This window comes from Balaenoptera ricei, chromosome 4 (assembly GCF_028023285.1).
Source record: "Balaenoptera ricei isolate mBalRic1 chromosome 4, mBalRic1.hap2, whole genome shotgun sequence".
Lineage (NCBI taxonomy): Eukaryota > Metazoa > Chordata > Mammalia > Artiodactyla > Balaenopteridae > Balaenoptera > Balaenoptera ricei.
In genome coordinates, this window is record NC_082642.1 from 28593013 (window position 1) to 28714908 (window position 121896).

Here is a 121896-nt window from a genome sequence, read left to right on the forward strand (position 1 = left end):
ACATTGAATACATTTAGTTCCTGTGCTATATAGTAAGACCTTGTTGTCTATCCATTCTATATATAATAGTTTGCATCTGTTAACCCCAAACTCCCAGTCCACCCCTCCCCACCCCTACTCCCCCTGGACAACCACAAGTCTGATCTCTGTCTGTGAGTCTCTTTCTGCTTCATAGATAGGTTCATTTGTGTCATATTTTAGATTCCACATATAAATGATATGTTATTTGTCTTTCTCTTTCTGACTTACTTCACTTAGTATGATCATCTCTAGTTGCATCTCTGATTTACTTCTTAATTAAAACATTGTCTCTATTCTGGCCTTAAGAAATCTAGAAAACAGCTAGGAGTCATCATCTCTGTGAGAATAAACTTAAATTAACACCCTTAAAGACTAATGGAACCCAGAAGTCAGATGTCCCCATATGGAGTCTCTCTTTTTGCTCTTTATTGTTCTTGACCACCCAAAACTCAACACTAGTTGAACTCCCTAAAAAAATTCACTCATATTGAAAGGATTAATGAGCAACACAGATTTTGTTGGCAATCTTTGAGTGGGCAACAAAATAAAACTTATATCACACATCACAAAACAATCTAATAAAAATTTTCATTAGACACGTTATCCTAAATCCCTTCTTCTCTCACCTCCTCCTCCTGAGAGTTCTCCTTGCCCTTTCCCCTGCAGGGCGTTCTATTTCTCTGTGCTCCCCCCAAACCTCAATACCTCTCCCATTTTATTGGACTTCCCTCTCCTGAAATGTAAACCGCAAGCTACCACAGTCGTTAACAAAAAGCACTCAAAGAGTGGAAGATTTAATCCCATTTTTTTCTCACAATTTGATTCACTGTTGGAGAACAATGGCTTTTGTTTGCCTTGGTTAAATTAAGTACACATGTCATCCTTCCAACTTTCAGCCATAGGTAGTATTTTCTTGCTACTTGATCCCCCTAGAACCAGCACCAGAAAGACAGGCAGGTTCCGTCAAATATATTTGGGGCACCTACCTGGGCTCTTCAAGGAGGCAGTTCCCAACAGAATACACAGTTTGAGGCCAAGTCACAGAGGACTACATCTCAGCAGATGAGAGCCAGAAGAGATTGGGTATGCCTGGGAGTTGATGATCAAAGCTGGAGATGGGGCTGAATACAAAGACAACAGGCGGAACTTCCCTGGTGGTACAGTGGTTAAGAATCTGCCTGCCAATGCAGAGGACATGGGTTCAAGCTCTGGTCCGGGAAGATCCCACATGCTGTGGAGCAACTAAGCCCGTGTGCCACAACTACTGAGGCTGTGGTCTGAAGCACACATGCCCTAGAGCTCACGTGCTGCAACTACTGAGCCATGTGTTGCAACTACTGAAGCCTGCGTGCCTAGAGCCTCTGCTCTGTGACAACAGAAGCCACTGCAATGAGAAGCCCGTGCACCACAATGAAGAGTAACCCCTGCTCGCTGCAACTAGAGAAAGCCCACATGCAGCAACAAAGACTCAATGCAGCCAAAAATAAATTTTAAAAAATTAAAAAAAAAAAAAGACAACAGACCCACAGATGGATGTCCAGAACTCCAAATCCCAGATATGTCACCACTTTGGGCCATGTATTGGCATCACTAGGGTGATGTAGGGTGGATAGTAGCCTGAAAGAGCTAAAATCCCTTCCAGACGTTCTCAACCTGAACACAAAAATAATTATTTGAGTCGGTATCTCCTCTAATCTCCCAAGAATGGTATATAAGTAGTATTAGATACAAAGGAAATAAGCTAATTCATGGCATGCATAGGATGTTTTGGGCCAGTGGTTCTCAGCATTAGTGAATATCGAAAGCACCTGAAGGGCTTGTTAAAACAGAGACAGCTGGGCTCAACCCCCATATAGTTTCTGATTCAAAAAGGTATAAGATGGAGCCTGAAAATGTGCATTTCTAACAAGTTCCCAGTGCTACTAGTCTGGTACCATACTTTGAGAACCACCACCTCCAGGCATTAAGGGATAATTCTCTTGGAGGATTCTGGTTGACAAAGGTCTAACTGGATTAAATTTTGTATAGTTTCTCTTCTGTGTATACCCATTCTGACTCATGATTTCAGTGCCATCCCTTCTATACTGAAGGTTCTAAATGTGACATTTAGAAGCCATTATGAAATGCTAAGCAGAACTTAGTAATATGTAGAATTTGCCCTTGAAACTGATTTTTAATTCTTTCCTCCAAAGTGCATTTATCAAAGTAAACTTAACACCATGCTAACAGATGATACATATTTGAAAGTACAGTGTCTTTGAAATATAACAAAGCCTCGGCTACTACATCATACAGGTATATCGATTCTCCAATCAATTTTAATTAATCTCCAAGAATGTACAAGGGACACATCAGATGCCGGAGCACATAAGCAAAGGACACATTTTCTGCCATGATATAGTAGGAAAAAGAAATGATGAATATATAAATACCTCCTACAATGAAGTAGCCTTTTTTTTTTCGCTTACAGGATCTTAGTTCCCTGACCAAGGATTGAACCCAGGCCCTTGGCAGTGGAAGAGTACAGTCCTAACTACTGGACTGCCAGGGAATTCCCCTGGAGTAGCATTTTAATGGCACTAACCAAAAAGGCTATCTGAGGTTGTAAGGGCAAATACAAATATGAATTAAAAATAAGAAAAAAAAGTCTCCCTGGCACACACACACACACACACAAAAGGAAAGAGATACTCCCCATTTCCCTTTTCTTAGAGAATTTACTTTAGAACATTTATATTTGGAAATTATTTTTCTGCCTTTTTGAGATGTATGTAAATTTTTTAAAAGCTAAATAAGCCTCTTGCCAGCTTTACAACCCAGTAGTGTTTTTCTCAAGGATTTGGAAGCTATCTCTTTAAAATGTAATCATCAAGGAAGACAGCACCTCTATTTCCCAGTTTTCATGGAAGAGTAGGAGCCTAACTTTGGCAGGGCACCTGGCTCCACATTGCAAAACTTCCTTTTGTGATAAGGCACAAAAGTTTTTTCATTGGATAAAGGCAATTAACAAACACAGATGGCCACCCCAATTACCAGGTGAATTTGGAATGTGTGACAAATGGTGCTGTCATGTCTTCTTACTTGACTAGTTATCATTTCTCTCCAGAAAAAATGTACATCATGGGCTATATCTACTTGGCTAAGCAAAAGGGTGAGATTTCTTTCTGTGTCTATAGCAGATTGCCTGTGATGCACATCATGGTCTGATTCAATGTTTGTTCAATAATAAAACTGTTTTCTGTCTTTCCTATATTTTTTGGAGAGGAATTTTTACATTGGCAGGAAATTTTATTCTTAATTATGTTTCCCCTAGTTCAGGGTGGGGAAATAACGTTTCTCACAAGGTAAATGTCAGATGAGAGGAAGTCTTCTAAAGGGAAGACCTTGAAGATGGGATAGGACATTGATTGAGGAGAAGAGGGAAGGAAACACTTCAAGTGTAAAGAATAACCCAAGCAAATGTTAAAGTAGTACAAAGCAAGAATGCCAAGGGAGAGTGGGGAAATCAACTTAGATAGAGTGGTGGCCTGCTCACCTGAATAGCAAGAGACTTAGGAGGAAGGGTCCTGACTTCAATGCCAAAACATTTGTCTTGTCCTTGAGCTTGTAATCAAAACATTCATAATTAACAGGACTCTCCAAAAGCAAGCAAGTATCAAGCAAAGATAAAGGACTCAATGAATTTCATCAAAATCAAAGAAAATGATATTTCAGTGGAAATGACCCCATCTTAGAATTTCATTTAGAGAGCTAAGCCATCTTTGAAAGAGGAGATCAAGATGTCAGAGTAGGAAGATGCTGGGTTCACCTCCCCTTACAAACATATCAAAATTACAACTACATATAGAGAGACTCTTGCTGAAATTGACCTGGGACCTGGCATAATGGCTCCTCTATAACCAAAACTGTGAAGAAAGAGCCACATGGAGTCTGGTAGGAAAGGAGGACAAGTGATCCAGTTGGAACCTGCAACCCTCATGGGGACCCAGAAGAGATGGAATATCACAGGCTCAGGGATCCTCCCTTGGGAGTGAAGGACTCGAGCCACATATTATGCACCCAAGGCCTGGAGTCCAACAACTGGAAAACAAGCTCCCTTAGCTGGTTTGAAAACCAGTGGACCTTACCGGAAGGCTGTAAGAAACCAAGACTCAGCTCTAGAAGAGCATACACACAAACTTGCTTACTCTTGGTCACAGCCTGGAGGAAGCAGATTGAAAACTACCTGGGGCTGTAGCCAGCCTGCCAGGACCACCACAGCATACTCCCTAGCCTGCACCAGGCTCCTGCTTCAGCCCTTCCTGCTCCAACACTGCTCCCCACTAAGGCAGAGGCTGCCATTGCCAACGAAGGTGTGCACACTTGAAGGGAATGGAGCCAATTCAGACCCCTGGACCTGCCTCTGACCAGGGTGGAGGCTGCCATTGCTAGTGCACATGCATCACTGCACACACTCAGGAGGCAGTTAAACTAGTTCTAAAGCAGAGACTACCATTGCCTGCCCACACATTCCTGATCACACTTGGGAGAGAGCAAAATCAGCTCAGTAGTGTGTCAACAACACCTATAGCTCCCAACCCATCTCTAACCAAGTCACACATACTAGGGAAAAGGTGAAACAAGCCAAGAAGTGCAGCCCCAAGACCTCAGGCCACAGCCATTACCCCAACCAAGGTGGAGACTGCCATCACAGCCAGGAGAAGCCCACCTCCCTCAGGGCTCCTGATCCAGCCCCTCCCAGGCCCTGACCCTGCCCCCCATAGGGCAGTGACAGCCAATGAGCATAGGAGACGTCCCAGATTACACCTGGATCTGTCTCTAGCCCCTCCAACTCCAGCCCTACCACCCATCAAGGTGGTGGCTGCCAGCACACCCCACAGGAAGATGCAGCCTGTGCTCATCTCAGGTCCAGCTCTCCAGCCAAAGCCACTGGACATGTGCAGACTTCATAAGGATGCTCCCATACAAGAACATGCCTTCAAGACCAGGATAGGTAATTGTTTCACCTAAACTCATAGAGACAGAGAAAGTTAAACAAAATGAGAAGACAGAGGAATATGTTTAATGGAAGAACAAGAAAAGAAAAAATTGAAAAGAACCCTAATGAAACAGAGAGAAATAATTTACCTGATAAAGAGCTCAGGCAATAAGAATGTAACTGAATCTGGGAAAAGAATAGATGAACACACTGAGAATTTTAACAAATAACAAGAAAATATAAAAAAGAACCAGTCAGAGCTGAAGAATACAATAACTGAAATAAAAATACATTACAGGGAATTAATGGCAGATTAGGAGTTACAGAAAAATGAATAAGTGATCTGGAAGATAGAAAAATGGAAATCATCCAATTGGAACATCAAAAAGAATTTTTTTTAAGTGAGACTAGTTTAAGAAACCTCTGAGGCAACATCAGGGGTACTAAAATTTGCATTATAGGGGTCTCAGAAGGAGAAAACAGAGATAAGAGGGTAAAAAATATATTTGATAAAATTATGATTGAAAACTTTCTGAACCTGAAGAAGGAAACAGTTATCCAGGTACAGAAGGCACAGAGAGTCCTAAACAAGATGAACCCAAAGAGAGCCACACCAAAATATATAATAATTAACATGACAAAGGGTAGAGATAAACAGATAATTTCAAAGGCAGCAAGAGAAAAACAGAGTCATATACAAGGGAACTCGCATAAAGCTATCAGCTGATTTTCAGCAGAAACTTGGCAGGCCAGAAGTGAGTGGTATATTTAAAATGCTGAAAGGAAAAAAACCTGCAAACTAGGATACTCTACAGAACAGAGTTATCATTCAGAATTGAAGAAGAGATAAAGTTTTTCAGACAAACAAAAACTAAAAGTTCATCAATGCTAAACCAACCTAACAAGAAGTTTTAAGGGGTCTTCTTTAAGTGGAGAAGAAAAACCTATGACAAGATATAAGAAATCATTGGAAGGGGGAAAATCCAACTGGTAAAGGCAAATATATAGTAAAGACTGTGGATCGACAACTTAAATAAGCTAGTACAAATGTTAAAGACAAAAATTATAAAATCAACTATAACTACAATAAACAGTGAAGGCATAGAAATGAAGATGTAAAATATGACATCAGAAACACAAAAAGCTTGAGGGAGGAAGTAAAAAATGTAGAGCTTTTAGAATGTGTTTGAACTTATATGACTATCAGTTTAAAACAAGATAGGTCAACATATATGAACTTCATGGTAACCACAAATCAAAAACCTACAGTTTTATACACAAAAACTAGACAGAAAGAAACACAAATATAACACTAAAGGAAATCATCAAACCATAAGGGAAAAGACTAAAAGAAGAAAAGAATAGAGAAGAACTACAAAAACAGCCAGAAAACAAGTAACAAAATTGCAATAAGTACATACTTATCCATACTTACTTTAAATGTAAATAGACTAAACGCTCCAATCAAGACATAGAGTAGCTGAATGGATTAAAAAAAAAACCAACCCAAGACCATTTAGAGACTCAGTTCAGAGCTAAAGACACACACAAACTGAAAGTGAGGAGATGGAAAAAGGTATTCCAAATGACCAAGAAGGGCATTATATAATGATAAAGGGATCAATACTACGAGAGGATATAATGTTTGTAAACACTAAATATATAAAGAAGATATTAACAGACATAACATTACAATATCATCATACAATATTAGTATAGTATACTAATAGTATATAGATATATGTAATATTAGTATAGTATACTTAGTATAGTATAGTATTAGTATAGTAGCAATAATATTATTAAGTAGGGATCTTTAACACCCCACTTACATCAATGGACAGATCATGCAGACAGAAAATCAATAAGGAAACAGTACTCTTAGGGAACACCTTAGAACAGTTGGACTTAATAAACATCTACAGAACATTCCATCCAAATCCAGGAATACATACTCTTTTCAAGTGCACATGGAACAATCTAGAGCATAGATCACATACTAGGCCACAAAACAAGTCTTAACAAACTTAAGAGGATAAGAATTATATCAAGTATCTGTCTGACCACAACACTATGAAACTAGAAATCAATTATAGGAAGAAAAATGGCAAAAACACACACAAGTGGAGACTAAACCACATGCTACTAAAGAACCAGTGGTTGGGGAACCTACAAGATGGTGGAGGACTAAGACATGGAAATGACCTTCTTCCCCACAGAAACATCAAAACTACTTCTACAAGTGGAACATCCCCAACAGAACATGAACTGAACATGGGCAGAAAACCTCAGACTTCCCAAAAGGCAAGAAATTCCCACAGACCTGGCAGTGTGGCTGACAGGGTCTAGGGGCTCCAGGCTGGTGTCAGGCCTGAGCCTCTGAGTTAGGAGAGCCAAGTTCAGGACATTGGACCACCAGAGACCTCCCAGCCCCACATAATATCAATTGGCAAGAGCTCTCCGAGAGATCTCCATCTCAATGCTAAGACACAGCTCCACCAAATGACTAGCAAGATCCTGTGATGGACACTCCATGCCAAACAACTAGTAAGACAGAAATACAAACCCACCCGTTAGCAGAGAGGCTGCCTAAAATCATATTAAGTTCACAGAAACCCCAAAACACACCAGCAGACGTGGCCCTTCCCACCAGAGAAACAAGATCCAGCCCCACCCACCAGAACACAGGCACCAGTCCCCTCGACCGGGAAGCCTACACAAACCACTGAACCAACCTCACCCACTGGAAGCAGACACAAAAACAATGGGAATGATGAACTTGGAGGCTTTGAAAAGGAGAACACAAACACAGTAAGTTAAACAAAATGAGAAGACAGAGAAATATGCAGCAGATGAAGGAGCAAAGTAAAAACCGACCAGATGAAAAATATGAAGAGGGAATTGGCAGTCTACCCAAAAAAGAATTCAGAGTAATGATAGTAAAGGTGATCCAAAATCCTGGAAATAGAATGGAGAAAATACAAGAAACGTTTAACAAAGACCTAGAAGAACTAAACAGTAAACAATGATGAACAACACAATAAATGAAATTTAAAATTCTCTAGAAGGAGTCAATAGCAGATAACTGAGGTAGAAGAACGAATAAGTGACCTGGAAGATAAAATAGTGGAAATAACTACCACAGAGCACAATAAAGAAAAAAGAATGAAAAGAATTGAGGACAGTCTCAGAGACCTCTGGGACAATATTAAACGCATCAACATTCAAATTCTAGGGGTCCCAGAAGAAGAAGACAAAAAGAAAGGGACTGAGAAAATATTTCAAGAGATAATAGTTTAAAAGTTTCCTAACATGGGAAAGTAAATAGTCAGTCATGTCCAGGAAGAGCAGAGAGTCCCATACAGGATAAATCCAAGAAGAAACACGCCAAGACACATATTAATCAAACTATCAAAAATTAAATACAGGGCTTCCCTGGTGGCGCAGTAGTTAAGAATCCACCTACCAATGCAGGGGACACTGGTGCGAGCCCTGGTCCGGGAAGATCTCACATGCCATGGAGCACCTAAGCCTGTGAGCCACAACTACTGAGCCCGGGTGCCACAACTACTGAAGTCTGTGTGCCTAGAGCTCATGCTCCAAAACAAGAGAAGTCACCACAATGAGAAGCCCGTGCATCGCAACGAAGAGTAGCCCCCGCTCACCACAACCAGAAAAAGCCCAAGCACAGCAACAAAGAACCAGTGCAGCCAAAAATAAATAAATAAATAAATAAAATTTTTAAAAATTAAATACAAAGATAAAATATTAAAAGCAGCAAGGGAAAAACAACAAATAACGTACAAGGGAATCCCCATAAGGTTGACAGCTGATCTTCCAACAGAAACTCTGCAAGCCAGAAGGGAGTGGCAAGACATATTTAAAGTGATGAAAGGGAAAAACCTACAACCAAGATTACTTTACTCAACAAGGCTCTCATTCAGATTCAATGGAGAAATTAAAACCTTTACAGAAAAGCAAAAGTTAGGAGAATTCAGCACCACCAAACAAATGCTAAAGGAACTTCGCCAGGCAGGAAACACAAGAGAAGAAAAAGACCTATAAAAACAAACCCAAAGCAATGAAGACAATGGAAATAAGAACATACATATTGATAATTACCTTAAATGTAAATGGATTAAGTGCTCCAACCAAAGGACATACACTGGCTGAATGGACACCAAAACAAGACCCATATATATGCTGTCTACAAGAGACCCACTTCAGATCTAGGGATTCATACGGACTGAAAGTGAGGGGATGGAAAAAGATATTCCATGCAAATGGAAATCAAAAGAAAGCTGGAGTAGCAATTCTCATAGAGACAAAATAGACTTAAAAATAAAGACTATTGTAAGAGACAAAGAAGGACCCTACATGATGATCAAGGGATCAATCCAAGAAGAAGATATAACAATTTTAAATACTTATGCACCCAACATAGGAGCACCTCAATGCATAAGGCAAATGCTAACAGCCATAAAAGGGGAAATCAACAGTAACACAATAATTATAAGGGACTTTAAAACCCCACATTCACCAATGGACAGATCATCCAAAATGAAAATAAATAAGGAAACACAAGCTTTGAATGACATATTAAACAAGATTGATTTAACTGATATTTATAGGACATTCCATCCAAAAACAACAGAATACACTTTCTTCTCAAATGCTCATGGAACATTCTCCAAAATAGATCATATCTTGGATCACAAATCATGCTCTGGTAAATTTAAGAAAATTGAAATCGTATCACGTATCTTTTCCAACCACAACGTTACTAGACTAGATATCAATTACAGGAAAAAAACTGAAAAAAATACAAACACATAGAGGCTAAACAATACACTACTAAATAACCAAGAGATCATTGAAGAAATCAAAGTGGAAATCAAAAAATACCTAGAAAAAAATGACAATGAACACACGATGACCCAAACTTAAGGGATGCAGCAAAAGCAGTTCTAAGAGGGAAGTTTATAGTGATACAATCCTACCTCAAGAAACAAGAAATATCTCAAATAAACAACCTAACCTTACACCTAAAGCAATTAGAGAAAGAAGAACCAAAAAACCCCAAAGTGAGCAGAAGGAAAGAAATCATAAAGATCAGATCAGAAATAAATGAAAAAGAAATGAAGGAAACAATAGCAAAGAACAATAAAACTAAAAGCTGGTTCTTTGAGAAGATAAACAAAATTGATAAACCATTAGCCAGACTCATCAAGAAAAAAAGGGAGAAGACACAAATGAACAGAATTAAAATAAAAGAGAAGTAACAACTGGCACTGCCGAATACAAAGGATTATGAGAGATTACTACAAGCAACTCTATGCCAAAAAATGGACAACCTGGAAGAAATGGACAAATTCTTAGAAAAGCACAACCTTCCAAGACTGAACCAGGAAGAAATAGGAAAGATGAACAGACCAATCACAAGCACTGAAATTGAAATTCTGATTTAAAATCTTCCAACCAACAAAAGCCCAGGACCAGATGGCTTCACAGGTGAATTCTACCAAGCAATTACAGAAGATCTAACACCTATCTTTCTCAAACTCTTCCAAAATACAGCAGAGGGAGGAACACTCCCAAATTCATTCCATGAGGCTAACATCACCCTAATACCAAAACCAGAAAAAGATGTCACAAAAAAAGAAAACTACAGCTAAATATCACTCATGAACATAGATGTAAAAATCCTCAACAAAATACTAGCAAACAGAATCCAACAGCACATTAAAAGGATCATACACCATGATCAAGTGGGGTTTGTTCCAGCAATGCAAGGATTCCTCAATATACGCAAATCAATCAATGTGATACACCGTATTAACAAACTGAAAGATAAAAACCATATGATCATCTCAATAGATGCAGAAAAAGCTTTTGATAAAATTCAACACCCATTTATGATAAAAACTCTCCATAAAGTGGGCATAGAGGGAACCTACCTCAACATAATAAAAGCCATATATGATAAACCCAGAGCCAACATCATGTTCAATGGTGAAAAACTGAAACCATTTCTATGAAGATCAGGAATAAAACAAGGTTGCCCACTCTCACCACTATTATTCAATATAGTTTTGGAACTTTTAGCCACAACAATCAGAGAAGAAAAAGAAATAAAAGAAATCCAAATCAAAATAGTAGAAGTAAAATTGTCACTGTTTGCAGATGCCATGATACTATACACAGAGAATCCTAAAGATGCTACCAGAAAACTAGAGCTAATCAATGAATTTGGTAAAGTAGCAGGATACAAAATTAATGCACAGAAATCTCTTGCATCCCTATACAGTAAAGATGAAAAATCTGAAAGAGAAATTAAGGAAACACTCCCATTTACCACTGCAACAAAAAAGATAAAATACCTAGGAATAAACCTACCTAAGGAGACAAAAGACCTGTATGCAGAAAACTATAAGACACTCATGAAAGAAATTGAAGATGATAGAAAGAGATGGAGAGATTTACCACGTTCTTGGACTGGAAGAATCAACATTGAGAAAATGACTATACTACACAAAGCACTCTACAAATTCATGCAATTACTATCAAACTACCAATGGCATTTTTCACAGAACTAGAAGAAATTTCACAATTTGTATACAAACAGAAAAGACCCTGTATAGTCAATACAATCTTGCGAAGGAAAAACTGAGCTGGAGGAATCAGGCTTCTGGACTTCGAACTATAGTGCAAAGCTTCAGTAATCAAGACAGTATGGTACAGGCACAAGAAAAGAAATATAGATCAATGGAACAGGATAGAAAGCCCAGAGATATACCACGCACATAAGGTCACCTTATTTTTGATAAAGGAGGCAAGAATATACAATGGAGAAAAGACAGCCTCTTCAATAAGTGGTACTGGGAAAACTGGACAGCTACATGTAAAAGAATGAAATTAGAACACTCCCTAACACCATACAAAAAAAATAAACTCAAAATGGCTTAAAGACCTAAATGTAAGGCCAGACACTATAACACTCTTAGAGGAAAACATAGGCAGAGCAATCTATAACATAAATCACAGCAAGATCCTTTTTGACCCACTGACTAGAGAAATGGAAATAAAAGCAAAAATAAACAAATGGGACCTAATGAAACTTAAAAGCTTTTGCATAGCAAAGGAAAACATAAACAAGATGCGAAGACAACCCTCAGAATGGGAGAAAATATTTGCGAATGAAGCAACTGACAAAAGATTAATCTCCAAAATATACAAGCAGCTCATGCAGCTCAATACCAAAAACCAAACAACCCAATCCCAAAATGGACAGATGAACTAAGAAGACATTTCTCCAAAGAAGATATACAGATTACCAACAAACACGTGAAGGGATGCTCAATATCACTAATCATTAGAGAAATGCAAATCAAAACTACAATGAGGTATCATCTCACACCAGTCAGAATGGCCATCATCATAAAATCTACAAACAATAAATGCTGGAGAGGGTTTGGAGAAAAAGAAACCCTCTTGCACTGTTGGTGGGAGTGTAAATTGATACAGCCACTATGGAGAACAGTATGGCAGTTCCTTCAAAACTACAAATAGAACTACCATATGACCCAGCAATCCCACTACTGGGTCCATACCCTGAGAAAACCATAATTCAAAAAGAGTCATGTGCCACAGTGTTCATTGCATCTCTATTTACAATAGCCAAGACATGGAAACAACCTAAGTGCCCATCAACAGATGAGTGGCTAAAGAAGATGTGGCACATATATACAATGGAATATTACTCAGCCATAGAAAGAAATGAAATTGAATTATTTGTAGTGAGGTGGATGGACCTAGAGTCTGTCATACAGAGTGAAGTAAGTCAGAAAGAGAAAAACAAATACCATATGGTAACACATATATATGGAATCTAAAAGAAAAAAATGGTTCTGATTTTTTTTGTAGGGACAGGACAGGAATAAAGACACAGACATAAGGAATGGACTTGAGGACACAGGGAGGTGGAAGGGTAAGCTGGGAGGAAGTGAGAGTGTAGCATTGACATATATACACTATCAAATATAAAATAGATAGCTAGTGGGAAGCAGCTGCATAGCACAGAGAGATCAGCCCAGTGCTCTGTGACCACTTAGAGGGGTGGGTAGGGAGGGTGGGAGGTAGACGCAAGAGGGAGGGGATATGGGGATATATGTTTACATATGGATGATTCACTTTGTTTTACAGCAGAAACAAACACAATATTGTAAAGCCCCTATATGCCAATAAAGATGTTTAAAAAAAATGAGTAAAGGAGTTAAAAAAAAAAGAACCAATGGCTCAATGAATAAAACAAAGAGGAAATCAGAAAATACCTTAAGACAAATGAAAATAAAAACACAACTTTCCAAAATCGATTAGCCATTGCAAAGCTGTTCTAAGAGGGAAGTTCATAGCAGTACCATCCTACCTCTAGAAACAAGAAAAATCTCAAATAAACAACGTAACCTACCATCTAAAGTTATTAGTAAAAGAAGAATAAAGCCAAAATCAACAGAAGGGTGGGAATAATAAATAACAGAGCAAAAATAAATGATAGAGATAAAAAAATGAAAAGATCAATGAAACCAACAACTGATTTTGAAAAGATAAACAAAATTCATAAGCTTTGGCCAGGCTCATTAAGAAAAAAGAGAGAAATGAAATGGAGAAATGAAAAGGATGAAATTACAACTGATAGGACAGAAATACAAACAATCATAAGAGAATACTATGAACAGTTATATGCCAACATATTGGACAAACTAGAAGAAATGGATAAATTCCTAGAAACATACAGTTCTCCAAGACTCAGGAAGAAATAGATCATATGGACAGACCAATTAGTATTATTGAAATTGAATCAATATTTTAAAAAACTCCCAAAAAACAAAAGCCCAGAACTGGATGACTTCACAGGGGAATTCTATCAAGCATATCAAGAAGAGTTAATACCTATCTTTCTCAAACTATTCCAAAAAGAATGAAGAGGATGGAACCCTCCCAAATTCATTCTATGAGGCCACAATTACCCTGATACCAAGACTAGATAAAGACACTAAAAAAAAGAAAATTACAGGCCAACATGTCTGATGAATATAGATGTTAAAATCCTCAATAAAATATTAGTAAACCTAATTCAGCAATATATAAAAAGGATCATACACCATGATCAAGTGGGATTTATTCCAGGTATGCAAGGATGATTCAATATCCACAAATAAATCAATGTGATTCACCACGTTAAAAAAATGAATGATAAAAATCACATGATCATCTCAATAGATGCAGAAAAAGCATTTGACAAAATTCAACACCTATTTATGATAAAAAAAAAAAAACTCCTAGCAAAGGTGGTACAGAGGTAACATATCTCAGCATAATGAAGGCCATTTGTGACAAACCCACAACTAACATCACACTCAATGGTGAAAAACTAAAAACTTTTCCTCTAAAATCAGGAATAAGACAAGGAAGCCCACTCTCATCATTTATATTTAACATAGTATTGGAAGCCCTAGCCACAGTAATAAGACAAGGAAAAAAAAAAGAAAAGACATCCAAATTGGAAGGAAAGAAGTAAAGGTGTCACCATTTGCAGATGATATGATAATTTATATAGAAAACCCTAAAGTCTCCACTGAAAAACATTAGAAATAATAAATGGATTCATAAAGTTGCAGGATGCATATTGACATACAGAAATCTGTTGATTTTTTATATACTAATAATAAACTATCAGAAAGAGAAAACAAGAAAACAATCCCATTTACAATTGTATCCAGAAGAATAAAATTTGATACCTAGGAATAAACTTAACCAAGGAGGTAAAAAACCTATACTCTCAAAACTACAAGACATTGAAAAAGGAAATTGAAGACAATATGAATAAATGAAAGATATCCTATGTTCATGGATTAGAAGAGTTAATATTGTTAAAATGTATATACAACCTAAAGTAATCTACAGATTTAATGCAATCTCTATCAAGAATCCATGACATTTTTCACAGAACTAGAACAAAGAATTCTAAAATTTGTTTGGTACCACAAAAAACCCATTCTGAATAGCCAAGGAAATAGTGAGGAAAAGAACAAAGCTGGAGGCATCATGCTCCCTGACTTCAGACTATACTACAGAGCTACAGTAATCAAAACAGCATGGCACTGGCACAAAATAGACATGTAGATCAATGGAACAGAATAGAGAGCCACAAATAAACTCACACACATATGGTCAATGAATCTACAATAAATGAGGCAAAATTATGCAATGGGGGAAAGGTCAGCCTCTTCAAAAAGTTGTGATATGAAAACTGGACAGCTACCTGTAAATGACTGAAAGAAGAACATTTTCTCACACCATATAAAAAAATAAACTCAAATGGATTAAAGACCTAAATGTAAGATGGAATATTATAAAACTCCTTGAGGAGACCATAGGAATAACAGTCTTTGACATAAATATTAGCAATATTTTTTTGGATCTGTCTCCTCAGGAAAGGGAAATAAAAGCAAAGATAAACAAATGAGACTTAATTAAACTTAAGATCTTTTTCATAGTGAAGGAAACCATCAGCAAAATGAAAAGGTAACTTACTGAATGGGAGAAGATATTTGCAAGTGGTATGTCAGATAAGGGGTTAATATTCAAAATATATAAAGAGCTCATACAACTCAAAAAAACAAACAACCTGATTAAAAAGTGGGCAGAAAACCTGAATAGACATTTTTCTGAAGAAGACATACAGATAGCCAAAAAGCACATGAAAAGATGCTCAACATCACTAATCATCAGGGAAATGCAAGTCAAAACCACGATGAGATATCACTTCACCTGTCAGAATGGCTAGTGTCAAAATGACAACACATAATAAACGTTGGCAATAATTGTGGAGAAAAGAGAATCCTACTACACTATTGATGGGACTGTAAAATGGTACATCCACTAGGGAAAATAGTAGGGAGGTTCCTTAAAAAACTAAAATATTGGGTTGGCCAAAAAGTACATTCAGTTTTAAGAAAAAAATAGAAGACACATTTTTCATTTTCACCAAGACTTTATTGAACAACATGTTCATTAACCAGATGAACTTTTTTGCCAACCCAATAGAACTACCATATGATCCAGCAATTCTACTACTGGGTATATATCCAAAGAAAATGAAAACACTTCTAAAATATATGTGCACCCCAATTTTTATAGTAGCTTTATTTATAATAGCCAAGATATGGAAGCAATTTGTATCCATCTAAAGATGAAAAAAATAAAAATTAAATTAAATTAAAATTTTAAAATGGGGATAAAAAGGGAATTCCCTGGTTGTCCAGTAGTTAGGACTTGGCACTTTCAGTGAAGGGGCTGGGGTTCCATCCCTGGTTGGGGAACTAAGACCCCACAAGCCACACAGTGTGGTCAAAAATAAAAATAAAAATAAATTTAAATAAAAATAAAAATGGGTAAGGAAGATGTGATACAAACACACACACACACACACACACACATACACCACTGGAATATTACTCAGCCATACAAAAGAATGAAATTTTACCATTTGTAACAACATGGATGGATGTGGAGGGTATTATGCTTAGTGAAGTAAGTCAGACAGAGAAAGAAATACTTCATGTCTTCACTTACATGTGGAATCTAAAAAATAAAACAAATGAATAAGAATACAAGACAGAAATAGGCTCACAGATACAGAGAACAAATTTGTGTTTACCAGTGGAGAGAAGGGTTGAGGGTCGGGCAAAAGAGGTGAGGGGGATTAAGAGGTACAAACTACTAGGTACAAGATACAAGTAGGTAATGTACAGCACAGGGAACATAGACAACATTTTACAATACTTTTAAATGGAGTATAATCTGTAAAAACATCAAATGACTATGTTGTACACCTGATACTAATGTAATGTTATAAATCAACTATATTTCAATTTTTAAAAAATCTGATCAAAAAAAGCTAAACAATCTCTAAGATTCTTTTTATCAATGTTTTAATCTGAATAATTTAGTCAACAAACTTTTACACAAAGCCTACCATGTGCCAGGTACTAAGCTAAGCACTGAACCTATGGATGTAAATAAAAAAGAAACAGTTTCTGTATTCAGAGAGTTTATAAGTCTATTGTATAGGTACAAATCTAATACTTATATCATTAATTAAGCCTCTTTTCTACATCAGGCATTGTGCCAGGCACTTACCCAACTCCCAAAGTAAACATTATTGTACTCATTTCATAGATGCAGAAATTGAGACTCAGAAAGTTTAAATAAACTGCTCAAGCTTATTCGGCCTGAAGCAGCAAGGTAAGCCTATGAATGCAGTTCTGTTGAGTTCTGACCACCACATTCTTTGTATTATAGCAAGTGGTGAAAGCACAAATTCTTGCCTTGTTCCCAACTTCAGGAGGAAACAAATTAGTCCTTCTTCTTTAAGCATGATGTAAGCTGTAGGGTTTTTTGTAGATACCTTTTATCTATCTGAGGAAGTTCCCTAATATTTCTAGTTTACTGAAAGTTTATATCATCAAGGAATGTTGAATTCTGTCAAATGCTTCTTCATCATCTATTAAAAAGATCATGTTTTTTCTAGTGTATTCTGTTAATATGGTGATTTACATTGATTAATTTCAAATGTTAAACCAAATTTGCATTCCTAGGATAAACTCCATTGGCCATGATGTATCTTCCTTTTTACATATTCTTGGATTCCTTTTGCTAATGTTTTTTATTGAGGTATAATTGACATACAACACTGTATTGGTTTCAGGTGTATAATATAATGATTTGATATTTGTATATGTTACAAAATAATCACCACAATAAGTCTAGTTAACATCATCACCATACATCAAAAACAATGTTTTTCTTTTGATGAGGAGTTTTTAGATTTATAGCTTAGCAACTTTCAAATATGCAGTACAGTATTATTAACTATAGTAACCATACATTACAGCCCCATGACTTATTTATTTTATAACTGGAAGTTGATACCTTTTGTCCCCCTTCACACATTTTGCCCATTTGCTATTATTTTGTTAATGATTTTTGTATCTATAATTATGAGGGATACTGATCTATATTTTTCTATTCTTGTAATGTCTTTGAATGTTTGAAATCAAGGTAATGCTCACCATCTTGCCCAATAAGTTGGGCAATGATCCCGTCTATTTACTGAAAAGTTTGTATTTTCTTCTTCATTAAACTTTTATAGACTTCACCATTGAAATCACTGGGACCAGAGTTTTTTCAGTGGGATAGTTTTCTATAATAAATTTAATTTCTTTAATAAATATAATAGGATGATTCATATTTTCTGGGCTTTTTTGTAAGTCTATGTTAGTAAGTTGTATTTTCCAAAAAATTTGTCAGTTTTGTCTAAGTTTTTTGAATGTGCTGTTTCCTTATTATCGTTTTATTTTTAAAAGCTCTGTAGTTGATAACCCCACTTTCATTCCTGATATTAGTGATTTGCAGTCTCTTCTTTTTTTAATTCATCAGTCTAGCTAAATTTTGTCAATTTTTTTGATCTCTTCAAAGAACCAACTCTTAGCTTTGTTAAATTTTCCCTCTTGTCTGATCTCTTTCAATGACTTATTTTCTTTTCTTTATAATGTCCTTCTTTCTACTTACTTTGTGTTTTCTTTTATCTTTTCCCAGATTCTTAATGGAGGATCTTAGTCCTTGATTTTAAATCTTTCTCATTTTCTAATATAAGCATATAAATCTATAGATTCTCTCTGACTGCTTTCTCTGCACCCAATAAACTTTGATACATTGTACTTATTGTCTCTCAGTTCAAAATATTTTTTAATTTCCATTGTGATTTTGTGTTTGGTCCATGAATCATTTAGAAATGTGCTATTTCAGGGAATTCCCTGGTGGTCCAGTGGTTAGGACTCAGTGCTTTCACTGCGATGGCCCAAGTTCAATCCCTGTTTGGGGAACTAAGATCCTGCAAGCTGTGCGGCATGGCCAAAAAAAGAAAAAAGGAAATGTGCTTTTTCATTTCCAGGTATTTGTGGTTTTCCTATATATCTTATTGATTCCTAATTTAATTCTATTGTGGTCAGAGAATATACTCTGTATGATTTAAATCCTATTAAATTTACTGAGACTTGTTTTATGGCCCAGCATGTAATCTATCTTGGTGAATATACTGTGTGTACTAGTAAAGAATGTATATTCTACATTTGTTGTGTATATTGTTCTATAAATATCAATTACATCAAAGTGGCCAACAGTGTTATTCAGATATTCTGTGGCTTTGCTGAATTTTTTTGTCTAGTTGTTCTATGAATTGCTGGAAGAGGAGTATTATGTGTGAAATACTATAATTGTGGAATTATCTATTTCTTCCTTTTATTCTATCAATTTTTGCTACATGTAGTTTGAGGTTGTGTTATTAAAGGCATACATATTTATAATGCTTATGTCTTTCTGATGAACTGTGCCATTTATCCTTATGACATATCCCTGTTTATTTCTGGTAATATTCTTGTCTTGAAGTCTATTCTATATAATACTTAAAATACTTAAAATAATAATTTCATTCTTCTTATGCTTACAGTTTACATGGTATCTTTTTTGTTTTCATTCACTTTTAATCTTTCTGTGTCTTTATATTCAAATCCTAGGCAGATTGAAGTAATGTCTTGGTTTTTTATCCACTCTGTTAATTATATGCCTTTAATTATAGTGATTATACCATTAACATTTAATATAATTATTAATATGTTTGGATTTAGTCTACCATTATATTATTAGTTTTTCTTGGTCCTACTTTTTTACACTGTTTTCCTCCCACTTTCTTGCTTTCTCTTTAATTATATGAATTTAGTACTTCATTTTAATTTATCTATTGGCTTTTGGCTGTATTTCTTTTTCTAGGTAGTTTGTCAAGAAATTACTAAATACAGACCTAACCTGGGCTCTGAAATTCTCCCCATATTATCTGGATCACAGGGTCTACTTTTTCTGGTTCCTGGCCAGAAAGACAAGGTTTCTATCAAATATACAGCCACCAGTGCTATTGTAACCATTTTACCTTTCCATGAAGGGGGACCTTCCCTTAAACAAAGCCTTCATAAAGAAACCAAAAAAAAAAAAAAGTAAATACAAAAACAACAACAACAAGTATGACACTATGTGGTCATGTCTTCAAGTTTTAACTCCCTCCAAAACCTGCATCCTTTTGTTTAACTTTCAGATCTCAAAGAGCTGTTATTTTGAATTTTGTCCAGATTGTTTCATTGTAATTAATGAGAGGAATGGGTTATAGGAAGTTTCCAGAGCAGAATCAGAATGCTTTCTTTAGTTTTTGATTCATTCAATTAACTGGAATACATAATTGAGAAATTTTCTTAAAAAGGAAAGAGTAATTATTACTTTTCTCAGTTCTTGCATATCTCAGATGACTCTGACTTTTGGACACTCATAACATTTAACAAAGTATAGAATTTGGGAGTAATTTTTTCTCCCTTAAAATATTGTTGATCTTACTCCACTGTTTTCTGGTATTAAATATTTTGAGGGTGGGGAGATAATCTGAGGCCCGCCTAATGTTTTCATTTTTACATGTAACTTTCCTTTCCAACTTGAATTTTTTTTTCTTTCTCTTTTAATATTAAAAATTTTGCCAGGGGCTTCTCTGGTGGCTCAATGGTTAAGAATCCGCCTGCCAATACAGGGGACATGGGTTCGAGCCCTGGTCCAGGAAGATCCCACATACCGCGAAGCAACAAAGCCCATGCACCACAACTACTGAGCCCGTGTGCCACAACTACTGAAGCCCGTGCACCTAGAGCCCATGCTCTGCAACAAGAGAAGCCACCACAATGAGAAGCCTGCACATGGCAATGAAGAGTAGCCCCTGCTCACCGCAACTAGAGAAAACCTGCACACAGCAACGAAGACCCAAAGCAGCCAGAAAGAAAGAAAGAAAGAAAGAAAGAAAGAAAGAAAGAAAGAAAGAAAGAAAGAAAGAAAGAAAGAAAGAAGAAAGACTGAGATTGTCCAGAAGTCAGATAGTACCATAAAAAAGAAAACTCTTTTCTTGCCAGGACAGTCCCAAGTGTTGTCTATTTTGTTAATTATGCCAAAGACAAAACAGAGCCTTTTCAAATTTTAAATTCAAAGTTTATTTAGCTCTGGGTGGTTTTTTCTCACTGCCAGTCAATGCCATGTCCTTATTTTTCTTATTTAATGTATTAAAACAAAATCTCTACTGTCTCTTTCCTATATTCATCAACTTCCTGATCGTTTTCTTCTCTTCATTTTTCCCCTGTGTATTCTGGAATTGTTCCACATTTGTTCTCTGTATCACGACAGAGTTTTCTGCCTTTGACTATCACTGCTGTAAAAGTATTCTATCATGTTTTGGGTTTCCTTATTTTATTTCCTTATATGAGCCAGTACACTTTGCATCGCTGCCTTCACTTTAACTTGTTTCCTCATATATTCACTTTTGTGTTGTAGAGGTTTTATCTTTTTCATCTTTTAGGAAGAAAACCAACAACTATCTTTTAAGAAGTTGTTCTGTTTTTTTGTAAAAAAATATATATATATATATATTTTCAAATATTTCCACTTTTCAGAGTCTTCAGGAAAGCATTTCCTTTCCCCTATGTTGCATTATCCTTCTAGAGTACCCATGGAGGTTTCCCATTTACATACTTTGAAATGAGAGAATTCTGTCTGGAATTAGACAGTGTGGAATGTCCTTAGCTCCTTTTACTGTTCTCTTAGATGCTGGCAGTCTCCTCATCTCAGACCTAGATGTGAATGTCAGGTAAGCCTGGACAGCCACTAATTTAATTAGTGAAGTCTAACCGTGTTCACTTAGGGAGACTGAGAGTGGGTGCTCTCTTGATCTGAGAGTGGGAGATCTCTAAGTCAGATGTTCACTGCTTTTGTTCCAGGGAACGATGTTACATGGAGATTAAATGCTCAGTGAGCACTGCTCCTAGAACTCTTCCTATCTCTGCAACTGTTTGGTGGGTTTCTTCAATGACAAAGAACCCTAGGACACAATGAACCTCTGCTCTTCTTCTACTCCTGACATGTTTTTTGTTAGGAGTATTAATTTCTGAGTTAATATAGAAAAACAGGTGTTAATGGGGCAAGGGGAGGGCAGGAGGCTGGGTTTTGGAGTGAGGTTCAGTTTTTCAGTCAGTGGACCCCTGTATCCCTTATTTAGGAATGCATCACTCAAAGTCTTCCTTAGTTCTTTGAGGAGCTCTGAACTCTCTATTACAAAAGGTGGACAAGGAGGTGAATGAGCTCAGACTGTGCTCCTTGATCATCCTAAAACTATGTGTTCAGGAGAAATTCCACTCCAAGTCTGACATCTCTTATCTTCATTTTCCAGTGTGCTTGCTGGTTTTTTTTCTTTTTCTGTTTTTTTTTTTTTTTTTTTTTTTTTAAGCCTATTTTAATAAGAAGTTGGAGGGAGAAATATCAGGTCTGGCTGGCTGGTCTGTCACCATAGTACCCAGGGTCCTCTGTAATTATCTTCTGAATACACTGCTTATTTGGTATGCTTATGTTGATGACTATCTAAGTCATTGGTAAAAAATAAAGCTGTCAGTGTGACAACTTTTCTAAGTCAAAGAATCTTCCACCCTGAGGCTGGATAAAAGCTCTGATTCTCTGCGAGAGCTGACACTTAGAACAGAAATGTTTTATGTGGGCCCGTTGGTGACTATGAAGAGTTCCTGTCTCTAGGATTCCTACTTTTTTATTTTTTTTTCTGTTGAAGTATAGTCGATTTACAATGTTGTGTTAGTTTCAGGTGTACAGCAAAGTGATTCAGTTATACATCTATCTATCTATCTATTCTTTTTCAGATTCTTTTCCACTATAGGTTATTACAAGATATTGAAGATAGTTCCCTGTGCTATATAGTAGACCCTTGTTGTCTACCTATTTTATATATAGTAGTGTGTATCTGTTAATCCCAAACTCCTAATTTATGTCTCCCCACACACTGTCCCCTTTTGGTAACCATAAGTTTTCTTTTTCTACCTCAGTGAGTCTATTTCTATTTTGTAAATAAGTTCACTTGTATCATTTTTTTAGATTCCATAGGATTTCTATTTTCTTCTTCCTGTATAGCGCTATTGACTCTCCCTGGAAAGAGAGAGAGAGAAGCTTATCAGTTCCCTTATTTTGGATCATATTTAAGACAGAATACTGAAAAATTACACTCTAAAGGCAGGGAGTTGGGTTCACCTTTTAACACACTATTTTTCATCTACTCTTTCTCATTTCCTCACCAACACTCCTTTGGTTGATACATTTATCTTGAGCTCCTGTTTAGACCATTACACAGACAGACCAACTCATTTTACTATCTCTATTCTTTCTCCTCCAATATTTTATTTTAAAAATGTTCAAATATACAATAAAGTTGGAAGAATTTTACAGTGAATTTTACAGTATACCCTCTACCTGGATTCTACCATTAACATTTTACTCTACTTGTTTTAATACAGAATTAGCCATCCTTTTAGCCATTCATCTTTTTTTTTTATGCATTTCATAAAAGTTGCAGACATCAGTACACTTCCCCTAAATACTTCCACCAATGTACCATTAAGTAAAGTTTAATATTTGCTTATGCTTCTCTTCTTTTGACATAAAATTTGCATACAATTAAATACACAAATGTAGTGTGCCTTTGTTGAGTTTTGATAAGTGCATACACCTCTGTAATCCAAACACCCATCACTATTCCCACTCTCGGCAATCATCACCCTCCAGTTTCTCCCCTACAATTCCCAGGTTGACAGCTTTGCAGCAAAGAGCAGCTAGTCCTAACTAGAGCAGAAGGGCCCAGGGCTCCAGGAGAGATGTAAAGAGGTAAAAGCAGATAAAATAACTGTTTTTGAGGAGATTGAGAGGGAGTTACACTTCTCACAGCATTTGGCAATGAAATATTGATGCACATAGAAACGATTTTCAGACAAAACAAAAAATAAAAAGAGTGACTATTACTCCCAAAGTTGCATGAAATGTACAAGACATGGCTCTGCTGGGAATAATATTTATATAATCATATCAATAGAAACACTGAACATTGATCTCATTTAAATAGATATAATTATTTGGAAGATGTGGAGAAGGGAAACATGTAATTAAGAAAACCTGTAGTAGAAATTCAATAAAGAATATCTAAAACTCAAAAATCAAGGAAGACTTGTGTAAGAATATTAAACAAAAGAACAAAGTATTGAATATGATTATCTTTGGAGAGCTTGAATTGAGGAGGTAAGGGGAAAGAAAATTCTATCCCCTGTAGTTACCTTAGTAGAACACATTGATTTCTTAATCTATGTACCAATAAAATCTTATTAAAAATTTAAGTTAAATTTTAAACAAAGGAATAAATAAATACTGTGTGGCAGATTTCCAATTCCATTAATATTATGTGCTGTATACATATGGGGGGGGAAGATCTCACTTAAAAACAACTAGAGGGCTTCCCTGGTGGTGCAGTGGTTGAGAATCTGCCTGCCAATGCAGGGCACACGGGTTCGAGCCCTGGTCTGGGAAGATCCCACATGCTGCAGAGCAACTGGCCCCGTGAGCCACAATTGCTGAGCCTGCGCGTCTGGAGCCTGTGCTCCGCAACAAGAGAGGCCTCGATAGTGAGAGGCCCGCACACCGCGATGAAGAGTGGCCCCCACTTGCCACAACTAGAGAAAGCCCTCACACAGAAACGAAGACCCAACACAGCCATAAATAAACAAATAAATAAATAAAAATTTAAAAAAAGTAAAAAAAAAACAACTAGAAATATTGGTGAAATACACTAACATTTTAATTCTACACCTGAGTTTAAAGAAAGTGAGAGGAAATCCCTCCCCCCAGGAAAACCAAAAAGAAACTGAAAGCATCATGGCATAATTTGCCAATTACAGAAACCAAGGGACTTAAAATTTAGTGATTCCTCAGGGACAGGACAGAGCATTGTATCTATATAAGGTGTTGGAATGAGACCCCTACATAAAACCAAGACTCTCAAAGAGATATTCTCTTGGTGAAAGAGGGTATCAGAAAAGAGGGAGATGACAAGGAACTTATCCTCCTTGCCCTGGGCCCTGAGTGGAAGAACTGTGTCACCTGATAATTTATAGGCAAAAGCCTACTCTCACACAAGACAGGGGTTCAAACGTACTATGCATGATCTTGGATCCCCAAGTTAAGAAATTATCATAAAAAGTGTTGGATTAAAAACAACCCTGGGATTCCTGGCAAAAGCCAACACAAATCCTCTTGGGAGAGATATATCCTTAACCCAGGGCTCACAGGATTCTGATGGATAAATTTCTGCCTTAACATAGCCCAAACACAAAATTAGAAAATAAAGTATAAAGCAACAAGACAAGAAACAAATATCAATCTACTGTGAACAAGACCCTTCAGAAGCAACATATACCAAAATTAGAGTCTCAAAACTTCAGATAATGGAATTATAAGCAAAATACTGAGTATACTTGAAATTATTAATTAGTTAAAAGAATGACAGAAAAAGAATATATATATATATGTAAAACAATCACTTAGCTATACACCAGAAACTAACACATTGTAAATTAATTATACTTCAATAAAAAAATTTTAAAAATTAGAAAAAAGAAAGACTGACAAACATGAGATAGAAACAAGATAGCATCACAAATGATAAAGCAAATTTGAAAAATACATGTATAGTACATCTATATCTAAATGTCAGTGAAATTTAAAACTCTGTGAAGGAGTTATTTTCAATAATACTAATTTAGATCATCACTCCCATCTGGATTGAAAGAATTGTTTCCTGGAATTTAACAGTTATTTAAACTGTCTCAAGAAGAGATAAGAAAAAATGAGTTAAATCCGTGAAGGATGTTGACAAAGTTTCCAGAGAAATTCTCTCTTTACACTCTCCCAAACAAAACAAAAAAAAAAACACACAAAAAAACAAAAGGTTCAGATATCTTAGTCAATTTTCCAATAGAAGTAAAGTACAAAGAGTTGATACTATTTAAATTGCTTCAGCCCCAGAGAAAGAAAATAGGCTTCCAAATTGCTTTTTAAATTTTTTTATTTTTTATATTTTTTAATACAGTAGGCCCTTGCTGGTTATCTATTTTAAATATAACAGTGTGTACATGTCAATCCCAAACTCCCAATCTATCCCTCCTTCTCACCCTTCCCCCATCGTAACCATAAGTTTGTTGTCTAAATCTGTGAGTCTGTTTCTGTTTTGTAAATGAGTTCATTCGTGTCATATTTTAGATTCCACATATAAGTGATATCACATGATATTTGTTTTTCTGTGTTGACTTCACTTAGTATGATAATCTCTAAGTACATCCATGTTGCTGCAAATGGCATTATTTCATTCTTTTTTATGGCTAATATTCCATTGCGTATATGTATACCACATCCTCTTTACCCATTCATCTGTTGATGAATATTTAGGTTGTTTCCATATCTTGTAAATAAGTGGCTATTGTAAGTAGTGCTGCTATGAACATAGGGGTGCATTTATCTTTTTGAATTTTTGAAGCTTAGATAAATGGAACCGCACTGCATGCATGTTTTTGTGTCTTTCTCTTTCTTTCAAAAATATTGTTTTAAGACTCAGCCATGTTACTGAATCTTAATTCAGCTTAATTCATTCATTTGCTTTGTTGTACACCTTGTTTTAATGTACCACAGCATATTCACCCATTCTACTATTAACAGACATGTGGATTATTCATGACTTTGGGGTTTTAAATTATGCTGCTCTGAACATTGATCCTGAATGTGTATGTATCCCAGTGATCACACACTTGAACTTCCAGGGAATATACTTAGGAGTTAGATTGCTAGTTCAGCATATTTTTGTTTCAATGTTACTAGAAAATACCAAAATGCTTTCTTGTTTTCACTGCCAGCAGCCACATCTGAGAGTCCCCATTGCCATCTCTCTGTATCATGGAGAATGGGCTTGGTAATGCTGCAGTAACACCCAAATCTCAGTGGCATAAAACAACAAAGGTATTTTTCTCAAGCATGTTTCATGTCCATCACAGGAAGCTGTTGCATGATCACGGCAGGAATCTGGCTGATGGTGCAGGCTTTAACTGTAACATCGCTGTATCATATAACTTTTTACTTTTCTAGATATATATTCATGTCATCTACAAATAGAGATTATATTATTTCTTCCTTTCTAATTATTCTGCTTCTAAATGCTTTCTCTAATCTAACTGCATTGGTCTTTTATATATCTTGAGGCAATATTATTAGATGCATACAAATATAGAACTTTTTCATCATTAAGAAGCGACCCAAGGTCAGCCACCTGCCCCAGACTGGCAGCTGCTGGTGGACACATGAGCAAACTCGGAAACAAATTTTGTCAAATAATAATCACCTCAAACTTAAGGGTTATGTTAAAACAACAGCTGTTTATATAACTCATTGATGTGTGTTGGGGTCATTTGGGTGGGTTTTTTGTCCTCAGCTGACCTTGTTTCTTTTAGCTGCTAAAGATAAGAGATGGGATTTTTTTAAAAGAAAGGTTTAGTTTGCATGCAGAATTTAGAGAGAATTTAGAGGGGCAAAACGTGTTTCTCTCATCTCAATTTCCTCAGCCAGAAAAGACTGAGGCTCAGAAAAATGGAATCACTTGTGCAAGGTCACCAGGGAGGCTGGGGAGAGAGCCTGGTGCTGAATTCAAGTGCCTCGGGCTTGGAATTCCCATAACACCATAATCCCAGAAGGGAACCCCAAGATGTATTAAAAATATACCGTTGGGATTGTTCAAAAATTAAAGGAGTAATTCATCATGAGATCACAAGATGACAAAAACCAAACAAAGGAGAAACATTGGGAAAGTGCTCAGTCAGCATGACCTCCACTCCAGAGTGCTTGGTAAAAATCCCTGGACTCCACTATACACTTTGATAGATGGCTGGGAACTGAGCTCTGAGCCTACAATCCTAAACCCACCAGTTTTCTAGGATCAGCAAAATCCCTTATATGATTAAAAGTACAAAGCAGTAAGAGGAAATTGACAGTAACACAATAATCATGGGGGAATTTAACACCTCACTACACCAATGGACAGATCATCTAGACAGAAAATTAATAAGGAAACACAAGCTTTAAATGACACAATAGACCAGAGAGATATAATTGATATTTATAGGACATTCCATCCAAACACAGCAAATTACACTTTCTTCTCAAGTGCACACGGAACATTCTCCAGGATAGATCACATCTTGGGTCAAAAATCAAGCCTTGGTAAATTTAAGAAAACTGAAATTGTATCGAGCATCTTTTCCAACCACAATGCTATGAGACTAGATACCAATTACAGGGAAAAAACTGTAAAAAACACAAACATATGGAGGCTAAATTATACACTACTAAATAACCAGAGATCGCTGAGGAAATCAAAAAATACCTAGAGACAAATGACAATGAAAACACGACAATCCAAAACCTATGGGATGCAGCAAAAGCAGTTCTAAGAGAGAAGTTTATAGCAATAAAATCCTAGCTCAAGAAACAAGAAAATATTTAAATAAACAATCTAACCCTATACCTAAAGCAACTAGAGAAAAAGAACAAAGAAAACACAAAGTCAGTAGAAGGAAAGAAATCATGAAGATCAGAGCAGAAATAAATGAAATACAAACAAAGAAAACAATAACAAAGATCAATAAAACTAAAAGCTGGTTCTTTGAGAAGATCAACAACCTTTAGCCAGGCTCATCAAGAAAAAGAGGGAGAGGAATCAAATCAATAAAATTAGAAATGAAAAAGAAGTAGTTACAATGGACACCGCAGAAATACAAAGCATCATAAGAGACTACTACAAGAAACTCTATGACAAAAAAATGGACAACCTGGAAGAAATGGACAAATTCTTAGAAAGGTACAATCTTCCAAGACTGAAACAGGAAGAAATAGAAAATATGAACAGGCCAATCACAAGTAATGAAATTGAAACTGTGATTAAAAATCTTCCGACAAAACAAAAGTCCTGGTCCAGATGGCTTCACAGGTAAATTCTACCAAACATTTAGAGAAGAGCTAACACCCATCCTTCTCAAACTCTTCCAAAAATTTGCAGAGGAAAGAACACTCCCAAACTCATTCTACACGGCCAAAATCACCCTGATACCAAAACCAGACAAAGATGTCACAAAGAAAGAAAACTACAGGCCAATATCACTGATGAACATAAAGGCAAAACTCCTCAACAAAATACTAGCAAACAGAATCCAATAACACATTAAAAGGATCATACACCATGATCAAGTGGGGTTTATCCCAGGAATGCAAGAATTTATCAATATGATACACCGTATTAACAAATTGAAGAATAAAAACCATATGATCATCTCAATAGATGCAGAAAACGCTTTTGACAAAATTCAACACCAATTTATGATAAAAAAAAAAACTCTCCAGAAAGTGGGCATAGAGGGAAACTACCTCAACATAATAAAGGCCATCTATGACAAACCCACAGCAAACATCATTCTCAATGGTGAAAAACTGAAAACATTTCCTCTTAGATCAGGAACAAGACAAAGATGTCCACTCTCACCACTATTATTCAACATGGTTTTGGAAGTCCTAGCCATGGCAATCAGAGAAGAAAAGGAAATAAAAGGAATACAAATTGGAAATGAAGAAGTAAAACTCTCACTGCTTGCAGATGACATGGTACTATACATAGAGAATCCTAAAGATGCCACCAGAAAACTACTAGAGCTAATCAATGATTTTGGTAAAGTTGCAGGATACAAAATTGATGCACAGAAATCTCTTGCATTCCTATACACTAACAATGAAAGATCAGAAAGGGAAATTAAGGAAACAAACTCATTCACCATTGCAAACAAAAGAATAAAATACCTAGGAATAAACCTACCTAAGGAGGTCAAAGACCTGTATGCAGAAAACTATAAGACACTGATGAAAGAAATCAAAGATGACACAAACAGATGGAGAGACATACCATGTTCTTTGATTGGAAGAATCAATATTGTGAAAATGACTATACTACCCAAAGCAATCAACAGATTAAATGCAATCCCTATCAAATTACCAATGGCAATTTTTACAGAACTAGAACAAAAAAATCTTAAAATTTGTATGGAGACACAAAAGACCCCAAATAGCCAAAGCAATCTTGAGGAAAAAAAACAGAGCTGGAGGAATCAGTCTCCCTGACTTCAGACTATACTACAAAACTACAGTAATCAAGACTATATAAGTGGCACAGCTTCCATCATGAGGGCTTTGTGGCACAATAAATGCTACCAAATTAAAAAAAAAAAAAGACAGTATGTTACCAGCACAAAAACTGAAATATAGATCAATGGAACAGGATAGAAAGCCCAGAGATAAACCCACACACACATGGTCACCTTATCTTTGATAAAGGAGGCAAGCATATACAGTGGAGAAAAGACAGCGTCTTCAATAAGTGGTGCTGGGAAAACTGAACAGCTACATGTAAAAGAATGAAATTAGAACACTCCCTAACACCATACACAAAAATAAACTCAAAATGGACTAAAGACCTAAATTTAAGGCCAGACACTATAAAACTCTTGAGGAAAACATAGGCAGAGCGCTCTATGACATAAATCACAGCAAGATCCTTTTTGACCCACCTCCTAGAGTAATGGAAATGAAAACAAATATAAACAAATGGGACCTAATGAAACTTAAAAGCTTTTGCACAGGAAAGGAAACCATAAACAAGATGAAAAGACAACCCTCAGAATGGGAGAAAATATTTGCAAACGAATCAATGGACAAAGGATTAATCTCCAAAATATATAAATAGCTCATGTCACTCAATATCAAAAAAAACAAACAACCCAATCCATAAATGGACAGACCTAAATAGACATTTCTCCAAAGGAGACATAGAGTTGGCCAACAGGCACATGGTAAGCTGCTCAACATGACTAATTATTAGAGAAATGCAAATCAAAACTACAATGAGGCATCACTTCACACCGGTTAGAATGGGCATCATCAGAAAATCTACAAACAACAAATGCCTGAGAGGGTGTGGAGAAAAGGGAACCCTCTTGCACTGTTGGTGGGAATGTAAATTGATACAACCACTATGGAGAACAGTATGGAGGTTCCTTAAAAAACTAAAAATAGAATTACCATATGACCCAGCAATCTCAATACTAGGCATATACCAGAGAAAGCCATAATTCAAAAAGACACATGCACCCCAATGTTCATTGCAGCACTATTTACAATAGCCAGGACATGGAAGCAACCTAAATGTCCATCAACAGATGAATGGATAAAGAAGATGTGGTATATATGTACAATGGAATATTACTCTGCCATATAAAGGAATGAAATTGGGTCATTTGTAGAGATGTGGATGGACCTACAGACTCTCATACAGAGTGAAGTAAGTCAGAAAGAGAAAAACTAATATCATATATTAATGTATGTATGTGGAATCTAGAAAAATGATACGGATGAACCAGTTTTCAAGGCAGAAATAGAGACACAGATGTAGAGAACAAATGTATGGACACCAAGGTGGGAAAGCGGGGCATGGGGGGTGGGGGGGTGGGATGAACTGGAAGGTTGGGATTGATATGTATAAAACAGATAACTAATAAGAACCTGCTGTAAAGCACAGGGAACTCCACTTCACTGTACAGTAGAAACTAACACAACATTGTAAAACAACTACACCCCAATTTAAAAAAAAGTACAAAGCAGTCAATTCACACAATGATTAAACCCTTAAACAGCAGAGTGAACCAAGCAGATGCCAAATCACTTCCAAACACATTTTAATTCTAGTTTTAGGCCACCAACTGATTCATTGCATGAGATTTGATGTCACTTGACCTTTCTGTCTTAATACCTTCATCAGAAAAATGAATAAACCCGAAGCAATGCGTAATGATAATTAATGAACTGACAGATCTACGTGAGAAATTTAAAACACGTGAAACTTCTTCCACTTGGCTGATTAGGTACTGTTGCCCTGGTGTCTGAAATAAACATCTAAAAAGCAGAGAGTTTTTCTAGAGCAAGAGATACGGAAGGGAAGAAAATATCAAGTATTGTTGGGGGAGCATTTCTAACACACTTTGAAGACAGGCAGAGAGTTAAAAAATCAGAACTGTTGGGCTCTACCCCACAGGCCTACAAGCCCTGTACTTGCCCAGCCTCGAGACCTAAGAAAGAGCCCAGAGTCAATAACAGAGACATCAATGGTTTCATGGATGGGGGAGCTTACATGTCTGACGCTCCAAGGTCCTGGAGCGACATCCCCACCTTGTGCGCTGAAGGCGGGCAGGACATGGCTGCAGTCTTCACTCCCTGGGGGAGGGGGAGGTTGCCGGTTATAGGGGGAGTTGACGTCAGGTTGGCTCATCAGTTACCAGGGAAACTAGCAGAGGGGCACGTCTCTCACCACCTCTTTGATAAGCTATCATAGTGGAGATGTTCTGGTCTAAAGATTAGATTCACCACTAGCTGGGGCAGGGGTAAGTATGTAAGAAGGTCAGTCATGTGAGTAGGTGTAGGTGAAGCAGGCACTGGTCGAGCAGGGGATGTACAGAGAGCAAGAGAACAGCCATCTTGAGTGGCCTGATCATACAAAAACCAAAAGGAAATGTGTCAGCTCTGTACATGGCAGGCAATTCCAGGGTGAAAAGCCTTACGGTCTAAGGAGATGAATGGGCAGATAGTATAAAAATGATGGGAAAGGGGCAAAAAGTGTGTACAGGAAGGCTATAGGATACAATGACTAATTCTTTCTTGGAGGGATAATCAGAGAAGTTTTCACAGAGGCAATGAGTGCTGAGCTAGATTTTGACACAGATAATGGACCTGGTACATAGTAGATGCCTATTAAATATTTTTCAAATAAATGAATTAAAGCCATTACCCACAGGAGTGCCACCAAGGGCAAGAGCATGGATGGATGGAATATGGAATTTCCAGGAAACTACAAGTGATTTATTTAGTATTATTGCTCAAGTGAAAATCTGGAGGGAAAGAACAATTTCTGTCATTGGTGAGATTGGAGATGGATGCAAAGCCCAGATCTCTGAGGGCTTTCATGACATACTCAAGTTTTTGAGTGTGTCCTGTTGGATTTGGTCAGCTGTGGAAATCTGGAAACTGAATGCAAAAGGACATTTCAGGTGGAGGCACTGTGATGGGCATGGAGATGCACCACCCAGATCCCACTTCAATGAAGGGCTCATTGTACCAGCTGCTGGTGACAGAGGAAGGGGGCAGGGCACAACCTTTAAAAGAATGATAGCCATTGAGGATATGACATAAACTGGTTAGAACCAACTAGGTCCAAGATGGCAGATGAGTGACTTCTGCTAGACTTTGAGCCTCAGTATACGCTCATGGTAACACATCAGCACACTACATGACACACCCAAAGGCACCATGACAGTTTCAAGGCTGACCATAAAAGGTCAAAAAGTGGGTGGTGGCCCAATTCCTGGAAATCCCCACCCCTTCCCCAAAATAGCTGGAATACTCCTCCCACTCATTAGCCTATGAAATTATCCACCCCTATTAAAAACTGAAAACCCCATACCCTGGCGCCTCTCACCTTCTGAGATGGTCCACACTCTGTCTGTGGGTTGTGTATCTCCCTGAATAAATCTTCTTTCACTTTACTATGGCTCACTCTTGGATTCTTTCCTGCACAAAGCCAAGAACCCACACTTCACAGCTGTCCCAGGGACTCACCTGAGACCCAAGACATGACTGTCTTCTGGTGCCCACTCTCTTTCCTGCAACACTGGGAGTGCTGTTGGCAGACAGCCTTCAGCTGGGCCCCTGCAGGGTCTGCCACAGCTGCAGAACTGCCTCACCCAGGAGCATGCCCTTCCTGGGGCAGCCCACATCCAATGGCCACGGGGGCAGGGGATACAGGCCCAACCATTCCACCTTGGGGCAACTGCTCTCTGTGGAGTTGGCCAGGCTGTCATGAGGATTGTCCTGCATCACAGCCCAAATTCCCTCTTTCTCTCCCAGCCTTAGGGCCAGACCAGAATCCCCAGGGGTTGGGGGTGGGGGAGCATCTGAGGCAAGGAAGGAAATTCCATCCTTCTGTCTCAGCCCACCCTCCTTCCCTGTGGCTCTGACCTTCAGGATTATCTGGTGGAAGCTAATGTTTGGGAACGAATGGAGTAAAGCAAAAGGAGCCCCAGTGTTGGGGTCAAAAGGAGTTCAAGACCGGTTTCTATTATAGGTCTGGGTCAAGCCACTTCACCCCTCTGAGAATGGAAAGAACAAGAGGAAAAATTGGGAAGAATAAGACAAACATCTGAGATTTAGTGGTGGAAATGAGCAAATTCATGAGATAATATGGGAAAGTGCTTCATAAACTGTATATTCATCATTTCAATGAAAACTATCTAAAACATCTGATAATTGTTTCTGTCCCTTGGTCAGATTGTGTCTGTGCCTCAGGGTTTTTCAGGTAAACTTTCTGCAGGGGTCAGAGGGGCTCCATGGAAGGGTATACCACCGCCTTGTCAACGTTGGGAGAACTGCAGTGGCCCCTGTAAGCACGCCAAGGATGGGAACAACCAACACCCTTGAACGTGTCCTCTTACTATTGAAGTTTTGCCTTTGCATCCCCAACCCCAGGACATAGGAAGGGCAGGGTAGAAGTGAGAAGTGGAAAATAGATCCCAGCTCAAGTTACATCCCATCCTCAGGATAGATAAACTTGGTCCCTTTATGCCCAGGCAGCTGAGGCCATGCCTAAAACAGAAATGCATACACACCCCAGCAGATGAACAGCTCTGCTGGGCTAAAGGGAACACCTGCTGTTTCTTTCCCATCACATAGATGTTTTAGCCAAAATTGGTTACCATGTAGTACGTTAAGGAAGAAAAAAAAAAAACAGTATCCTAGGCATTAGAAAAAAACCTGGGTTAGGGCTTCCCTGTTGGCGCAGTGGTTGAGAGTCTGCCTACCGATGCAGGGAACACGGGTTTGATCCCTGGTCTGGGAAGATCCCACATGCCGCGGAGCAACTAAGCCCGTGTGCCACAGCTACTACTGAGCCTGCGCGTCTGGAGCCCGTGCTCCGCAATGAGAGGCCGCGATAGTGAGAGGCCCGCGCACCGCGATGAAGAGTGGCCCCCGCTCGCCGCAACGGGAGAAAGCCCTCGCACAGAAATGAAGACCCACAACACAGCCAAAAAAAAAAAAAAAAAAAAAGTAACAATCTGTTTTAAAAAAAAAAAAATCTGGGTTATACCAAAATGGTTACCTTTGGGAGAAAAGATGATAGGTGATAGTTATTTCTTCCATGTACATTTCTGTGTTTTATGAATTTATTACCATAAACACACAGTTATCCTTTTGTGATCAGATAAAATAACTGTCATAACAATAGATTAAAATTCTCATGTTTCTATGATCAAGCTTGTTCCCACTCCATTTGCAGTGTCAATGGGCTGAGAAGAGGAACAAAGAGATTCTAGAAATCACAGCTTTCATTACTAAACCAGGAACTTGCCAGAAAGCAAGCTCCACTCTGGGTACCTAGGGGCAACCACAAGCTGCTGGTGATCTGTCATGGACCGGATGTTTGTGTCCCCCCCCAAATTTGTATGTTGAAGCCCTAACCTCCAATGTGACTGTATTTGTACTTGGAGATATGGCCTTTAGGAGGTAATTATGGTTAAATGAGGCCATAATGGTAGGGCCCTAATCCTATAGGATTAGTCTCCTTATAAGAGTCATCAGACAATGACCTCTACCTGTGTCTCTGTTTCTCTCTCCACACAGGAAAGGCTATTTGAGGACATAGTGAGAAGGCAGTTGTCTGCACCCAAGGAAGAGAGCTCTCACCAGGAACCAAATGGCCAACAGCTTGATCTAGAACTTGCAGTCTCCAGAACTGTGAGAAATAAATTTCTGTCGTTTAAGCCACCCAGTCTATGTATTTTGTCATGGCAACCTGAGCTAATACATGAATGCTCCAGAGGCCCCGCACAAGGCACCCTCAATACCCGGTAGCTCTAGAATTCAATGTAGTTCAGTTCTGCCCTGAAGCTGAACCCAAGTTCAGAGGCCTGGAGAACTGAGCTGTGAGCCAGAAGAAGCTCTTGCAAAATTACAATCATCTTCACTATCTATTGGGTTGGCCAAGAAGTTCGTTCAGGCTTTTCCAGACGATGTTATGGAAAAACCGGAAAGAATTTTTTGGCCAATGCGATATCGCAAAATATTTTATCCAGGGTAAACCTAGACCCTTAGTTCTATATATGTATTGACAAGATCAGGCTGAATTGTTGAATCACCAAGTTTTGGAGGATAAGAGTCATTGTAGTTGATGTCAAAGGATCCATCCCATAGCAAACTCACTGCTGTTTCCTCTCCATCAACTGCTACTTCACAAAGTATAACACAGATCGCAGTGAGTGGTATCATACATGGTCTCACACCAAGTGATTTAATCTAGAATGCCTTTATTTTTACGCTAGGTTGTAAGGATGAACTTCACATTAGATGTCCCCTTTTCTAGACCCCTACTTTACTAATGCTTCCATGTTCTCTTAATGATAAAAAAGGAAATCAAGTTTCAACTCATTTCCAAATTAGGTTTTACTTACAATGTCAAGAAAATTTCCTTTTTGCTATAATGCCAAGAAAATTTTTAGGTAAGGTCAAGTTCAAGTTTCTTTTTCATTCAGTTTTAAATCATTGAAAGAACTTCCAGGAACATTTTGGTTCCTTTTTGAAACTACTAGAATGCAGTCTTTTACAAATCATCTGGCCAAGCTCTCGCTGGCAGGAAAAACTTCACAGGGTGAGGAATCCTACTTCTGAGGTTGTGGCATGGGCTTCATTGCTTATGAGTTGAATGGCACCGTCTCAGGAAAGTTTATCTCCATTTCATGAATTATTAAAACAGAGGCAGCAGCACTGACGCTCTGCCTGCCTCTATAGGGGAGTTGGAACACACCGAGCCTCACATTCTCCCTTGGTCTCAAACCGGTTGGCATTGCCCCCGCAGCCGCCATACCAGAACTGTCGGCAAGCCTGTTCCTTTTCATTATAGGACCATTTCAGGACATAATCCTGGCACTCACCTACCACTGGATCCAGGGAACAAGGACCTGCAAGAAAATGAATACAGAGAGAGCTGAGTTTCCTGCATGAGCATGACAGAAAAGAAGTAATGGTTTGGCATTCCAGACCTAAAAATGAATCCTAACCTCACCAAAAACTGGCTCTGTGACCTTCAGCAAGTAACTTACCCTCTCTGAGCCTCAATTTCCTCCATCATAAAAAAAATATTAAAAAAAAAAGCTACATCACAAGTTTGTTGTAAGGTGTCACAAAACACATGTGAAAGGGGCAATACAGTTAGATATTATTTTGCACAGTGTCTAGTATATGGCACATAGACCCGACAATGTGTAATGAGTGAATGAATGAAACAATAAAGCTTTCCTCAATAAAATGCTAGCAAACCAAATTCAACAGCACATTAAAATCACCATATACCATGATCAAGCAGGATTTCTCCCTGGGATACAAGGATGGTCCAACATATACAAATCAATAAACATGATCACCACATTAACAGAATGAAGGACAAAAATCATATGATCATCTCAGTAGATGAAGAAAAAGCATTTGACAAAATTCAAGAGAACTACTCACTTGCTTATTATGCTTATTTCCCTCTTTTTTTCAAACTGTCTCAATCCCTTGCCTAATCCCCAAATGTTCCAGGCTTCTAATGGTCTAAGCAAATCCAGCTAATTTATTATTCACTGTACCCTGACACTAGCCCAAGAAGTTACGCTATCTATTAAAAGAAAAACATGATGTTCTTGGAAAATATCATTGAGAATCAACAAGTTACAACAAGAGCAAGATCTGGAATGCCTATTTTAAATTGTAAATCAGACATGAATTTACCCAGGTCTGTAACCTCTGCCTTCTATGGAGAACAGATTTCCTTGGGCACACTCTATATCGGAGAAAAATATTCTTGTCTTGGGTCGGCCCTACAGCACAGAATGATGATATCTTCCAAATAGTTTCCCCTGGGCCTTCTAAGCACTCCCAAATAAAGAGGATATTTTCTTCAGAAAGCAATTCATGGTCCATTCGCAGGAAGTTGCCTACCCATCTCCCATTAGTATAATCAGCACAGACCAGTTTTCTTGAAGGGTTGACCAGATGTGCTGGACCTCAGAGAATGAGATACATTCATGGGAATTGTCTTCTGCCTTGAACAAGCACATCAGAACTGGCCTGTTTCATGACTCCATGGAGGGTGTAAGACAGCAAGTAGTGAGGGCCCAGGAGAAGAAGCCAGAGCAAATGCTTCTCCAAAAACGTGGCAGGAGTAGGGGGGTGTCAACAGAAAAATGCTCCAGTGGTGACCTTTTGACTCTACTCTGTATGTTCAACAAATGGATTTGGGGCTCAGCAATCAGCTGGCACCAACCTCTACCATTATAAACTGATTCCAAATGGACAAGCCAAGGACTAGTTTAAACAAAGCACTCACTTTTCCTAGTGACACTTTATGGCTTTGGTCTTTAGAAGTCCCACCATTGCCTTTAGTCTGGGAGATAATCAAACAGGGCTTGCTTCTTCTAGATTATACTTCTTAGGGCAGCACTGTCCAGTAGAACTTGCTGCCATGAAGGAAATGTTCTATATCTGCCCTGTCCAATACAGTAGCCACTGCCCATGTGGCTGCTGGGCATTTGAAATGTGGCTACTGCAACCAAGGAACTAAATTTTTCATTTGATTCCATTTCAAATTATTGAAATTGAAATGGAAATAGCCAGTGTGGTGCAGCTATGGGTGAGTAAATCCTTACTGCTTTGAACTAATTATCTCTAAGATGTTCTTTGTAACCTAACACTCAGGAAGCCTCAGACTCTTAATTTTTTTATCAGTATGATATGGTATCAGGGGCCATTTCACCCACACAATTATTGATAGCCTCCAATTTTACATTTGGTGTTATTTTTACCACGAATATTAACTTTTGCCTTTTCGGAAGAACGCTGCAGCAGGGTCAGTTTTACTGAAACAAGTCCATGGAATCCAGGAAGGAAGGAAAGAAAAGGGGAGAGAGAGAGAAGAGAGCTGGAAAGGTATGGAGAGCAGTGACAGGGAAACTGCTGTTTTGCCGAGGCCGGTTCTCTCTCCTGATGTACGTCTTAAAACATAGCCCTATTGGGAGGAGAAAACCACAAAATAGATCTGTGCACTCTGGAGATACACTGAAATTGAAAATATATCAAGATCAGCCTGGCTGCTGGGAAGAGAGAGGACATTCATTTAATTCTCCACAAATAGATGCAGCAAAATGTGCCAGAGCTCCGGCAGAACTCGGCCTGAGATGCAATGGCATGGGGAGGCTGTGGGAGCTCAACACTACTTGGGGCCAGAGAGGGCTCCAAGTCCGGGTAACACTGGCCTGAGCAGTAAAAGATGAGCAGATGTGGTCCAGATGGACGCTGCGGAGAGGATGCAGAGACAGGCAGGTGAGGGGAACGATGGCATGGGGACATGGGGTAAATACCAGGGTAGAAAGGATACCGCAATAGCATGAAAAGTGTATGCAGGTCAGTGGTGGCCAGTGAGACCCTCAGGACCACGCAGAAGCCCTCGTGCTCTACCCAAGCACCCAAGCATGATCTCGTGACAATGGGGGAACCACAGAAGAAGAGAAATCACATGGCCAGATCTGCATTTTAGAAAAAACAATATGGTCTTCAGAATGCAATTGGGAAAAGGACAAACTGGAAGAAACAAGACCAGTTAGAAGGCACTGCAATTACATTTGAGGTGGATGGCAGGGTATGAAGAGGGAAGATGTGGAGAAGGGGATGAGTCTGAGGGATGCTGAGGAGGGTGCCACGCCAAGATCTGGTTTCCAGTTGGGGGTGCAGGTGGGGAGCAGAGAACAACTAGTGATGTGTGGGCTTGGCTTTCCATTTCTGGGCCAGTGTAGTTCCTTCCAGTAAAGGAATAAAAGGAGAGAAGGTTCCATGGGAAAGTCAAGGCCAGTCTGCTTAACTGGGTTTAAGATGACTGTGGGCATGTCCAATGATGTAGTCTGGAGGATAGTTGAACATTCTGGTCTGCAGCTCAGGAGAGAGTTAAAGGTGGAAGACATGGATTTTGAGTCGTTTATACAGAGGGGATAGTTGAAGTCACAGTAGGAAAAGTTGCCTGGTAGTGTGTGTAGACGGCTTTGAGGTCTGAAGACAGGACCTAGGGAAGGCATTGCAGATTTACCATGAAATTAATGAAGCCTAAGCTTCAGGGCCCCTTATGTGCATATACCTCTTCTAAATAAATATTTACTTTCATCCTTAATTTCAATGATTTTGTATTATTTTGCTTACAGAGGGCCCCCTAAGTTGTATAAACTTCAGGCTTCATAAAAGCTGGATCCCCCTATGAGGATGGACCTGGGGAGAGGAGCTCACAAAGGTGGGCTGGTCAGAAGTGGAAGAAAAGATAATGATGTTGTCTCTGAAATGCAAATCGAAACTACAGGGAGGCACCACCTCACACTGGTCAGAATAGCCATCATTAAAAAGTCTACAAATAACAAATGCTGGAGAGGGTGTGGAGAAAAGGGAACCCTCCTACACTGTTGATGGGAATGGAAATTGATGCAGCCACTATGGAGAACAGTATGGAGGTTCCTCAAAAAACTAAAAATAGAGCTGCCATTTGATTCTGCAATCCCACTCCTGGGCATATATCTGGGCAAAAATATAATTCAAAGAGATACATGCACCCCAATGTTCATAGCAGCACTATTTATAATAGCCAAGACATGGAAGTAACCTAAATATCCATCAACAGATGAATGGATAAAGAAGATGTGGTACATATATACAATGGAATGCTACCCAGCCAAAAAAAAGAATGAAATAATGCCATTTGCAGCAACATGGATGGACCTAGAGATTATCATGCTAAGTGAAGTCAGTCAGACAAAGACAAATACCACATGATATCACTTATATGTGGAATCTAAAATATGACACAAATGAACTCATCTACAAAACAGAAACAGACTCACAGACGTAGAGAACAGATGTGTGGTTGCCAAGGCTGGGGGTGGGGTGTGGGGGAGGGATGGATTGTGAGTTTGGGGTTAGTAGATGCCAACTATTATATATAGAATGAATAAACAACAAGGTCCTACTGTATAGCACAGGGAACTATATTCAATATCCTGTGATAAATCATAATGGAAAAGAATATGAAACAGAATATATATATTTATATACACATTATATATATATATATACACATATATATACACACATTGTTTTTCATATTCTTTTCCATTATGGTGTGTATATATACACATTCTTTGTGTATGTATGTGTGTGTGTGTGTGTGTGTGTGTGTGTGTGTGTGTGTGTGTGTGTGTATTGGGTTGGCCAGAAAGTTCGTTCAGGTTTTCCATAAGCTGTTTTGGAAAACCCGAATGAACTTTTTAGCCAACCCTATATATATACATATAACTGAGTCACACTGCTGTACAGCAGAAATTAACAGAACATTGTAAATCAACTATACTTCAATAAAATAAATAAAAAATAAATTTTAAAAAGAATGTTGTCTCTGAAGCCAAGACAGAAGAGAGCTTGAAGAGGAAGGCAGTGGGCAACAGTGGTCCAGGCCCGAGGCACTCCAGTCAGCGAGGTCTGACAGAGCTCTGTGGTCCTTCTTGGCATTCAGTACACCCTTGAAGACAAGAGACAGCTCCTTCCTCTGACTGGAGGGCAGGGAGGAAGGCTGTGGGCAACACAGGGAGTTGCAGGAGCTTGCACTTGGCTACCTTTATTTCTGAAAAAAAAAAAGTGCTAGAGGAGGAGACGTGAGGGAAGGAGGGTGAGGAGGTAGTGAAGGCTGAGGACGGCTTTGGGATGTGACTGGAGAGGGACCCAGCCAGAGCCGAGGAGCAGAGCACATGGGAAATGCTGGAAACCTTCAAGCCCCCTTGAGTATGATTGGATTCGACCACCAGGAAGTTCTCTTTCATCCCACTGGCCTTGATTTTGAGGGAAAAGATTCCTTCAGGCCGTGCTTCTCACTCTCAGTTGCTCAGTGGAATCACTGGGTCAGTCCCACACTCGGAGATTCTGATTGAATTGGTCTGGGATGAGGTCTGGGCATTGAGAATGTTTAAAGATTCCCAGATGGTTCTAATTTATAGCCAAAGTAATCCTTAGTATAATACTTGGCATACATTATATACCAGAAACATAACAGTCAACAAGACAAGATTTTCTGTGTTTACTGTTTAGCCTAAGAAAGTGAAATGTTACTGTCCCTGCTGGGAGTGCCTATTCCTGTGTCTGTCTGGTTTTCTTCTTTCCTTTGGATATGTGTTTGCTTTGGAATCTAAGAGATAGGACATATCAGCATCTTAACAGCTAACTTGTATGTTTACTGTGTGGCAAACATAAGAATTATCAAGTTTTATTCTCAAAACAACCCCATGAGGTAGGCAGTCACATAATCCCCACTTTACAGATCAGAAAACTGAGCCACAGAGAGATTAAAATAACTGTTCCATAGCCACCTAGATAGAGCACGAGAGAGAACCATATAGGCACATTCAAAACCTCTGGGCGGTGACCTCCCATTTAATCTAAGCAGGACTGACCACGCCACTCACTAGAAAGTCTCTCAGCTATCTTTTCCCTGCCTTTTAGAAACTTCAGCATCAAATCCCGCCATATCTCTTTCTAATGTGTTTACTGTTTGGCTTAATTTGTTGATCACACATAAGAGGTGGCAATGGCATTGGCTGTAATCCAAAATCGATGCTACAGTTGTTTTAGATGGATCCAAAATGTTTCTTAAACTTGGTCAGGACACACGTGGCCATTCACAGATGAAGGAGCCTTCTACAAGCTAGAGCATTTTCCCTCAGGGTCAGAAGTACATTCACCACTTCCACAATAGGTCATTGCTTCTCCACAAGGAAGTACAGACACTGCATGGGGTGAGACTCTGTAACACTCCCTGAGACAGCTTCCATTAGCTCCAGTTTTACACTCAGATAAAAGTCAGTCTTCATATGTTTCCTTAAACTAGTTTCTTTAGCTGCATACATGAATCTGTGCATTTGCAAGGAAAGCTTGTAGAAAGCCAAAGTCTGCAGGCTAACACAGTGCACAGGAATTTTTTTTTTATGCTAAAGATTTTAAAAAGTAAATACAACCCAAGAAGCAAGGAGTAGTTGGGTTTTTACCAAAGGCAGTGCCTAAATTTCTTTCTTTTCCTGTTTCTTTTGGTTTTGTGGGCTTTTCTTGTTCATTTTCTTCAGCATCGTAGCCACTCTTTTCATAGTTTTCGAGTGCTTCTTGCTGAGTGAAAGATGTCATCGTGGCTTTTCTATTCTCCTCTAGAAAAGAGCCTGTTGCTTCGAGTGCTTCCAAATCATCAGCAAGGCCAGATTTGCCAAACTGGCGCTTGGGCAACCTGCATGGAAACAAAAAACCATGAGAACGAGGGGGCGAGTCCCACCTGGTGCCACTGGGCACGGGAGCTTCAGGCTTGGGTATTTCCTGATGACTTCGTTACCACATCAGCTGTTGTCCTAGGTTTGCAGAGGTGTTGGGACAGGTATCAGAATAATATGTTTAGCATTATCAATTTTACTGCTGGGATATGGGTTTAGAGGATAGGGAATGCAGTGGAATGGAAAATCGTTATTGTTTGCTCTTATACACTTACGTGCTCTTTGAATTTTTTTATTGGTCCTGTATTACTCTTAATACTGAAAAATAAGAAAAGAAAAACCAAGCCATATCAGAGTTGTCAAACACAGGATCATCTGGGTCCCAATGGTTGGAGTCAAGTCAAGGATTGGCTTGCCTGTGACCTGAGGGAGACAGTTCCCCACAGGGAACAGAGCCCAGCCCTGCCCTCAGCCTACCTCTTGACAGACAGGATGGGTTGCAGCAAGGTGTCCCCTCGGCTCAGGCCTCCACATTCTTCAATGAGCTCTGGGTGTGGGTACTGGTTTGTTCTACCTAAAAATAAAATAAAATATCAAATCAAATCAAATAAAGCATAAAATAATACGAAACTCAACAAGAAAATGAAGTGAAAAATGAAGCAAAATAAAGCATAAAGACCATTAAGACATAAAACTTAAGACACAAAATAAAATCAAGTAAAGCATAAAATAAAATGTACAGTAAAACAAAATAAAGAGTAACAAAATAAAATACAAAAACAAAAAAAATCCATTGACATAAAATCAAAAATATGTAAATTCAAACAAAGCATAAAATAAATACAAAAATAAAAGCAAATAAAATACAACCAAAATAACAGAATAAAATGCATCCTATTGTATAAGCAATATAAAATAAAATAACATAAAAGAATAGAACAATATGAAATACAACCTCATGTAATAAAACATAAAAAATAAAGTGAAATTAAAACAGACTAAAAAACTAATCCTTTAGCCTCCATCTCCCTCAAAGAATCACTAGGCCATCAGCCATCTATTACAATTCTCCCCTCCATTTTTGCAAAGGTAAGGAATCTAAAGTTCAGAGTGGTCCACTGACCTTTCTAGAATCACACAGCTCATTAGTGGCAAAGGTCGCACTAGAACCAATTCATTAACGTCCATACCTCTCAAATTACAGAAGCACAAATACTATGTCTCTACTTCTAAGATGTCCATCAGACTCCCTTTATTCCTTCAGTGACAAACGGACAGATGTTCCTCAAGGATCCCAACAGGGTTGTCACACCTGCTGAGAAACTGAGAAACTGAGAAACTGAGAAACTAATGTCTCCCAGCAAGGAGGGCAAGAAGGCCTCCCATGTCACAAGGAGGCACCCCGCACATGAGTTGTTGTGGACTATGCATAGCTGGACAAAGCCCAAGACAAACTCCTGTAAATGTGACCAGGATAATACCCACCCCCAATCCTAACCATCTCCATCATCATGCTAGGGATACAGATTTGGTACCAGTTGCCCATGAACTTGGTTCAACTGGAAGTGAGGCTACTAGAACAGGATGCAGGGAAGAATTTTGGCCAAGATGCACTGTCACAGTGCCCTTCACTGGTGGCTTCATCTAGCCAACCTGAAGTGGGAGACCCCGGACTTCTGTCCTGTCTCCCTCACTTCCTGGCAAGTCCCTGAAGTCTCTTGCTACTCAAGGTGTGGTAATCAGCATCAACCAGGAGCCTGTTAAAAATGCAGACTCTCCACTTTCCTGCAACAGAAATTAAACACAACTTTGTAAATCAACTGCACTTCAATAAAATTTTTTTAAAATGCAGACTCTCAGGCCCTAGCTCAGACCCACTGAGTCAGAATACAAATTTTAGCTAGATCCCCAGGAAATGCATGTGCATGTTAAAATCTGAGAAGCACTGTTCTATAGCACTGGATTCTGAATCACTGGATACAGCAATAACAGTAACAATTTCTTATGTGTGTACAGAAGTGCTGCTTTCATGCAGGTATTTGAACGTAGGCTTCATAGAGAAGAGACTGTAATCCTCATTCTGGTAAATGAGAAAATCAAAAGGTTCTGTGCAAACCTGAGGCCTCCCAGCCACCAGACAAGAAACCAACGCTAGGCTTGGCAGTGTCAGGGCAACATAGCTCAGGGTTTTCAGGAAGTGGTGTGCTTCCTGGGTGATCCCCCAGAGAATTCGGGGCTGCCTACACCTCAGCAAGATTGAAGGTGCAATGGGCACCCATTCACCCATATGCCAGGCTCTGTACGTTCCTCTCCCCACCCGGCATCCTCAGGGCTCCCCGACTGCTCACTTTTTAGAAGGTTCAGGAAGGCCCGCGTGAAGCCCCAGGCATAGGCCGCCTCTGCGTCCAAGATCCCCTCAAGGTGCCGCAGGTGCTGTTTGGAGGGGGCGCTGGCCACGCGGGCCAGCTCCTCCAGCTCGCGGGTCCCCACGCCCAGGCCCAAGGCCAGCACAAACAGAGTGATGCCCTTGCACTTGGCCTCCAGGGACAGAGTCCTTAGCTTCTCCCGGTCCCAGCTGCTGGTCTCGCTGGCCACGATGGTAAAGAGGATGTGCGCTTTCCTGCACAGTGAGGCCGCCAGGAGCACCTTCTCCAGCGTCCACTCCAGGGCGTGGCCCAGGGCCGGCGTTCCCCAAAGGGGATGGTCCACGGCCTCGCGGACGTGCCTCTGCATCTGCGTCCGGCGGCCGTACGAGGTCAGGTGGAAGCCCTCGCGCACAGGTGGCCGACCCGCACCCGGCCAGAAGCGGGGGGTCGTGTGTGTCACCAGGGCCGTGTGGGCCCCGCGGGGGGACGCGCTCGGCTGCGCAGCCACCTCCAGGTCGTCAAGTGCAGCGTCCACCAGAGTCAAGGCTGTGCAGTAGAGGTCAGTGCCCATGCCGACGGAGATGTCCACCACGAAGGCCACGTCCGTGTCCACCACCAGCAGCCTGGGCACGCCCAGCCCGCACTCCGGGTCCGGGCTGCACTGATCTGCAGAGGAGAGGCGGGGAGAGGCAGGGTTACCACGCGTCCCTTCCCTTCCCATGGACACACAATTCCAGGCGCTCAGTAGGGAAAGCCACTGCTGAGGACTGCCTGCATGGGGTTGACTCTGCCAGTAGACGGGCACTGTAAATAAATGTGCCTGTTTCCCAGGAGGAAAAGTTGAGAGTATCTGATTCCTTGATAAATGTTTCTAACCACTAGGCCACACGGCTTCCTAATCACTAGGTTCACAGACCCCTGCCTGGTTCAATCAGGCCCGACCTCTTATGGGAGTGTGTGACCTGGGGCAGATTACTCAGCTTTCCTACAGCCTCAGTTTCCTCATGTCAGATGGCGATAATGATAATAATAATAATAGTACCTCCCTTATGAGGTTGTTTGTGAAGTGTAACTTTAAAATGAGTTAGTATATGTAAGGGCTCAGAACAGCTCCTGGTGTGTAGTAAAAGCTCAGGCTCAAAAAACCCCAGCTAGATTTTTGCTTCCGCAGGAGGGGGATGGAGGCCCAGAGAAACCACATGTCAAACAAGACGATGGACGGGAAAGCAGTTCATTGGCTGTAATATACTCTACAAATGGCAGTTCCCGTATTTGACCCAACCAAGTTTTCAGAGCCAAATCTCTCATGGCAGTTTTAGGACTTAGTGTGGATCCAGTAAAGGGAACTATTAAGTCCCCTTTTGCTTTCACCTACAAGACTCACTCTGGCCCCGGGTGATGTGGGTGTGGATGAGAGCTCTTCACACATGGGCATGTGTGGGTTTCAGCATCATGTTCTTTCTGGCCCAGGCCAGTGTGGGATACAGTGATGGAAGCAGGGACTCTGAGACAGGGAACAACTTGCCAATACCCTGATGATGGCCAAAGGAAGTTCTAGGCCAAGAAACCAGGACTCTTGATCTTAGCTCAGTGGTCTTCCCTTTACACTAAGGTGCCACTGAGGAAGGAACACAAGCCCAGCCATCCACAGGAGCCTGGCAGTACAGGTAAGTAAGCAGAGCAGGCCAGAGCTGAGAAGATAGGGAAGGGGTGGGGAGGGGAGGGCGGGGCACTAGCAGACACCCGCCCCTCCAAAGGGGGCTGGCACCACTCATCTCTGGCTGACTGTGGCCACAAGGGAATGCAGTGTCTGGGATTCCTCAGATTATTCTGACTTCCTAAGAAAAATGAGAAATCCAGACTTAATAGGAAATTCCCAAATTCTAAAGTTCTTCACATACCAAACAACTACACATCTGAGCAGCAGAAATGGCCTGTGGTCACCAGTTAATTCATCCTGTTCTGAAGACATCAGTCTGATCAGCAATGCCATCCAGGCTTACCATAGCAGAGAGCGCAGTGGGCCATGTGCTCCACGTCCTGCTGGTTCTCTGTGTCCCAGACATACAGATGAAAATTGTTGGTTCCATCCATCTAGTGCCAACACATACACAAGGTTATTGTTAGCTGAACTAAATCTCAGGCCATGTTTTTCATGCATCTCCCAATTCAGATGAGAAAAATATTAATATGCTATTTTTAAAGAATACATATAATTCTCTATGTCTAAATAATTTGGGACTTCTATTCCAGTTATTATAGTCACTTAGTTCTCTAGTCCTAACCTGGTGGCTGGACTACCATTGCTGTGGGCACAGGAGCACACATTGGGAGTCTTCAGACTCCCAATGTGTGTAAAACTCAGCAAACATCAGGTTATGTTGGAATGAGGGTAAGGGAGTTGAGGCTTCAGTCATTTATAAATTCTGTAAATCTTTAGTGACTGTCCATGGTATGTGATGCCATGTGATGGGCGTTATTAACCATGAACATGCAGACCCTTCAAGGATGCGGTCATAGATCTAGGCCCTAAACCATGAGGATAGAGAGAGGCAGAGACCACCAGGGAGGCCTCTCTAGAGTATTCCTGGTGTTCAGAGCTGGGAAGATTGAGGGGGAATCAGGGAAGGCTTTGTAGGGATGGCAAATCTGTTTATCTCCTTCACCAAACCTTTCCAATTATGATTAATTTAATAACTGATATCAGGTTTAAAAGACAAATAATATTAACAGTAATAAATCCAACAAGATCCATGTGATAACTGGCTAGATAATCAACAAACCCATTCTCTCTTCTTCTGAGGGTCATGACTAGACTACATTTCCCACCCTCCCTTGCAGTTAGTTGGACCATATGACCGGGATCTAGCCAACAATGTGTAGGTGGAAGTGATGAATGCCATTTCCAGGGCATGCACTAAGCTCCACTGCCTCCTCTGCCAGCCAGATGTAGAGGACCCAGAAAAGGTCTTGAGGCCCTCGACCATGTTGGGGCCACAGACAGAAGGAGCTCAGGTCCTGAATGCAACAAAGCACCCCTTTCCTTCACCCACACACCCAAGGACCCACATCGCTGGTGACAGATGCAGAAATAACACTTCCTGGTGTTGAGCCCCTGAGACTTGGGCATGAATGGTTTCACAGTCAACCTGCCCTGGCTAACACAGACTATTTTCAAGGTTTCCACCTCATAATGAGATTAGGAAAGCTTTCAGATGATTTCTCTCAGGAGTTGAGGTGTGGTTTGCAAAGAGCTGGATATCTAAGCTTAGTCATGGCCATCTCGTTGTCCACTCTGTCAAAGCATGTAGGACATCACCTCCCTGAGGGTCAGCCCCACCTCCTGCATTGCTGTGGCCAAGGCCAAGCCGACCTGGACCCTCCTCTGGTAGCAAGGTGTTCAGGATACGAAGATGTTGTGCCCACCCTTGGGGACAGAGAACGGGCAGGGTCTACTCTGGAAAAGAACATTCTGTAACATACACTCCTTACAGATCATTCACTCTTCCTGTTTAGGATTGCAGCGCATCCCAAACATGGTCCCTCACCTGAGCCTCCTTGATGGAAAAACCCTTGTGGGGAAAGAAATATAAAGAGTGGAACTTTCATTTATGCTAATGTAACACGAAACAAACATGGGAACATTCCTAAGTCTTCCATGCCAAAAGCCAGCTAAATTTAGGCTTTTTTCTGACTTAGAAATTCAAATCAACAAAGACCGATGAAATGGCTACTAGGTAAAAGTCTTAAGCCATTTGGAGACGCAAAAATGACACAGCCACACCTTCAAAGAGCTTAAAAACCTAAGTGGAAGGATAGACAAATAATGTTCAAGAAAGAAAGAGACCAGTAACATATTTTGGGAACACAGGAAGAGGAGATTCATTTCAAAAGGAATGAATAAAAGGAACCTGATGAAGATAATGGCATCTGGCACTTTTGAGAGAATGAGTAGGATCCTTACCTGGCAAAGAAGCAGGGAAAAGCGTTACGGTGTGGAGGAACAGCAAGATAAATGCCCAGAGGTAGGCAGTGGTTATTTATGAATTCTTCTCAATGCCCCTACCCCCCCAGACACTTGAGAAAACGCATTCCAGTGGGCAGCGTATCTGAAACCCTGGAACTCCCTGACAGATGGAGGAGGCTGACAAGAACAGTGAGTGGAGAGTTGCCAACATCCAACATTCAGATCCACTCCACACGGTCATCAGATCTGAGTATCAACTAAACAAAATGGACCTAATAAATCACTGAGGATTAGAGAGAACAATGTCAGCATGGATATGACACATTAAGAGCTTTACTGGAAATCACATGAGGCAATCTGGAAGGCTTCTGAAACCAGGATCCACAGCAGTGCTCCAGGAGATGGGAGAAGACTGGAGTAACACAGGAACATCGACTTTACTCCAAGAGTTGTGGGGAGAGGCTAAATTGGTGTACATTATTTTTAAACCACAGGAAGCATGGCTGAAGTGTGTTATCTAATGAAGAATTGATGAGAATTTTAAAGGTAGTATGAAAGACTTCAAATAAATTCAAACATACCCTCAAGTTTGTACAAAGGATTGGTTCACAGGAAAAGTTCTACGCAGCACTAACAGACTAGGTGTCGGGAACTCGGGTCCTAGTCCTTGGTCTGCCAGAATTGGCTGTGTGGCCTTGGACAAGCCTCTGGCCTATTTCCTCAACAACAGAGTTTAGGGTAGGAGTCAATGCTGCTGAGCTTTCTTCCTATTTCAACACGGCCTGGTCCCCCGTTACTGCCCTCTGTATTTGCCTCGTGTTCAGGACACTATGTTGACTTTTCTACTCAGCTCAGCTCTTCCATCTGCTATTCTGCTGGTTGGAAAACAACCTAATTCAACTGAATTGGAATAGCTACAAAACTTGCAACTTTTTTTTAACATCTTTATTGGAGTATAATTGCTTTACATTATTGTGTTAGTTTCTGCTGTATAACAAAGTGAATCAGCTATACGGATAAATATATCCCCATATCTCCTCCCTCTTGCATCTCCCTCCACCCTCCCTATCCCACCCCTCTACATGGTCACAGAGCACCTAGCTGATCTCCCTGTGCTATGTGATTACTTCCCACTAGCTATCTATTTTACATTTGGTAGTGTATATATGTCCATGCCACTCTCTCACTTTGTCCCAGCTTAACCTTCCCCCTCCCCGTGTTCTCAAGTCCATTCTCTACGTCTGTGTCTTTATTCCTGTCCTGCCCCTAGGTTCATCAGAACTTTTTTTTTTTTTTTTAGATTCCATATATATGTGTTAGTACACAGTATTTGTTTTTCTCTTTCTGACTTACTTCACTCTGTATGACAGTCTCTAGGTCCATCCACCTCACTACAAATAACTCAATTTCGTTTCTTTTTATGGCTGAGTAATATTCCATTGTATATATGTGCCACATCTTCTTTATCCATTCATCCGATGATGGACACTTAGGTTGCTTCCATGTCCTGGCTATTGTAAATAGAGCTGCAATGAACATTGTGGTACATGACTCTTTTTGAATTATGGTTTTCTCAGGGTATATGCCCAGTATTGGGATTGTTGGGTCATATGGTAGTTCCATTTTTAGTTTTTTAAGGAACCTCCATACTGTTCTCCATAGTGGCTGTATCAATTTACATTCCCACCAACAGTGCAAGAGGGTTCCTTTTTCTCCTCACCCTCTCCAGCATTTACTGTTTGTAGATGTTTTGATGATGGCTATTCTGACTGGTGTGAGGTGATACCTCATTGTAGTTTTGATTTGCATTTCTCTAATAATTAGTCATGTTGAGCATTCTTTCATATGTTTGTTGACAATCTGTATATCTTCTTTGGAGAAATGTCAATTTAGGTCTTCTGGCCATTTTTGGATTGGGTTGTTTGTTTATTTGATATCGAGCTGCATGAGCTGCATGTATATATTGGAGATTAATCCGTTGTCAGTTGCTTCATTTGCAAATATTTTCTCCCATTCTGAGGGTTGTCTTTTTTGTCTTGTTTATGGTTTCCTTTACTGTGCAAAAGCTTTTAAGTTGCATTAGGTCTCATTTGTTTATTTTTGTTTTTATTTCCATTTCTCTAGGAGGTGGGTCAAAAAGGATCTTGTGGTGATTTATGTCATAGAGTATTCTGCCTATGTTTTCCTCTAAGAGTTTTATAGTGTCTGGCTGTCTGGCCTTACATTTAGGTCTTTAATTCATTTTGAGTTTATTTTTGTGTATGGTGTTAAGGAGTGTTCTAATATCATTCTTTTACATGCAGCTGTCCAATTTTCCCAGCACCACTTATTGAAGAGGCTGTCTTTTCTCCATTGTATGTTCTTGGCTCCTTTATCAAAGATAACATGACCATATGTGCGTGGATTTATCTCTGAGCTTTGTATCCTGTTCCATCGATCTATATTTCTGTTTTTGTGCTAGTACCATACTGTCTTGATTACTGTAGCTTTGTAGTATAGTCTGAAGTCCAGGAGCCTGATTCTTCCACCTCCGTTTTTCTTTCTCAAGATTGCTTTGGCTATTTGGGGTCTTCTGTGTTTCCATACAAATTGTGAAATATTTTGTCCTAGTTCTGTGAAAAATGCCAGTGGTAGTTTGATAGGGATTGCATTGAATTTTTACAGTGCTTTGGGTAGTATAATCATTTTCACAATGTTGATTCTTCCAGTCCAAGAACATGGTATATCTCTCCCTCTGTTTGTATCATCTTTAATTTCTTTCATCAGTGTCTTATAGTTTTCTGCCCACAGGTCTTTTGTCTCCTTAGGTAGGTTTATTCCTAGGTATTTTATTCTTTTTGTTGCAATGGTAAATGGGAGTGTTTCCTTAATTTCTCTTTCAGATTGTTCATCATTATTGTATAGGAATGCCAGAGATTTCTGTGCATTAATTTTGTATCCTGCTGCTTTACCAAATACGTTGATTAGCTCTAGTAGTTTTCTGGTAGCACCTTTAGGATTCTCTATGTATAGTATCATGTCATCTGCCAAGAGTAACAGTTTTACTTCTTCTTTTCTGATTTGTATTCCTTTTATTTCTTTTTCTTCTCTGATTGATGTGATTAAAACTTCCAAAACTATATTGAATAATAGTCATGAGAGTGGGCAACCTTGTCTTCTTCCTCATCTTAGTGGAAATGGTTTTCAGTTTTTCACCACTGAGAACCATTTTGGCTGTGGGATTTTCATATATGGCCTTTATTATGTTGAGGTAATTCCCTCTATACCTACTTTCTGGAGAGTTTTTATCATAAATGTGTGTTGAATTTTGTCAAAAGCTTTTTCTGCATCTGTTGAGATTATCATATGGTTTTTATCCTTCAATTTGTTAATATGGTGTATCACATTGATTGCTTTGCATATATTGAAGAATACTTGCATCCCTGGGATAAACCCCACTTGATTGTGTTGTATGATCCTTTTAATGTGCTGTTGGATTCTGTTTGCTAGTATTTTGTTGAGGATTTTTGCATCTATGTTCATCAGTGATATTGGCCTGTAGTTTTCTTTTTTTGTGACATCTTTGTCTGGTTTTGGTATCAGGGTGATGGTGGCCTCACAGAATCAGTTTGGGAGTGTTTTTCCCTCTGCTGTATTTTGGAAGAGTTTGAGAAGGATAGGTGTTAGCTCTTCTGTAATTGTTTGATAGAATTCACCTGTGAAGTCATCTGGTCCTGGGCTTTTGTTGGTTGGAAGATTTTTAATCACAATTTCAATTTCAGTGCTTGTGATTGGTCCGTTCATGTTTTCTATTTCTTCCTGGTTCAGTCTTGGAAGGTTGTGCTTTTCTAAGAATGTGTCCATTTCTTCCAGGTTGTCCATTTTATTGGTATATAGTTGCTCGTAGTACTCTCTCATGATCCTTTGTATTTCTGCAGTGTCAGTTGTTACTTCTCCTTTTTCATTTCTAATTCTGTTGAGTTGAGTCTTCTCCCTTTTTTGCTTGATGAGTCTGGGTAATGGTTTATCAATTTTGTTTATCTTCTCAAAGAACCAGCTTTTAGTTTTATTGATCTTTGCTATCGTTTACTTCATTTCTTTCTTATGTATTTCTGACCTGATCTTTATGATATCTTTCCTTCTGCTAACTCTGGGGGTTTTTTGTCCTTCTTTCTCTAATTGCTTTAAGGGTAAAGTTAGGTTGTTTGTTTGAGATTTTTCTTGTTTCTTGAGGTAGGATTGTATTACCATAAACTTCTGTCTTAGAACTGCTTTTGCTGCATTCCCTAGTTTTTGCATCATTGTGTTTTCATTGTCATTAGTCTCTAGGTATTTTTTGGTATCCTCTTTGATTTCTTCAGTGATCTCTTGGTTATTTAGGAGCGTATTGTTTAGTCTCCATGTGTTCGTATTTTTTACAGTTTTTTCCTGTAATTGATATCTAGTCTCATAACATTGTAGTCGGAAAAGATACTTGATACGATTTCAATTTTCTTAAATTTACCAAGGCTTGATTTGTGACCCAAGATATGATCTGTCCTGGAGAATATTCCATGAGTACTTGAGAAGAAAGTGTATTTTGCTGTTTTTGGATGGGATGTCCTATAAATATCAATTAAATCCATCTTGTTTAATCTATCATTTAAAGCTTGTGTTTCCTTTTTTATTTTCATTTTGGATGATCTGTCCATTGGTGCAAATGGGGTGTTAAAGTCCCCTACTATTATTGTGTTACTGTCAATTTTCACTTGTATGGCTGCTAGCATTTGCCTTATGTATTGAGGTGCTCCTATTTTGGATGCATAAATATTTACAATTGTTAGATCTTCTTCTTGGACTGATCCCTTGATCATTATGTAGTGTTCTTCTTTGTCTCTTGTAATAGTCTATTTTAAAATCTATTTTCTCTGTTATGAGAATTGTTACTCCAGCTTTCTTTTGATTTCCCTTTGCATGGAATATCTTTTTCCATCCCCTCACTTTCAGTCTGTATGTGTCCCTAGGTCTAAAGTGGGTCCCTTGTAGACAGCATATATACAGGTCTTGATTTGGTATCCATTCAGCCAGTCTATGTCTTTTGGTTGGATCATTTAATCCATTTACATTTAAGGTAGTTATCGATATCTATGTTCCTGTTACCATTTTCTTAGTTGTTTTGGATTTGTTATTGTAGGTCTTTTCCTTCTCTTGTGTTTCCTGCCTAGAGAAGCTTCTTTAGCATTTGTTGTAAAGCTGGCTTGGTGGTGCTGAATTCTCTTAGCTTTTGCTTGTATATAAAGTTTTTAAAATCTGTGTCAAATCTGAATGAGATCCTTGCTGGGTAGAGTAATCTTGGTTGTAGGTTTTTCCTATTCATCACTTTAAATATGTCCTTCCACTCCCTTCTGGCTTGCAGAGTTTCTGCAGAAAGATCAGCTTTAACCTTATGGGGATTCCCTTGTATGTTATTTGTTGTTTTTCCCTTGCTGCTTTTAATATTTTTTCTTTGTATTTAATTTTTGATAGTTTGATTAATATGTCTTGGTGTGTTTCTCCTTGGATTTATACTGTATGGGACTCTCTGTGCTTCCTGGACTTGATTGACTATTTCCTTTCCCATATTAGGGAAGTTTTCCACTCTAAACTCTTCAAATATTTTCTCAGTCCCTTTTTTTTCTCTTCTTCTTCTGGGACTCCTATAATTCCCATGTTGGTGCATTTAATGTTGTCCCAGAGGTCTCTGAGACTGTCCTCAATTCTTTTCATTCTTTTTTCTTTATTCTGCTCTGAGGAAATTATTTCCACTCTTTTATATTCCAGGTCACTTATCTGTTCTTCTGCCTCAGTTATTCTGCTATTGATTCCTTCTAGAGAATTTTTAATTTCATTTATTGTGTTGTTCATCGTTGTTTGTTTGCTCTTTAGTTCTTCTAGGTCCTTGTTAAACGTATCTTGTATTTTCTCCATTCTATTTCCAAGATTTTGGATCATCTTTACTATCATTACTCTGAATTCTTTTTCAGGTTGACTGCCTATTTCCTCTTCATTTGTTTGGTCTGGTGGGTTTTTACCTTGTTCCTTCATATTCTGCCTATTTCTTTGTCTTCTCATTTTGCTTAACTTACTGTGTTTGGGGTCTCCTTTTTGCAGGCTGCAGGTTTGTAGTTCCCGTTGTTTTTGGCAAATGCCTCTGGTGGGTAAGGTTGTTGCAGTGGGTTGTGTAGTCTTCCTGGTGGAGGGGACTGGTGCCTGTGTTCTGGTGGATGAGGCTGGATCTTGTCTTTCTCGTGGGCAGGACCATATCTAGTAGAGTGTTTGGGGGTGTCTGTGAACTTAGTATGATTTTAGGCATCCTCTCTGCTAATGGGTGGGTTTGTGTTCCCATCTTGCTAGTTGTTTGGCATGGGGTGTCCAACACTGGAGGCTGCTGGTTGTTGAGTGGAGCTAGGTCTTATTGTTGAGCCGTAGATATCTGAGAGAGCTCTCACCAATTTATGTTACTTGGGGCTGGGTGGTCCAATGTTCTGAACTCAGCTCTCCCACCTCAGAGGCTCAGGCCTGACAGCCGGCCAGAGCACCAAGACCCTGTGAGCCACACGGCTCAGAAGAAAAGGGAGAGAAGAAGAAAGAAAGAAAGTAAAATAAAATGAAATAATGTTATTAAAATAAAATTTTTTTTTAATTATTAAAAGTAAAAAAAAAAAAAGAAGAGGGAAAAAAAGGAAGAGAGCAACCAAACCAATAAACAAATCCACCAATGATAACAAGTGTTAAAAATTAAACTAAGATTAACATAGAAATCAGAACTGGTCAGTCGCATACAGCAAACCCCAAGTCTATAGTGCTCCCAAAGTCCACTGCTTCAGTTTGGGATGATTAGTTGTCTCTTCAGGTATTCCACAGAGGCAGGGTACATCAAGTTGATTGTGGAGATTTAATTCACTGCTCCTGAGGCTGCACATAGAAATTTCTCTTTCTCTTCTTTTTTTGCACAGCTCCTGGGGTTCAGCTTTGGATTTAGCCCTGATTCTGCATGTAGGTCACCCTGTGGCACCTGTTCTTTGCCCAGACAGGAGACGGTTAAAGGAGCGGCTGATTAGGGGGCTCTGGCTCACTCAGGCCAGGGGGAGGGAGGGGTACGGAATGAGAGGTGAGCCTCTAGCCGCAGAGGCCGGCGTGACATTGCAACTGCCTGAGGTGCACCATGTGTTCTCCTAGGGGAGTTGTCCCTGGATCATGGGACCCTGGCAGTGGCAGGCTGCACAGGCTCCTGGCAGGGGAGGTGTGGATAGTGACCTGTGCTTGCACACAGGCTTCTTGGTGGCTGCAGCAGCAGCCTTAGTGTTTCATGCCCATCTCTGGTGTCTGTGCTGGTAGTCGCAGCTCACGCCCATCTCTGGAGCTCATTTAGGCAGTGCTCTGAATCCCCTCTCCTCACGCTCCCCGAAACAATGGTTTCTTGACTCTTAGGCAGGTCCAGACTTTCCCCGGACTCCCTCCCGGCTAGCTGTGGTGCACTAGTCCCCTTCAGGCTGTGTTCAAGCAGCCAACCCCAGTCCTCTCCCTGGGGTCTGACCTCTGAAGCCCGAGCCTCAGCTCCCAGCCCCAAGCCGCCCCGGCGGGTGAGCAGACAAGCCTCTCAGGCTGGTGAGTGCTGGCCGGCACTCATCCTCTGTGTGGAAATATCTCTGCTTTGCCCTCTGCACCCCTGTTGTTGTGCTGTCCTCTGTGGGTCCGAAGCTTTCCCCCACTCCTGCCCACCCCCCGTCTCCACCAGTGAACGGTCTTTCTAGTTTGTGGAAACTTTTCCTCCTTCACATCTCCCACCCTAAGATGCAGGTCCTGTCCCTATTGTTTTGTCTCTGTTTATTCTATTTTCTTTTGCCCTACCCAGGTATGTGGGGAGTTTCTTGTCTTTTGGGAAGTCTCAGGTCTTCTGCCAGCGTTCACTAGGTGTTCTGTAGGAGTTGTTCCACATGTAGAAGTATTTTTGATGTAATTGTGGGGAGGAAGGTGATCTCCACGTCTTACTCCTCCGCCAGGAGTAAGAAGGTCCTCTCTTGCATCTTTTTTTAAACTCTTCTGAGAAAGAATACTTTTATAATAATGGTTAAATTTTTTACCATTCTTGCAAAAATAAAATTGTGAGAACAAGACACAATGGAAGTCCATGGGGAACTCTGATTCAGTTTAAACTTACCTGCACCTAGCTGTTATTAATTAACATTTCATTACTTTGACTTTGGACTTGCCAGCACAGTCCTAGTCACTGATAAAGTAGACAAAATGATTCTGGAGAAGGCTTTAGTTGAGAGTTCGTGTGGTAAGGGACCCCAGCATGAGAAGAATAAACTGGATCTATGATCCCTACTGCAGACACCCATCAGCCCCAGAGAAGGAAATCTCACAGAGTACCTGAAACACAAGCCAAGTGATCTGCTTGAGGCTCAAAGCTTTATTATACTTTGAATGAGCATTTTTCATGATTCCCTCAACCAACTTCGCTTCTGAATATCCAGTTGTGCTCTGATGAGACTAGTTGGGCACTAAGGACAAGAGTGTATGGGAAAGGGGTGGGAGAGGATACAGCACAGGGATTTGCATGGACATCCTCTTTTGTTTAATAGAAAGGTATGTTCTCAAAGGATACAGACAGCCCTCAAACCTCAGCCCCCAATATTAAAGAATGCCCTGTGGGCCCTGAGCTGGAGAAGCCCACAGGGTTCAAGTCAATTCTTGACTGCTTCTGGGCTGAGCTGCCAGAGGCCAGGGAACAATGCTTATTCCTGGGACTGCAATGAGAAGGCTCTTGGCTCAGGCAAATGGGGGAGAGGGGAAGGAAGCAAGTGCTGAGAAGGAGGATTTGCCTTGGACTGAGAAAGGGCTGACTGGACACTAAGGAGAGAGAGTTAGATACCATCTGTTGTCCAGTTTCGGCTCCTGCCAGGTGGCATGGGCCCACCAGGAACGCCATGAAGCTGCTGACTCTTCCTGGACTCCCCAGTGAACACTGGGGGATGACATTGGAGGGAGCAGGGAACCAGACACGGGGGAGTGCTGATTCAGGACTGTGTCATTTAGAACAAGTCACTTCACCTCAGAGCTTCCCTCACTTTCTCTGGGAAATGTATTATTGTGGTTAACTTGTAGGATTAGTATGAGGATCAGCCCCAAATTCCTCAGACTTTAACATTCATGGAAACCTTCTGGGGATCTTATTAAAAATGCAGAGCCTGATGGATTAGATCAGGGAGAAAGCTTAAGATTTGGCATTTCTCACAAACCTGGGTGAGGCTGATATGCTCCTGGTCCCAGGACCACATTTTGAGGAGTGAGAGGTGAAGATGACAAGGCATGAAAAGCACATAGCATAGTGGCTGGAACTTCACAGGCGCTATAAATAAATGGAAGCTTTCTGATTTAATATACAGTTACTGGGAAAATGCACATTCCTGATGACCTTGAGGAGATGGCAATAACCATGGCCTGCATCGCATATACACAGAAAGTGTCAGATGTCCCTGTAGACACTACCTCCTACAGCTCTCACAGCAAACCTGTGAGTTTATCCCCATTTTACAGGTGACTAAATTGAGGCGCCAGTGCCAAATGACATGTCCAGATTACACAATGGACAAAGCCAGAGTTTGAAGCCTCATTGCCTAATTCCTTGCCTCAGCTACCAATCCTCACTCTAGGGTGGCAACAATCTAATCGAAAACAGCAGCCCACAGGGCCTCAGCAGTGAGTCATCCATGGCCTCTGAAAGGGGTATCTGGACAACCCAACACTTTTTTTTTTAATTTATTTATTTTTATTTATTTATGGCTGTGTTAGGTCTTCGTTTCTGTGCGAGGGCTTTCTCTAGTTGCGGCGAGTGGGGGCCACTCTTCATCGCGGTGCGCGGGCCTCTCACTGTCGCGGCCTCTCTTGTTGCAGAGCACAGGCTCCAGACGCGCAGGCTCAGTAATTGTGGCTCACGGGCCCAGTCGCTCCGTGGCATGTGGGATCTTCCAAGACCAGGGCTCGAACCCGTGTCCCCTGCATTGGCAGGCAGATTCTCAACCACTGCGCCAGCAGGGAAGCCCAACCCAACACTTTCTTAAAAAAAAAAAAAAAAAGAATGTCCTCCTGCAACTTTTCTGAATTCTAAAATTATGCCAAATTTTTTTAAATTACTCCTCCCTAAATCCCTTTGGCCTACCTCTTAATATTTTCATCTGCTAAAGCTAATTGTTTTTTTCTGCACAATAGCCAGTATTCCATTCTTGGGATTTTTTTTTTCTAAGAGCAGTAAACAGAAATAGAAATAAGGCCAGTTCATAAGTCTCTCTCATAGTATTCTTGTATAGATAAAATTAATTAATACGTGGAAAAAGCTTAGAACTTCTCAACTATCTGCTTTTCCTGTTTTTGACTGTGAATTAAAATCTCATTGTGAATGGGGATTCCAGACCTTGAGCAAGTTATTTAACTTCTCTGGGTCTCAGTTTCATAATCTGAAAAATGGGCCCATAATAATAGTGATCTCTTTGAGTTGTTGTAAGGATTAAATGAATCAATAAGTGGGAAGATCTCAGAATAGCACCTGGATCAATAAATGTGAGCTATTTTCCTAACTATTGTTTCAAAGGAACAAATGCTAGATTTTTTATAAAGAAAAATGAAATTTGAAATGAGGCACACAAATTACATTTTCCCGGTAATCCTCCACTTTTTGACTTTAAAAAAGGGGGGCACAACAGACACCCCAAAATACACCACCAGGCGTGGACGTGCCCAACAGAAAGACAAGATCCAGCCTCATCCACCAGAACACAGGCACTAGTTCCCTCCACCAGGAAGCCTACACAACCCACTGAACCAACCTTAGCCACTGGGGACAGATACCAAAAACAACGGGAACTACGAACCTGCAGCCTGTGAAAAGAAGACCCCAAACACAGTAAGATAAGCAGAATGAGATGACAGAAAAACACACAGCAGATGAAGGAGCAGGGTCAAAACACACCAGACCTAACAAATGAAGAGGAAATAGGTAGTCTACCTGAAAAAGAATTCAGAATAATGATAGTAAGGATGATCCAAAATCTTGGAAATAGAATAGACAAAATGCAAGAAACATTTAACAAGGACGTAGAAGAACTAAAGAGGAACCAAGCAACGATGAAAAACACAATAAATGAAATTAAAAATACTCTAGATGGGATCAATAGCAGAATAACTGAGGCAGAAGAAAGGAAAAGTGACCTGGAAGATAAAATGGTGGAAATAACTACTGCGGAGCAGGATAAAGAAAAAAGAATGAAAAGAACTGAGGACAGTCTCAGAGACTTCTGGGACAACATTAAACGCACCAACATTCGAATTACAGGGGTCCCAGAAGAAGAAGAGAAAAAGAAAGGGACTGAGAAAATATTTGAAGAGATTAGAGTTGAAAACTTCCCTAATATGGGAAAGGAAATAGTTAATCAAGTCCTGGAAGCACAGAGAGTCCCATACAGGATAAACCCAAGGAGAACCACGCCAAGACACATATTAATCAAATTATCCAAAATTAAATATAAAGAAAACATATTAAAAGCAGCAAGGGAAAAACAACAAATAACACACAAGGGAATCCCCATAAGGTTAACAGCTGATCTTTCAGCAGAAACTCTGCAAGCCAGAAAGGAGTGGCAGGATATACTTAAAGTGATGAAGGAGAAAAACCTACAACCAAGGTTACTCTACCCAGCAAGGATCTCATTCAGATTTGATGGAGAAATTAAAACCTTTACAGACAAGCAAAAGCTGAGAGAGTTCAGCACCACCAAACCAGCTTTACAACAAATGCTAAAGGAACTTCTCTAGGCAAGAAACAGAAGAGAAGGAAAACACCTACAATAACAAACCCAAAACATTTAAGAAAATGTGAATAGGAACATACATATCGATAATTACTTTAAATGTAAATGGATTAAATGCTCCCACCAAAAGACACAGGCTGGCTGAATGGATACAAAAACAAGACCCATATATATGCTGTCTACAAGAGACCCACTTCAGACCTGGAGACACATACAGACTGAAAGTGAGGGGATGGAAAAAGATATTCCATGCAAATGGAAATCAAAAGAAAGCTGGAGTAGCAATTCTCATATCAGACAAAATACACTTTAAAATAAAGACTATTACAAGAGACAAAGAAGGACACTATATAATGATCAAGGGATCGATCCAAGAGGAAGTTATAACAATTGTAAATATTTATGCACCCAACATAGGAGCACCTCAATACATAAGGCAAATACTAACAGCCATAAAAGGGGAAATCGACAGCAACACAATCATAGTAGGGGACTTTAACACCCCACTTTCACCAATGGACAGATCATCCAAAATGAAAATAAATAAGGAAACACAAGCTTTAAATGATACATTAAACAAGATGGACTTAATTGATATTTATAGGACATTCCACCCAAAAACAACAGAATACACATTTTTCTCAAGTGCTCATAGAACATTCTCCAGGATAGATCATATCTTGGGTCACAAATCAGGCCTTGGTAAATTTAAGAAAATTGAAATCGTATCAAGTATCTTTTCTGACCACAACGCTATGAGACTAGATATCAATTACAGAAAAAAATCTGTAAAAAATACAAACACATGTAGGCTACACAATACACTACTTAATAACGAAGTGATCACTGAAGAAATCAAAGGGGAAATCAAAAAATACCTAGAAACCAATGACAATGGAGACATGACGACCCAAAACCTATGGGATGCAGCAAAAGCAGTGTTAAGAGGGAAGTTTATAGCAATACAAGCCTACCTCAAGAAACAGGAAACATTCTTGAATAAACAACCTAACCTTGCACCTGAAGCAATTAAAGAAATAAGAACAAAGAAACCCCAAAGCTAGCAGAAGGAAAGAAATCATAAAGATCAGATCAGAAACAAATGAAAAAGAAATGAAGGAAACAGTAGCAAAAATCAATGAAACTAAAAGCTGGTTCTTTGAGAAGATAAACAAAATTGATAAACCATTAGCCAGACTCATCAAGAGAAAAAGGGAGAAGACTCAAATCAATAGAATTAGGAATGAAAAAGGAGAAGTAACCACTGACACTGCAGAAATACAAAAGATCATGAGAGATTACCACAAGCAACTCTATGCCAATAAAATAGACAACCTGGAAGAAATGGACAGGTTCTTAGAAATGCACAACCTGCTGAGACTGAACCGGGAAGAAATAGAAAATATGAACAGACCAATCACAAGCACTGAAAGAGAAAATGCGATTAAAAATCCTCCAACAAACAAAAGCCCAGGACCAGATGGCTTCAGAGGTGAATTCTATCAAACATTTAGAGAAGAGCTAACACCTATCCTTCTCAAACTCTTCCAAAGTATTGCAGAGGGAGGAACACTCCCAAACTCATTCTACAAGGCCACCATCACCCTGATACCAAAACCAGACAAAGATGTCACAAAGAAAGAAAACTACAGGCCAATATCACTGATGAACATAGATGCAAAAATCCTCAACAAAATACTAGCAAACAGAATCCAACAGCACATTAAAAGGATCATACACCATGATCAAGTGGGGTTTATCCCAGGAATGCAAGGATTCTTCAATATACGCAAATCAATCAACGTGATACACCATATTAACAAATTGAAGGAGAAAAACCATATGATATCTCAATAGATGCAGAGAAAGCTTTCGACAAAATTCAACACCCATTTATGATAAAAGCCCTGCAGAAAGTAGGCATAGAGGGAACTTTCCTCAACATAATAATGGCCATATATGACAAACCCACAGCCAACATTGTCCTCAATGGTGAAAAACTGAAACCATTTCCACTAAGATCAGGAACAAGACAAGGTTGCCCAATCTCACCACTATTATTCAACATAGTTTTGGAAGTGTTAGCCACAGCAATCAGAGAAGGCAAAGAAATAAAAGGAATCCAAATCGGAAAAGATAAAGTGAAGCTGTCACTGTTTGCAGATGACATGATACTATACATAGAGAATCCTAAAGATGCTACCAGAAAACTCCTAGAGCTAATCAATGAATTTGGTAAAGTAGCAGGATACAAAATTAATGCACAGAAATCTCTTGCATTCCTATACACTAATGATGAAAAATCTGAAAGTGAAATTAAGAAAACACTCCTGTTTACGATTGCAACAAAAAGAATAAAATATCTAGGAATAAACTTACCTAAGGAGACAAAAGACCTGTATGCAGAAAATTATAAGACACTGATGAAAGAAATTAAAGATGATACAAATAGATGGAGAGGTATACCGCGTTCTTGGATTGGAAGAATCAACATTGTGAAAATGACTCTACTACCCAAAGCAATCTACAGATTCAATGCAATCCCTATCAAACTACCACTGGCATTTTTCACAGAACTAGAACAAAAAATTTCACAATTTGTATGGAAACACAAAAGACCCCGAAGAGCCAAAGCAATCTTGAGAACGAAAAATGGAGCTGGGGGAATCAGGTTCCCTGACTTCAGACTATATTACAAAGCTACAGTAATCAAGACAGTTTGGTACTGGCACAAAAACAGAAATATAGATCAATGGAACAGGATAGAAAGCCCAGAGATAAACCCACACACATATGGTCACCTTATCTTTGATAAAGGAGGCAAGCATATACAGTGGAGAAAAGACAGCCTCTTCAATAAGTGGTGCTGGGAAAATTGGACAGCTACATGTAAAAGTATGAAATTAGAACACTCCCTGACACCATGCACAAAAATAAACTCAAAATGAATTAAAGACCTAAATGTAAGGCCAGAGACTATCAAATTCTTAGAGTAAAATATAGGCAGAACACTCTATGACATAAATCACAGCAAGATCCTTTTTGACCCAGCTCCTAGAGAAATGGAAATAAAAACAAAAATAAACAAATGGGACCTAATGAAACTTAAAAGCTTTTGCACAGCAAAGGAAACCATAAACAAGACCAAAAGACAACCATCAGAATGGGAGAAAATATTTGCAAATGAAGCAACTGACAAAGGATTAATCTCCAAGATTTACAAGCAGCTCATGCAGCTCAATAACAAAAAAACGAACAACCCAATCCAAAAATGGGCAGAAGACCTAAATAGACATTTCTCCAAAGAAGGTATACAGATTGCCAACAGACACATGAAAGAATGCTCAACATCATTAATCATTAGAGAAATGCAAATCAAAACTACAATGAGGTATCATCTCACACCGGTCAGAATGGCCATCATCAAAAAATCTAGAAACAATAAATGCTGGAGAGGGTGTGGAGGAAAGGGAACACTCTTGCACTGTTGGTGGGAATGTAAATTGATACAGCCACTATGGAGAACAGTATGTATGGAGGTTCCTTAAAAAACTACAAATAGAACTACCATACGACCCAGCAATCCCATTACTGGGCATATACCCTGAGAAAACCATAGGTCAAAAAGAGTCATGTACCAAAATGTTCATTGCAGCTCTATTTACAATAGCCAGGACATGGAAGCAACCTAAATGTCCATCGACAGATGAATGGATAAAGAAGATGTGGCACATATATACAATGGAATATTACTCAGCCAGAGAAAGAAATGAAATGGAGGTATTTGTAATGAGGTGGATGGAGTTAGAGTCTGTCATACAGAGTGAAGTAAGTCAGAAAGAGAAAAACAAATACAGTATGCTAACACATATATACGGAATCTAAGGGAAAAAAAAAAAAAAAGGCCATGAAGAACCTAGTGGCAAGACGGGAATAAAGACACAGACCTACCAGAGAATGGACTTGAGGATATGGGGAGGGGGTGGGGTGAGATGTGACAGGGTAAGAGAGTGTCATGGACATATATACACTACCAAATGTAAAATAGATAGCTAGTGGGAAGCAGCTGCATAGCACAGGGAGATCAGCTCGGTGCTTTGTGACCACCTAGAGGGGTGGGATGGGGAGGGTGGGAGGGAGGGAGATGCAAGAGGGAAGAGAAAGGGGAACATATTTTATATGTATAACTGATTCACTTTGTTATAAAGCAGAAGCTAACACACCATTGTAAGGCAATTATACTTCAATAAAGATGTTAAAAAAAAATCTAGAAACAATAAATGCTGGAGAGGGTTTGGAGAAAAGGGAACACTCTTGCACTGTTGGTGGGAATGTAAATTGATACAGCCACTATGGAGAACAGTATGGAGGTTCCTTAAAAAACTACAAATAGAACTACCATACGACCCAGCAATCCCACTACTGGGCATATACCCTGAGAAAACCATAATTCAAAAAGAGTCATGTACCAAAATGTTCATTGCAGCTCTATTTACAATAGCCAGGACATGGAAGCAACCTAAGTGTCCATCATCGGATGAATGGATAAAGAAGATGTGGCACATATATACAATGGAATATTACTCAGCCATAAAAAGAAATGAAATGGAGGTATTTGTAATGAGGTGGATGGAGTTAGAGTCTGTCATACAGAGTGAAGTAAGTCAGAAAGAGAAAAACAAATACAGTATGCTAACACATATATATGGAATCTAAGGGAAAAAAAAAAAGGCCATGAAGAACCTAGTGGCAAGACGGGAATAAAGACACAGACTTACTAGAGAATGGACTTGAGGATATGGGGAGGGGGAGGGGTGAGATGTGACAGGGTGAGAGAGTGTCATGGACATATATACACTACCAAACGTAAAATAGATAGCTAGTGGGAAGCAGCCGCATAGCACAGGGAGATCAGCTCGGTGCTTTGTGACCACCTAGAGGGGTGGGATGGGGAGGGTGGGAGGGAGGGAGATGCAAGAGGGAAGAGATATGGGAACATATGTGTATGTATAACTGATTCACTTTGTTATAAAGCAGAAACTAACACACCATTGTAAAGCAATTATACTTCAATAAAGATGTTTAAAAAAAAAACGGGGGCACATTAAGTCTCATGTTTTGAGACATAAGGCAATTAGACAGTTCTTAATGGGATTAGGCAAGAATCGTCCAAATGCTATAATATTGCTTTATTTAGGGCTGAGGTTGATTCAATGGATGGTTTAAGAAATCTTTCCAATATGCCCCACAACTTCCAAGCATGTTTAAATGGACGAGTAATTAGGCATCTGTTTATACAATCATTTCAAATTGAAAACTATCATTTTTCTAGAAGTATGGGGGTGTTGTTCTGAAAAATAAAATAACAGAGGTGAAAGACAAAAGCCCCACAGGTTGTCAAAGGGAGCCCTCAAGTGGATAATTCAGAAGGAAAATTACAGGACATTCCCACTCTCCTAACTGGATTCGCTAAGGATAAAGCACAGAGTAGGGAAGGTTATGAGATGCAATACGCCCAGTTGTAAAGAAATGAGGATTTGCTGAAAATCTCTGAGGATGGGGTTGTCGTTTTTATGGTTTCTCTCCTTGCCAATGTCACCAGAACTGAGGTCATTCACTACATCTGAGCTGGCAAGTACCATTTAACATCCTTTCTAAATTGTTAAATTGAAGGAACAGACTCATGCCTCAGCATCCTGGGGCAAGAATATGTCTAAGAAATGAAGAGAAGAGCAGACAGAAAGTATAGAACTGAGATGCAAGTACATTTAAGCTGGCAGGTTCTTCTCACACACTATGTCATTCTTTCACTCGCACCTAAAGCAGCTGAGAGGGCCAGAACATCTTGACAAAGGACCATCCAGATGTTGTCTGCCCAGGATCCCCCCTCAGAGAGCAGCACTGATGAACAATGGGGTGGGGGTTAATTGTAATTGTACCCTGAGTATCACTCTCCAAATGTTAGGGAAATGCCTTTTAAAAAGTAGGTAATTACACCTGGATAGGAGCCTTAAATAACATCAAGGTGTGACCCTCTCTCCATTTTAGAGCTGAGCAAAATGAGACTCAGAAAGACAAAGAGACTTTTCCTACAGCACCCTGTTATTGATGAAAGAGCCAAAGACAAAAGCTCCATCTCTAATTTAAACTGTTACATATCTGAAACAAAAGCAAAAATAAACAAATGGGACTACATCAAACTAAAAAGCTTTTGCACAGTGAAGGAAAGAAACCATCAACAAAAAGAAAAGGCAGCCTACTGAATGGGAGAAGATATTTGCAAACCGTATATCCAGGAAATATAGAAAGAACTCATACAATTCAACATCAAAAAACAAACAACCCAATTACAAAACGGGCAGAGGACCTGAATATTTTTCCAAAGACATACAGATGCCATTGGATACATGAAAAGATGCTCAACCTCACTAACCATCAGGGAAATCAAAACCACAATGAGATATCACCTCATACCTGTCAGAATGTCTATCATCAAAAAAAGAACAAATTACAAGTGTTGGTGAGAATGTGGAGAAAAGAGAACCCTCATGCACTGTTGGTGGGAGTGTAAATTGGCGCAGCCACTGTGGAAAACAGTATAGCAGTTCCTCAAAAATTAAAAATAGAACTACCATATGATCCAGCAATTGCACTTCTGGGTATTTACCCAAAGAAAACAAAACACAGATTCAAAAAGATATATGCACACTTATGTTCATGGCAGGATTATTTACAACAGCTATGAAATGGAAGCAACCTAAGTGTCCTTCAGCAGATGAATGGATAAAGAAAATGTTTTATTTATATATGTATATACACACACACACATAAATATATACATATACATATATAGAGATGTGTATACACACACACACAATGGGATATTACTTAGCCACCAAAAGAATGAAGTCTTGCCATTTGTGACAACATGGATGGACCTAGAGGGTATTATGCTAAGTGAAATAAGTCAGAATGGAGAAAGAAAAATACCATATGATTTCACTCATGTGTGGAATCTAAGAAACAAAACAAATGAACAAACATAACAAAACAGAAACAGACTCATAGATACAGAGAACAAAGTGGTGGTTGCCAGAGGGAGGTGGGTAGGAGGGATGAGAGAAATAAGTGAGGGAGGTTAAGAGGTACAAAATTCCGGGTTTCCCTGGTGGCGCAGTGGTTAAGAATCCGCCTGCCAATATAGGGGACATGGGTTCGAGCCCTGGTCCGGAAAGATTCCACATGCTGCGGAGCAACTAAGTTCCTGTGCTACAACTACTGAGCCTGCGCTCTAGAGCCTGTGAGCCACAACTACTGAAGCCCGCGCGCCTAGAGCCTGTGCTCCTCAACAAGAGAAGCCACAGCAATGAGAAGCCCGTGCACCACAATGAAGAGTAGCCCCTGCTCACCACAACTAGAGAAAGTCCGCGCACAGCAAAGAAGACCCCACGCAGCCAAAAATAAATAAATAAAATAAATAAATTTATAAAAATAAAAAAAGAGGTACAAAATTCCTGTTGCAGCTATAAAATGTACAGTGTGGGGAATATAGTCAATAACTATGTAATATCTTTGTATGGTGACATATCATAACTAGACTTATCATGGTGATCATTTTGTAATGTATAAAAATATCAAATCACTATGTTGTACACACCTGAAACTAATAAAATATTATAAGCCAATTATACTTCAATAAAAATAAAAATAATAAAGTGTGGGGGGGAGGAGAGAAGATGGCGGAAGAGTAAGACGCGGAGATCACCTTCCTTCCCACAGATACAGTAGAAATACATCTACACGTGGAACTGCTCCTACAGAACACCCACTGAACGCTGGCAGAAAACATCCGACCTCCAAAAAGGCAAGAAACTCCCCCCGTACTTGGGTAGGGCAAAAGAAAAAAGAAATAACAGAGACAAAAGAATAGGGACGGCACCTGCACCAGTGGGAGGGAGCTGTGAAGGAGGAAAGATTTCCACGCACTAGGAAGCCCCTTCGCGGGCAGAGACTGCCGGTGGCAGAGGGGGGAAGCTTCGGAGCCACGGAGGAGAGTGCAGCCACAGGGGTGCGGAGGGCAAAGCGGAGAGGTTCCCGCACGGAGGAGCGGTGCCGACCAGCACTCACCAGCCCGAGAGGCTTGTCTGCTCAGCCGCCGGGGCGGGCGGGGCTGGGAGCTGAGGCTCGGGCTTCAGTTGGAACGCAGGGAGAGGACTGGGGTTGGCGGCGTGAACACAGCCTGAAGGGGTTAGCGCACCACAGCTAGCCGGGAGGGGGTCCGGGAAAAAGTCTGCAGCTGCCGAAGAGGCAAGAGACTTTTTCTTCCCTCTTTGTTTCCTGGTGCGCGAGGAGAGGGGATTCAGAGCGCCAGCTAAACGAACTCCAGAGACGGGCGTGAGCCGTGGCAATCAGCGCGGACCCCACAGCAACAGGGGCGCAGAGGAAAAAACGGAGAGACTCCCGCACAGAGGCTCGGCGCCGAGGAGCGCTCACCAGCCCGAGAGGCTTGTCTGTTCACCCGCCGGGGAGGGCAGGGCTGGGAGCTGAGGCTCGGCTTCGGTCGGATCGCAGGGAGAGGACTGGGGCTGGCGGCGTGAACACAGCCTGAAGGGGTTAGCGCACCACAGCTGGCTGGGAGGGAGTCCGGGAAAAAGTCTGCAGCTGCCGAAGAGGCAAGAGACTTTTTCTTCCCTCTTTGTTTCCTGGTGCGCGAGGAGAGGGGATTCAGAGCGCCGCCTAAACGAACTCCAGAGACGGGCGCGAGCCGCGGCGATCAGCGCGGACGCCAGAGACGGGCGTGAGACGCTGGGGCTGCTGCTGCCGCCTCCAAAAATCCTGTGTGCGAGCACAGGTCACTATCCACACCGCCCCTCCCGGTAGCCTGTGCAGCCCGCCACCGCCAGGGTCCCGTGATCCGGGGACAGCTTCCCCGGGAGAACGCACGGCACGCCTCAGGCTGCTGCAACGTCACGCCGGCCTCGGCCGCCGCAGGCTCGCCCTGCCTCCTCCGTACCACTCCCTCCCCCGGCCTGAGTGAGCCAGAGCCCCCGAAGCAGCTGCTCCTTTAACCCCGTCCTGTCTGGGCGGGGAATAGACGCCCTCAGGTGACCTACACGCAGAGGCGGGTCCAAATCCAAAGCTGATCCCCAAGAGCTGTGCGAACAGAGACGAGGAGGGGAAATCTCTCCCAGCAGCCTCAGAAGCAGCGGATTAAAACTCCACAAACAACTAGATGTGCCTGCATCTGTTGAATACCTGAATACACAACGAATCATCCCAAATTCAGGAGGTGGACTTTGGGAGCACGATATATTAATTTTTCCCCTTTTCCTTTTTTTTGTGAGTGTATATGTATATGCTTCTGGGTGAGATTTTGTCTGTATAGCTTTGCTTTATAATAGCTTTATTTTACTTCACTATATTATAGCCTCTTTCTTTCTTTCTTTCAATTTTTTCTCCCTTTTACTCTGAGCCGTGTGGACGAAAGGCTCTTGGTGCTCCAGCCAGGCATCAGGGCCGTGCCTCTGAGGTGGGAGAGCCAACTTCAGGACACTGGTGCACAAGAGACCTCCCAGCTCCACGTAATACCAAACGGCAAAAATCTCTCAGAGATCTCCATCTCAACAACAAGACCCAGCTTCACTCAACGACCAGCAAGCTACAGTGCTGGACACCCTATGCCAAACAACTAGCAAGACAGGAACACAGCCCCATCCATTAGCAGAGAGGCTGCCTAAAATCATAATAAGGCCACAGACACCCCAAAATACACCACCAGACGTGGACATGCCCACCAGAAAGACAAGATACAGCCTCATCCACCAGAACACAGGCACTAGTCCCCTCCACCAGGAAGCCTACACAACCCACTGAACCAACCATAGCCACTGGGGACAGATACCAAAAACAACGGGAACTACGAACCTGCAGCCTGTGAAAAGGAGACCCCAAACACAGTAAGATAAGCAAAATGAGATGACAGAAAAACACACAGCAGATGAAGGAGCAGGGTCAAAACACACCAGACTTAACAAATGAAGAGGAAATAGGTAGTCTACCTGAAAAAGAATTCAGAATAATGATAGTAAGGATGATCCAAAATCTTGGAAATAGAATAGACAAAATGCAAGAAACATTTAACAAGGACGTAGAAGAACTAAAGAGGAACCAAGCAACGATGAAAAACACAATAAATGAAATTAAAAATACTCTAGATGGGATCAATAGAAGAATAACTGAGGCAGAAGAAAGGATAAGTGACCTGGAAGATAAAATGGTGGAAATAACTACTGCAGAGCAGGATAAAGAAAAAAGAATGAAAAGAACTGAGGACAGTCTCAGAGACCTCTGGGACAACATTAAACGCACCAACATTCGAATTATAGGGGTCCCAGAAGAAGAAGAGAAAAAGAAAGGGACTGAGAAAATATTTGAAGAGATTATAGTTGAAAACTTCCCTAATATGGGAAAGGAAATAGTTAATCAAGTCCAGGAAGCACAGAGAGTCCCATACAGGATAAACCCAAGGAGAAACACGCCAAGACACATATTAATCAAACTGTCAAAAATTAAATATAAAGAAAACATATTAAAAGCAGCAAGGGAAAAACAACAAATAACACACAAGGGAATCCCCATAAGGTTAACAGCTGATCTTTCAGCAGAAACTCTGCAAGCCAGAAGGGAGTGGCAGGATATACTTAAAGTGATGAAGGAGAAAAACCTACAACCAAGGTTACTCTACCCAGCAAGGATCTCATTCAGATTTGATGGAGAAATTAAAACCTTTACAGACAAGCAAAAGCTGAGAGAGTTCAGCACCACCAAACCAGCTTTACAACAAATGCTAATGGAACTTCTCTAGGCAAGAAACACAAGAGAAGGAAAACACCTACAATAACAAACCCAAAACATTTAAGAAAATGGGAATAGGAACATACATATCGATAATTACCTTGAATGTAAATGGATTAAATGCTCCCACCAAAAGACACAGACTGGCTGAATGGATACAAAAACAAGACCCATATATATGCTGTCTACAAGAGACCCACTTCAGACCTAGAGACACATACAGACTGAAAGTGAGGGGATGGAAAAAGATATTCCATGCAAATGGAAATCAAAAGAAAGCTGGAATAGCAATTCTCATATCAGACAAAATAGACTTTAAAATAAAGAATATTATAAGAGACAAAGAAGGACACTATATAATGATCAAGGGATCGATCCAAGAGGAAGGTATAACAATTGTAACTATTTATGCACCCAACATAGGAGCACCTCAATACATAAGGCAAATACTAACAGCCATAAAAGGGGAAATTGACAGCAACACAATCATAGTAGGGGACTTTAACACCCCACTTTCACCAATAGACAGATCATCCAAAATGAAAATAAATAAGGAAACACAAGCTTTAAATGATACATTAAACAAGATGGACTTAATTGATATTTATAGGACATTCCACCCAAAAACAACAGAATACACATTTTTCTCAAGTGCTCATGGAACAATCTCCAGGATAGATCACATCTTGGGTCACAAATCAAGCCTTGGTAAATTTAAGAAAATTGAAATCGTATCAAGTATCTTTTCCGACCACAACGCTATAAGACTAGATATCAATTACAGGAAAAGATCTGTAAAAAATACAAACACATGGAGGCTACACAATATACTACTTAATAACGAAGTGATCACTGAAGAAATCAAAGGGGAAATCAAAAAATACCTAGAAACAAATGACAATGGAGATACGACGATCCAAAACCTATGGGACGCAGCAAAAGCAGTGCTAAGAGGGAAGTTTATAGCAATACAAGCCTACCTCAAGAAACAGGAAACATCTCGAATAAACAACCTAACCTTGCAGCTAAAGCAATTAGAGAAAGAAGAACAAAGAAACCCCAAAGCCAGCAGAAGGAAAGAAATTATAAAGATCAGGTCAGAAATAAATGAAAAAGAAATGAAGGAAACATTAGCAAAGATCAATGAAACTAAAAGCTGGTTCTTTGAGAAGATAAACAAAATTGATAAACCATTAGCCAGACTCATCAAGAGAAAAAGGGAGAAGACTCAGATCAATAGAATTAGAAATGAAAAAGGAGAAGTAACCACTGACACTGCAGAAATACAAAAGATCATGAGAGATTACTACAAGCAACTCTATGCCAATAAAATGGACAACCTGGAAGAAATGGGCAGATTCTTAGAAATGCACAAACTGCCGAGACTGAACCAGGAAGAAATAGAAAATATGAACAGACCAATCACAAGCACTGAAATTGAAACTGTGATTAAAACCTTCCAACAAATAAAAACCCAGGACCAGATGGCTTCACAGGTGAATTCTATCAAACATTTAGAGAAGAGCTAACACCTATCCTTCTCAAACTCTTCCAAAGTATTGCAGAGGGAGGAACACTCCCAAAATCATTCTACGAGGCCACCATCACCCTGATACCAAAACCAGACAAAGATGTCACAAAGAAAGAAAACTACAGGCCAATATCACTGATGAACATAGATGCAAAAATCCTCATCAAAATACTAGCAAACAGAATCCAACAGCACATTAAAAGGATCATACACCATGATCAAGTGGGGTTTATCCCAGGAATGCAAGGATTCTTCAATATACGCAAATCAATCAATGTGATACACCATATTAACAAATTGAAGGAGAAAAACCATATGATCATCTCAATAGATGCAGAGAAAGCTTTCGACAAAATTCAACACCCATTTATGATAAAAACCCTGCAGAAAGTAGGCATAGACGGAACTTTCCTCAACATAATAAAGGCCATATATGACAAACCCACAGCCAACATTGTCCTCAATGGTGAAAAACTGAAACCATTTCCACTAAGATCAGGAACAAGACAAGCTTGCCCACTCTCACCACTATTATTCAACATAGATTTGGAAGTGTTAGCCACAGCAATCAGAGAAGGCAAAGAAATAAAAGGAATCCAAATCGGAAAAGAAGAAGTAAAGCTGTCACTGTTTGCAGATGACATGATACTATACATAGAGAATCCTAAAGATGCTACCAGAAAACTCCTAGAGCTAATCAATGAATTTGGTAAAGTAGCAGGATACAAAATTAATGCACAGAAATCTCTTGCATTCCTATACACTAATGATGAAAAATCTGAAAGTGAAATTAAGAAAACACTCTCGTTTACCATTGCAACAAAAAGAATAAAATATCTAGGAATAAACCTACCTAAGGAGACAAAAGACCTGTATGCAGAAAATTATAAGACACTGATGAAAGAAATTAAAGATGATACAAATAGATGGAGAGATATACCATGTTCCTGGATTGGAAGAATAAACATTGTGAAAATGACTCTACTACCCAAAGCAATCTACAGATTCAATGCAATCCTTATCAAACTACCACTGGCATTTTTCACAGAACTAGAACAAAAAATTTCACAATTTGTATGGAAACACAAAAGACCCCGAAGAGCCAAAGCAATCTTGAGAACGAAAAATGGAGCTGGGGGAATCAGGTTCCCTGACTTCAGACTATATTACAAAGCTTCAGTAATCAAGACAGTTTGGTACTGGCACAAAAACAGAAATATAGATCAATGGAACAGGATAGAAAGCCCAGAGATAAACCCACACACATATGGTCACCTTATCTTTGATAAAGGAGGCAAGAATATACAGTGGAGAAAAGACAGCCTCTTCAATAAGTGGTGCTGGGAAAATTGGACAGGTACATGTAAAAGTATGAAATTAGAACACTCCCTGACACCATGCACAAAAATAAACTCAAAATGGATTAAAGACCTAAGTGTAAGGGCAGACACTATCAAACTCTTAGAGGAAAACATAGGCAGAACACTCTATGACATACATCACAGCAAGATTCTTTTTGACCCAGCTCCCAGAGAAATGGAAATAAGAACACAAATAAACAAATGGGACCTAATGAAACTTAAAAGCTTTTGCACAGCAAAGGAAACCATAAACAAGACCAAAAGACAACCCTCAGAATGGGAGAAAATATTTGCAAATGAAGCAACTGACAAAGGATTAATCTCCAAGATTTACAAGCAGCTCATGCAGCTCAATAACAAAAAAACGAACAACCCAATCCAAAAATGGGCAGAAGACCTAAATAGACATTTCTCCAAAGAAGATATACAGATGGCCTACAGACACATGAAAGAATGCTCAACATCATTAACCATTAGAGAAATGCAAATCAAAACTACAATGAGGTATCATCTCACACCGATCAGAATGGCCATCATCAAAAAATCTAGAAACAATGAATGCTGGAGAGGGTGTGGAGGAAAGGGAACACTCTTGCACTGTTGGTGGGAATGTAAATTGATACAGCCACTATGGAGAACAGTATGGAGGTTCCTTAAAAAACTACAAATAGAACTACCATACGACCCAACAATCCCACTACTGGGCATACACCCTGAGAAAACCATAGGTCAAAAAGAGTCATGTACCAAAATGTTCATTGCAGCTCTATTTACAATAGCCAGGACATGGAAGCAACCTAAATGTCCATCGACAGATGAATGGATAAAGAAGATGTGGCACATATATACAATGGAATATTACTCAGCCATAAAAAGAAATGAAATGGAGGTATTTGTAGTGAGGTGGATGGAGTTAGTCTGTCATACAGAGTGAAGTAAGTCAGAAAGAGAAAAACAAATACAGTATGCTAACACATATATACGGAATCTAAGGAAAAAAAAAAAAAAAGCCGTGAAGAACCTAGTGGCAAGACAGGAATAAAGACACAGACCTACTAGAGAATGGACTTGAGGATATGGGGAGGGGGTGGGGTGGGATGTGACAGGGTAAGAGAGTGTCATGGACATATATACACTACCAAATGTAAAATAGATAGCTAGTGGGAAGCAGCCGCGTAGCACAGGGAGATCAGCTCGGTGCTTTGTGACCACCTAGAGTGGTGGGATGGGGAGGGTGGGAGGGAGGGAGATGCAAGAGGGAAGAGATATGGGAACATATTGTATGTGTATAACTGATTCACTTTGTTATAAAGCAGAAGCTAACACACCATTGTAAGGCAATTATACTTCAATAAAGATGTTTAAAAAAAAAACAAAAATAAATAAATAAATAAATAAATAAATAAATCTTTATTATAGTAATAAAAAAAAAAATAGCCAGTTTGTGGCCTATCAAACATACATTGTACATCTGCTTTAATTATTAGAGAAAAGGACACAAAAGTAAGGAACGTCCATATTAAAAATAAAGATTAAATGCCTCTTTTCCTGAGATGCCAATGCTGGTCCTCCTTTGATGATAAGGCTCCCTTCCCAGGTGCCAAGGCCATGCTGACTTGCTGTTTACTTGCTGGACTGTTCTTTTTTTGAAACCTTGAAGAAATGTAACCCTGACTTGTTTAATATTCTTTGTTCTGACAAGATATAAAACTGTGCTGAAAACCCTAGTTCTCTAAAGCAGTTTCTCAGAGTCATCAGGGAAGTGGGCTTCCAGGCTAGTCCTCGGTTTGACACAAATAAAATTCTTTTCTATTCTTGATTGTTGATTGATTATTTTCATCCACAGGTCTTTGTTATTTAATTTGGGGGATGGCTTGTTACACAGCAAAAGCTAACTGATACATATATACTGTTTCATACCTCTATGCCTCTTCAGGTCCTATTCCTTCTAGCTGAAGTGTCCTTTCCCATCCCCTCCACCCCGACCTGGTTAACTCATACATGTCCTTCAAGTTGCAATTCAAGTGACCCCCTCCCTAAAGTCTCTGTGACTCATGTCCCCAGGTTCTCAAGTTGAGTTATTAAATGCCCCTGCATATCCATTGTTACTTTACTTGAACTTATCTCTCTCTGAACAAACATTCCCTCATAGTAGAGACTATGTCATCTTACTTTCCCAGTGTCTAACACACAAGCTCATTAAATGTTTGCCAAAAGGATGAAGACAAAAATATGAATAAGCCTTGAGTCTCTTTCAACACAAGCTATACTATTTCCTTCTCTCCTGGAATTTTCCTCATCACTCATGCATATATCTTATTTCAGAGCAGCATATTAGAAAAGATCAAGACTGATAATCACTCTCAATTTTTTGTTTCTTCTACCTGAAAATATTTAAGCCCTCCTAGAAGAGAGTAGCTAGAATTGGAAGGCCCATTGATCTTTCAGGCTATACCCAGCCACTCGTAATAAGACCATCCACAAAATTCCACTGAGGAGGTAAAAGTTGATGGTTACAAATGCACCTGGATTAGAATTTGGGTGAAAAACTTTAAATGTAATTTACAACCACAAAACGCCGCTATTATTAACTACTTCTGGACAACCAGCATAACTTGGGATGTCAGGGCAAGCCAGGACATGTAGATATTTTCTCCTTAGATCAGCACACACTGGAGTATTTGGCCCAGAATCAATAAAAAACAAAGCTGCAGGTTTGGGGGGGGAGGGGATTTTTGAGGAAAATTAATAAATACTGGAACCTCCACAGGGAAAAGAGTCATAAACGGTGGCTTAAAGTTTCTCAAGGACCTGAGATCCAGGGCTGACCCATGGAGTTTTCAATCCCCTAAATATCACACTCCGTGCTAGCTGGCCAGATATGTTTCTGGAACTGAAAAGACAGAAAATGCTTTCCTCCCTTCCTTCCATATAAAACATTTTGGTTTTGTTTTGACTTTTAAGTCTCCAATTGAAATTCACCATAAGGAGTTTTCACAGATGTAAATCTCATTTCTATATCAGATCTAAATTCAGAAAAAAGGAATTTCTGAGTATGGTATATTATTCCAACATTTCTAATTTACATTTTCCCCAGGAACATTTTCAGTTGGCTTTATCCGGTAATTCAAGGAGCATTTTCTTTCCCTGTTAATGGAGAGGGTTGAACCTCGCCAGATAACCTCTAAGGTCTGTTTGATTCAGTTTTATGATTCTAGAATTCTAGAATTAATTAGGTTTTAGCCATTATTAAAGTACCAGCTAAGACAGAGTTGAAGATAAATATAAATCCTAATTTACTACATGGTTCAAAATGACCTGAGAAGAGAAGCTGGAATCCTGTATCTCTTGTCTTCCCCAGGATAATCACCAGGTGCATATAAAAAAAATGGAACAAACAAAAAAATAGGACTTTGATTCCTAAAGAATTGAACTGCTTAAGGACATTCAATAATCCATGTTTATTTTAAAAAAATAATTCAACACATGCACGCTTTTCAATTGATTTCTGAATTCACCAAAGGCACTGCAAAGTAGTGATATTCTTTAGGTAGTAGAATCAAAAATATTAATTTCATACTCTAAAAAAACTGGCTCTGGCTTTTGACACCAAACTGCTGGGAAGTTCATACCCTACCTCCATTATTTCCCATCTGTGCTTCTTAACCTCTCTCTTGTTTTTCTCACCTGGAAATCGAGTATCATAATAATAGCATCTGCTTCACATGGGGTTGATGTAGGAATATTGGGCTTTATGGGTTTCATTATATATTCTTCCATATGATTCTATACTATATACTATACTTTATTGCCATACTATACTTTACTATGCATTACTATACCATTCTATGGCATTGTATGCTATTCTATACTATACTATACCATACTATACTATATTATCCTTTTCTATCCTATGCTCTACTTCATTATGCCATACTATACTATACTATACTATGCTATACTATACTATACTATACCATACAACCCTCCTACTCAAAGTGACTTGAAGACCAGCAAGATCAGAATCACCTGAGATCTTGTTAGAAATGCAGAATCCCACCCCAACCTACTGAACCAGAAACTGCATTTTTACAAGATCTCCAGGTGATTCAAATGCATGCTAAAGTTGAGAGACCCTGTTGTGCTCTACTATACTGTACCAAAAGGCAATATAGAACAGTATTTAGTACGCAGACTCTAGAACCAGACTGCCTCAAGTTCACATCCCATCTCTGCTATTTACTTGGGCCAAATAACCTTATTTTGCTGTGCCGTGGTTTCCTCATTTGTAAAATAGTATCTATTTATTAATAGGGTTATGTGAAGATGCAATGTTCTAACCTATGGAAGCCCTCAAAACAGGCCCTGCACAAAAAACACCATCTACAATGGAATACTACACAGCCATGGAAATGAATGAAATAATGCCATTTGCAAGCAACATGGATGGACCTAGCGATTATCATACTAAGTGAAGTAAGTCAGAAAGAGAAAGACAAACACCATACAATATCACTTATATGTGGAATCTAAAATATGACATAAATGAACTTATCTACAAAAGAGAAACAGACTCACAGACATAGAGAACAGACTTGTGGTTGCCAAGGGGGAGAGGGTTGGGAGAGGGATGGGCTGGGAGTTTGGGACTAGTAGATGAAAACTAGTATATATAGAATGGATAAACAACAAAGTCCTACTGTGTAGTACAGGGAACTATATTCAATATCCTGTGATAAACCGTAATGGAAAAGAATTTGAGAAGGAATATATACATACATATATATATGTATATAACTGAAACACTTTGCTGTACAGCAAAAATTAACACAACATTATAAATCAACTATACTTCAATAAAACAAATTTTAAGAAAAAGATTCCCCAGGGCAAGGCTAGAAGGATTAGTTTTATTTTATTAAGAGAGCCAACCGTGTCCCTGACACCTACCATGGGCTTGTAGCTCAAATAATAAGCCCTCTGTCACTCACCTTGTGGAATGCAGACCTGGTAAAGAATTTTCTTCTCCAGGTTTAGCAGGGACTCAAATTTTTCTTCATAGTACACTTTGCTCTGGTCATTAGTGATCTCCAAAAGCTGAGAGTATTTGGCTTCTCCTACCCCAATGGCAAAAACAATTATGTTTCTGTCCCTAAGGGCCTTGGCTGGTATGGCTACATTGTCCCGGGCGACCCCATCGGTGATCACAATCAAATACTGATGGACACTGGGCCTCCCTCCTCTTGAACTACCAAAAAAAGGCAGAGTGAAGTTCAGGGCTTTCCCAGTGTAGGTGCCGTCGTTGATTTGCTTAACGTCCGAGATGGTTCTGTGAATGTCCACATCTGAGGAGTATCGGTTGAGCCTGAATTCTTCCTGGGGGTTTGAGCTGAACTGCAGAAGGCCAATCTGAATTTCATCAGCACTGATATTAGATTGGTTGACCATTAGCTTCATGAATCACTTTATCTTTTCAAAGTCTTTCGGGGAGATATATTCTGAAGCATCCATCAGGAAGATAATGTCAGCTTTCCTATTTTTACAGGCTGGGGGAAAAAAGAAGCAGAACAGAACATTTACTCAGAGTCTGAAACCAATTAATTACAAATCCCCAGGGAGAGTCTGGGGTGACATCTACACAACATGAAAATATTTTTAAAGGGGGTGAAGAGGAAGTCAAGGAAATAAATTTCTGTGACCCAGCACAAAGCAGTCTCAAAATAAGACACAGCTGTATGATAAAGATATAAAATTTGACCGGCTTTGTTCATTCTAGGTCATGGTCACTCTGTGTCCAATACTCACTTTTGGACCAGTGAATCCACACTTCCAGAATGAAGCCTGTTCAAATAGATTAGACAAATATACTTGGGGAGAGAGAGAGAGATTGAAAAAAAAGTTCTTACTCTCCGAGGAGCAAATGCCGTGTACCACTTCTTGTTGGATGGCCTTCAAGGAATCAAAATCATTCACGAAAAACATCCTGTCTTCAGCTATCTCCTGAAGCTCAATAGTATTAGCTTCTCTGACTCTAATAGCATAAATGGTGACTCCATCTCCCCTCAACGCTTCCACAATCTCGGCCACCGGGTCCATAGATTTGCCATCAGTGATGATGATGAGATACCAAGGCACGTTGCTGCGAGCAGTGTCTGCAAAGACCTGCATCATGCTACCCAAGGCCTGACCTGTCATGGTGCCACCTCCATTCTGCTGGATGCCATCAATGGCCACCTTCAGCCCCGCCACGGTGGCATGCTGGCTGAGGGTAAACTGACTACTGATTTCGTCTGAGTACTGAAAGACTCCAAACTGTACTCTGTCGAGCCCGATATGGAACATCTTTATCACCTCATTCATGAACACCTTCATTTCGAGAAAATCGTCTTGGTGGATGCTGTCAGATCCATCAATAAGGAAGTAAATGCCTACCTTCTCGATATACACACAGCCTAGGTAGGAAGAAGAAGCAGCAAGCCCCCAGAACAGCGTGTGAGATGGTGCGTAGCAAGGCTGTGGATCCCGATTCCCACACCCCCTCAGCCCTCATTGCTCCCTTTCTTCTGACAGCACCTGAGACTCTGCCTACGGGTGTTCTTGGGCCAGGAGCACGGTCAGCCCATACACTAGGCAGGCCAGGGAGTGAGTCAGAGCAGCCAGCAGCCCGTGATTGACAGGGGTAATGGATAAATACCCTAGCGCCCTCGACCTTTGGGTGGGACAACTCTGAGGAGAGCTCAACACAGTCTCCCTGAGTCCCCTGCAGAGCCGAACCCCAGGTGCCTCCAGCGATAGCATGCTCACTAGCTCAGCCTGTAAAGGCTGCCTCCTATTCCTCTCCCCTCCCCACACCCCAACAGTGTCCCCTGTGCTCAGCTCCCAGATAAATGATTTGCTTCTATATCCTCGTCTCAGAGTCTGTTTCTGATGAACACCATTTAAGACATGAGGTAAACATTGCTTCTCAAATGTGGAAGTTGAGAACAAGCTGAAAGTAAAATATCAGAGCATATTTGAAGCTATGGATTGTCTCAGCATCCAATATTCCTGCTTCCCATGCAAGTTATACTTTTTAAATACACAGACGAGAGTACACTTTATGAAGTTTAATCTAATTAATTAAAATTAATATAAAACTTCCTGGTTTTTTTATTGAAGTATAGTTGATTTACAATGTTGTGTTAATTTCTGCTGTACAGCAAAGTGATTCAGTTATACATATATATATATATATTCTTTTTCAGATTCTTTTCCATTATGATTTGTCACAGGATATCAAATATAGTTCCCTGTGCTATAGAGTAGGACCTTGTTGTTTACCCATTCTATATATACTGGTTGTCATTTGCTAATCCCAAACTCCCAATCCTTCCCTCCCCTTCCCCCTCCCCCCCTTGGCAACCACAAGTCTGTTCTCTATACCTGTGAGTTTGTAAAACTTTCTGTTTTAAATGAGCCTTACTTAAATGAATCACTTTGTGTTAAGGCCTAGACCCCAAAAGGCAAAATGGCTCTGCATTGAGATCCTGTCTCCACCACTTACTAGCATGCTTGCCTCACTGCATCTCAATTTACCAGTCTGTCAAACAAGAATCTTAACACCTACTCAGTAAGCTTATTGTAAGGGTTAAATAAGATCATGGAAACCCAGCAGAGATGATTATTAAAAATTCACAGTTAAGATCACCCAGTGTAGGGACTTCCCTGGAGGTCCAGTGGTTAAGACTCTGAGCTTCCAGTGCAGGAGACACGGGTTCAATCCCTGGTCAGGGAACTAAGATCCCATGTGCCGTGTGGTACAGCCAAATAATTTTAAAAAAGAAAAAAAAAGAAAAAATCACCCAGTGTTTTATTTTTGTCATGTAGCAGATTCCTCAAAAAGAATGAGACATAATTTTCTCCTCAATCCTTTCAGCCTTGTGTTGTTAATCTCTGAATTCCCTTGACCCTGGGAAGAATCAAAAGCCTTTTCATGGTTCCTGGCCAAAAGGGAAGTGGTCTGACTCATGGGAGCTGGGCTCCCTTACTCAGGACATCATTTGGGAGGACCTTGGTCTAAGAAATAAGCGAGACATCCTTATACTAAAAAAGTATTTGTTGTTTATCTGAATCAAATTCAAATTTAACTGGGCATCATGTATTTTATCTGACAACCCCACCCTGGAGGGGTAGGCATAGGAAGGGTTGTGGCTTGGAAGTGTTTGTTGAGTGCTTGGAGAATGGAAGAGAAATTATGGAAAGAGAAGGCAGAAACCAGAACCTTGCTGGAACCAGAACCCACTGGTAACAGGTGGATGACTGGCCTGGGTCTGAAAAAAGGACCACCGTGCAGGGAGGGGCATCTCTGTAGCCAGCCCCATGCAGCAGTGGCCCAAAGAGGCTCCGCTGCAGCTCAGGACTTTTGCACTGTCCACAGGAGCCAAGGGCCTTGAGTTCAGCCTGGCACTACACATTCTTGCCAAGCTTGGCAGACAGAAATTTTGGAGGAAAGAATATTTTTGACAGTCAGATGCTACTATGAATGCACATGTATTACATACACAAACCGCTTAGCAGAGGGTCTGATGCATAGCAGATGACCAATAAGTGGCAGATATTATGATCATTATGATCACCAAGGGAAGAATTCTGGTGAAATTGTCCCAAATTCTAAGCTACCCTCACCCCCAAACACCCTGGACTTTGGGCTGATTTTCTTTTTTTTTTCTTTTTTTTAAACATCTTTATTGAAGTATAATTTCCTTACAATGGTGTGTTAGCTTCTGCTTTATAACAAAGTTAATCAGTTATACATATACAATATGTTCCCATTTCTCTTCCCTCTTGCATCTCCCTCCCTCCCACCCTCCCCATCCCGCCCCTCTAGGTGGTCACAAAGCACTGAGCTGATCTCCCTGTGCTATGCGGCTGCTTCCCACTAGCTATCTACTTTACATTTGGTAGTGTATATATGTCCATGACACTCTCTTACCCTGTCACATCTCACCCCACCCCCTCCCCATATCCTCAAGTCCATTCTCTGGTAGGTCTGTGTCTTTATTCCCGTCTTGCCACTAGGTTCTTCATGGCCTTTTTTTTTTTTTTTTCCTTAGATTCCGTATATATGTGTTAGCATACTGTATTTGTTTTTCTCTTTCTGACTTACTTCACTCTGTATGACAGACTCTAACTCCATCCACCTCATTACAAATACCTCCATTTCATTTCTTTTTATGGCTGAGTAATATTCCATTGTATATATGTGCCACATCTTCTTTATCCATTCATCTGTCGATGGACATTTAGGTTGCTTCCATGTCCTGGCTATTGTAAATAGAGCTGCAATGAATATTTTGGTACATGACTCTTTTTGACCTATGGTTTTCTCAGGGTATATGCCCAGTAGTGGGATTGCTGGGTCGTATGGTAGTTCTATTTGTAGTTTTTTAAGGAACCTCCATACTGTTCTCCATAGTGGCTGTATCAATTTACATTCCCACCAACAGTGCAAGAGTGTTCCCTTTCCTCCACACCCTCTCCAGCATTTATTGTTTCTAGATTTTTTGATGATGGCCATTCTGACCGGTGTGAGATGATATCTCATTGTAGTTTTGATTTGCATTTCTCTAATGATTAATGATGTTGAGCATTCTTTCATGTGTCTGTAGGCCATCTGTATATCTTCTTTGGAGAAATGTCTATTTAGGTCTTCTGCCCATTTTTGGATTGGGTTGTTCGTTTTTTTGTTATTGAGCTGCATGAGCTGCTTGTAAATCTTGGAGATTAATCCTTTGTCAGTTGCTTCATTTGCAAATATTTTCTCCCATTCTGAGGGTTGTCTTTTGGTCTTGTTTATGGTTTCCTTTGCTGTGCAAAAGCTTTTAAGTTTCATTAGGTCCCTGGGCTGATTTTCTTGATTCCAAGTTTCTTTTTAGCTGTTACGTAATCTGGGAAATAAATCAACTCTCAACTCTTTATACTGTTTGTGAATCAGAAGGAGGGAAAAGAAGGCATCTCTCTCTTTTCTATAGAATATAGGCAGGGGGTGCCCAAACCAGTGAAATTCATATTTAACGGTTTTGATCCTCATTCCCCAAATAGAGAAAGGGACTAAAAAAATACAGGCCAAGGAGAAAGACAGGAATTTATTTAGATATTTGAAATCTCTAAACCTCAGCACAAATAATCAAGAAAATACAAGATCATTTAGTGATTGTCTCAAAAAAAAAAAAAAAGCTCAGTGATTTTCCCCTGAATATATAATCACAGCCTTGAATTCTTAAGTTAATTATCTACATTTCACATTGCCACCTTCGTTCTATAATTGTGATTTGAATCTGAGAAACACTAACATGGACAAGAGTAGAGAGACAAACAGACAGACAGACACAAAGATATTTATAACAACCTAGAAGTGGCAAATTTGGGATTTAAAATTCAGGCAGTTTGAGTGCAGGGAACCGTATTCAATACCTTGTAATAACCTATAAGGGAAAAGAATCTGAAAAAGAATATATATATACACGTATATATATATATATATATATATATATATATACGTGTATATATATATGTATGAATCACTTTGCTGTACACCTGAAATTAACACAACGTTGTAAATCAACTATACTTTAATTAAAAAATAAAGAAAAAAGAAAAAAATTCAGACGCATATACTTGACTGCTGTGTTTCTTTTGGTGTTTCTTTTAAACTGCACATACAGGAGGAGCTCACCTAACCAGCCTCTCCTAAGTGGCTCACCAGATAACTGACGTTCTCCCTTCCCTCTGGAAGAATACTTCTGGAGAAGTGTTGCTCCCACAATACAATGACGAGGCCCCCCAGTTGAACACTCCACACTTCTGCTTCACTCAGTGGAAGATTAGGCCCACCGAGAGTGATGTGGGTGTGTCCCCAGCCTATTTACGGCTGATTTGTTATTATAATTACACAGCAAATCAAACACTGTGAAAATCAATAGGATATGAGTGGTAATTAAAGGGGTTTATCACATATATGAAAACCACGTTAACTGCTTAGGAAAGACCCAGTAAAGGCAAGTTGTTTTCAAAGAAATTATTGGTGTACTAGATAGCACCCACAAAAGATTGCGTTTTTGAGATCATAAAAATCAATAAGGATTTCTGTACTCAGATTATTTCCAAAGTGGTTAAGTTCTCCTCCCACATGAAAGAAACTGAAACTGGAAATTATAGAAAATACACTATCAGATGATTAATGAAGAAAATACGTAGAACTCCAATCAGCAGGGCTTATATTCAAAGAAGCCTTGGCCCTACACAAAAGATTGGCAAATTAATGTTCATTTATTATGTTTTAAGCTGAAATTTTTAAATTCAAGAATTTAAAAATTGTGTCTTTTTAGCAATGATCTCCTGCTTTTAAGTGACTTAACATTTGATCAATCCATACTCAGATCCCTACGGCTTCTACTGTAAATATACATGTATTTTCATCCAATTCTTGTTAAAAGGAATGAGGGGTAAGACAGGAAGAGGCAGAAATGTCCACTTTTCACTTCATGTTCTGTACTGTTTGGCATCAAGATAAAATAAAGATTTTATAAGTTTTGTTTCTGTTTTGTAACGAATTGACTCCATAATCTTTTCTTGGATGGGGGGTAGAGGAGTTGGGTGAGTGGAGCAAAAGCAAAGATTAAAAAAAAAAAAAATCAAATTTTTGGAAAAGGTGCTCCTACCTTCTTGTAGGGCGGAGCTCATCCCAGACACAGAAGCCCTTTTGCCCGAAATCTCAGGACAGAGCTGGTTCTTAATCTTGCTTCCCACAACACTGAGTTGCAAAAAAGATTCCAGGGGTATGACATGCTTCCAAGGAGGATATGATGCTATCTTTTCCAGGTTCATGCTGTCCAAGGCAAGTTGGGTACCCACTGCGTAGACAGTCACCCCAATTCTGCAGAGGAGGGAAGCCGGTCTGGACACATTGTCCTGGGAGAAGCCTTCCATGATGACCACGCCTACCTGCTGCACACCTTGCTGGAACAGACTGTCCTTCTCCTGAATGAAAACCTCATTCCTTAGGAAATCCAAAGCAGCACCAGGAAGCAGCAGGAAGTCTTGGTCCTTCCTCCTCTTCTTCTGTAGGTTAATTTGTCCAGAAGCTCCAAGATCTTGGCTGGATTCTGAAATGTATCCAGAGAAAACTCAAGTCGTGGTTCCTCACTGTAAAAGACCAAGCCAATTCGTACAACATCTGGATGAATACTTAGAGAGCTGATGGTGGTCTTTAAGAAATTGACAACATGTTGGAAATTCGATTGCTGAGCCCTGCTAAATTCCTCAATGAGGAACACCAAGTCAGCTGGGATAGCAGTTGGACACGCTATAAAAAAACAAAAACAGAAAGAAGGGCTTTAGCATGAGAACAGAGGAATAAAGACAACAGTCCTTTTGTATACAAAAGTTGTATTATGCTATATTTTTATATACTATAATAATATATTTAGTATTACAAATTGTAATAATATATATTGTACTAACTTATATTCATGCTCATTAAAATTTAGTGGAAGCCTTTATGACCATCATTTGGCATGATGGTCAAAGAACATCATAGGGTTCAAAATTTTTCAAGTGAAAGTGTGCTCACATCACTTGTCAAATATGTAAATATATGAATATACACAAGAAAGGGCCTTAAGATCATTTTTCAATTCATCTAAGTCCATTAGGAGCATCTGAATCTTCCTTGACTAGTTTTTTCTTCATTTTTCTGGTTTCAGGAAACCCTGGGTCAAATTCTCTTTTCTAGGCCTGAAACCTTTTTGATTTAATAATTGTTCCTCTTTTGGTAAAAGATGGAAATAAAAAATGGTGACTATTGTGCACCTTTCTCTGATAAATTTCATGTCATTTTTAACAGAGGCAACAGGAAATATTGCAAGTTCCTACGAAAAATCTTTGTCCAAAAATTGCACCAAATGGCTGCTTCATTTTGCTATGAAAGAACCATTCCTTTAACCTGTCTCACACAGAGGTTAATGGAGTTCTGACTGCATAAACTCCCTTCTGAGATCACTCCAGACCCCTCCTACCCAATTTAAGGCAGGGCCTGAAGTAGGGAAATCCACAGTGTCTGCATAACAAAAAGGTCCAAATCTACTTTGACATATGAAAATACAAATCTCCTTAGCAGAGAGCCAAAACCACATAAGCAGAGGACTGAATCCAATGTGTAGACAACTGGATACTGTGAAACAAAGTTTAGAGAAGAGACTATAGGGGTGACAGAATAACGCTTTGACTTATCTTTGGTCTCCTGATGTCCTGAAATTTTCCATTTGGTCCTTTTTTTATAAAGAATCAAAAATCAATCCTAGATTTAAAAAGAGGATGTTACCCCTGATTTTTCTAAGTCTGAAATGCCTTCTCTAGAAACTTCAAGCACCTTTGACTTCTCCCTTCTTTCACCTGCTGGTGCCAAGTGCTATCTTTCTCCTGTCCAGGTGTCTCCAAGATTCATCCTGTTTCCTCATCATCAGAGCCACCATCAGGATTTACCCAGTCATCCTCCCTGTGTGGACAGATGACAGCTCAGCCTTAAGCAAGCTGTGGATGAGTCTTATGGAATCCATCCTGCCCACTGAAGGCTTTCTTAAAGGCCACTTTGGTGGTGTCATTTTTCCTGCTTAAAAGCCTATAGTCACTTCCCAGTGCCTTTGGGACCCGGTAATCAGGGTCCATCTTCCCTGATCCAATCTCATCCCTCACTCTTTTAACCCCCACCCCATTCCCAATTGGCTCCCTTTTTTCACTTTCTTACCCTTCGTCCAGCCCATTCCCACTTCCACACCCTCACTCATGCTATTCCCCTTACCAAGAGTGTCCTCCTCCTTTCTCCCTATATATTAAAATCATACCCATTATTGAGGGGCCAAAAAAGTTCTTCCTGGGTCAGGTTCTCCACTACACCCTCCTTTTGCTCTATTTCTACTTAATGTAGGGTTCATAGGTGCTTCTTTTTTCCTTATTATCTCTGCCTGGATTTTCCTCTTCTTGTCTCACATGTTGCCTCTAAAATCCCAAGGACTCTCAAGCTCTAGATGTTGAGAGGTCTGGGCAGAGCTATGATAGTTCAGAGAAAGGAGGGATTGATCACTTCTACTTGTGGGGATGCTCCAGCAAGAAGGTAACTTAAGAGCTGAAGGATAAAGTTTTGACTGTGGGCATTTTAGGCTGATGGTATAGTTTGTCCAAGAGCAGAGACAGAGGTGGAAAAGTATGACAGATACACAGCAAATGGTGAATAGTTCAGCTTGGCTCATGGTTAGAATGTATAAAGGGACTTAGCAGGAAATAAGGCTCAGTTGTTCTCAACGAACAGTGGAACACAACCCCATGGGACATTAGGAAATATATGGTGGTGTTTTGAATTGTGATAAGATTCAGGGATGCTACTGGAAGGGACCAGGGATGTTAAGCCCTCAACAATGTACAGGACAATCCTACATTATGAATTCTATCACCCAAAATGCCATTAGCCTCTCCCTTGAGCATCTTAAATGCGAACCCTAAGGAAGGACTTTATTTGATCTCTGAGGAGAAGACTGAATGCTCCTTCTTCTGGAAAAGGCATATAGTAACTTAGATTATTATTCAGAAATATTCACTCCCTACACCTCACTTCCATGAGAGGAACATACTTTCTTACTGCACTAATGACGACATAGCCTTATGACTTGCTTTTGCCAATGGAATGTTGGCAGATGATAAAGCAGAGGTTTGAAAAATGCTTTTGCAACTGGATTTTCTCTCTTACACCTCTGTAATTACCATGGAAAGGATATGCCCAGACTAGCCTAATGATCCCAGTAGGAAGGTGACATCTAAGGAGCAGAAGCAAAAGTAGATGAGCCAACCCTCAGCCAAATCCCAAATCTGTGAATAAGCCCAGGCAAGATCAGCAAAGCCCAATGAAGTTGAGCCCAATGAATATCAGCTGACCCCCAGCAGATCTGTGAAAATAAATGATTCTTTTCAGCCACCGACTTTTTGGATGGCTTGTTATGCAGCATCCTTGTGACCATAGTTAACTAATACAAGGTATGTGCCTGAGGCAAACCCATGCCTCCTCCTCTTCCCCATCCAGTGGTGCTACTGTCCTAGAACTGAGGAACCTAGAATGCCCCCTTCTCTGTTCTTTCCCCAGACTTTCTTGTTATGCTGAGAACCTCCTCCCACACAGTGGCTCAAACACCTAGGGACCAAACCTTACCTTCTATAGGCTCCATCTTGGCTTCGTTCTTCATCTCAAGCTGCCCAGTTCCTTGGATCACCCCACTCACATCCTGCATCACCTGTCTGACCCTGTCTTGTCCTTGCATCTCATATACAAGGGATGGGGTGCCCATCCCTGTAGTTCTCTCTTGTCAGAGTCTTGAACACCCACAGACATGACTTTCATGCCTTTCTCCCTCAATGTCTCTGCAGCCTCATGGACCTCATCCTCAGATTTGTCTGAGGTAATGACCACTGCATACTGGGGAATGCCCTGGAGAAACCGGCTTCCCGCTGCCTCCTGGAAGAAAGTCTGATAAAGGTATCGTAGAGCTTTGCCTGTCCTCCTGGAGCCTCCCCGAAGTACAAAGTGTTCATGGATGTGAGTCATCATCTCATCCTGGGTTTGTAAGTGTTGAACAAAAATTCAGTGTGACCTTGACCACCGTATCAAGCCAGCCCAATCTGGTACTTGTCTCTGCAAACATCCAGCATGCCAACCACTCTGGAGATGAAAGTCTGCATCCACTGGAAACTGGTCCATGATGTGTTCTGTGAGGTGTAAGTGAGAAAGACCACATCTGCATAATGCTGGGCAGAATCTGGAATTAGAGAAGGGTTGTGGGGGGGAGTACATCAAATCAAGATCTCTTGAAAATTGAATACAAGGATGGTTTTCTGTGGGGAATATAAGAGGGAGAGGTGCTATATATGTAACGCTGCACATACTGTACTTTCATCTCCTCTGTGTAAAACTCTATCACAAGGCTCTCTCCCTCCCATACCTTGCTGCCTGTGTTGTCTGCTTTTCTAGACTAAAGTATCTTTCAATTATTCTTCTTCTTTATTAAATACATTGTTTATAAAATTATTGAATTTAACTATAGGATAAAGGATGTTTTGAATTCACAAAAGAAACAAGTTTAATTATCAATTATGTTACTCATATCTGTAACTTGCATTGAAGTAAGGCTATTTTTTAAAACATTACAGTGTATTTTTCACTACATATATAACATTTTATAGTTTTGTTTTAATACAAGAAACCATAATAAACTATAAGCAATAGGTCCAAATCTCACCACTAGATAAACCCTGGAATCACCCTTTCTAGGTGGTCTCACCTTCAAATTCCATCAACAGGGTGTAGGATACTATAAAGCATTTTAGTTTTTGCTTTTCTGGAAAAGCAAAAATGGTGTTTCATTGTTGTTTTAATTTGTATCAGTACAATTGTTGTTCTCAATTCTTACTTACTGGCCATGGCCAAAAATGCTTATTGCATCTAATTTACATTTAAATGTTTTAAAATATGCTTATTGGATAGGGCTATATATTACATGCAACTCTCGGGATATGAGATAATTTCAGTCATGTATACACGTATGATAATTAAACTTTAATAACTTAATCTTCAAAAAAAATTATTCTTCTTCAACCAATGGAGGAAGCAAGGGAAGTTAACATATACTGAGCAGTTACTTTGTGCTAAAGACATTTATACATTTGTATCTATTTTAATCCTCATAAACCATCCTACTAAGCAAGTATTATTATCTTTGTTGCACAGATGAGGAAACTGAAGTGTACAAGTGAAGCTGCTGGCCCATGCTCACACAACTAGGAAGTGGCAAAGGCAGGATTTAAGAAAATAGGTCTTTTGGACTCCAAAACCCAGGCTGTTTCCTCTGAAGAGCATGGTAGGATGTTCTTTTCCACCTATGACAACTCCATTCATCCTTCAAGCCCCAGCTCATCCAGGAAGTCTCCCCAGGTTCTCCGGTGATGACCTCCCACTACACTCAGTGTTTCTTCACTCCCATTGGAATTAGGCGTCCTTGTTGGAATGTTGGGTTTTGACAGGACCTCTTACCTTTGATCTTGCCCTCCATGGCCAAGCACAGAGTCTGGAGAATGCTTCCTGAGAAATCCTGCAGGATGTTGAAGTTTTCAGCATTGAAGAGAAACTTCTCCAATGGCTCACTGGCTATTGTTTTCAACTCCTGGACATTCTGGACGTTGACCCCTACCACGTACACCACAACCCCATCTTCTTTCAACCTGTCAGCTGCCTCCTGGACTTCATCATTTGACTCCCCATCTGTCACCAGGATAACTACCTGGGGAACCCCATCCTTAGCCTGGCTGCCAGCTGCCTCAGTCAAGTAGTTGGTCCTGACAAACTCCAGGGCACTCCCTGTGTTTGTGCCTCCTGTATGGTAGGGCACGTTCCGGGTATGCTCCAGGACCACACTCTTCAGAGGGTGGTGGTTCAGCCGAAAGGCTGGGTAGATGTTGTCATTATACTGTGCGAGTCCCACTCGGATCTGGTCACTGCTGATGTCCAGCCCCAAGATGACAGGGTGAAGGAAGTTCTTCACTTTCTGGAAGTTCTGGGGTCCTATGCTGGTTGAGTTGTCTACTAGGAAGACAATGTCAGCCAGGACTGCTTCTCTGCAAGCTGCAAGAGAGGACAAAAGGGGTGGGGTCTGCGGGTCTTCACTCAAAATGCTTAGAACCAATGGAGCTGAACGGTGCACAAAAAGGGAGAGCAATGCCAGGCAGCCTATAGGCAGTGGTCCTCAGACACCCTAAATGACACTGTGCTCAAAGAAGTGACAACATCCCTTGTGCCCCTCCTTCCCTCCACTCATCATGTTCTGAGGTTTCTGTCCTGCCTCCATCTTGAAATTCACTTGGACAATCCCTTGAATCTCATTAAGGAGAAAAGCACTTGTGTAAATGCTTCTCAGCATGCTGAGAAAGGGGCTGTCCTCTTTCCAGTGGGAATAAACCTTGTCTCTAGGAGTGTGCCAGCCCCAACTGGTCAGAAAGCTGAATACAGCCTGTATTCCACAACACATCTCATTGCCACTCCACCACCTAGGAGCCCTGTGACCTACTTATAACTCACCTCTTTGAGACTTGATTTTCTTCTCTGCAGCACTGACATTTTTATACCAGCCCTCATACTCTCACAGGGTTGTTTTGAGGATAAAAGAGGATAAGCTCCTATATTAGACAATGTCAGTGCTCTACCCAGGTCCTTTTGGATTTCTTTTTTTTTTTAATTTATTTTATTGAAATATAGTTGACTTACAATGCTGTGTTAATTACTGCTGTACAGCAAAGTGATTCATTTATACATATATATGTTCTTTTTCATATTCTTTTCTTTTTTTAAGTATATTTTCCCTTTTTAAAAAAATCTATCTATTTATTTATTTATTTATTTATTTATTATTTTGGCTTCTCCAGGTCCCAGTTGTGGCATGCGAGATCTCTAGTTGTGACATGCAGGCTTTTAGTTGTAGCATGGATGTGGGATCCAGCTCCCCAACCAAGGATTGAACCCGAACCCCTGCATTAGGAGCATGGAGTCCCACCCACTGGACCACCAGGAAAATCCCCATAATCTTTTCCATTATGGCTTATCACAGGATATTGAATATAGTTCCCTGTGCTATACAGTAGGACCTTGTTGTTTATCCATTCTATATATAACACTTTACATCTGCTAATCCCAAACTCCCAATCCATCCCTTCCCTCTTGGCAACCACAAGTCTGTTCTCTATATCTGTGATTCTGTTTCTGTTGCACAGATAAGTTCATTTGTGTCATATTTTAGATTCCACATATAAATGATATCATTTGGTATGTGTCTTTGTCTGGCTTATGTCACTTAGCATGATAATCTCTAGGTCCATCCATGTTGTTGCAAATGGCATTATTTCATTCTTTTTTATGGCTGAGTAGTATTGTATAGGTGTACCACATCTTCTTTATCCATTTTTCTATCAATGGACATTTAGGTTGCTTCCATGTCTTGGCTACTGTAAACAGTGCTGCTATGAACAAAGTGGTGTATGTATCTTGGATTTCTTTTTACCATTTCTGTACACTGCTCTGTGGAGGACTTCTCTTCAGCTATTGGAGTTGTTTATCCCACAATATATGAAGGTCGAACCCCTTGCCTTGGGTCAAGACAACCCTGTGGCATAACTTACACTCCTGAGTTCTCCTGTGAGATTAAGCTAGAATTACCCTCTGTGACAGTTTTGCCTGAGATCACATCCTTCCTTCCTTTCCTCTCCTTCTCTGTCCTGCATCCTCCACATCCTTACTAACCTCCTTTGGGAGCTCTTCCATAATAAATAATATGTATCCAAATCCTTGTCTCAGGCTCTGTTTCTAAAGCACACAATCTAAGACATTTGCTCTATCGGAATGGATCTGCCCTAAAAGACCTGGGATCAAGTTCTAGCTCTGCCATCCAGTTTTGTTACCTTTAGCCTCAATTTCCTCACACACAAAAAGCAAATAATGATACTAATTGTGTTATATATCTATGTAAAAACAAATACTAATTGCCTTATGTATCATACATATCCCTATGTGTCTAACAAAAAATTGCCTTACGTATCTATCAGTCAGCAAGGTAAACAAGCTTTGAAAACGATGTAACACCAAGCAAATGGTAGTTATTATTACTATGTATATAAAACCTCTCTGTAAACCTTGAAGCAGGAAACAAAAGTAAGGTATATAATTTGGCAAAACAAATACAATACTCCCACCACATTCTGTGGTATCAAATGGGTCAAAAGTTTTAGCACTTCTTCCAGTTGACCTCCCTTATGTAGAAATACCAAAATAATGAGCAAGTAATGAAGGCTCTATCCTTTTGTGGGTTTTGATGGGACGCACAAGCAATCTTCTCTTTCTCTGCTCAAACATCTGTGCTTTCTTATAGTTTAGTAGTTAATTTATAAAGAATTTCCCTAAGTTTATGCCCCATCACCACCAACAGATGGACAAAGTTGATGACAGGTATATCATCACAGGTAATGACCCTAATGCTTCTGGGCACCTCCGATGGGCTAAGTGCTGTGATAAGCATTTTATTTGCATAAATTTCTTTAATGCTTTCAACAACTCTCTGAGGCAGGTACTGTCATCTCAGGAAGAAAATTTAAATTCAGAGAAATAAAGTAACTGTTCAAGATGGCCCAGAAAGTAGAGATTTGGGATTTGAACCCAGATCTTCCTTTTCCCTCAATTCACCCTCTTAACCAGCACATTATACCAACACACTGGCAGCAAAATAAGCAAGCTTCCTGGGGGAATCTACTGGCCCTCTCCCCTCCTCTGTCCCCATCCAGGCAATACGGGTAAGTTAATCTAGGAATAATAATATCATTCTAGGAACAACTATTTTTTCCTTCAAAAACAAACATACACTATGTCTGTATATAGAACCCTCATAAGGCCCACAGGATATAAAAATAGTTGAGAAATCTTTGGTCAACAATTGGAGAGGAGCATAAAGTGTAGTTGGTTTAGTGAAATTCTAATATTAAAGTTAAACATGCACAATATCTAGAGAAAACTTGAATTCAAAAAGATACATGCACCCCAATGTTCATAGCAGCACTATTTACAATAGTCAAGACATGGAAGCAATCTAAATGTCTATCGACAGATGAATCAATAAAGAAGATGTGGTACATATATACAGTGGAATATTACTCGGCCATAAAAAAGAATGAAATAATGTCATTTGCAGCAACATGGATGGGCCTAGAGATTATCATACTAAGTGAAGTAAGCCAGAAAGAGAAAGAGAAATATTATATGATATCACTTACATGTGAAATCTAAACAAATGATACAAATGAACTTATGTACAAAACAGAAACAGACTCACAGACATAGAGAACAAACTTATGGTTACCAAAGGGGAAGGGGGAGGGGGAGGGATAAATTAGGAGATTGGGATTAGCAGATACACACTACTCTATATAAAACAAACAACAAGGTCCTACTGTATAGCACAGGAAACTATATTCAATGTCTTGTAATAACCTATAATGGAAAAGAAAAATATATATATATATATAATATATATATGTATACACACACGTATGTGTATATATATCTGAATCACTTTGGTGTACACCAGAAACTGACACAACGTTGCAAATCAACTATACTTCAATTAAAAATTAATTAATTAATTAAGCATGCACACATATGGAAGGGATATATGGGAAGGATAAGAGATAAATCTTTGAGTTCCGTGACTTCTCGATCAGAAATAAAAAGAGAAAAAGCCTTTGTACCTGGAGAGACGTGGCCGACAGGTGGAGCTGCCTTTGCCAACGTATCACAGAGCTCCTGGCGTAGCTTCAGGGCGAAACTGCCCAAACCAGAGAAGTTGGGAACAAAGGCGACGAACTTCTCCACAGGACTGCTCGAAATCTCCTTGAGCTCTGCTGAAACCGCATCTCCGACGCCCATGGCGTAGAGGAGGATGCCCGCCCTCCTAAAGGCATCTGTGGGCTTTTGCACGTGGTCCTCTGCTGGGCTGCTGCCGATCGATCACCACGGCGACTTGAGGCACGCCCTGGCTTGCCCGGCTCCCCGCTGTTTCCTGGAAGTGGTGATCTAGGAGGAACTGCAGGGCCAGCCCCATCTTGTGGCCCCCCGGCGTAAATGGAAACCTCTGGATGTGTCTCAGCACTTCGCCTTCGCGATGGTAGGTGGAAAGGAGGAACTCGGATTGGGGCTGGTCACTGTACCGGGCCAGCCCCACGCGGACCGCCTCTCTGCTGACATTGAAGCCGTTGACCACAGTGTACAAGAAGCTCCGCACGCTGCGGGTGTTCTGGGGGTTGTTGCTGGTGTCCACCAGAAACACGACATCTCCCACAGAGTCCTCCCTGCACACTAGGGAAGAGAATCCACAAAATTGTTAGCTACTGGCTGTTAACACATCTCTCCCGATTTAGTGCCTTTGCACCCCACAGCTCTTTGATGACAGCTAATATGCACGCGGCCCAGACACACCATCATCTTCCTTTGCTTCCTCATGGCCACCATCTACCCTGGTTCACCTGCCGCCCTGTGTTCCATTCTAACAGATATCTGACCCTTCAATTAGACCCCTGGCCATGGTCCTCCATTTATCCCTTAAACCTCATAAAAGAAACCAGCTTTCTACCAATAGAGGATGCTGTTGGAACCCCACCTAGATCCCCTTTGCCAGTAGCACACCCGTGCCCCAGCTGCTTCAAGCGCTACAGTCACCTGCTTCCGGCTGAGACTTTGTCCAGAGACCTGCTCCTGGCTGAAGGGAGCAGCCTCATCTAGAGACACCTGGGAAGTTATACTGCCGCCACCACCCTGGGTGGGCAGTGTTTGATCACATGGAGATAAAAATGCCTGGCCCCCTTGCATTAACTGAAACCATTCATGGTGTTATTTATGCCCCAGTGGCTCCCATGGCTCAGGCCCAGGCTTGATTTTATGGGAGGCTGCATGCTTGCTTGGCTGCTTCTCCCCCTAGCCTACCTCACTTCTGTCACTCCTTTACAGGTTTGTCCTAAAGAGTCCTGCCTCAAAATAACATGTTCACCAAATCCCTGTCCCCGGCTCTGCTTCTAGAGAAGCTGACCTAAGGCATCAACTTTCCACCTTTGACCTCTGACCTTCCCTGGCCACCACAAGCCTCTTTAAGTCTGACACGTGGCATTACCATAGGTGTGACTCACATTTGTCCTTTGGCACCTTGAACTCAAAGCTACATCGTGTGATTACTTCTCCCAAACCCAGCTCTAATTCTGGGAACCACATTCCCCACTGTGGTCAGACCAAGTAGCACTGCAGCTGGGCCCACCCTGGTCTCCAGCATGGAGGGGATCAGACACCAGGTGGCTGCAGGACCTGAGCACATAGCTCATCTCTCTGGTTCTTGGATTGCGTTTCCCTAGAATAAAGGGGTTGACCACATGACCTGGTGTCTTCAACTCCAACTTTGTTTTTCTGTGACTCAGTGCATAATTATCCCAACTGGGTAACTGCATTTACATTTGGTTTTGTGCCAGCAGTGTTAAACCCTGGCTTGGGCTAGCCCTGCACTATCTCTGTAGCTTTGTCTCTCTACCCTCTGCACTTCTCTGCCTGTGTTCCAGGCTCCTTAGCCCAGCTTCTAAACTCTCCACGCTTCTACCTGCCACTGGCCTTTAACGTGCTGTTCCCCCTCCAACACTGTTGGTGGGAATGTAAATTGGTGTAGCCACTATGGAAAACAGTATGGAGGTTCCTTAAGAAACTAAAAATAGAGCTACCATATAATCCAGCAATCCCACTCCTGGGCATATATCTGGAGAAAACTATAGTTCAAAAAGATACATGCACCCCAATGTTCACTGCAACACTATTTACAATAGACAGGACATGGAATCAACCTAAGTGTCCATCGACAGATGAATGGATAAAGAAGATGTGGTATATATACACAATGGAATAGTATTTGGCCATAAAAAAGAATGAAATAATGCCATTTGCAGCAACATGGATGGACCTAGAGATTATCATACTAAGTGAAGTAAGTCAGACGGAGAAAGACAAATCTCATATATCACTTATATGTGGAATCTAAAATATGACAGAAATGAACTTATGTACAAAACAGAAACAGGCTCACAGACATAGAGAACAGACGTGTGGTTGCCAAAGGGGAAAGGCAGGAGAGGGATAAATTAGGAGCTAGGGATTGACAGATATACACTACTATACATAGAATAGATAACCAACAAGGGCCTACTGTATACCACAGGGAACTATATTCAATATCTTGTAATGACCTATAATGGAAAATAATCTGAAAAAGAATATATATATATATATATATACACATATTATACTTATATATATGAATAACTGAATCACTTTGCTGTACATCAGAAACTAGCACAACATTGTAAATCAACTATACTTCAATTAAAACAAAATGCTTTTCCCTCCATCATTTCTTTTTTTTTTTTTAATTTTTATTTTACACTGGAGTATAGTTGATTAACGGTGTTGTGTTAGTTTCAGGTGTACAGCAAAGTGATTCAGTTATACATATACATGTATCTATTCTTTATCAAAAATTTTTCCCATTTAGGTTATTACAGAATACTGAGCAGAGTTCCCTGCTGCTATACAGTAGGTCCTTGCTGGTTATCTATCTTAAATATAGCTGCGTGTACATGTCAATCCCAAACTCCCAATCTATCCCTCCCCCCTGCCACCCTTCCCCCCGGTAACCATTAGTTCCTTCTCTAAGTCTGTGAATCTGTTTCTGTTTTGTAAATAAGTTCATTTGTATCTTTTTTTTTTAGCTTCTGCATATAAGCAATATCATATGATATTTGTCTTTCTCTGCCTGACTTATTTCACTTAGTATGCTAATCTCCAGGTCCACCCATGTTGCTGCAAATGGCATTATTTCATTCTTTTTTATAGCTGCATAGTATTCCATTCTATATATGTACCACATCTTCCTTATCCATTTATCTGTCAATGGACATTTTGGTTGCTTCCATGTCTTGGCCATTGTAAACAGTGCTGCAATGAACATTGGGGTGCACATATGCTTTCAAGTCATGTTTTTCTCCAGATATATGCCCAGGAGTAGGATTGCTGGATCATATGGTAGCTCTATTTTTAGTTTTTTAAGGAACCTCCATACTGTTCTCCTTTGTAACACTGTAAATCAACTATACTTCAATTTTTTAAAAAATGCTGTTCCCTCCATCAAATTTCTTTTTTCTCTTTTTTTCTTCTTCTGGTAAATTCCCATAGAATCATGTCCTTTTATCCTGGTTTGTAACATAACATTCATTAGTGTGCTTCTTCAATTAATGACAACCTCCCCAGCTAGAGTGGGCTCCGTGAAAACATATACCATACATTTTGTTTGTTGGTCCACCACTCAAGTGTCTAGCATAGAGTAGTCACCCAAAAAATGTTGGTGGAAGGAAATGTTTGGGAAAGAGAGAGGGTGAGAGGGGGGGAAGAAGGGAGAAGACTTCACTTACAAGGATGGGAACGTTGAACATGAATGAAACCAAATCAGGGAATCAGAAAATTCTAGAGGTAGAATAACCCTATAAAACTATGCAGTGCAATACTGCAGCCACTAGGTATGTGTGGCTGTTTAGCACCTGAACTGTAGCTAGTGTGACTGAGAGAAATGAAATTTTAAGTTTTGCTGAATTTTATTGTATTTTAATTTAAATAGTCACACGTGTCTAGTGCCCACTGTATTGAAGAGTGCAAGTATAGAATGAATTCAATTCACCTATCTCACAGATAAGGAAAATAAGACCTAGAAAGGCAAAGTAACATGTGTAAATCTGTTCAAAGAGCCAGCATTAGAAACCAGGTCCCTTGACATCTAGCCCATACCCTGGACTGCCATAAAGAAGATTAAATTGAAAGCCCATGTTACAGAAAGGCAAAGACCACATGAGAGTTTAGGCAGAAAAGGGCTGGAGAAGGTTTTTGTACTTCAGGGACAGTAAATCCTGAAGGGACAGTCACTTCTAGATTCCTGAGTCCCACCTCTGGGAAGTTTGCCTAATCTCAATCATAAAGCCAAGTGAAGTCAGGATTATTGAAAAGGATGATAATCAATGAGCTTGAGGCCCTTTAAGTTTCCCTTCCCTTTGGCCCTCCAAATGCAATCCTCTTGAGAGGAGAGGGTCCAGTGAATGCTCCAGGGATGGCCACCTGCTTTGTCCCCTTAAAAGCTCTTTCAGAAGAGATCAAACACAGACCAGGAAGTGTTTCCCTGATCTTTCCAATCAGGAGAAACCTCACAGCTATAGAATGTCTTTCAGGCAAAGATATGGTTTCATCACATGCAACTTGAGAGATATATTACATTTTCATACATTGTGACTTTCTGAACGACTAGATTTTTGTCATTTTAGAAGGTGTTTGAAGCAGGAGAAGATTCACTGTCACAGCTTCTGTTCACACTGAGAGGAGTCAGAGCCAAAGGGAAATTTAGAGACTTCATGTTTTTTCCCGATAAATAACAGCCTGTGTAAATATTTCTGAACACTTAAAACTCAATATTGTCTCAGTGGGAGCTTCAGGTTACTCACACAATCTTCTCTTGATGATTTCATCTTGAAAAGTCCCCAAAGTTAAAATGACTGCAAAAAAAAAGTTGCAGAAGTGTCCTTAGCACTCGGGGAAACTATTCACCTTGTGATGACAATTGCCCAGTGGAAGAGCACAGCCAAAGAAGACAAAGCAAAATGCAGAGTCAATAGAATAGGTCCACATTTACAAAAGCATTTGAGAGCTTGGTAACACATTCAGAAGGATAGCATCTTTTAATATTTATTTTTCGTCATTTGAGGTTAAGCTTTGAAAAATATCAAGGGCCCATCATCAACTAAAAGCTTTCAGATTCTAAATTCTCCTTAAAAGAATCATTTCCCTTTTGTTAAGTATGAAACTCCTGTAATATTTTCTTGTAATATTGTCACTACCACTCTATTCCTGGCAAGGTCATAATTTTTGGCTTAAAGAACCCAATGCGTTACCAATTCTCTGTGACTTGATGAAGCCAAAACCAGCCACAAGGAAGATGATCCCCCAAAATGTCTTCCAAGTCTCCATTTTAGATATGTACCTAGAGAGAGAAAGATACCTCATAATTAAAATTATGTCTTCATATAGTTAAAATGAGTGCATCATATTGTATATTCATTATACCCGAATACAGTTGATTTTAAAAAAAACACACACACAACTATGTCCTTCCCCAGACCAATTATAAAAATAAAGAAGGATATGTTGCCATATTTTTTCAATTGTGCAAGGACTATGGTCCTGCTGACCCAACTCAGGAAGAATTTTGTAAACACCCGAAGTATATACCTCAGACTTCATCTGTTTAAAGTTGTCCAGATATGGCTATAAAAGGAAAAATCATATAGGGAATGTGGTAGAACCACCGTTGCACACACTGAATTCATTTGGTGGAACATAAACATTTCTGGATGATTTTGCTTGTATTTTTATACAAGCATTGGATGACCTGATAAACACTGTGGTATGAGGAAATATTCAAGTGTCTCAGAAGCACATCTGCCTGATAAAATCAGGCTAGCCTTTTACAAGTTCCCAGAAGAAGCAGAACACCAGACTTCCCTCCCCTAGACTTGGATCTAGTTCCAAAGGCCTCCATGGAAATCATCCACTCCCAATTCCATTTCTAATTTTTGACTCTAAGAAACCCCATATATTTAAAAATAAGAACAACATGGCAATCACATTGAATGAGATGTTCCAACTGGAACAGGGAACACCACATCTTTATCTTCTATCTAACTAACCTCACAGCCATCCTCAGCAGAGTGCAGTGGGGTTAAAAGCAAGGATTCTTGGAGATAGACAGCCTAGGTTTGAATCTCAAATATGCTACTTAATATTTGGATCTTGGGCAAGTTGCTTCTCTTCTCAGTTTCCCCATTTGTAAAATGGGAGCAATAATAGCATCTACCTCATAGCCTGGTGATAAGGATCAAATGAGTTCATTATTGTAAAACAGCTTACCCATGCCTGGCACTTAAAAGCACTCTTTAAGTGCTTGTTAAATAAGTCTTCTTAGAAATTCAGTATGTAAAAGTGAAAACATATTCCCCCTAATTTGAAACTCAGAATCTGTGGAAGTAGAGGATCACAATACTTTGCGCTGTGTATTAATAAAGCAATTATTTTGTTGTGTATATTGTACTTTATATTTTTTATTTGATTGGTTCAATTTTCACTTTCAATTGATTGCTACTTTGTAAGTAACTGTGCTCATCTCCGTGTTCCTCGCCTCAAATCTAGGAAAAGCCAGCTAAGCAGGCCTTACTCTGTTCATTTTATTGATGGAAATGAAAAGGTCGGGTCCCAGAAAGGCTTAAGCAGCGTCCCAGGGCTACACAGTCATGCACAGTCAAGTTCTGTCCCAGGTAACCTGATTCCAGGTCCATCGCATGGCTGTACTTCAAACATCTGCTTCAAACCCTTCAATGAAAATTTCCAAGGCCAGACTGTCACTCAACTCCCCAGAGTCTGCTTTATGTAAAATGAAGACCTGTGAGCAATCTGCCTTGGGGTAAAAATGTGAGTTCAAGCCCTCTTTAAACTCATCAAAGAGCTTAAGCAAGAATCTCACAGTGTCTAAATCACTTTGCGGTCTCGGGCCCTTTAAGCAGAATATTGTGTAGAAATGATATCACAGTGCCCAGAAATAGCAGCCACCCAACAGCTGAGTCCTCTCTGCAGAAGGTGTTAAGTGTAGCCACCCTGCTTCTCTAAGACATGTTTCTACTGTGCATGCTTCATTTTCTCCTTGGCAGTGACTCAGGGTGTGAGATAACCACATCTGTTATATTATTTTACAGCAACAGAAAATACTGGGAGAAGTCTTGACACCAAAGGAAGCCTTGATTCTGATTTCAGCTTGACCTTTGGCTTCATGTACTTGAGCAAGCCAGTTCAACTCTCAAGGTTGTTGTGATGACTCTAGGGAGCTTGGCACTGATTTGGGACACCTATGATATTGCCCACTATATTACAAACCTTCCCCAGGGCATTAATCCAGCAACTTTCCAAAAAATGATGTGATATAATTGGATTCTCTGTTCCTCAGTTTCTACATCAACCTCCCATTAACGCCTCCTTAAGGAGGCTTGCAAGTAATTTGAAAGAAGATACTTTAAGAATAAGTTTTCCATTCCCCAACAAACTTTCATCTAATGGCAAATAAATGAAAGTGTGAATCTTAAAGAATAGGTGGTTCTAATGGATTAAGGACAGTGTGAGGGTAAAGAGAGCGAGAGTTTGGGGGCAGCTCCTGAGCCCGCAGGGAGCTCGGCCGGAGGCTCCTCGCTGGGGCAGAGACCTTTCCTCTCCAGGGGCCATATCATAATTCTGAATCATGTCTGATAACGGAGAACTGGAAGACAAGCCTCCAGCGCCCTCCCCCCGTGCAAATGAGCAGTACCATTTTTAGCACTGGAGGCAAAGACCCTGTGTCAGCCAATCACAGTTTGAAACCTTTGACCTCTGCTCCAGAGGAAAAAAAACCCCAGGAATAAAATCATCTCTATATTCTCAAGCACAGAGAAAGGAAGTAAGAAGAAAGAGAAGGAAAGGCCAGAAATTTCTCCTCCATATGATTTTGAGCACACCATCCATGTCGCCTTTGATGCTGTTACTGGAGAATTCACTGGCATGCCAGAACAGTGGGCTCGATTATTACAGACCTCCAATATCACAAAACTAGAGCAAAAGAAGAATCCTCGGGCTGTGCTGGATGTCTTAAAGTTCTGTGACTCCAACACAGTGACGCAGAAATATCTGAGCTTTACTCTTCCTGAGAAAGATGGCTTCCCGTCTGGAACACCAGCACTGAATACCAAGGGTTCGGAAACAGCAGTAGTAACAGAAGAAGACGATGATGATGAAGAGACTCCTCCTCCTCTTATTGCCCCATGACCAGATCATACAAAATCAATTTATACACGGTCTGTAACTGATCCTATTCCTGCCCCAGTTCGTGATTCTAATGTTGACAGTGGTGCTAAGACTTCAGACGAACAGACAAAGAAGGCCAAAATGACAGATGAAGAGATTATGGAGAAATTAAGAACTATTGTAAGCATAGGTGACCCTAAGAAAAAGTATACAAGATATGAAAAAATTGGGCAAGGGGCTTCTGGCACAGTTTTCACTGCTACTGATGTGGCATTGGGACAAGAGGTTGCTATTAAGCAGATTAATTTACAGAAACAACCAAAGAAAGAATTGATCATTAATGAGATTCTGGTGATGAAAGAATTAAACAATCCCAACATAGTTAACTTCTTAGACAGTTACCTGGTGGGAGACGAATTGTTTGTGGTAATGGAATACCTTGCTGGAGGATCACTTACTGATGTTGTAACAGAGACATGCATGGATGAAGCACAGATTGCTGCTGTATGCAGAGAGTGTTCACAGGCATTGGAGTTTTTACGTGCTAATCAAGTGATCCATAGAGACATCAAAAGTGACAATGTGCTTTTGGGCATGGAAGGATCTGTTAAACTTACTGATTTTGGTTTCTGTGCCCAGATCACTACTGAGTAGAGCAAGCGAAGTACTATGGTTGGAACGCCATACTGTATGGCACCAGAGGTGGTTACACGGAAAGCTTATGGCCCTAAAGTAGACATCTGGTCTCTGGGTATTATGGCTATTGAGATGGTAGAAGGAGAGCCTCCATACCTCAGTGAAAATCCTTTGAGGGCCTTGTACCTGATAGCGACTAATGGAACCCCAGAACTTCAAAACCCAGAGAAACTTTCCCCAATATTTTGGGATTTCTTAAATCGATGTTTGGAGATGGATGTGGAGAAAAGGAGTTCAGCCAGAGAATTGTTACAGTATCCCTTCCTGAAACTGGCCAAACCATTAAAAAGCTTGACACCACTGATCATGGCAACTAAAGAAGCATTGAAGAGTAACCGTTAACATCATTGTCGTGGCCTCATATTCTTTTTTCCATTTTCTAAAAGAAGTCTTTTACTATATGAAAATTATTATTCTTTTGGGGTTTAAAGAAATGGTCTGCATAACATGGAGGGAAGAAACAAGCTACTACTTCCTGAAGACAACCAAGAAAAAATTGCAAAACAGAATGACAACTTTCTATTGAACCCCTTCTTTAGGGTCCAAAAGGAATTGTGGACTGAATCACTAGTCTCATGCCTTTCAGCAGAAAGCCCATCAGGGCCATTTATCATGCTTGAGATTTGCAATTTATTTTGCTGACTTCATTATAATAGATCCCATTCATTGTCCCTTTTGGGGTATTTTCAGTACTTGAATGGCAGATTTGAGTTTTTCAGAGTATTTGTTTTATCTGCTACTCTTCTTTTCTCTCTTCTTCATAACTTTCTTTCCCCTGACTTGTTCCTTCTGAGTTGCTTTGAGAAATGTTTCTTATGCCTAAATCGGAGGCAAGTGTGATAGAAATTACATAGCTCCTTATATTGGCAAAGGAGTACAGTATGGTTTAACTTTGTATAGAAGTTAGAACCAGCTATTGTTACATGTAACATTTCAGTTCAGAATTTGAACTGAAGGGAAGAAAAGTATGTGATTTTTAACATTTTTAATAAATGTGAAAGAGTCAATTTTTAAAATTTCATAATAGTGAGTTGTTTGGCATTTGTTACATGTATAGAGAGAAGACTAATAATCTATAGTTATAACTAAATCATTGAAACAGTAAAAGAGTCCCATTGACGATACTTTCTTACATTTTCGTTTTTCTTTCTATGTCCTCTTCAGATTTGGCTTCAGGACTTTGTTTGTGCCGCTTTCCCCTTCCCTCTTTTTTCCCCTTCATTTTGGAAATAAGTTTCTGTATATGTTGTAATTTTAGCTAGTTAGTTTGTTTTTTAATTAACCTTTTCTCACCCTACTGCTCACCCCCTTCCCATGGTGAATAATATAATAACCATTGAATTTTCAGAATTTAAAAGTTAACTTTTTTTTTCCATTTAAAGGTAAAAAATATTTGGAACTAGCAGAGACAAAGTGAGAGGCTTGAACCTTAGTGAGCTCTAAAATAATTAGATAAGATTATATTCATGAAAGAGAAATGTCAGTTACTTAGAGATGCAGCTTCTGACCAGTAAACTGTAGAGATTTGTTATAAACATTGTTCCCAACCCATTACCAAAAAAATTTTTTTTTTAGTTTAATAGACATTTATTCTATCATTATATATAGTTGAACCACCTCTACACACAAAGTAATATGGTTTGAGATTTTCTGACTGGGAAGGAATTTGGGTCTCAAAAGGTTTTGTGAGCCTGCTACATGTTTTCTGGAAATCATTTAAGTGGGCCTTTTAAAAGACCCTTGAAGAAAATACAAGGAAAATTGGTTTGCAAGAAATCCAGCAATTAGATTTCAAAATTAAACTACCTATTAAGATAACAAACCAAGGAGGATTAACCAAGATGGTGGAGTAGAAGGACGTGCTCTCACTCCCTCTTGCGAGAGCACCAGAATCACAACTAGCTACTGGACAATCATTGACAGGAAGACCCTGGACTTCACCAAGGAGGATACCCCACGTCCAAGGACAGAGGAGAAGCCACAGTGAGACAGTAGGAGGGGCGCAATCAGAGTAAAATCAAATCCCATAACTGCCGGGTGGGTGACTCACAAACTGGCAAACGCTTATACCACAGAAGTCCACCCACTGGAGTGAAGGTTCTGAGCCCCACATCAGGCTTCCCAACCTGGGAGTCCGGAAACAGGAGGAGGAATTCCTAGAGAATCAGACTTTGAAGCCTAGTGGGAATTCATTGCAGGCCTTCGACAGGACTGGGGGAAACAGAGACCCCACTCTTGGAGGGTGCACACAAAGTAGTGTGCGCATCGGGACCCAGGGGAAGGAGCAGTGACCCTGGGGGAGACTAAACCAGACCTACCTGCTTGTGTTGGGGGGTCTCCTGCAGAGGCGGGGGGTGGCTCTGTTTCACCGTGGGGACAAGGACACTGGCAGCAGAAGTTCTGGGAAGTACTCCTTGTCATGAGCCCTCCCAGAGTCTGTGATTAGCCCCACCAAAGAGCCCAGGTAGGCTCCAGTGTTGGGTTGCCTCAGGCAAAACAACCAACAGGGAGGGAATCCAGGCCCACCCATCAACAGTCAAGTGGATTAAAGTTTTACGGAGCTCTGACCGCCAGAGCAACAGTCAGCTCTACCCACCACCAGAGCCTCCCATCAAGCCTCTTAGATAGCCTCAACCACCAGAGGGCAGACAGCAGAAGCAATAAAAACTATAATCCTGCAGCCTGTGGAACAAAAACCACATTCACAGAAAGACAGACAAGATGAAAAGGCAGAGGGCTATATACCAGATGAAGGAACAAGATAAAACCCCAGAAAAACAACTAAATGAAGTGGAGATAGGCAACCTTCCAGAAAAAGAATTCAGAATAATGATAGTGAAGATGATCCAGGACCTCGGAATAAGAATGGAGGCAAAGATAGAGAAGATGCAAGAAATGTTTAACAAAGACCTAGAAGAATTAAAGAACAAACAAACAGAGATGAACAGTACAATAACTGAAATGAAAACTACACTAGAAGGAATCAATAGCAGAATAACTGAGGCAGAAGAATGGATAAGTGACCTGGAATACAGAATGGTGGAATTTACTGCCGTGGAACAGACTAAAGAAAAAAGAATGAAAAGAAATGAAGACAGCCTAAGAGACCTCTGGGACAACATTAAATGCAACAACATTCGCATTATAGGGGTCCCAGAAGGAGAAGAGAGAGAGAAAGGACCAGAGAAAATATTTGAAGAGATTATAGTCGAAAACTTCCCTAACATGGGAAAGGAAATAGCCACCAAAGTCCAGGAAGCGCAACAAGTCCCATACAGGATGAACCCAAGGAGAAACACGCCGAGACACATAGTAATCAAAGTGGCAAAAATTAAAGACAAAGAAAAATTATTGAAAGCAGCAAGGGAAAAACGACAAATAACATACAAGGGAACTCCCATAAGGTTAACAGCTGATTTCTCAGCAGAAACTCTACAAGCCTGAAGGGACTGGCATGATATACTTAAAGTGATGAAGGGGAAAGGGAAGAACCTACAACCAAGATTACTCTACCCAGCAAGGATCTCATTTAGATTTGATGGAGAAATCAAAAGCTTAACAGACAAGCAAAAGCTAAGAGAATTCAGCACCACCAAACCAGCTTTACAACAAATGCTAAAGGAACTTCTCTAAGTGGGAAACACAAGAGAAGAAAAGGAGCTACAAAAACAAAACCAAAACAATTAAGAAGATGGTCATAGGAACATACATATCGATAATTACCTTAAACGTGAATGGATTAAATGCTCCAACCAAAAGACACAAGCTTGCTGAATGGATACAAAAACAAGACCCATATATATGCTGTCTACAAGAGACCCACTTTAGACCTAGGGACACATACAGACTGAAAGTGAGGGGATGGAAAAAGATATTCCACGCAAATGGAAATCAGAAGAAAGCTGGAGTAGCTATACTCATATCAGATAAAATAGACTTTAAAATAAAGACTGTTACAAGAGACAAGGAAGGACACTACATAATGATCAAGGGATCAATCGAAGAAGAAGATATAACAATTATAAATATATATGCACCCAACATAGGAGCACCTCAATACATAAGGCAACTGCTAACAGCTATAAAAGAGGAAATCGACAGTAACACAATAATAGTGGGGTACTTTAACACCTCACTTACACCAATGGACAGATCATCCAAAATGAAAATAAATAAGGAAACGGAAGCTTTAAATGACACATTAGACCAGATAGATTTAATTGATATTTATAGGACATTCCATCCAAAAACTGCAGATTATATGTTCTTCTCAAGTGTGCACGGAACATTCTGCAGAATAGATCACATCTTGGGTCACAAATCAAGCCTCGGTAAATTTAAAATAATTGAAATCGTATCAAGCATCTTTTCTGACCACAACGCTATGAGATTAGAAATGAAGTACAGGGAAAAAAACGTAAAAAACACAAACACATGGAGGCTAACCAATACATTACTAAATAACCAAGAGATCACTGAAGAAATCAAAGAGGAAATAAAAAAATACCTAGAGACAAATGACAATGAAAACACAATGATCCAAAACCTATGAGATGCAGCAAAAGAAGTTCTAAGAGGGAAGTTTATAGCTATACAAGCCTACCTAAAGAAACAAGAAAAATCTCAAGTAAACAATCTAACCTTACACCTCAAGAAACTAGAGAAAGAAGAACAAACAAAACCCAAAGTTAGCAGAAGGAAAGAAATCATAAAGATCAGAGCAGAAATAAATGAAATAGAAACAAAGAAAACAATAGCAAAGATCAATAAAACTAAAAGATGGTTCTTTGAAAAGATAAACAAAATTGATAAGCCATTAGCCAGACTCATCAAGAAAAAGAGGGAGAGGACTCAAATCAATAAAATCAGAAATGAAAAAGGAGAAGTTACAACAGACACTGCAGAAATACAAAGCATCCTAAGAGACTACTACAAGCAACTTTATGCCAATAAAATGGACAACCTGGAAGAAATGGACAAATTTTTAGAAAGGTATAACCTTCCAAGACTGAACCAGGAAGAAACAGAAAACATGAACACACCAATCACAAGTAATGAAATTGAAACTGTGATTAAAAATCTTCCAACAAACAAAAGTCCAGGACCAGATGGCTTCACAGGTGAATTCTATCAAACATTTAGAGAAGAGCTAACACCTATCCTTCTCAAACTCTTCCAAAAAATTGCAGAGGAAGGAACACTCCCAAACTCATTCTATGAGGCCACCATCACCCTGATACCAAAACCAGACAAAGACACTACAAAAAAAGAAAATTACAGACCAATATCACTGATGAGTATAGATGCAAAAATCCTCAACAAAATACTAGCAAACAGAATCCAACAACACATTAAAAGGATCATACACCACGATCAAGTGGGATTTATCCCAGGGATGCAAGGATTCTTCAATATACGCAAATCAATCAATGTGATACACCATATTAACAAATTGAAGAAGAAAAACCATATGATCATCTCAATAGATGCAGAAAAAGCTTTTGAGAAAATTCAACACCCATTTATGATAAAAACTCTCCAGAAAGTGGGCATAGAGGGAACCTACCTCAACATAATAAAGGCCTTATATGACAAACCCACAGCAAACATCATTCCCAATGGTGAAAAACTGAAAGCATTTGCTCTACGATCAGGAACGAGACAAGGATGTCCACTCTCACCACTATTATTCAACATAGTTCTGGAAGTCCTAGCCACAGCAATCAGAGAAGAAAAAGAAATAAAAGGAATACAAATTGGAAAAGAAGAAGTAAAACTGTCACTGTTTGCGGATGACATGATACTATACATAGAGAATCCTAAAACTGCCACCAGAAAACTGCTAGAGCTAATTAATGAATATGGTAAAGTTGCAGGATACAAAATTAATGCACAGAAATCTCTTGCATTCCTATACACTAATGATGAAAAATCTGAAAGAGAAATTATGGAAACACTCCCATTTACCATTGCAACAAAAAGAATAAAATATCTAGGAATAAACCTACCTAGGGAGACAAAAGACCTGTATGCAGAAAACTATAAGACACTGATGAAAGAAATTAAAGATGATACCAACAGATGGAGAGATATACCATGTTCTTGGATTGGAAGAATCAACATTGTGAAAATGACTATACTACCCAAAGCAATCTACAGATTCAATGCAATCCCTATCAAATTACGAATGGCATTTTTTACGGAGCTAGAACAAATCATCTTAAAATTTGTATGGAGACACAAAAGACCCCGAATAGCCAAAGCAGTTTTGAGGGAAAAAAATGGAGCTGGAGGAATCAGACTCCCTGACTTCAGACTATACTACAAAGCTACAGTAATCAAGACAATATGGTACTGGCACCAAAACAGAAACATAGATCAATGGAACAAGATAGAAAGCCCAGAGATAAACCCACGCACCTATGGTCAACTAATCTATGACAAAGGAGGCAAAGATATACAATGGAGAAAAGACAGTCTCTTCAATAAGTGCTGCTGGGAAAACTGGACAGCTATATTTAAAAGAATGAAATTAGAATACTCCCTAACACCATACACAAAAATAAACTCAAAATGGATTAGAGACCTAAATGTAAGACTGGACACTATAAAACTCTTAGAGGAAAACATAGGAAGAACACTCTTTGACATAAATCACAGCAAGATCTTTTTTGATCCACCTCCTAGAGTAATGGAAATAAAAACAAAAATAAACAAATGGGACCTAATGAAACAAAGCTTTTGCACAGCAAAGGAAACCATAAACAAGACGAAAAGACAACCCTCAGAATGGGAGAAAATATTTGCAAACGAATCAACAGACAAAGGATTAATCTCCAAAATATATAAACAGCTCATTCAGCTCAATATTAAAGAAACAAACACCCCAATCCAAAAATGGGCAGAAGACCTAAATAGACATTTCTCCAAAGAAGACATACAGACGGCCACAAAGCACATGAAAAGATGCTCACCATCACTAATTATTAGAGAAATGCAAATCAAAACTACAATGAGGTATCACCTCACACCAGTTAGAATGGGCATCATCAGAAAATCTACAAAGAACAAATGCTGGAGAGGGTGTGGAGAAAAGGGAACCCTCTTGCACTGTTGGTGGGGATAAATTGATACAACCACTATGGAGAACAATATGGAGGTTCCTTAAAAAACTAAAAATAGAATTACCATATGACCCAGCAATCCCACTACTGGGCATATACCCTGAGAAAACCATAATTCAAAAAGACACATGCACCCCAATGTTCATTGCAGCACTATTTACAATAGCCAGGTCATGGAAGCAACCTAAATGCCCATCAACAGACGAATGGATAAAGAAGTGGTGGTACATATATACAATGGAATATTACTCAGCCATAAAAAGGAACGAAATTGAGTCATTTGTTGAGACGCGGATGGATCTAGAGACTGTCATACAGAGTGAAGTAAGTCAGAAAGAGAAAAACAAATATCGTATATTAACGCATGTATATGGAACCTAGAAAAATGGTACAGATGAGCTGGTTTGCAGGGCAGAAGTTGAGACACAGATGTAGAGAACAGACATATGGACACCAAGGGGGGAAAACTGCGGTGGGGTGGGTATGGTGGTGTGCTGAATTGGGAGATTGGGATTGACATGTATACATTGATGTGTATAAAATTGATGCCTAATAAGAACCTGCAGTATAAAAAAAAAAAAAAAAAAACTAATACTAAACTTTCATTGGGTTATTTGTCTGGAAATATGTTAATATAAATGTTTCAGACATTACATGAAATTTCTAAAAATCTTATATTTGTATTTGTATGGAAATATGTATGGAAATATGTTAATATAAATGTTTCAGGCATTACATGAAATTTCTAAAAATCTTGTATGTTCTGGTATAATATTATAAGTCATAATCCTAGTTATTACTTTAAAATGTATATCTCAGAAATAACTGATTTTCTTGTCAACTGCATTATTATGAACTTTCATCAAATCTTTAACTGTGGTCATTTTTAAGTCTTTTGTCATTTACAGACAGTTCTGGGTGTACTCTGATGCTTTTGCAAATATGTTCCTATAAAAGGCTTTCATCTTCAAGAAATTCATGGAAAAGACTCCGGCAAGTACAGGTTTCTGGTAACTGACTGTACTGCTGAGCTGAATGAATAAGCATTTTCAGAACTCTAATGAAAAACTGATGAACTCATAAAAGTGCTAAAAAAAAATCAAGATAAAAAAAATTTAATTACATGGGACTGAGTGAACTGATGAGGATGAGTATAATTTTTGTGACTTTCTGTCTGAATTAAAAAAAAAAATCCCAGAAGGTCTCAGAGGCAAAGAATATACAAATCAATTTTCTCTGCAAAGTAAAGGAGCTGTTACAGTGGAGGATTACTTGACTGAATGTCAATATTATGACATAGTATGAGTGTATTTCATGTTTGGTAATTGCAATCATTGTTGCTTTTGTTGTGGTCATCCATGTACAATGCTTGGTGTCAGTCTATTTATCTCTTGTAAAAATAAAATACAGTGTGTGTGTGTGAAAAAAAAAAAAAAAGATAGCAAACCAAGAACTGGAAAGAACTGGGGCAACTCCTCTTCCATATTTCCTACGCACTCAACTCCACCCTGGGAAACAGAAGCTTAATCTAGGGGAAGTCATGATGCAAGCAGAATGTGGTGGTATGCCCGACCACAACCGGTGGGTGGCCTGGCACGTTTGTGGAATGGTGAGGCTCTTGGCGGGTAGTTCGAGTAGGGATGAGAAAAATAACTGTAGACCACACATAAAATCGGAAACCAATTGAACTTGTATTCACACCAACTACACGACTCTTCTTAGTAGCCTTATGGGAATGGATAAAGTGGTGAGCCAAGATAGCACTGATTAGACTTAGCAATGTTACTTTTAAATAAAATCAACCCTATTTTCCCCAAGGTGGCTTAGATTTCATAATGGGTCACAAACTAATACTACAAATAAAACATTTAAAATTTTGATCCAAGCCCCTTCTATCCTCCCACACTTGAAAGGGACCTGATGAATACCAATTTCCCAATCCTAGCATCACTAGCTTACAAACCTTAGGGTTAAAAACTCCCTTCTCATTTACCTAATGTTCAATTTCCATCAGTTTCAATATACACTAGTGCAAATACCATGACTATTTTGCATGAAGTTAAGTATTCTACAGATCAGAGTCACGGGGTTGAACCAGGAGCTCCCACATTTTATGTGAACTTCAGTGGTACCATCGAGGCCAAGGCAATTTAATTTAGGCTAACCAGGATTTGTTTCAATTTGTAAGAGAAACATCTTGCAACAGGTTTATTCAATTCTCTTTAAAAATGGTGGCATTCCTTTACTTTCCGCCTTTTGGAAGCAGCAGTTACATATATGGAATAGCAGATTAAGTCTAAAAATGTCGGCCCTAGTCAACTTTATTTTTCGGCATTATGATCATGATAAAGGATCATGACATCCTTCACATTTCCAAGGAAAACCCAATTTAAAGTTTGTCCTTGCCAAACTCCATAAAACAGCTACTTTAGAGTAAACAAGCAGAGCATTGCATCACCCCAATAAAGCTGTAGATTTCATCACATGCACCAACAAATCTACATGGCTAGTTTCTACGCTCCTCTTTTACAGAATTTTACACCTATTGTTACCAGACAGCATTTTAAACATGGACATATCAACTGCCTAATAAAGCACAAGCAAAGGCATTTCCCTTATTAGAAACAAGATACACCATCACTTAAAATCTTCAAACATTATTGCACTTTAACTTTCAGAATTTGACAATGCATTCAATGAAGCAGTCTGCAGACAACTAGTTTTAACAGACAGATTAAAAAACACTTTTAAGCAGACGTGGATGCCCTAAACTGTTTATTAGGTAAGAATTTTACAAACATTACTTATATTAGTGGTAGCGGTGGAGTTGGAGAGTATTGCGCCTTCCCCAGGCTGCGCGGCGAGAACCACCGATCCATCGTGTGGTGGAACTTGTGGCCCTTGCCGAGGCCGCGGCTCTTCCTGCCTACAGACGTCAGCCCCCTCATCTCCTTGTGCTTGTGGACTGGTTCGGTGATCCACTGGGTGTCAGGGTTTCTTCTGATAGCTTTATGGAAGGGATCAATGAGGATAACCTCAAAAAATTTGTACGTAGAATCTTCACCCACTCAGTAAGAATTCAGGACCCTCAGGGCCCCACAGTGGCGTCCAGCTCGCTCCTTGGCAACAGACTGAAGGCTCCGGGCAAGCTTGAGCTGGTTGACGCCATGGTGGACGGGCTTGCAGTAGGTGACGCCCTTTGGGACCGGGCGTTTGCGGCCACCGCGGCGCCCGCGAACCCGATATATCACAGAACCTTGCTTGGCCTTGTAGCCCAGCCTGCGCGCCTTGTCGGGCCGGGTGGGGCGCGGGGCCCGGTGCAGCGCCGAGAGCTGGCGGTACTGCCAGCAGCGCACCCTGAGCAGAAAGCGCATCACGTCCGACTGCTTCTTCCTCCACATCTCCTGGATGTACTTGTAAGCGCCCATCTCGGCTCGTCTGATGGCTGCCGCCAAACGGAAAGGAAGGGCCCTTTCTCCCCCATTACCAACATTTTAACTGTCTGTGAGAACTTAAGTGACAAAGTACTTCTTGGTAAATTCATGGGTCATTTGAGATGTTGAGTTACTTTAGATTTTTTTCAAATAAGTAAATAATATTCATGTATAAAACTAGAGAAAGGGGGCTTCCTTGGTGGTGCAGTGGTTGAGAGTCTGCCTGCCAATGCAGGGGACACGGGTTCGAGCCCTGGTCTGGGAGGATCCCACATGCCGCAGAGCAACTGGGCCCGTGAGCCACAATTACTGAGCCTGCGCGTCTGGAGCCTGTGCTCCGCAACAAGAGAGGCCGCGATAGTGAGAGGCCCGAGCACCGCGATGAAGAGTGGCCCCTGCTTGCCGCAACTAGAGAAAGCCCTCGCACAGAAACGAAGACCCAACACAGCTATAAATAAATAAATTTAAAAGTAATATTACTTTTTAAAAAAACTGGAGAAAGAAAGAATAATGAAACGTGCTTGTTGATAGCAATACATTTTACGTTTTAAAGATTTTAAAAAGGTCTGTGACCTGTAGGATTAATTATTAGAGTGCCCTCTCTTCTCCCTTCCCCTCCTCTCCTCTTCTTCTCTCATCATTTTAATTGTTTGGCTTTTGGAGGCAGTATTGTCCCTTCTGACATGCCAAGAGCCACATGAAAGAGAAAAATCTGTGCTTTGGTTCTGGCTTTTTGTTCCCACCATTCGCTCCTAATTGACTTCACACATACTTGCCATCCTGCAATAGTACAAATCATGAATAAAAATAATTTCGATGTTTTGGAGTACATTAGGAGAACTTAATAGAGTTTTATTTCCTATCATTCCCATCATATCTGTGTTAAGATACAGGTATAAGGATAGAAATGGCTGGTGGGTTTTTTGTTTTTTTTTAATTGGTAATGCAGGAAGGTTTTCACAAAAATAAGATAATTAGTGAAACTTGTATCTAGAGCACTTAATGGTCTCTGTTTTCAATTTGATTCTTGATTTCATTTTCTCTGGATTATAGTGGCCTTCTACAGCTATTACTAAATTACTTTACAGAAATAAGCTGGTTTATTTCTGGTGGAAAGCTACAGTGTCTCTTGAGTTCCATATTTGAACATTCTTTGTAAATAGTTGTCTGGATGGATTATGATAAAGAAGATGCTACCAATGAAATAGAAAACCAACTACATGATATAAGACTGTGATCCTCATGACCACTCTAGAAGGCACTTCCATACATAAATCATAAAGGTCATATTCACTGAATGCAGTGCCAATGCCCCATTTTTATGCCTGTGACTCAACAAAGGTCTTTTCAGTTTAAAGAAGCAGTTTGGGATTTGTATTTACAACTTCTTTGATGGTTACCTGCATGCCCATTGCTGGCAACAGACTGCCATTAAAACCTGACTCCTAGGTTAAGGAGCTACAGTGTGGTTTATTCTTTACCTACTTGGATAAACTAACTTGTAATAGAAATGTACTTGGGTTAATCCTGAAATGTGTCATTTTTGAATAATCTTAATCTTAAAAGCAATACAGAATTGTGATTTATTAATTTTAAATTAAAATATTCACATCTTGTTGCAAGAAAAATTATATCTGAAAAAAAAAGAGAGTGAGAGTTTGAAAGAGCCAGGAATAATGATCCAAAATAAATTCATACATAATGATTACAATTGCTATTATTACAATGATACCATACTTCAATTTTTTAAACTCTTAGGTAATAAAGTTAGATGAAATATAAAACCTTCAAGTAGTGTATCTACATTTTCATATTCCATTATGTCTTAATTATTAGTATTAATGCAGTTAGTCATAAGAAATGAGAAGTTGCAGACTTACTACAGAATGGACTTGAGGACACGGGTAGGGGTGAGGGTATGCTGGGATGAAGTGAGAGAGTGGCATGGACTTATATATCCTACCAAATGTAAAATAGATAGCTAGTGGGAAGCAGCCACATAGCACAGGGAGATCAGCTCGGTGCTTTGTGACCACCTAGAGGGGTGGGAGAGAGGGAGACACAAGAGGGAAGAGATATGGGGATATATGTATATGTATAGCTGATTGACCTTGTTACAAATCAGAAACTAACACACCATTGTAAAGCAATTATACTCCAATAAAGATGTTAAAAAAAAAAAAAGAAAGAAATGAGAAGTATTTTTAGTTGTAAATAAAGCACTAGAGCTGTTTATGGAAATCTAGTGGGAAAGTCAAAAGTTTATAAACATTTTACAGCTGTGCATGTGTGTGCTATATCAATGAAGAGAAAAAGGTCTGTAGATTGACTTAGTATCTACATTACATATACTATTTCATGAGGATGTTTAAATCTAATTTAAGCTGTGGAAGGGGGGTTGAATTTAAACATGTATAGGGCTCATCGTGGAGGGAAAAAAATGAAGTTATTAAATGAATTGTAAAATAGGTAGGGATTACATAGGATACCGATTTTTTTTTTAATTAAAAAAAATTTGTTTTGGCTACACCACACAGCATTCAGGATCTTAGTTCCCTGACCAGGCATTGAAGCCATGCCCCCTGCAGTGGAAACACAGAGTCTTAACCACTGGACCACCAGGGAAGTCCCAGGATACCGATTCTATACTATTTACTATTAGAAATAATTCTAGTGGGTAGAGAGAGACTTCTCTCAAACTATGTTGCTCAAATAGTTATCTGAAAGATCTTTTTTTTTTTAAGATTAATTCGTTCAGTTAAATTACTTTGCAGCCACCATAGTAACAATTGATTCAGGGAAGAATCACCCAGAGATTTTAACACCATTGGGTAAAAGTGTGTTGGGAAACAGGGTTTTAACAGAGTTTCAAAGTATCTCCTCAAAAATTAGCTATAAATTACAAAAGGCAAGAAAAGTACAATGGAGAAATGATGGACACAGCTTAATCAAGTGATCAAAATTAATATCAACAATAATAGGATAAACTAAAACCATATACCTCCTGATGTTATGCATGAGAAAACTCAACATCACTTATATGGTAGTCCTCCTCAAAATCCATGACCTAAATCTAATAATGAGGAAACAATCATATAAACCAAAATTTGGGGACAGTCTAAAAAACAACAGGCCTGTGCTCCTCAAAAATATAAATTTCATGAAAAACAAAGAAAAACTGAAGAACTGAGACAAACACTCTAACAAGACATGACAGCTCAAGGCAGTGCATGATCTTGGATTGGGGGAAAATGCTAGAAAAGACATTAAGACAATAGGTAAAATTTTAATATGGACTGAATATTATATAATTATTCTGTATCAATGTTAAATTTCCTGATTTCAATCATTGTATTATAGTCACAGAAGAGAATGTCGTTGTTATTTATAAATACACACAATACATTATGGGGCAGAGGGTCTTGAGGTCAGCAACTTGCAAATATTCAGCAGAATTATAATAATTCAGAGAGAGAGAAGGGAGGAATAAAACATTGCAATACTCTTGCAACTTTTTATTGGGTGTCTACTGCTTGCCAGACAATATGTCAGGCTCTAGAAATAACAGATTAATGAAATATTTCTTTTCCTCAGAGGACTTGGAGCTCTCGTGGAGAGAAAGAGATGGATATGCTGCAGTATCATGGGGTGAGCAAAATAATATTGAAATCTACACAAGGTCCTGAGGAGTACAGTGGGGAAAACCTCTCTGCACTTGGTTGAAGCCTTCACAGAGCAGATGACGTTGGAGTTGGGACTCAAAGGATGAGGAGAAATTTGTAAGTGAGCAAGAGGAGAAAGGGGGTTCCAGGCAGAAGGACAGCATGTGCAAGGGCACAGGAGAGGTATTAGGCACCCCAAACAGAACCCATCCAAGGCCTCAAGAGCCTACGTTTGGCATGCAGAGGACTTGGTTAAGCCTGCCTTGGTGCTCGCAAGGCAAGCTGTATGAGCTCTTAAGGTATGATGAGTCTAATAGCGACCTTGCTTTTCTGAAATGCCTGAACTAAGAGGGAGGGATAGAAAAGGGGACCTGGGCAGAGTTTCTCCATCTTCAACTGTAAACCTCTTTAACTCCATTTAATTTGACCAACAGTGCTTTGTATACCAGTGTCCAAGGTTTCTGTTCTTCCTCTGTGGACCACTCAACAATAAAATGGAAAGATGCCATCAATAATGTTCTATGCCAGGGCTCTCAGACTTGAGCATTGCATCAGAATCACCCAGAAGACCTGTCAAAACCCAGCTTCTGAAGCCCACCTCCAGAGGTTATGATTCAGTAGGTCTGGGGTGGGACCTGAGAATTTGCATGCTGAGCTGGTCCAAGGAACCACATTTTAAAAACCATTCTTTGGAGAGACATTCAAGATGGTGGAGGATTAAGACATGGAGATCACCTTCCTCCCAACAAATACATCAGAAATACATCTACATGTGGAACAACTCCTGCAGCACACCTACTGAACGCTGGCAGAGGACCTCAGACTTCCCAAAAGGTAAGAAACTTCTCATGTACCTGGGTAGGGTAAAAGAAAAACAAAAAAACAGAGACAAAAGAATAGGGACGGGACCTGCACCAGTGGGAGGGAGCTGTGAAGGAGGAAAAGTTTCCACACACTAGGAAGCCCCTTCACTGTCAGAGATGGAGGGTGGCGGGAGGGAAGCTTCAGAGCCACAGAGGAGAGCACAGCAACAGGGGTGCAGAAGGCAAAGCAGAGAGATTCTCGCACAGAGGATCAGTGCCGACCAGCACTCACCAGCCCTAGAGGCTTGTCTGCTCACCCGCCGGGGTGGGCGGGGCTGGGAGCTGAGGCTCGGGCTTCGGAGGTCAGATTCCAGTGAGAGGACTGGGGTTGGCTGCGTGAACACAGCCTGAAGTGGGCTAGTGCACCACAGCTAACCAGGAGGGAGTCCGGGGAAAAGTCTGGACCTGCCAAAGAGGCAAGAGACCATTGTTTCATGGTGCGTGAGGAGAGGGGATTCAGAGCACCGCCTAAACGAGCTCCAGAGACAGGCGTGAGCCGCGGCTATCAGTGCATACACCAGAGATGGGCATGAGACACTAAGGCTGCTGCTGCAGCCACCAAGAAGCCTGTGTGCAAGCACAGGTCACTATCCCCTCTCGGGAGCATGTGCAGCCTGCCACCTCCCCTCCGGGAGGCTGTGCAACCTGCCACAGCCAGGGTCCTGTGATTCAGGGACAACTTCTCCTAGAGAACACACTGCCCGCCTCAGGCTGGTGCAACGTCATGCTGGCCTCTGCTGCCGCCTCCTTGCCCTGCACTCCATACTCTTCCCTCCCCCTGGCCTGAGTGAGCCAGAGCCCCCTAAACAGCTGCTACTTTAACCCTGTCCTGTCTGAGTGAAGAACAGACACCCTCAGGAAACCTACACTCAGAGGCAGGACCAAATCCAAAGCTGAACCCCAGGAGCTGTGCAAACAAAGAAGAGAAAGGGAAATTTCTCCCAGCAGCCACAGAAGCAGAGGATTCAATCTCCACAATGAACGTGATGTACCCTGCATCTCTGGAACACCTGAATAGACAATGAATCATCCCAAAATTGAGGCAGTGAACTTTGGGAGCAACTGTAGATTTGGAGTTTGCTTTCTGCATCCAATTTGTTTCTGGCTTTATGTTTATCTTACTTTAGTATTTAGAGTTTATTACCATTGGTAG

At 40.0% G+C, this 121896-nt stretch overlaps 1 protein-coding gene and 2 pseudogenes across 1 annotated transcript; 1 reads left to right on the forward strand and 2 right to left on the reverse strand.

The window, feature by feature from the left end:
* Window positions 1-42589: 42589 nt before the first annotated feature.
* LOC132365136 (collagen alpha-4(VI) chain-like) lies at window positions 42590-102111 on the reverse strand. Its single transcript, XM_059921825.1, is given in 16 exon segments — window positions 42590-43541; window positions 43999-44095; window positions 45870-46553; window positions 47891-47981; window positions 49799-49851; window positions 80399-80953; window positions 81314-81859; window positions 87107-87467; window positions 87470-87750; window positions 90643-90768; window positions 90771-91043; window positions 91046-91246; window positions 92518-93105; window positions 96768-97023; window positions 97025-97374; window positions 102036-102111. Coding segments are annotated over 16 exon segments (4830 nt in total). The 3' UTR covers window positions 42590-43249.
* Window positions 102112-104425: 2314 nt separating this feature from the next.
* On the forward strand, window positions 104426-106002 carry LOC132365244 (serine/threonine-protein kinase PAK 2-like; annotated as a pseudogene).
* A 9540-nt stretch (window positions 106003-115542) lies between these two features.
* Window positions 115543-116242, reverse strand: LOC132365246 (large ribosomal subunit protein eL15-like; annotated as a pseudogene).
* Between the last annotated feature and the right edge of the window lie 5654 nt (window positions 116243-121896).